The 144179-nt window shown below is 38.2% G+C and overlaps 3 protein-coding genes across 3 annotated transcripts in view; 2 read left to right on the forward strand and 1 right to left on the reverse strand.

The window, feature by feature from the left end:
- The window catches only part of LOC139728843 (cGMP-inhibited 3',5'-cyclic phosphodiesterase 3A-like), a 163769-nt gene extending 145721 nt beyond the window's left edge, over positions 1–18048 (forward strand). The window contains exons 10-15 of the mRNA XM_071639782.1: positions 2665–2826; positions 3808–3979; positions 5157–5258; positions 6381–6577; positions 8002–8061; positions 17411–18048. Coding sequence (XP_071495883.1) covers positions 2665–2826; positions 3808–3979; positions 5157–5258; positions 6381–6577; positions 8002–8061; positions 17411–17590 — 873 coding nt within the window. The 3' untranslated portion in view covers positions 17591–18048. The remainder of the gene's footprint in view (positions 1–2664; positions 2827–3807; positions 3980–5156; positions 5259–6380; positions 6578–8001; positions 8062–17410) is intronic.
- Positions 18049–37352: 19304 nt separating this feature from the next.
- Positions 37353–107381, reverse strand: LOC139728839 (calcium uniporter protein, mitochondrial-like). Its single transcript, XM_071639775.1, has 8 exons — positions 107238–107381; positions 91667–91733; positions 63612–63785; positions 60471–60575; positions 41385–41545; positions 40057–40260; positions 38628–38744; positions 37353–37517 (listed from the first exon to the last, which is right to left on the reverse strand). The coding sequence occupies exons 1-8, from the start codon at positions 107319–107321 to the stop codon at positions 37422–37424; spliced, it is 1008 nt and encodes a 335-aa protein (XP_071495876.1). The 5' UTR covers positions 107322–107381; the 3' UTR covers positions 37353–37421.
- Positions 48043–52444, forward strand: LOC139728845 (tigger transposable element-derived protein 4-like). The gene is made up of 2 exons (XM_071639785.1): positions 48043–48105; positions 50303–52444. Exon 2 carries the CDS (start codon positions 50408–50410, stop codon positions 52442–52444), a length of 2037 nt encoding a protein of 678 aa, XP_071495886.1. The 5' UTR covers positions 48043–48105; positions 50303–50407.
- Positions 107382–144179: the final 36798 nt, after the last annotated feature.

Genomic DNA, 144179 nt, shown 5'->3' on the forward strand with positions numbered 1-144179 from the left:
CCTCCCCCTCCCCCTCCCTTCTCCCTCCCTCCTTCCCCTCCCCCACTCTATCTCTCCCCCTCTGACACCTGGTTATATCAAGAGACGAGGGTCCTCAGTAAGACGAGAAAACCTTGCAGGTGAATTAGTCTTTGGGGCCGCAGCTGCTGGGCCAGGAATGCGGCAAGGCGCTGCTAAAGGGAATGCAAGACTTGTGCACACATGAATGTGTGCCGTGGGCTAGTCTGGATCAAGACTAACATGCACTATTTTTCTTTTTATGTAGATTTCTTATTTGGATGTTGTTCATATATTTTGTTTTCTGATGTGAGACGGCAATATCTGTTAAATTACAAAAGACTAGGGTTCCAGGATGGATCTTCAAGTAAATTTTTTTAATTTATACGTAAAATAGTGCTTTATTATTTGGCGTGGTTTATCTTTTCTATGCATGTCCTTCGAGAACTGAAGTATTTTCTTGTTTCATGGCAGACTTATCAATTGATATTAAAGGTAAACATAAACCTGACAGCTTAAAGAAAAGTGTATGGAATGGGGGGGGGGGAGGGGTTATACTCAAATAATGGATGTTACTTCCCAATACAAAACCCAGACGATTTTAGAGCTGAAATATTGCACATGTTGTTGCAATATTAAATGCATTAGTATTGAAGATGTTCATTATCGTGGTAGTAACTGAAAGAATAAGGCTAATCTTCTGTCTCACAAGCAAGGTAAACACGAAAATGATTATGACATTTCTACTAGAAAATCTGCTGACCTTCATCTGGCAAAGGCCTACCTCGCTTTGTGAGACAACAGATTAGCGGTATTCTTTCATGAAATGCATGGTCTAAGTATGATATGATGAAACGTTTCAGGAGAAGGGAACTAGTTTGAAGGGAAATATCAGAGATAGATATTGTCTTTGAATATAAGTGATAGGAAAACAGTGAAATTAAGTGTACCTTTGGGAGGCCCTATTGGCTTGTTACAGCTATCACCAATAATGTTAGAGAGAAAAATGCTTGAATTGAGGCTAGCCATGAGCAAAGGACAGGCCATACTTAGTGGACACAGCACCTCACCTCAAAGCTTGCCAAAGGCTAGTGAGGCCAGACTACTGCTGTGCGGTCATGCATTGTCCATCGGTCCTCAAGAGAGAAAGAGAACACATAAGTCATTCTCCTTGAGCATGTCATCTGTTGTTTTTCTGGAGGTCGAACAGTAGCATGATGGAATATAGTGTCCTACCCCCTCAACCTTTTACAATCAGCTGCTATGCCTGCTGTGGAATTTTCCAATTTGCGGCGCTCTTGCTGAGTGCAAGATGGATGTTCGTAGCTTTGTTTGAGGAAAAGGTCACATGAGGGCCAAGGAAGGAATGGCTACACCTGTTGAAATGATTTCACCTACAAAAAGAGAAATATTTTCAAGTTTATAGAGGTCATGTCATGTCTTTAGGCTCAATCTATGATGAATACATGGAGTGTACATGGTGTAACAACATTTGCGCAGTCACCAGACTTTTTCAAGGGGGATGGGGTAGGGGAGGGGTCATATGATGTCTTTAATTGTCAGTCATAAGCACACCACACAGAAAACATAATTATGTAAGAGTGTTCTGTCAATGGTGTAGTGTCTAATTGTATTCATGATAACATTTACAGTGCTTACAATACCATTCCAGTAGAGGGTCCTGCCATTAGCAATTCACCATCAGTGTATTACTAATGTGTAGGTACCGATGTTTTCATATGGGTCGAGGGGAATGTGTTGGGTTAAGTCTCTTGTGTGTGTATATAAAGTAAGGATGCACGACCTTAACAGGAATAACCAGAGGGGTTCAGTACGTTCATATGTTTTGGGCTTCTCCCCCCCCCCCCCCCAACTAAATGTAGCTGATGGTGGCAGGATGAACAAATATTGGCACAGTCATTTTCATCGACAGTAGTCAGCAGAATACCTTGGGGCGGGGCAGCTCTCAACATCATAGTAGAGCACAGACAAGTTCCTGATTAAAGAGACGCGGAGACAACAATTTTGATGAAGGATAGAGCGAGGGGAAGGAGATAAGTGAATTTCAAAATCACCGGCCATGTGGAAGAGGAACTTTACAGAGACTCGATGATAATGACTGTGCCAATATTTGTTCATCCTGCCACCATCAGCGACATTTGAGAAAAACACACGAACAATATTCTGAAGCCTTGTGGTTATTCCTGCTAAACCGCCATCTCATCTTAATCATCAGAACTGCAGTTGCCTGACGTGACATTTATATTAAAAATGAATACCTCGACTATGCCCGGACAGAAATAAAGTTAAGTAAGCTCGTAGAGTTTCAGCAAGCATTCATTGAATTGATGCGACAGAGGATATGCCAAGAGCAACACTAGAGCCTCGATAAATGTCATCTGTCGAGGATCTCACCCCATTTTAAACTTCTCAAATGAAAAGTGGGAAGCACTGATGCTGTATGTAAAGCGCTCCTTCTGTGTCCTTTTACTTAACAGTGTTCACATTTCTTAAATCCAAACATGTAATGAGTGCCAGTTCTAAAAGTTGATAAGGATTCCATCATTGGTATCATGCAGGTGTCATCTGCTGTGCCCCATGACCTTTGAACCCCAAGAGTAATCTCTTTAATAACAAGCCTTGACCTTCTCTGCCTCTCCCCTTCAGGTGAATGACGTGGATGCGCCGGGCATCAACTGGGCGTCGGAGAGCGACAGGCTGCTGGTCTGCCAGATGTGCATCAAGCTGGCGGACATCTCTGGCCCCACCAAGGTCAAGGACCTCCACTGCAACTGGACCTACCGGATCTCGGAGGAGTTCTACGAGCAGGTACGCGGTGGTGGTGGTTATACGAACAGTGTACAGTCAAGAGTGTGATGGGGCCATGAGGCACACGTGTACAGGAATTTACATTTGTGTGTTTGCATCAGAGTCATTTTTTTTTGCTTGAATGTGTGTCAAAGTTATTTTGCCATAGCTTCACTTGTACTTCGTTCGGTATTTGCATTACAAGTGTACCTTGTAAACATATTCTGTCAGCTCACTATCAATGGTATACTGCATACCAATATCAAATATTGTACAAATCGAGTCTAAAATAAACCCACTTTGATGCCAAGGGCCAAATTTTGATCATGTGCAAATTGCACACACAAAGCATATAATGTGCATATCCACAGGCTATGTGGGAGATTTAGTTATAGCACCGTCCTATGTAAAAGTTTTATTCAATTTGTACAATGAGGTCAGGTTTGCCAGTGATAGTGTGGTGAGTGTGCTGCGCAACCCACAGCACTGCTTGTGTGTTGCAACAAAAAAAAATGTGTATGTCAAAAAAAAAATGTGTATGTCCAAAAAAAAAAAATGAGACAGACACCTAACCTGACTATGTGCTTTCCATTGGCTACACTCTTAAACCTTTCTCACAACTATGTTCCTTCACCCTCAATACTGTATACGTCATATATTTTACAAGGTTTTATTTTCACATATTTTGTGAGTTCGGTACTATTTGCCAATTTAAAACCACTCAAAATTATTATCTCTTACCTTCTCATGAATGTAACTTGCATGTGCACATATCTCCTTTCCTTCACGATCGCTAATTTAACTACTTGTGAAATTGTCATGAAGTCCCGATTCACAAAATATTAGAATTGCTAAATACACGGTCTTTGACAGTAACTCATTCACTCAATCATTTTATGCAACTGATTTTCAAAATGTGTGTGTGTGTGTGTGCATGCATATGTGTTCTTCTCCTGACATGCATCTGATGCCTTCTCTTACCTCCTTCCATTCCATTGCCAGGGTGATGAGGAGAGGCAGCTGGGTCTGCCGGTGTCCCCCTACATGGACCGGGCCGCCCCCCAGCTGGCCAAGCTCCAGGAGGGCTTCATCAACCACCTGGTGGCGCCGCTCTGCAACGCGTACGGCTCGGCAGGGCTACTGCCCGGCAGGTGGCTGGACGAGGAGGAGGACGGTGAGTAGACAGGCAGACTGGACTGGCTGGCAGGGGATGAAGGTCCAAGGCGATAGAGGGAGGGTTAAAATCAGAAATGCATAAATGGATAGATAGACAGATAGATAAATAAGGCAGACTGTCTGGCATGGGATGAATGGTTCAAATGCAGAGATATATGGAAATATAGATAGATAGATAGATAGAGAGATAGATAGATGGATGGATGGATAGAGAGGAGGACGGTGAGTGGGCAGGCTGACTAGACTGTCTGGGATGGGATGAATGTCCAAAGGGATAGAGGAAGGGTTAAAATCAGAAATGCGTGAATAGATAGATAGATAGACAAGGAGGAGGATAATGAGTTGACAGGCTGACTGTAGACTGCCTGGCATGGGATGGATGTCCAAGTGGATAGAGGGATGGGTAATATCACAGATAAATGGAGACATAGCTATATAGATACATACATACACACATGCATACATAGATGACAGAGAAAAAAAAAATGAAAAAAAAATGGGAAGACAGAAAGAAGGAAAGAAGAAAGGAAGACTCCAGACTTGAATTGTGATTTTGTGATAGAAAGATGGTTGAAATTAGAGACATAGGAAGAAATAGCTAGCTAGACAGCTGAATAAAGAGATGACAGAGAAAGAACATATGAAAAGATGGAAGGAAATAAAGAAGAGAGAAAGGAAGAATACAAATTGAAAGGGAATGTTGAGTAGGAGAAGAAAGAGAGACGAGAATGGGAAAGAGAAGAAATTTGGAAATCATTTCCTGGAGAGGAGAGAGAGTTTAAGTGAGGGAAAGGGGGTCTGACTTCCTTCTTGTATAGGCCATTCATATTTCTTCTTCAAATCCAAAGATGACCCTCTTGACACACTGTAAACCTGCTGTGTCAGAACAAGTAGTGTTTTCAATGATTTCAGGTAATTGTTGTAATTTGCCTTTTTTGTAGTGTAAGGTCGCACTTGATGGACAGGAACAAATATCTTAGAAAAAAAAAAGGTTACTCATTACGCAGTGTTCCCTGATAGTGCACTTGCTTACATTAGACAAGGAATCTCTGACATATACGACAAGTTTCAAACTGTAGAAATTAAAGTTTCAGCCTACTCGCAGACTTTGTATTCTGTGGGACTTCATGGGAACAGCTTGCCTTATATCTCGGTATCATTTCCACTGCTTACAGGAACACCCAAGCCGGAGACTAAGAGTGAAAACAACTTCAGCGACAAGGAGCAGGAGGATGACGAGGATGACGACAACGACAATGACGACACATCCAATGATGGTATGAGTCAGAGTGGGTGGCGACCTTCGTGAACGAATTTAGATATATGTAGGCCTCGGTTCGCCCAGCAGTTTCCAAGAATTGCGTCATATGATGATATTGATGTTTCAGTACTGGCAGCCAGCCAATAACTAGTCAGCTGGGAGTATTTAGGTCATTGCCATGGCAACTGCCATTTTCTTAACTTTTGAAGTCAGTGCAAATCTGTGGATGTGCTCGTGCATGGGCCTCAAACCACAAACCTTGAGATAATTAGTCAACGACCTGAAAACCAAAGGAGTGTTCCTCTCTTCAATGTCTATGGATAAACTTGCGAATAACTTTTTGATAAAATGAGAAATTAACAGGAATGCACAGCAGAATGGGTTTTTTTCCTGAAAAATTATGATTAAGAGCTTTTCTAAAGACATTTTATTCATATAAAAGATGCAGACTGCTTTTCTGACTGAGAATTTTCCATGTTTAAGAGTTTGTGTTCAGTGCTAGAATATGCACACTTTGTAATACATGATGAAGTAGAGTTAATCAGGGCAGGAAATTTGGAAAGATTGTGGCAAGTTTTTGTGAATGGCTTTTCCAAGTGAGATTGTGGTGTGGGAAGGGGAGGGGGAGGAATGAAAGAGATGGCCATTAACGTTGAGATAGGGCCAATTTTTAGACCCTTTGAACGGATGTGTTAAAGGGATGGTAAAGTATTGGTTGAGATGAGAATTCAGCTTTTAACTTTGTGTGAAATATTTAGAAACCACTTCATGAAATGTTAAGAAGCCTACAATTCTAAGAGGAATTCAAAGTTTACTTGATGAAAATTGGTTTCGAAATGGCTGAGACATCCAAAAACAGAGAAAAACAAAGGTATCCTAACAAAAGTTGGGTCCCACCTTTTATTAGGATCCCTTTGTTTTGGACATCTCAGCCATTTCAAAACCAATTTTCATCACATAAATGCTGAAGTCCTCTTAGAATTATATGCTCTTTCATATTTCATAAGAGGTTTCTCATTATCTGAAAAAAAAAAATCATCATCAAAAAAACATTGGAAACCTCGAACCCCGTCTCAACCAAAACTGTGCCATCCCTGTAGGATCTTGTCGCATGACTTCCCACGTTATCCCGCTGCAGGTGACACCAAGCTGCGGCTGAAGAGCGCTGGCCAGCAGAAGACGAGGAAGATGGTGAGCATCCTGACCAAGCACCTCAAGGAGAACCACGAGATGTGGCTGAAGGTGCTCAAGGAGGAGGAGGAGGAGAAACGACGGGCGGAGAACCCCGACGGACTGCCCCCGTCGCCGACCTCCAAGGAGAAGGAGGACGCCACGGTGAGAATCCCTTGAGAGCTGGCTATTCCTTTCTATTCCCCTTTACAGGCGACTCTCGTTATAATGAAGTCTTCAGGACTGCCAGTTTTCTTTCCCCATATCGACATTTCGTTTTAGCCGAACAGTAAAGCATTTACAGGTTGTATATAGATGATAATTTTGGGACGTGAATTTCCACTTTGATGTAAAAAATATTCCGCATATCTGTGTTCGTTGTAACGGGAGTGCTCTGTATCTTTCCTCTACCAGTATCCTCATGGTATCTTGCAAATGATTGGCATTCACCTGTCGCAGAGTGATTGAGCCGATATGTTTTAAGAATACTATGAGTTTTGTATTCACAGGAACTCTTAGTGACGCAGGCTTTGCTCATGCTGATGGAACTAAGATCCGCGAAAAGCAGAGATTGTATCACAAACCAAGAAAAGAAGAAGAAAAGCTATTCTTAAGTGTTGTTTCGCACCTATGCCTACAATATATGGTTTATTTGTTTTGTACCATTTGTCATCTCACTTTATGTGACTTTCTGTCTGTGATACACATTGTCAGTACTGTGTTCTGGTATTTCTGGAACTGTAATGACAGTTTTGGGCAAAGTCAGACAGGTGTAGAAAAATGTCTCACTTCTGTGGGGAAAAAAGCCTGCAAAACACCATTCTCTGTGCGAGAGCACAACTTGTGATGGTGCTTGAAGTAGAAGAATACCGTAGAGAAAGAAAAAGTGTGATCACCCATTTTCCTAGGATTGCTTTTGACTTTCCAAAGTAACATTTTCTTTGAGTTGCTTGCTAATAGCCCCTCTGCCAAGTTATGCACGTCGGATACTTGATTCCTAGTCTGTGAGTAAAATTTCCGCTCAAAATAAATCTATGTGTCACTCTTGGAAATTATAGGGTTTTTTTTTCTCTTTCACTCTCGCCGTGGAAACAAACTGCAAACTGCAAGATCTTGCAAGATGTAAAAGATGCAAACTTCAGACACATACACTCACGCACACACTCAAACAAGCTACCTGCCAGTGTTGGTCACATCTGTCAAAGTGCTGTTAGTACTATTGTAAGCAGCAGACTTGGATTAAAAAAATGAAATATAAGTGTAATTATGAAGACAGACCAGTACTTGTGATTTATGGTTGATCTAAAGCAAATGTCATTGTGACACTGGCCCTTTTTATTATTGTTATTTTCATTTCGATCATGAGGACAAGTTATTTTATCTCTAGGTTAAAAATAGGTTTGAGTATTTCCTCATGATTTCAACATCATAGTATAAAGGAAAAAGTCACATAGAATGTTTTACATATCTGCACATTCATTGTAGATATTTCTATTCATCATATTAGTTGATTCTTTTTTTTTTCTATATTGATTTATTTGATTTTGCTTTTTAATTTATTCATTCGTTATTTATTTCACTTTCAAAAGAAAGGTGTGGTTTCACAAAAACCGGAGATCATTCAGCAAGTTTTCTTCCCCCGGTTCCAGGTAGAGTCAACGTCTAACGATTTGGTTTGTTTTTCGTTTTCGCAATTTTTCCCTTATCATCATCAAAGTTTGCCAAAACTTCAAAGCAGAACAAAATATCATCATATCTTCGTTTCATATGAATGGGGAAGTTTCCCTGAACGTGTATGTGGATTCAGTGTGATTACAGAAGGAATATTGATACACTCGGTGAAAGCTGGTAGAAATTAACCAATAAGTTTGGGTCAATTCTATGTGCTTCCCTCTGTAGATGAAACCTTACCTGCTGTCACAGCTAGTAAAATGATACTGGTATAGTATGAAAAGTTCACCTTCACTTCAACCTGTGACTGAGATTATATTGTGTTATGGCAAATATCATTCTCTGTGCCTTATATAGGACCTAGGTCATGTGCTCTTTGGATATCCTAGAAGAAAATAAGAATGGGGGGGGGGGGGGGTGAAATTCTTGTTTTTCATGTCATTGTTCAGCTGTGGCATGACATCTTGTTGTACAGTTCTCGTTTAGAGAGAGTTGTTCATGGAATTGACCAAAATTGTAAAAACCCAAAACTCTAGAAGGGATTGTCAGATTTTATCTCAGACTTTTACCCGCTGCTACCCTAATTTTGCCACATTCGCTGAATCCGCATGGATGTTTGGGCAAACTTCCCTTTCAGTTCCAGCTTGGCTTGCGATGGTGTGAATACTTGCAATGGAGAAGAGTTCTACTAGATTCGGCCTTGAAGCAAGAGAGTTGCAGTGCTTACCTGAGTTAGATATGTGCTGAGATCTTTTCTTTTTTTTTAATCTTTTGGAGAATGGTTATTGGCTAATTGCAAATTTTTGCCATTTAAAAAAAATTTTAAAATTTTTTTTTAACATTGTAATGCTCGGGACATCTAACAAATGGGGAAGAGAACAAATAATGCAAGGTTATGTTTGTTCATAATCAGCTTCTGCCATGCAAAAGAGCCAAGTAAAAGTCCTGGGTCCCGTTGCATAAAACTTTTTTAGCAACCTTGAAAAATTCAGGTTGGGATTTGCCCAACCTGAATTTTTTAAGGTTGCTAACGTAAGAATGTAAAATCCGTTGCATAAAAACTCTGGTTGAGAGCTTCCAACCGGAATTTTATGATTTCAACCGGAAAAAAATCCGGTTGGAGTTTTATGCAACGGGCCCCTGATTTTTTGCCATTTGTATATTTCATTTTGCTCAGTCTTCACCAAGCCAAAACAAGCCAACATTTCCAATTTGTGGCAGTGTCTCCATGCTTTCTATATAATCCTATATGTATGTATAATCATTTTTATGACAAAATAAATGCTGTGCCATCTACTATCAGGTTTTCTATAATTTCCATAGAAGTTTCCTTAATGACACGCAAAGCAACTGCATTCAGATATCTGCATAATTCTTCTCCCATTATTTGTATGTTAACAGTTCATCATTGTCGAAATTTTTGGTCAGGAATGTATCAGTAGTATACACTTTTGTATTTGGGCTTGGGTAATAGCCATTAGATAAATTTGCAAAGTTGCGTAATATTTCTGTCTCATGATTTCTTGTCATGTGATTGAGGAAGTGGAAAAATGCGTGGAATTTTCTTGTTTTGTTTTGTTTTTGTTTTTTTAATATAAACAGTCGTTCAGTAGGTGTGAGCTGGTTTAATAAAGCAAAGGTGTGAAAATAAAGTTGTATAATTATTGGCATAGGAGAAAGCATGTAGCACAAATCGAAAGCGTGCAATGCATTATTGGTATTGTGTCTGCAGAATTTAGTGTGCCGTTCTAATTCATGCGTACTGCAAATATTTCTTGCCGTGGCATGACCATTAGATTTCAAATAGTTGAAACAAATTTACCTGTGTGATTTATGAGACAAAGAAGCAATATATTGTGCATCACTAAAGCACAATAAAGGCCCCTTTTCTCAAAGAAAAGAATTAAAAAAAAACAAACAAAGTGAAAGAAAGCATTTGCAGTGGATTAAGCTTTGACATTAACCATAAGAGATGCTTTGTGACTAAACTCACACAAAAAGTGCATTGCACCGCCAAGTGTCTGGTGATATGAAAGTGACATTTAGGGTACAGCTGAATCAATACATTTAGGGCTCAGACAGCAGTGGTTATATTAGTGGCATCAAATTGAGATGGTAACTGCTTAAAGAAACCATAGTTCTCATGTGCCTGCAGAACTGTTGATTTTTGCTCTAAAATGTACACTTATGCTTAAAACAAGAGTGAAAGAACGCCATACGATAACACGATTTCAGTTGGGTTACGACAAAAATGTGAAATACATGTATCAACCACAAAGGTTCACTGGAAGTGCTACAGTCTGAGAGCATACCCAATCGGTTGCTATGTAAGTTTTTAGGATTGATTATCGATAATCGACATATTAGGCCACAGCAGTATCCTCCAATCTTCTGCGCTTGAGTAAATCACATGCAGCTTGTTGGAGAATAGAATTACTTGGGCTTGATCAATCATCACGTAACATTCTACCGACCCGTGGCTGAATTGGGAGAGTGCTTTAGGAATAAAAGTCATATGCATATGATTGAAATTTTTTTACACTTTTGATCTCAAGGAACTCCAAGGCAACTCATTATCCAGGCAAATTGTGTCACCCCGACAAGTATCTTGGTAGACCCTTTTGATGTATTGTAACCAAAGTCCAAATGATGGAAGATGAATTTTGAGCCCTTCTGAGAACCATGCTTTGGCTTTAAAATGGGATTGGTTTTTGCCTTTAAACCATGCTGACTGACATTTTAACCAAGTCTGCTGGTCGCTGCGTCACCTTACACGTCTGTACATGAGGGGGCGTCTCCCTCAATCATCGGGGGCAAACGGTAGCACTGAAAGTTCTTGGCTATAACTAAACCTGGTTTGTGGTTGACTGACAAGTTTGGTAATGAAGGCATGGGGAAAAGTATTAATAATGGGAGAGTGTGTGGGAAGTATGATTTAAGTTACATGGCTGCTAGCCTCTCCAATATGAAATCTGAGTGTTTTGGACCCTGTAATGGTTTGATATTTCACAGATGAAACACAATGGGATACTCCTCTTTCAGGAAGTAGGTATTTTGCCATAATGATTGATATAAAAACTTGCTGTTGATCGTAAAGGATGAATATATATGCGTTGCAAAGATGAGCTCAGTTTAATTTTGTCTTCAGGTGATGTGGCAATAATTGAAATTTTTTGTCTCACGTCTTAAAGCAATTTTTCCTACATAAACAATACGACAATGATTACATGAAACAGGATTTCTGTTGTCGTAAATATTCAGTAGGAGCAGGTTTGCATGTTTTATTTTCTGTTCTTCTTTCCCAGCTCTCCAGAACTGTACTTTAACCTTCTAGAAAGTTAATGAGATACTTGTTCATGGGTTGATTGTTAGAGAAAAAGTCTTGCAGTCAGCAATGATCAAAGCAGCTCAAAATTATGGTGTTACAGCTATGTCCATCTGTAGAGTTCGACACTTAACGGTTTTTTCTGGTGGCCCATTTAGGCCGCTGAAATATTTCACTTTGAAATTTTGGTGGCCCAAAAAAGAAATGTAGTGGCCAAAATGAAAGGAAATATAAACATTCATTTTAGATTTTAGCTGCCCGATTGCATCACCAAGAGACAGCCTTTTTGGAAATTTGGTGGCCCAACATAAATATTCAATGGCTCTGGGCCACTGCTTACTATATGTCGAGCCTTGCATCCGTCAACAATGCTTGATTTTTAATAATTGAAGTGTGCCATACTCGTTGAAACTCCACTTTGATGTGGACTGGCTTCCTGCACGGTAAAGGTAACGCCAACATGTCAAATGCAACTACACTTTCTTGCCAGTGTGTAATAAGCCTCCAAATGTGATACACAATCAGTTATAAAATGTGTAGAATGCCACATTCCCAGTCACTGTTAGTACTCGGGGGTCATTGTTACATATGTAGTGGTAGAACCTTAAATGTGTGAATGATGCGTGTTGCAAACAAATCAAGAAAAGACACATCCTACATTTCGCAGTCACTTATATGCTCGACCTTAGCCACTAGAATCTCATGGAAACTACATAATATCATAATTTTTGTTTCATACCCATATAGTGATACAAAATCACTTTAATTCTTCTTTACCTACTACTCTTCCAGATTTGTAAAGACATATTAGTTTCGTATAGCATTCATCAATTTTCATCCTTAGCGAATGTAGTCCTGTCGCTTGAATAGCTTATGCTTCATGGAACTTAATAGCCACATACTCTGTTCATACAATTCATTCAAAGCTGCAGTATGACAATCACCATGCATCATTAATTTCAGAAAGCTCTGACATATTTTTGTTGTACAGGTGGTAACAAAACAAAATTGAACTATAAAAAAAAAAAATTCATATTCGTCTTTTCTCATGTAATTGTTTTTGTGTTATTATCAGTCAACATAACTCAGTTCAAGTTCTAACTAGGTGACCGTACTATAAGAAGTTTTGTCATTATTACGAAGTATGGCAGTTTAGCCTATGTTAGACTCACAAATCGTTGGCGATATATCGAACCAGCCAAGTCCTCCATGGAGAGCGCAGAAGTTACTTCCGAGAAATATGCATTTGAAGTTTCATGTAATGAACGATTTATAGTACTTGCGAATGGGGGAAGCCACTTTTTCTCTGAAGTTATATCCAGTTTTGTTCTAAGATTTTGTCACAAGATAAACCTAACCTTCTACCACTAGATACCCCCAAACCACAAATTCAAGTATTGTGCATTCTTGAACATGCATTTGGCCCATTCTATTTAGAGCTGATGAATTACAGAACATTAAGTTGCAGGGAGTGGTACCCAGTACCACTGTACACTAAATTGGCACGTCTGATTCCAGGAGAATTCCAATTAAACTTAGATGGTGCAGTGACCCAAATGCTTTTGCTTCAGATTCACAGATAGGTTTTGATTTCCTCAAAATATTTCCCATTAGCGGACATTATGGTCAGCATTGGCATGTCACACATGTGTTTATTCAAATCTGACTACCAGTATATTTTGTGTTTTGAGCATTTTGGTTCGAAAGCAGGGGCCGGAATGGTGTTTGCCTTGGTTTGATGTGATGTGATGACGGAAGATGAAGAGGCTTGAAGTTAAAGCTTGAAGTTATAAAAGCTCTTGAGAAAAGTCAGAAATCTTGCCAGCATTTTATATACCGTGATGAGCCAACTGAGAGGGAGCTAATCCAGCCATGCATTTTGTGCATGTGAGGTGCTTGTTGTGACGTAGTGCAAACGAGGCCTTCATATGTGATGTCTGTATCAAACTATTTATAAAGGAAGTGCCATTGAAGACATATGTATGATGGTCATTTGATAGAATTTAGAGCATTGCTTGAAACTTGCCAATTAATTCAATGCAAACTTGAATGACTCATGAATTGAGAATTACTCATCGAATTGCCAGCCATTTTGGAAGTATAGAGCAGAGACAGGCCACGGAACATTGGATCTAAGAAAAGGAAGTCAAGGACTTGTTCATATTTAGTTTTAGAGTGCTACTGTGACATTTTTCACAAGGCTTTGAATGCTTGAACCCTTTGGTAAGAAAGATGCCGTAATTTCAGAAAAAGGTCTGCATAAATTAATCACTGTCAATGATCAAGTCAAACCAAGCAGTTTCAGCTTATCTATTAGATGTAGGCTTGTATTCTATCTTTTGGCTTTGTCAAATTCTTGATAAAAATCCATTCATGTGGAAAAATGCTTTCAAAATCCAATGGCTCCCTGAAGAATTATATTTGAAATGTACTTCTATTTGAAACTGAATAACAGTGTAAAGTGTTTTTATAATAAGACATCATTATATGGTAAAACTATTGCTGTGATTTTGATAAAATTATGTGGTCATACACAATTAATTAATCTTGTACGTAGTCTCAACGGTTAAATGTGCAAAAATGTAAGAACAAAGGAAGTTGGGTGGTTATCTTTTGGGGATGATAGAATGAATAATTGTATTTTGTTTGTAGCAATTGCCATTATAGTTCTCTGGCTTGATTGCTCTTTTTCTTGGCATTCCAAATTTTCTCCTTCATGTAGTTGTTACTTGTGCACAGTTTTTATCATTCAAGTTACCACCTGTGCAGGACGGCCAAATATGGCCCAATGTTAATACAAGTTGGTCTGGTGCATGTTTTGTTGTTTAGAATTTGTACATTTCCTTTAAAGTCAGTATGTTTACAACATGAGGCATGTATCGCTAGGCTGTGTTTTTGTCAGTGATATAGAAAAAGCCTGAACTGTTGTCAAGTTTGGTGCTCATGAAAGTCAAGTTCCAGACTGTACCTAATTTTGAATATCATGATTTCGTTTGCACCGTACTTGACGCATTTTGCCAATAAGGCTGTGCGGTGCGAGTCTACAACAGCAGAGGAACCTATAGAGGAGCACAAACTGGACACGACTATGGAGAAGGAAGAGGAGGAGGAGGCGGAGGAAGAAGAGGAATTCCGGACGAGAAGAAGGAGACACTCAATGGATGCCGAGTCATAGAATCCCATCTACAGCCAAGCAAAAAAAAAAAAAAAAAGTACACTACACCGTTTCTTTATCCGTGGTTTGTGATACCTTTGCTGTACCGACTTGCAGTGACGTTTGGGTTTCTAATCTTAACAACCAACTGTCACTCCTTTCTAACCGTTGGATTAATTCTTTGTCTTTCCATTCAAGTTGATCCAAATGCAATATCCCATGTCTTGTAATCAATTTCATCTAATGGAAAGACTATAGTGGACTTTTTATTTAAAGAAGGACATTTCGGTGGCATTGACTTGCTGTTGTTACTCAAAACTGTTCCAAACCTTTTGATCGTGATTTAATTGGTGGGTCTCCTTGTGCAGATTGACGTGAAACCTGAGCATGTTGTTCAAAGACTATTCAATCCTAGCTTTTTTTTCATCTCTCTTGGAGTCTTTGTTCTGTCTGATTTCATGGTATGTGTTGTGTATTTTCTCAGGAAACTCATTCTCATGCTGTTTTCAATCATGTCACCGATGTGGTGCAATATTTTCTACTTCCCCATCTACTTGAATGCCCCCTTTCTGTTTGTTTCATACGTGTATCTATTGTTAGTCACAGTTTTGCCAGGAAATGTCAATTCATCATCAAAATCAGGGCATCTGGAACATGGTATCTGCACTCGCAAGTTTGTATCATTGGGCGAAATTTTGAAGTATCTCACAAACTTCAGGCCAATTACAATAACATCATGTACAAGATGTGATTCTTGTGTTCTTTTTGTAATGAAGACTTGAGAAAATGCATTTTGATGTTGAGGCTCACATATGTTAGTACCACATTTTTGCTGATCCTCAATAACCACACTTTTTTAAAAAAAAATCTGTAAAGAATAGTAACACTTTCATAATACAAGTGTATCAAGATTGTAGTATAATCCATAGTACTCTTTGTCAAGTGTTTAGAATTTTCTTCCTAACAGATTCCACATTACTTGGGGATTTACGTTATCTTTGATTATCTCAGAATATATTTCTTACAAAACACTGTTGTACTTGCAAATCTTTCTTCTGTGTTTTGTGGTTTTATATTTAGTTTCTTTGTGTACATTGTACCTACACTGTATTTCTGAGCTTGCTTGTACATGGTACAATGTACATTTACTTATTAGATGAATTTCACTAACTCTTTTAAAAGCCATTTTAACAAAATAACGGGTGAAGTCATTTTACATTTAATGTGCATGAAAAGGACCTGTTTATCCTATTATCTTTGATGATACTTGTCAGATTTGATTGTAAGAGTATGTTTCATTAATTATGATGTGGTTCGTGTGGGTTTGTGCCTCTTGTGATTTTTTTCATAAATTACAGTGAGCTTTTTATCCTTATCGAATATGAGTCATAATTTGCCTTCAGAGAAATGAAATGTTTGTTAAAATCATTCTGGTGTCAGTTTTGAAACTGCATAAAGTTTGCAATGAAATATAAGTTTCACATTTACTTCTTTTTTCTTCTTCTTCTTGTCATCTATAACACTGGTAGTAAATTGAAATACATCATGAACTACAATTTCACACTATTCAAAGACAGATGAAGTCTATTGTGCATGCTTGCAAACATGTAGTTTTTTTGTTGTTGTGGATATTCTAAGTTTACTCCTGTTTTTCAATTTCTTGCTCTGGTGTGTTGTGAAGCCTTACTGTGTGTCATAGTCGACATGGAGACATTGGTCTCATCACGAAATACTGTGGAGTTTAGATATGTACTTTATTGTGTGATTTATATCTACTGCATAACAGTTAACAGTGTACTTTAATACCCCTACAACATGTAACACTCTCCTTTTCTTTTTCTTTTTCTTTTTTTGGTGGGGGGGGGGGGAGTTGGGTTTTATGTGAGAAGTTTGTTGAACTTTCACTGAAAGCATATTTCAGCCTCTTGTATGATCAAACATTTGCAATGACATTAACTTGATGCTGATATGTAATCCAGGTCATTATCAGAAATTTCACATTCTAGACTAGCTTGAAGCATGCGAATTGGAACAGATAGCGTTTATAGGCATTTCATGATATCATTCTACTGACTGTGATTTACACTGGTGATGGGGTCTGTGTGTGTGATGGTGCCTTATCAAATAACCAGTAGCCCATACCATATGTACATATTTTGAAAGTAATCACCCATCAAATCATCTGCTTAGCCAGTATACTATGCCATATACAAATGTACTTGCCACATTAATGATCTTGAAGCTTTAGATTCACTTTCATATCATGCCACTGTATTTACAAAGTCATAGTTATACCAAACTCAGGTACAAAAATCTGTTCTTATAGAGGTGATGGAAGTTACGTGGGTTTTAATAACACTATATCACATATACTCTCAGTATCAAAACTTTATTGTAAGACTTTGTATAAACTATACTTGGTAAAAATCTGAATAGCGTGAAAGTACAATTTTTTTCTGCCACCTACATGTATATGAACATATGGTTTCTTGGAGATGGTAGATTTTAACAGAAATCAATTCACCGCAGCATGTACAGAAGTCTCGAGGCATTCATATTTTAGGCAGAATCCCATTTATATCGTCATTCATTACAAAGTGTAATACACAGTTAGGCAACCCAGAAAGCAGTCTGAATGTATAGGCAGACATTTGAGGAGGAAACTCTCATAAATTGCAACTAAGTTCATTCATAGTTTTAAATTTGATATTCGTCATCCCTATCCAAGTTTGAATTAAGATTCTGTGGGGTTTCCAGAAGCAGCATTATGTCACCTTGCCTTCGGTTTATATAAAAATTGATGTACATTTCCACATTTTGTTGTCTCTCTTTGTTTCTCGTGGAGCAGTCCGTGAAATCCATGGCCCCGATTCGGGAGGATTCCGAGGAGCGGAACTCGGACTGTGGCCGCAGCACGGAGGGGGAGAACGGACCCTCGGAGCAAGAGCTCGGAGAGAACGGTTGCCAGGACAACGGCGTGCCAAATGCCGACAGCAACCCACAGCAAAAAGGCAGCGAAGAGACGTGATCGTGGCAATCTTGATCCGGGTTTTAAAGTAAAAAGAAAAGAAACAACAGAGTTGATGATCTCAAACCATTGCAGAACGTTGTCCTCCTCACGAATGAAAAATAATTTTTGTTTTGTATGTCTCTGTAAAGAGAATTAAACAAAAGACAAGGTTAAAAATACAGTTATATTGTATCGATGCTTCAAACGGTTTGTGGTAGCTGGCTGTGTAACGCGAGCGGTGCGAGCTCTGTGCGCATGAGAGCTGAATCAGGAAGGTGGTAGCATTTTATCAACGAAGTATCCAACAGCTCATCGGGCAGAACTAAAGGTAGCAAGCAATAGGTATCGAGAAAGCTGCTTAAACGTCTGCGCACAAATTTTCTGCCAGTGTGTTGTCAGGACAGACTCGTTGCCCGTGTACTCTGTTATAAAAACATCATGGGATTTCTAAGCAGCTTCAGTTATAACATTTTGAAGTATTACACACACACACACACACACACACACACACACATATATATATATATAAATAATCATTTAGTGCATATAAGTAATTACGCAGGTGTGTTACACTCTTACGTAGCTTTAATAGCTGATGCCAATAGGCCATAGCAACGTGAATTGTGTGCTTTTTGTAACATGTTGCAAAATGTTAAAATTTGTGGCATTAAGTTGCCAGTTTCATCCTCAGCATTAAATTTTATGTTAATCATAAAAGGAGATTACTTCTCCATTCACCCATGATCATATTTTGTGTGCAAGTTGTTTGGGTTTTTATTTTACCATTCCTCTTGAGTTGTGCAGGATTACACTCCACACATCCATATAAACATTTACATAATTATGTAAATGCACATAAGATTCTTATGTTTGTTTTCCCGCACTCGTGTTGTGAAATAAAAAAGTGCCAAATCGTAAGGTCAGTAGGAAATGCGATACTGTTGGCTGCTAGAGTATTTGCATCTCCAGGACTTGCATGAAATCAAATTTTGACAAAAGATGCATGAAATGAAATGCTTCCACTATGAATACAAGACCACCACACATACGTTGATGGTTTGTCTTTATGACTATCAGATACAACACACTTGTGTTCTTCTTCACGACGTGTGATGGCTCTCGCACTAGATCATGTCGAGCCAAACACCATCACTTCGTACTGGTGGTTTTAATGGCTATCAGAGTACACGTTGGCAGAAATACACAAGCAACATGTAAGCGGTTTAACAACAAATGTCCTCCCTTTTGGGGGGGTTTTTGAGGCAAAATTTGCACCCCATTTTCAATACAAAGGTCAGTGTACTGCCATTTACAGAGTTGTGCTTATAATTTGCATGCAAAATGCCATGCATGGACTGGCTATATACAATACTGTGGTCAGAGAAACCCATCATCTTCTGTGTGTGCTAAAGTAGGATGTAGTGAAAAAGTCACATCTAACCTCAAAATGTTCATTCACACATGTATATCTTACGAGACAGTGGCCCTCGCCTATAAAAACTTTACTCGATATAGATCTCATTTGTCTGATGTGCACCAATCTATCCCGTATTAAAGAATGTTCAAGCAGGTGTCACTGGCTAGATAGTCTTTGGCAAGTGACTCCAAGTCACCGAGAAATATTTGGCATTCTATATAGTGCTTTTAATGAAATGAGCTAATATGTAGATGAAATCTAGATCAAGCAAAGCATCTGTTCTGATGCTTGTAAAGAGCTGACGGTGATTTAGAAATAAGCGGTAACTATTGACTGAAATTTTATCTGGTGCATGACAAATGTAAATATGAGAAAGGTGTTTTCTCCAAGCTAATAAAGTTTTATGACACAGGTACAGCTTGTAGGTGAAATCAAGGAGACTAGGGAATTGACTGCGGTTGTCTTTTGCAACATAATGTGCTTTCTCATGTACGTCTTTTTAATCAATCAAGCACTGTAAGTTGTGTTGGTTATATAAGAAGAATATTTGATGCCTAATGTTGACTTTCGAAGAACATACTGTATGTTTCATTAGACTGATATACAATGTTAAATGATTGTTTGCTTCAATGAGAGTCAGCTGTCATAAATACCGGACGATGGAATATCCTGTTCTTTCTCATAGCTTTCTGATCATCAGGCTAAAATAGTTCAGGTTACATTCTTTTCCTTTAATATGCTCTGATATGCAATGTAAAATGCAAACAGTATCTACCAAAATGGGCTTTTATAGGGCATGGAGATAAATCATATCCTGATATTCAAAGTGGTTTTTAGTGGATTGCCCAGGTTCAGTATTTTCCATATGAAATATATATATTTATATATTCATGGTTCTTTCTTCTGTTTTTTTTCTTCTCCATATGCGAGTTGTGCTTCGCACTAGTGCACCTAGTTGGGTAAGGTTTACAGTAAGTAGGTTACTTGGAAATAAACATTACATTCTCAGGCTTAGTCATATGTTTGATCAATCACAGCAAACATTTTTGGTTTTTGCTCTCATTTTTTTTTTTTTTTTTTTGGTTCCATTTCTTATACATGCTGCTTATAAAAATGGAGATGGAATATTTATGCCGGCTTTTGAACCCTTCCAATTAAGAAATGGCTTCCCATCACCGTATTATGTACTGGTGGTGTCAAGCACGAAGAATGAAAAAGTCAAGTGAAAAGAATTTTCTTCATCTATGTTTCCAGAAGTCCGGTAGTTTTACCTAATGTCATATTTCTTTTTTTTTATGTAATGATAAAAGGAGAATTCTTTGGGACTACCTCAGTTAAACTTCTTCTCTTTTTTTTTTGCCACAATCAGCATATTTTGTGTTGTTGCTTGTGTGTCCCCAAGTCGGTCGATTGATACATTTGTCTCTTATTTGTGTGTTGCGCTTTTTGTCTCATGAAGATGTGCTTGCGTTGAAAGAAAACACAGAGGAATTTGGTAGCTGATAGAGAAACAAGAAAACTGTAAATGACTGAAATTCAATGTAAAATTTCAATTTGACAGAAAGCAAGATTAACTTTGTTACTTGAGCCTATACATTATGTTGATGTGTATGTAAAAAAAAAAAAAAGTCTTTAACAAATTATGTGAAATTTCTTTACTGATTTGTACAAATGATATGAATATTTATAGCAAGCAATGGTAATCTCTCGATGGCTGGATTCAGTAAACTTCTAAGTGTACAACTATGTGTTCTATTTCAGGCAAGATTGTCGATCTTGCAGCAGGTGTAGATAGTTATGCTTCCGTTTGTTGGTTATTTATTTGATTCTGACAAGAGATATCGATATTTTACTGAGATATGTACCTGGCATTGTCTTAGAGGACCTTGCCTGTTTATCTACTCTTCTTCTGTTGGCTTAGAAGGATCGCAGATTCACCGTCATGTGCTGTAAGATACTCGAGTTGTATTTCTGTCAGTGCGTGAATGTCGTATTCATCAGCTTATTTTACAGATAGCTTTTTGTCATTTTATATTTGATATTTCTAATGTTCAGTCATTTACATAACCGTGTATAAACCATCAAGATTTTGCATACATTTGCTCGAGTATATGGCACTTAAACATCAGATGATTACATTTGTTCCTAAAGAATGTATAGTATTTTTTTTTTCTTTTTAATGAAGGATTGAATTAAAGGTGAGGTTTAGCTGAAATGAAACGGTGGATTTGCTTGGAAGAGAAAAGTGATGAGGAAACCCACCTGAAACAATCTATTTTCACAGGTGCTAAAAGATAGACCTTTGAAGCTTCACTTTTCCTGAAAAATGAAGACATAAGGAGCTATTTGCATTTTATATTGTGTGCAGTATTTCAGGCCCTGGCTGTAGAGTTGCATATATGTGATATGATTCTTGCTACAAAAGGAACTGTTAATGTATGAATACCAATGCAAAATTGAACTAGTTAGATGCTATAACAAAGATTTTATTATTATTATCATCTTTTTTTAACCATAAATGAGGTATATGTATAACAGATAATTTAATAACTTATTATGAAAAAATGAAATTCATGTGTGAGAGAATATATCAGCCCTGTATTAAATCTATGCTAAGTTGACATTATGTTTGTGTTTAACCCCCCCCCCCCCCCCCCAAATTCCCAGTTTCTTTATGGATAAAGGAAGAGAAAAAGTGGGCTATATCATTTCAGGAAATAAGTACATGTATGTCCACTGAAGTGCTAGCTTGTTTTCTTGTCATATGCTTCATGTGGAATACACTGAGCAAAGGAAAATAAAGTAAATTAATACCAGTAATGAATTTTTGTAAAGAGTGAAAAATGCAGTATGAACTCTGACATCTTGTGTGCAACAGGTCATACAGCAGTCGCGATTTTCATAAAATGAAATACTTTGCTTAAATGCTAAATCAAATCTTTGCCTAAAAAAAAAAAAAAAAGTCATGAAATTATTGGGATGTTATACCCTTCCAAATAAGAGTTGGCTTCCCACCTACAAACTGCAAGATTCTTGTTCATATGTGCACTCCATTATCTATTTTTAAGAGGTTTTTCCAATCTTAGGCTAGACACCCTCCCTGTGAAGGGATTTTTCTGCTGAGTTTGTTTTTCCCCCTTTGTATCGAAACACCTCGCCCCTTTTTACATTAGAGGTAGACAGGTAAAGAGCCCCCTTTTTTTCGTATGTGAATGTAGCAGAAGGTCAGCTAAGAGAGAACACTAAAGAATTATTTAATATTATCAACACATTGCTGCATGTTATATTTTAAACTGTGCATAGCATGCTTATATTAATGATAGTATTTAACCGTGTTTGTAATTTGCCTTCTAGCGTCGTTTGTAGCTATTGTTGTCGTACCATGTCGGCAGGAGGTGGTTGATGATTTTTTTTTTTTTTTTAAAGGAAAGCTTTTCACGTATCGTATCGCCTTATGTATGTATGTTTGTATGTATGTATGTAAAGTATGTATGTATGTCTGCGGGTCAGATTTGTGTATAAATGACATGACAGCATGACGTATCGTCATATGTCTTAGACTGGGGTCCATGAGCAATGCATTCATAATGCAAGAAGTGGATGTCAATTTTGTTTTTGAAGGAGTGCATGTTCATTGTCCAAAAATGAAAAGAGCAAAAAACAAGGGGGGGGGGGGGGGGAGGACATGGATTTGTTTCTGCCATTGGTGTTTTGCATGTTTGCCGAAGTCACATGTGGTATCGTCAGTTTTCTGCACTGGCTAATCTTGTCCATGAAGAATTAGAGATTTTAATACTGGTCAGGAAAAAAAAAAATGCAAATGGAGGACTATTCCCAAAACATTTTCCCCTCAATTTCTGGATAGAGAAAGTGCACAACAGAAATGAGTGCCATTTGTTTTTCTTTTTTAACAAGCTATCCCAATGGTAGTTAAAAAAAGAAAAGTTAATCAAAAAACCCCGACAAACGTACATCAAATTCCCCAAATAAATGGTGTGCATTCCAAATACGATAGGAAGGACACACCACGTATGCTTCTAGGCACTGGCCTAGTCGGTCATCATCATGCCCTTACTGAAAATCGCAGTGTAAATAAATGGTAGAGATTTCCCCGTGGACAGGTTTGAATGGGAAAACCCTCTACGACACACCCTTACTCTTCTAGAAAGGATAGATGTCGCTCCTTCAATGGATCTGCCATTACTTTGCAAAAGTAATAGTAGAACTACTTGGAATACTTCAGTTTATCGGGTCGCTCTTAACAGCGATACCGAAGTTTGTAAAGCACAGACATATCGCAGTATCTCTTTTTAATAGTGCAGAGTATGCAAGAAGCACTGGTCCAACAGTGCACATAAAAACAAAGAATGAAAACGAGAGTGATGACAAACAGAGTCGGACAAAAATTTTGCTTTATTTATAAATGTGTGATTGATCAGCAGCATCACTTGTCAATGTTTGTGCTTGAGATGTGATATTTAATCCGCTTCGCTTTTATCAATAAGCACTATTAAAAAGTAACCAAAATGCGACAGAAGAAATGTGGCAGGCTTTTGATCCCAGTCCATTTGTTATCATTTTGATAGATCATTCAAAATTCTATTTGTTTATTTTTACCTTGTTAATAATGCAAAGTGTAAATTATTCAGCCAATACATGTGTAAAGAGGTGATCCTTGTCTTTTTAAGGTCAGCCATTTTGTCATTGGTTGCATTCTGCAGTGACAGGATGCCAAGCATTGAGGGAATTGTGTGTGCATCGAAACACGAGGGTGGGATACCGGTATTTTGTTTGATATGCCCAGTAGAGTATTTGCCTCAAAAGGTCATGTGAAAGTCAAACATACATGGTATTTTTTTATAGTTGTTGAATGCCACATGATGCAAATAGTTCCAGTTGTAACTTTTACTCTTATTCTGTTTTTTTTTAATAATTCTAATGTTACGAAAGATATGACAATATGGTATTTTTATGGTGTAATAGTTCAGTCATACGGTATCCCAATGGATGGTGTGTATTGCAGTAACTTTCAGCTATCAAGGTATAGAGTCAAGCAAATAAAGGAGATGCATTAGTCTTGTTCCAGTCTTAAATACAATTATATGAAACTGATATTAGTACATCCACTGCAGTAGGCATAGGGAAGGAGTTTCTTTATCTAGGACTACGTAGATATGATAACTCCTTTTACACTGGTCTGGTTTGGGCTGTATGTGTTTCTGATGAGAAAACAAATGGAAAAAAAAAATCCTGAATGGTGATTTCAGTAATGCAGAGTATTTTTGTACATAGGGAAACACCCAATTTGTCCAATAGTGTAGCATGGTTAATACACTTTGCCTATAAAAATGTACACATAGTAAGAGTTGAAACGAATGATAAACTTTGCCTTTGATGTAAAAATGCAATGAAATGTGCAGTGGTCATGCGGTTGAATGTACACGTGTTGAAATACCAAGCACGATCGCCTGTCTGTGTAAATGCAGCCAATTGTGTGTGTGTTTTTTTAGTAGAACACAGATGGGTTTCTATAAAAAAACTGCTAAAAGTGGACATGGCTTTGTGATGTAGATGTAAAGCCACATACACCTGCATGTGTGCACTTCAGTGGAGGCCAGCAGAAAGAGGTTTATTCATGTGTGCTCTTGTTATAACATGTAAAGTATCGGTGCATGTGAGTGCGTGTGTGCGTGTTGTATGTGAGAACATGTGTGTTATGAGGCTATCGTTTTATACACCAGGGAATGATCACTTTCTAGACATGATTCTGAGTGCACAGCTTACGTTTTCCACTATATTTCATTTTCCTTTAATACTCTCCCACATAAGTCATACTGGGAAAAGGGGTCAATGGTCATGTCTTGGTCATAGCAACATGTCTGTGGTCATCCAGTGGTCATCGTCCGCTTCATTTTGCCAGTCAAACCAGTTTCAGAACAGTGGATGCAGTATTTTTTTGTCTGACTTCTAAGGACAAATGGGCTCACCCCACCCCTTACCCTCAAAGACATGTTATCTCTTGGAAATAAAGTACATAATTGGGTGATATTTTCACAGACATCAAAGTTAGTACAGTGTATTATGATGTTTAGAGTACAATATAAGTAAGCACAATGTTAAACAGCTTTCCGGTGGCAGATCAGTAGCTTGTAACACGACCGTCTCGCATTTCCTCATTTGTCGAGACTCGAAAGAAATACATGGTGCAAGGATTGTAGGCATGTACATACAAGCTTCAATTTGAAATCTCTCGTTTCATTGGGCCAGTTTGTTTGTGACTTCAGTTACTGTTGTATTAGTTTATACATGTACATGTATGTCATGCAAAGTCGATTCATTGATGAGACAAGATTATTCAGTGGTAACAACTACATCATACTTCTTAGCAATTGTTTTTATTAATATTTTTCGTCCAGATTTGCTGTGGGTTGTGTAACAATTTATGATAATGAAAGTGCATTTTAGATACCAGGTACTTGAAATAGTCTTTTTGCGATAATTTTTGTAGTATTTTGCAGATTATGAATTGTATGTTTCATGTACATTTTCTTTTGTTTACCAGATGTCTTTGTCTTTTGTTAATGGCTCAATGCTCACAACAGTGTATGAAATATAAAGGTTCATTTTCTTCTGCCAAATCAAAGGAGAACATAAAGCTTTTAACGTGATAGAAAGAAGAGCAGTGGGTTGTAAAGTGAGAGAGGGAGAGAGAGAATGAATGAATGAATGAATGAGAGGAAGAGAGTGAGTTGGAGGAAAGAATGAAATGGTGTGTAATCATTTTGTATCTTGGTCTGGACTAGTCAGTTTTTAGTCGATTATCTTAAAATTAGGGAAACAGCTGTGATAATTAAAGAAATATGAAAAAAAAAACATGAAAATCTGTTGCTGTCAACATGTGTGATTTTCTTCCGACGTCCTTCATTCACACAGAATTTTGTGTCTGTACGATCGTATGTTGGTGTTGTCATTTGTGTGTGTGTGTGTGTGTGTGTGTGTGTGTGTGTGTGTGTGTGTGTGTGTGTGTGTGTGTGTGTGTGTGTGTGTGTGTGTGTGTGTGTGTGTGTGTGTGTGTGTGTGTCATGGAAAACAAACAAGAAAAATTGAAATCTAATCATTCATCCCAGAAATAAAAAGAGATACTAGTACTCTATTCATTGTGAAAGATGAAATACAGTTTACAATTTTTGTCCTCATCATGTCAACTATTGGTAGAGCCTCCAGGGCATCCTTTCATGGAAGTTGTCAGCCCCGACGTTAGTCTCAGACGATTTCAGTAAAATTCTTTGGTTTTGATTGGCTGAGAAGCTCTGGTCACTGACTGTGACTATGTAGTCCAGGCTAGAAGGCACCCAACCTTGTTTTTTGATATATACAATGTTTTTTGATGGTTTCTTGTCAATTCGAGGGTGCTGATTCCAAATCCGATTGATGCCACTCGCGTAACCTTGAGCGTTTTCGGCAAAATGCAAAAATCCAAAATGGCCGCCAGATATGCTAATTCGGCCGTGATAAACACAATAATGTGCATTATATGACCAATTATTCCACCAAACTTTGTACATTATTGTTCCTAGAGTTACTCCATCTGCATTTGCAAGCGAATTTTCATTTCATATAGGTTCATTTAGCATCTAAAGCTCATTTTTTTTTATTCAAAATGGCCGCCATTCCTATGCTTATGTACTATATGAATGGCAAAACATATGCATGGAAATATAGAACAAATTTACTGTATTGTATTTCCAGTCCCGTACCTACGCTATCATAAAGTGTTGTATGTGCAATATGTTGGGTGTCACTTACAATATATAGGGGGCCTACATTATGAGCATTTAGTATTCATAAACCTTACGATGTTGAACACAATTTCTTATATATTTCATTTTGTCTCAACAAAAGTCTCAACAATATAAGTTCACTAACGTCTCGCAAGGAATGTATATACCATCATATTCTACATGCCGGTGGAATATAAATATGTAATGCTAACACACCATATCAAGGAGCCTCGATACATGGTATTTATCAAATAATGTTGAAAATGGAGGGGAAGCTAGAAAGCAAAGCTTGTAATATGCATTCCCCTAAAACCATATTAACAAAGTACAGAAAAATCCTATACAGTAAGTGCAGAGATACATGGTTGCAGACAAAAACACATCGGACATTAATGGCACAACTAAAAACCCTTTACATTGTAGATTTTTTTTTCCAGCAAGGAGTTGGGGGGGGGGGGGGGGGGGAGGGAGCAGTTCTGAGGCGAGCTCGAAATGGATCATAACCTCCATCACTTTGATATGATTTAATTTAGAAGTGCCGCCTTGATATTATCGAGCAAACCTGATTTTCTTCTTGAATTAAAACAACAACAAAAACTGTTGAAGGCATAAACGAAACTGTCCTAATGCAATACCGTACAAAGTGTTCATCTAACATCAACCAAGGAGCAATGTGAGATACCTCTTTCAGTTCTCTCACAGTTCCCTCTCACAGTTCACAGTGTTGATAATACATGTATACACTTTGACATCATGATCTCATTCAGTCTTGTCTTAAAACTAAAACTGTCATTTTTATTGTCTTTAAAGAACCCTTAATTTAATTGTATGTTTAGCAGCAGGCGACATCAGCCCCAAGTTTGCAGAATTCTCAGGCTAAAGGTGCATATTAGTCCTGCAATTGTTTTAATTGCAACCACATCTGGTGATGTTCAGCACTTCCTCAGGGGTCAGAGGGCGATTATTTGCCATAGAAACGGGATGAAGACATGAAGAATTGCTTGATCACCACCCGTTGAAGCCCTGTGGCTTTGTTGCCAGGCCAGAGATAATGTTGTAGGTAACTTGGTTGGTATCAGGGATGACATCAGACCAGCATCTGCACCAACCTGTTTTGGGGTCAAAGCTTTCAAGTTACAGTAGGGAAATCTATAGGCTTGTGGGATTTCAGGCGCATTGATGGCAGGTTGTTCAAGGGGGCATTTCATGAAGTGTTTTGTCAGATCTTTTCTTTTTTACAAACTGTTATAAGCTATTAAATCCTTGCATCTGATTGGCAGAGAGCAAATTTGTCAGACAAATTTGTCCGACAAAATGCTTCATGAAATGCCCCCCCCCCCCCCCCCATGCTATCGTGTTTGGAAGGTCAAGGTATGCGTTGACGGCACTGGTGACACTTGCCATCCTTTCCTTCCAGTATGAGGGAGAGTGATCGAGTGCCAGTGAAGGAGGGTGGACTTCCTTAGCCTATGCTTGGAAGGCTTGCCACAGAGGGTTGCCTTGAACATGGCGTTAGCAAGATGGTTACTAAGGTGAAAGGCATGGATCTGTTGATAATCTAATAAAGGTTGGGGCAAAGTCTCCAGAAGATGAAGTTCTCCACTATTGTCTTGAGATTGGTCAGTACTCGGCTCATGTCATCCAAGGACGTTAAGGCAAGATCATCTGCAAACTTCCTCCGTAAGGTGAATGTAATGTCACCACATTTATGTTAAAAAGACCTCTAGTGGAGTTAATTTATAGCCACCATTAAGGAGGCCATCATTCAGAGTCCTAACACAGCTGGTCTGGTTACCGAAAGCAATCCTGAATCTTCAAATGCTGAAGATTAAAGACAAGCAGTGTGAAGTTGTTATAACACTGCTTTCAGAATAAGGCAGCACTGTACAGATCTCAGAGTCTCCCTCGACATCATAGGCCTATACTCAAACACATTTACTCCGAAAAAAAAAAACGTGGTAAAATCCATCTACCATGTTCATCTGGGTTAACATTAAAAACTTTGGGGCATTGTTTTCATTTCAGAGATTTGACAACAGGAAGTGAGGTGGTCCCTTTTTCCACTTTCCCCTGCCTCATATTCTTTCTCGGATGAGGGGACTGAAAAGTTTGTATAATATCGCTTTTAGATAATGTAGAACAGGGCAGTTAATTGGAAATTTCATTTGTGTCATCATCTAGGATTCAGCCTTTTAATTCAGTAAATCAGAATGAATATTTTGATGTTGAACATCTCAAGGCAAGTAAGTATCAAATGTTCATATCTAATAATTCCTGATAAACGATCTTGATGTTGGCGTCAATTCAAGTTTTGGTGGATTTTTCCAAATACCTAGGGAAAATTTCAGGTTGAGGTAGCAAATTTGGATGTTTGCATCAAAAAATAAAACAGCCTTTGTTAGTAACAACCTTCTGATTTATATTCAGCACACAAATTGGTAAACAGTGTACCTGAGCGACAGAAAAAAAAAGAAAATTTGTTTATTTCACAAGCTCTGCCGTTCATATTGTGCAGGGGTATATGAGTGGCGTCCATTTTGAAGTTTTGTATTAAGAAGAATATAATAAGCCTTAAAACAATATACTTTCTGTTTGTTTGCTTTTTTGTTTGCTTGTTTTGCTAGTGGCACTCATCAGATTTGCATTGCATATGCAAAACTTGATAAAAGCGTAGGTATGTGACTGGAAATTCGTCTTCTATTTCTATGCATATTTTTTGCCATTCATATAGTACATGAGTATAGGAGTGGCGGCCATTTTGAATTGAAAATAAGCTTAAAATACTGAATGTACCTCTTCCAATGAAAAATTTCTTGCATGTGCAAGTAGAATTACTCAAGGAACAAAAATTTTAAAAACTTTGATGGAATAATTTGTCATAAAATTGACATAACTGGGATTATCATGGCCAAATTAGCATATCTGGCGGCCATTTTGGATTTTTGCGTTTTGCCGAAAATGCTCAAGGTTACGCGAGTGGCATCAATCGGATTTGGAATCAGCACCCTCGAATTGACAAGAAACCATCAAAAAACATTGTATATATCAAAAAACAAGGTTAGGTGCACTTTCTATGGAGCCTAGCCTGGACTAATGGTGATTGTCAGAGACTGACAACTAGTCAGGGCTGACGACTTTCACGAAACGGTGCCCAGTTCTGCCCATTCTGTGTCATGACAGTGATTAATAATAGTAGCTTTAATACAGAGGGAAGATATATTTGTTTCGAATTTATAATCTTGGCACACAAAGACTTCATAGATTTCAGATTTCACAGTTCACAGTTCCCGGTATAAACCTTTTGGAATCTTGGCCTATAATTTGTGTCCATAATAATAATAATAAAATGATGATAGTTGTGATTTTGATATGGCCATAATTCACATATATGTTACTGTTATTTTGTATCACTATAATTATCAATGTTTCATTAACACTATTGCTATTATCACTACTCCTACAACCAAGATAAAAATATCTACATGACCAAAGTCTTTGAAATTGCAGCTTAATATCAACATTGAGAAATGGTTCATAAATGTATACAGCATATATGGAAAGAAAAATCAAGCAGATTTGAGAAATGAACAATTGTGTACATATATGTATTTCAGTATAAATAGAGAAAATACACAGCATAGATTTATTGATGGAAAATGGAGAGATGGAAGGATAGATAGATGGACAGACAGGCGATCATAGAGATACATTTTGATATATTATGAAGCCTGGCTTCTACCACATAACCATACTCTCAACAACTCATTAACAGAATGCTTGACACACAATCACTTCAAATGCTTATATTTCTCTTTTTTTTCATACTCATTTCATAAAAAATTCCATTCAGAGTCAAATAGTAAATAAATTATGAAACAAATTTGATACAAGACATCGAGAAAGCTCAGTAATGAGTGAATAACAAGACAGTAAAGATAAGATAGTGTATGCCATGAAATCTGTCAGATATGACCAGTTACAGTAATTATAGTCTCAAAGTTGGAGTAGCAGTGACTAAAATGTCATGTTTATAGACAGTACCCTATTCCCATTCTATTCCCTACAAAAAGCAAAGCTGCTATTCAGCAGGATACTGTGCTATAGTATTAATAACATACTTCTTTTCAAACTTTGAACATATCCAGTATAAATGTCCAAATGATAAAAAAATCACTTCATTTTAACAGATTCTCCTAAATTCAAATTGACAAAATTTCCAATCTTTTCTATGATACATTATATTAGTATATGCAAAAAAAAAAAGTTGACAAGCTACTCTTTTATTGGACATGGAAATTTGCATTAAAATTGGGGTCAAGCAGATAAGACATATAGATAACAAATAAAGCTGCAGTACATATTTTGGCATAGATCAAAATGAATTGAAACTTATCAAGGCACATGCAAATAAATAGATCAATCTTAGCAGTAGCAAGACATGAGGGAGAGAGTTTTGCTTAAATTAGTTTTCATCCTTTTGTGTAATGGACTTATTCCCACCACTCTTACTTCTTTACAGCCTTACCTGCTTTTCTCCACCTTGCCCTGTACCGTCCTAAATTTCATTTTAGGTTTTGCAATAATTATTTACCTATTCCATTACTAAAGCTCGGGTCTGATGCGTATTCACTACAGCTAATCTTGGGATGTATCTTGTTCTCATGCATGCATTCAACATTATTGTACACTTAGTTGTGAAGTCTGTAAGTCCGACGTGAAGCAAACGTATTAGCCTTCGAGCTGCTGGATTGTTATTTCATAATTGAACAACAAACCATACATTATAAGACAGACCCTCGAACTATTGAAATGAAAAGATTTCTTTGCACCTCAGACAAGCTTTAGTTGTGTCAGCATTACATACACATACTTCGTCATTTATCTGTTTGAATTGCACCAGGAGTACTGGAAGAAAAATCACATTTGCTTCATTTTTTTTTTCCTCTGATCAGCAGAGAAACCAGGTTTTGAGATTTTGGCACGAGGATTACGGTCTGGGATTTGGGTCGGGGATTGCAACTGGGATTGTGGTTTAAGAGAGGTGGATTCTGGCCAAGCATTCTGGGGTTTTTGGAAATGGCGATGGGGGAGGGGGGAGGGCTGGGGGCGTGGGACAATGGGACATTTCAGCATGATAAGATGAGACTATGGAGCTAAGATCCGTGATCACACCAAATGGAGACCAAATCACGTCAACAAGCCATGTGCAGGGGGCTGATTAGCACCGAACCCATCCCCCCCCCCCCCCCCCCCCCAGTGCACAGAGATAGCTGAAACACCCACCTCTAAGTCGAGGCACTGAAACAAACCCAGTAGTGTTCGTTAAAAATAATGCCCTCTGGCAAAAGAATTTTCCATATACCATAAAGCAAGAAATGTTTGTGACATTAAATTTTCAGGAACTGGAGTGGACAGCCTTTTTCACAGCATTGAATTTTTATGAATTGCCACTGGCATCCGATACATTATAGTGTAGACAAGAACTTTCGAAAAATCAAAATGCACACAAACATTTCAGGTTTTACAGTGTGAGATCACTCTCACCAACTACAAAATTCCAACGGACACCCTATCTTATCCACCTACACAGACCACCACCTCGCAAGGCCCGTATGAAACATTTTACAGTTTGCCTCCTCTTCCTTTAATAAAGTCAATTATCCTTGAACTAATACTACAGCATGAAATCACTTCATTGCTATGGCAAATCATAGTCATAAAAACATACCATAGTAAGCAGAAAAAGATATCCTAGCGAGAAAAATATGCTTGAATGCAATTTCCTTGTTTTTTGTTTTTTTAATAACAATGTACAAACTACATGCAGCATGCTAAGAAAAACTGTGCATATCTATGTCTAGTACTTTTTTTGTGTTCAGAATACCACAGCGCTAATGATGCCACTGCAGACAAACGAAAATGTATGACAATAAACTAAGTAGATCAAATATTTGCACTGGATTAAAAAGCAAACAACAAGGCGTGGCTGTTGCAGTACTGCTGTGTCATTAAATACATCAATGCGTGCCTTGAGTAATATCTGCTGAAATAAAACAACAACAACAACAACAACAAAGCAAGAAACCTTCACAATCAACCTCCTTTTCCTTAGAAACAGTCTTTATATGAGCCCAACTGAAATCATAACTTGAGGTACTGCAAAGCAGGTAAACCCAAACTTACTTAATATCAACAGAATTATCGTTAATAACCTTGCAATCAGTACAAAACGTACTGAGTAGTACACTTTCCTCACAATGAGATTGGGGCAACTGTGTGTTATGTCTACTTCTCAATTTTGTATCAAATGAAGACCGACACACCATTTTTTTTTCATCTCTGTTACGGTACTTGCCATTTCCACATCTCAAAATTCACACATTCTTACTGTCAAATCATTCCAAGTTTCTTGCATTTGCTGTTTCTCCATGCGATATCATACAGACTATTCGTTGCTATATAGTTATGCATCCAGCAACAGCACACTGTGAAATTGAGGTGTCGCAGCACTTTATACAGAACTGCAGAAATCAACGACCTCTTTTTTGCCTAATTCACCTAACTGCAAGGATACGTTCTACATGACAGTTGCTCTGCTACTATTTGCTGTGGCTTCATGCAGCAAGATCTGAAAGCTTCAGTCTGTTACTTTCAGGCATGTTCCACTGACAAGTCTGATTTCATGAGACAACATCTACAGATCAAGAGGGAGTTTAAATTGTGTATGAAGGAGTTTGAAGAGTTTGTTGTTTTGGCAAAATATCCCCTGAAGAAGGAAACTGAAGCTTTCGAAATCTTTATATACAGTGTATATAGCAGTTCAAACTCAGGTAAAGCTGAAATTAAAAATCATTAAAGCTAAATTTCACACCACGAAAAGTCCTGTCTGGTCCTTTAAAAAGTACTACTAAGGACCTGACATTATGACGAAATTATCATAAAGTCAATCAGTACATAATACTACTCCTTGGTCTATCTTCAAGATTTGTGACTTGCATCTATGTTTACTCAAGTGAAAAAGTATGTAAAATGTTTATAAAACTTGCTGAATTTCCAAACAAACGAAATACATGTATCATAGAAGTGTCTGACCACTCCTTATGATACAGACCTCTCTGATGTAATGATGCTTTTATAAACAGTAAGAATTTAAATACTTAACGCTAGAGAAATACAGAAGATGGCTATCAAAGTGTTTGGACACTAGACTGGGAAGTTTTCCAACGATAGGAAGTCAGGATGCAACACAAGCTATGCAATGGATTCACAACTTAGCACAACGCCAGCAGGGAGGGTACAGCAAAATGCTTGACTACATGGTGCACTATGCAATAAAGTCAATTACCCATTACTTGAGTGCTCTGTGGAAGTCTGTATCCATGGTTTCTTCCCCCCCCCCCCCACCTTCTTTTTTTTTTGGGGGGGGGGGGGAGGACCAATCATTTAGTGTAGTGGATTACCCTTGTGAAATCTGAATGATTACCATATGGGTACTCCACTCTCCCCAATGCTTCAAGAAAAAATATTCACCTTGGCACTTGCACAGGTGTGGCCACAAGCAGTGTAGCAGTACAAAGCCACAATAAATTCCCCCCTCACCCCCCCCCCCCCCCCCCCCGCCCCCATCCCCTATCCCTTCTTGACATAGAATGCCACAAAAATACTAACAATGATCATTTTATACAAGTCTCCTTCCCACAACCTTGCATTGAAAAGTGATGCCCAAGGACAAGTTCTTCAATTCATGCTGTGGCCTTAAGATTAACCCTTTTGGCACCATGACTTTGAAGTGCCATCGATATCTTATGCACTGCAGTCGCTGATGGTCGATGATGGGGTTACAACCCAAAACTGCAGGTGGAGAACCAGTCTTCACGGATCAGCCCACCATCCACCAAAGTTGCCCAACTTCGCCCTGACAGTCGTAACACACGTCGCATGCCCCATGCTCTAGAAAGCTTGACTCTCAAGATTGGCAGCATAAGTCACAACGGCACACCCTGCACTTCCTGCATGGTCTACTTATAGCACATATCAGTATCAATTCTAGAGCTGTAAAATACTCTGACTTTTTTGTTCTTTGTTTCTGGTTAGATATGTTAGTAGTCTATGCTTCTTGATCCATGAACTTTACCTTCGCTCTACCTTATAAATGAACTCCCCAGAAAAACTACATATGTACAGCATTTTCCATGTCTCTACAAATATCCAGGTATATACACACCTACTATTAGCATATACACACTTAAATGATTCAAATAAATGATTTCCCAATACGTCCTAAGCACACATAAATATTTCTCATCGCTGAGCAGAATAAACCCAAATGCCACTCATGCACTACACATTTCTCGGGAGAGAAAAGTGAGAGAGCTAAAAATTCACACTTTCATTTAAAAACAGGACTACACTCGACATTTACAACAGGATCACAGTCGACTTTGCGTCAACCATTCTTGCATATATATGAATTAGTCAAAGTTAAATCTGATACGTACCAGACTAATCAACTCTCACAAGTGATGGATATTTAAGTACATTGATGATGTCATTATGAGGTAGAGTGGCCAATTTTTCTTTCTCTGCAAGCATCAAGATAATTCCGTAAATAATAAATTTGAAGGATTTCATTGAGTACCGGTAACTGAATAATGCACAATACTTCACTCTTGCACTTGTTTTGAAATCTTGGTGCAGTAATATACTATTTCAGTTTTACCCCCTTTTCTATCAATTCATCAGTCTTTGATATCTGATCATTGGATCTACAAATATTCACAGTGTCAGTCATTTGCTAAGTCAGGTTCCACATGACAGAATCTCTGATACCTGCATATATGGAATACATATATAACTAATAATCTTCAGCTCTGAATCAAATCAGACCATAACCTCGACACTTTACCTACAATGCCTGACAACAGTGTGCCTTAATATATCTCCCAGATCCTCTCATTTTAGGAAACCATGTAAACTTTGAACATGCTCCAGTACCTAATTTGCTCAATACGATTAAACAGACTTCTTGAAAGCAAGGTTTCCCTACACATACTCCCGGTGTTATAATCTTCACGCATTTAAAGTCCTTTTTTTTTGGTCAGTTCTATTTCTAAAAATTGCTGCATGTGCAGATTAGAAAACAACCCAGAAAAAAAAATGTCTGAAGTTAGAACAAGGAAAAGTTAGGCAGCGAGTCTTACTTAACAGCTGTTGAACACAATGATATGCACACAAACTCTGCCGAGAGAGGAAAGAATTCGCAGCACTTTCCGTCGTTACTCTCAAAGTTTGTTCGAAAGCAAACGCCATATACCCTGTTACGTTAAAATGCACGTGTGGCATTTTGGGTGCAATATAAGTAGCTGCATAGGGCAGACGCCTGCCGGTCCATCAGCTGCTTTCGGCAGCACGCTGCGGACAGCCGTCGCGGTCAAAACAGGCTCCAGCTTCACAGCAATCTTGTCTTTACAGTATGCTATGGCTGCCGTAGAAGTCACCTGTTTGCTAATGTGCGTGTTTTTTTGGTGTTTTTATTTATTTTTTGTACGGACTTCAAAAAGTTGGAACACTCTATAGAAGGACATCATTCTTGCATAATCATTCACACAGTCAATATCTGTGTCGGTGTAAGAGAAAAGAAAATCAAATAGACCAATTGACTCCTAGATGAGTCAATAAAATCCCTCTTCCCGGAATCCCATCGCAAAAAGCAAATCAGGAAAAAAAGAAAAGAAAAGGGCCTCTCTTAAGTGAGTAACCTCCTCAAGTCGATTGACAAGGTGAGACACACACATGACTCTACTTTACTTCTAACTTTACACCTGAATACATGTATCTCTTTTTTTTTCCTCTCTCACATTCTCTCTCTCTCTCTTTGTTCACAAAAACTATCGAATACGCTCATCCCACCCTCTGTCACTGGGATCATTTTCAACATACTACACTCTCTAAATCTAACCTTTGATTTAACAATACCAGGAAAGAAATATTCACAATTAAAACATCAAAGGAAAGACTGAAAAAAAAATTATATGGTACCCTAGTGTATTCCTCCATTCGATTATTCATTTTTGAGAAGTAGATTGCGACTGATTTTTGTTTTTTTAATTCAATTCATTAAATCACCACCCCCCCACCCCCCCCCCAAAAAAAAAATAGGAACATAAAACAAAAGACTTGGTGTGAAATATTAACGCTCAGTGAACTCTTCGCTTCTTAGATGCCACTCCCGATTTGCTACTCAGATCTAACTGAAACACCCTGCCATTTTACACATACTAGTCTTCCAGTCCATTCAAATGATGGCGCTTTATAGATTACAAACCATTAATAAACGACCAACGATAATCAGCATTAAGCAAGAGCAAGGACTTAAAAAAAAAGAGGAAAAAATGACGCGATCATATAAGTCTAAATTCAGATCAGGTAAAAATGGGTAAAATCAAAAAATTTCATGGATCAAAACCTTCCATACACTCTGGAAAAGAAGCAATTGATACAATCACTCTAGCACAAAATCATTGATTAATATGTCGAGCTGACAGGTTAAAGCAATGTAAAGTGTCCACTAAGCTCTGGTGAATAATGTTCCTTGATAAATTTGGTCTTGTTGGAGAGGGTCATCCTCCTCCTTACTGCTCCGCCTCTCCCTTTAAAACTCCTCCTCTTCTACCTTCTCCCTTGGTTCCGGCGGGATGGGAAGGTGAAGGGTCAAGGGGTCACGTAGCCGCTGAAGGTCGGCTTTCACCTAAAAAGGGAGAAAAATGAGATGACTTGAGTGTAAGTTTGGACAAAGCCATCACTATCTTTCATAGAGCTGTGATTTGTCTCATTTCTTATTTAATAAGCACACTCTGTAATGTCGCGAGATGCTTCGTCAATATAATGATGATTATTTAATGAAGTAATAACACTACTAAGAACAAGACTTATAAAAGTGAAAACATTATGAATGAAAACAACAACTGCACTGTTAAAGATACTGGCTATTACTTCTAAATACTATTACTTCATAACATCAATGATAATGACCATTATAATCATTACCATCATCATCATAATAACACTGGTACTGACAATAAGAATGGCAATTATATGATCTTACATGTGTCCCAGGACAGTTTAGTGTGACTCACATACAAAACACTAGCTAACCTTCATTTTCTGCTGTCTTCAAGTCATGCAAAATTTACCTGGCTCAATCGATATATTTCCATAATTATCTCCCTCAAGACCAATTAATACATCATGAACACACAACATTCTTGTGTGACATTTACAAATCTTTGATGTCCCTCTTACGTGCATTTTGTGCGCATGCAGCACATACAGCTACATACCAAGACATCGAGGCATTTATACACACTAACATCAAGAGCTATTGACAAGAAAGCCAACTTTAAAAGGGGAAACACAGAAATTATGAGAACTTACAATTACACTGACTTCATCAGAATAGATACAAAATTCATCTCGTTGGGAAAGGAAATATTGTAACATTTATCCCTCTTTTACATTAAAAAAACCCAAATACTATACTCTCTTTTCTTAAAAGCTAGCAAGAATAGAAACAGTGTCAAGTTTTACTACAGCAGAAATGAGTGTGGCTTAAGGGAGGGGGGGGGGGGGGGAAGCCCCTAGTCCCATCCACGGCTGGGGCTAAGGTCAAATCTTGCCAGTGAGAAAAGCCTTTTTATTGTCGCACATTTTGAACCATCAATACACGACACACGGCTATATGGACCACTGATAAATCATTTACAAAATATGTCGTATGATATGGACAGTGCTCTGTAATACAATAATGTAGCTCCATCTCATCACAGTTTCCGGGCAAGACGGGATTATCCTCCAGTACCTGAGCAATGTCATCTTTCAGCTGGTTGTACTTCTCGACGTCCAGCTTTTTCCTCTTGGATAGCTTGTGGAACAGGACTAAGTACTTGCGATCCTTTGCATCCGGGTAGAGAAATTCCTGTGGATAAGACCAAAAAGGAACCACTGAGATGTTAAGTTGTGTGACTGACAGGTATGCCAAAGATTACAATTCTGAGCCTCACAGGATTTTACTCTCTCTCTCTCTCTCTCTTCTTAATAGCCATTATTCATTAGGTGGTCACTTTGTGTGAGATTGTCATATTATTTTGTTAAACTGTAATTCTAATACCCGGTATAAGAACATGCTATCTTATTCTGTTTCACTTTGCAACTTGAAGTTACATATTACTACTGTTTGCTACTTGTGGACAAAAAAAGCAGATTCAATTATAACGCCGTTATAACCATTGGCCAAGCGACATGGATTACAAACAACATATATCATCTTTTTTTTTTTTTGTTCAAATCAAACAAAGCAAAAGAATATATGAGAAATACATAGGAAAAGGCCAGGACATAACTGAGGAAACAATTAACATGGGGCATGTTCATACAAATTCATTGAATTAATTCATATGACAACAATAAAAAGCTGATTACATACACATATAGGCTGCATATCCCTCTTTCCAAGTTGGCTCAGAATAGCCTGTGGTAAACAAGCAAACTATTTAAAAGCCAGATAAAAATGTGACCGTGCATCACAAAACCAACAAAATGTCACATGCATTGATTTTGTTTGAGGACTGAAAATCTGTGAAATGGGTCAACTGAGCCAATCTCAAGTTTTTCATATTTTCTGAAAGAGCAAGTCTTCTTCTACATTATGATTAAGTTTGGGATCATAAAACAAACAGGAAATTATGTTTTTAGCAGTTTTTCTTGAACACTTTTTTTATAGAAGAGTGTGATTAGGTGTGTCTTTAAAGAGTCCCCTTTTCATTTCTTAAAAACCCTGTACACACTCTTCACTTTCAACTCTAATAACTTAAGAAGGATGATGCTACTGCTTTGAAAGTTGGCATTAATCATGGACAGAATGTTTTAATAAAGCATGCTGAATTTCAGCTTAATCTGATAATCCCGTCATTGTTGGTGCTCCCGTGGTTTACATCCTGATTTTTGTCCCATTCATCACACTGCTAGCACAGCTTGGTAAAGATTAAAACGCTTGAATAGACCCTGTACTTCACAGCCTCTATTCTCAGTTAACACTTTTCCAGAGTGTGTGCTTTCTTTCCACTATCTAGACAGGTTTAGGAGAGTCCATTTGAATTGAGTTATACATCATTCTAAAGCTTAGAGTCTGCTCTTTTAGAATCTGCCCTTAACTAAAATTCCATGTCTGGCGACTTTTTGTTGGTTTCATGATGCAGGGTCACAAATAGATATTTTAAAGTGAGGCTCACCTGGCGGGTGACCACGAAGTAGGCATAGGCGGCTATCGCCGACCCGTAGGTGACAAAGTATGTGATGGGTTCAACAATATCCCAGGAGTACTCCCACCACGTGAGGCGGGCCAGGAGGCCGAACTGGACGGACATGAAGCCCAACCCTCCCCACACCCACATGCTGGCATTCTTCTTGGCCTTCAGGTCCAGTTCACTCTTCAACTGGAGAGGGAGAAGAAGGGGGGGGGGGGGGAGTGGAGGGTAGGAGGGGGAGCACAGGGCATGGGTGGAAATGTGAGTTAACTTTTGGAAAGCCGGTTTGATATATGGAATGTTTCACATCTACAGACGTCACTGGCAAAACTATACACTTTGAATTTAATGTTTTACGACACTCAAAGACATTATAGCAAAAATTTTCACTACTAGCTGCAGCTCAGTCTAGATGTAGAATTTTTTTTAAATGGTGGACATTGTAGATAATATACCATACTCGAATGCTTGATATGTACAGGACACATCACCAGGACTGTTTGTTTCATCAAAAATTTATGGCAAATAAGAATTCCATGTTATCCTTTAAACTTGAAAAAGATTTTTCTTTTTCTTCTTTTTTTTTTTGAAAACTACAAACTATTGACTGGTCAAAAGCCATGTTGCATTATTCTTCAAATATAAGCCATTTGAACTAGTGGATTTACTACTCACATCCGCATAGCATGGGGCCCTGCTATTGAAAGTATATAACTTTGAACAAGGGCAAAATACAAGATATTCTGCCAAGTGTAGATAGAAAGAGAGAGAAAAACAAACAAACAACAAACAAAAACATTCTGCTTGTTGGTTATCTGTATCCAAATCAAGAGCTTATTTTTGTCTCTCATTTGTGCCCTTGAGACAACCACAGGACAAGTGTTACTATACTCCACTAAAGAATATCATACTGCCCAAATTTGGCTACAGCAGCACTTGATAAACAGAATTTGACATATTGCTCTTCGTGGAGGAGGGCCATGGGTGGCAGCAGGCCATGGTACCCACCTGAACCTTACGAGATAATATTGCTATATGACAAAGCTCATAGCAAAACCTTCGGGAATAATGTCACAGACATCAAAAACATTGAAACGCCCCTGTTGTGAAAAAGATAATAACATGCAAATATCTTGGGAAATATGGCACTTTATTTAAAAATAAAACAAAACAAACATGATATTTTATGTAAAGTTCACTGGAATTGGCCCAACATGAAAAGATTATGTGCACATGAGTTTCAAAGTTTATTTGCACTCATACTCCCTCCCTTGGGGGTCGGCCAGCCGGCTAACCAGCCAGCCAGACTTTACCTTCTCTAATGGTTCGAGCTCCACCTGTAGCTGCTCCAGCTTGCCTCGTAGTACGGTCTCCTTCTCCAGCTGATGTTGCTCTACGTGCAGCGTGGAGTAGAGCTGGTACACCATCGACTTCACGTCGGCCAGGGTTCTCGCATCCTCACTCACCAGCTTGCCTGTCGTACGGAGAATGCAACGAGAAGCGAGAAGGAAAGATATATGATGACACCATCGCTCGTACGTTTACATGTCATACAAGTTAGCAACAGTAAAGAGATATTATACACTACTGTAAAAGTGGATATTTTCGCGCGACTAATTTTTCGCGCTCGGCGGGGTTAGAAGAGTTTCGCGTGTTTTTAATTCCGCGGAATCAAAACGTCTACTACTGGAACATATGACAAGCAAAAATATTTGCGTGCTTTTATTTTCGTGCTAGTTTCTGGTTGCGCGAAATGCGCGAAAATTTCAACACCGCGAAAATTTCCACTTTTACAGTATATCATCACCAACTGGGTTATCTGTTGCAAAACTGAGCCTAGAATATGCAAAATAAATGACATCTGCACCCACTGTGGGGTCATCCAAATGAGACTGACACCCACGAGTCATACAGCCCATGAGTTTGACATTGAAAACAGGTCAATGAGTCATTCAGCTCATGAGTCATACAGCCCATGAGTTCAACACTAGGCAAATAGAGCCCATGAGTTTAACACTAGGTAAAAACAGCCCATGAGTTTGACACTAGGTAAAAACAGCCCACAAGTTTGACAGATACAACACGGGACTTAATGTGTCGGTCTCGTGGGCCTTGTTAGCTTAGTGTCAAACTAATGGGCTGTATGACTCGTGAGCTGTATAACTCATGGGCTGTATGACTTGTGAGCTATATGACTCATGGGTGTCGGTCTCGTGACGTGCACCCCCCACTGGTGGCCTGTTGAAAAAAACTGAAAATGAAATACCCAAATCAAATGACATCCACACTCGCTGAGATACCTGTTGCAAAACTGAGCATAAGGATATATATGCAAAATATATGACATCTTCACCTGCTGGTATACCTGATGCAAAACTGATTGCAAAGTACTGTAAAACACGATATATTCGCGGCATGAAAATTTCGCAAATTGGAGCCGACGCCCTTTTACGTGGCATTAAATTTTCGCGAATTGCCACTGGCGTTCAACGCATATAGTGTGGACAAGAACTTTTGCGTGCATTTTAATTTTGCGAATCTTGGCGGTCGCGAAATTCGCGAAATTAAAATGCACATGAACATTCCTCGTTTTACAGTATGGAAAACAAATGGCATCCTTTCTCAAAGGTCAACATGTCGCACAGAACAGAACACATGTGAAGAATACAATTGGCATTTCATGTCTTCCAAGAATCAGGAAAGACATTTAAAAAAAAACCAACAACAACAAATGATGTCCTTGCTCACCAGTCAGTATACTTGCCATGCCAAAAGGGGACATAAGTGTAGAAAACAAATTATGTCAGTGCTATTCACTGATTAACCACTTATACAAAATGGACAATACAAAGTCTAAATAGAGATGGCATCTTCCCTCCCGAATTCATGTGTCATATGAAAGTAGAAAAATATGCATAAAAACAATTGTGAATACTACAGTGTACTTCCTCCTTCAGCTCGAGTCTTTGCATCATAATTTTTTTTTTTCAAATAAAACAAGTTTCCTCAAGATTTTAAGGAGGTACACGTATCTCAACTCTAATAAGCCCTTCTGAAATTGATGCAACATTTACTGGCATTAATTGATCAATCTTGCACCTTCAGAGACTTTTTGTCTCTGTCTAAAAAGGGCAATCTATACCTTGCTATCAGAATCTAAAATTACTGAAGACTACCAAGATTTCATGACAGCTGGCACACCTTTTGAACCCTTTACCCCTCCGCAGCATTGGTCTTGAATCTGATCATTCCCTATTAAAGCACACTATGATGACCCGCACAATCAAACTGCACCCAACTGTTCGAGAAACATTCACAGAAATGCAATCATGGATTGATGAATTAACCTTTGCCCTTCAGCAAAGTTTGGTTGTACATCACCTCATGATCATGAGTGTGGTACTCCCCGATTATCTGTGTGATCATCAAGTCATGTCTAGCTAGGGGAGTAACCCTGTCATACACATGGACAAGACAATCACATAAAATGGCAATAGAACTTTGAGACAGTACAGCCTTGAGAGTGTTATGAAATTGCCATTTGAACAAGTTGCAGAACTACTTATTTTTACAATGTGAGAACCCACTGGGGTGGACGCATGATCTGAAATATGGAGATCAGGGCACCGTTTCAAGAAAGTTGTCAGTCCCGTCATTTTGTCAGTCTCTGACAGTCACCAGAGTAAAAGTCAGTACCAACCACAGCTCCTCAGCCAATCAAAACAAAGGATTTTACTGAAATTGTCAGACACTGACAACTTCTCAGGTCTACCAATTTTCACGAAACGGTGCCCTGGTCAAGCGAATGCATACGTGAACATACATCTGTAAGTAAACAGATCTACATAATATACAAAGTGTATCTGGCTCAATCAAATTCTATGTTTGCATAGATCTACATGGATCTAGCTCTTTGAGAAACATTTGAAGATTTGGGGAAAATCCCTTTCCACATTCACATTCTACATGCCACCAGAGTCTGGTACTAGATGCATGGATACAGAAAAAAATATTTCCAGGCCTGACCATGGAAAAAAAAAAATCTTTCTGTGATTTGAGATCCTATTACATGAGAATATGACTGATGCATGCAGTATTTCATGAATAAACAACCATGAATAAGAACAGTTTACCTAGGCCACCCTTGCACCCAGAAGGTATGGCTGTATGGCAGTTACACTTTTTTGCCTCTTGTAAGTTGTAACGCAAGCGGAAGGTTCGATGGTGATGCATCATTTATGAGTGAGAGGGACGCAACGTTACACCCCGGTGTTCCATGTTTCAAACAAGGCTGTGTCACGTTCTTAGGGAAACTTTTGGGTGGTTTCAAAAGGTCACATCTTTGGATTCAGGGCACGAACAGCAGCGCTTGTATCAAGAAGCTTTTGTGGTATCAAAAGTTCCAAGTACCAGAGTCTTCTAAAAGAAATCTAATTCCCACAAATTTTGTTACATATTGCATAGTTATTCTAAAGATAACATGACATATTCTGGCTCTGCTAACATACAAGAGCACGATAGAATCAAACATTCTTTTCCTCTTACATATTTGTCATAACTATCTTGTCCTCTTTGCTTTGCTTGAGTTTTTCCCTCTCATATTACCTCCTCTGAGCTGGTGCATGTTGGATATTCATGAGCATAGGTAATGCCTATCAGTATCATGTTGAAGAGAATAGCTACTACTAAAGTGCATTATAAGAAATACAATAGAAAAAAAACAAAAAAAAAAAACAAAGAAACATTTCAAATAAGGAATGTGTGCAGGTTGAAGAGGCATGAAAATGAGTTTACAGTGTACCCCTGCAAAAGGGAAGGAAATTGGATTCCGCAAAGCCTACGCCACCTTTCACCCTGTGGTCTGCCATGGATTTGAATGATCTTGATGGCCCCTCTCTCTTGGCCAGCTCAAAGGTAAACTTCCTTACAGACTTTCCTACCTTTCTGATCATACATACTTAGGGGAAAGTCCCCTTTAAAAAGATGAAATACGTGAAAAAAAAGAATGGTGAGCTGGCCAAGCATACTGAATGACTTTGAAAGGTCCTCATCTTTTTGGTCGAAGAGTCCACTATCAAAAAATATTAAAATGTAGGAGCTATTCTTTTTTTGCTGTTGTTATGTCATGACATCTCAATCTATTTTTTGTTCTCACTTTCTTCTTCATACACATCCAGTTACCCCTCCCCTGGACCCACTCCTAATTCTATTGAGTATTACTGTATAAGCTGTTATTTTCACAAGGGTCTAATTTTCGCGAATTTCGCGAATCTCAGTTGGATCGCGAATTTAACAGCACGTGAAAATGTCTCCATGCGCTAGGTAAATAGCGTATTTACATTAGCGTCGGCATCAGTTCGCGAAAACAACATCTCGCGAAAATGTCTATGACCTCCTCTTTCGCGAAAATAACAGCGTATACAGTAGATTTACTAAGGGGGGGGGGACAAATATAAATGTTGAGTGAATGCAGAGTGCAATATTATAGCAGAACACAGGGAAAACCAGACAATCTGTTGAAGAAAAGTTATGGATTTGTACAATTTTGGTGACCCTATCACTGGGATAAGAGGACCACCACAGTTTGCAATGTCACGTATGAAAAACAATACTAGGAAAATATAAAGAGAATACCACAAAATGTAATTTTTTATGAAAAGTACATATTCCTTCAACCTGTAACTGACATAATGTTAAAGGTAGAATTACTCCCCCCTGCTTTCTGAAAAAAGCTACAAGTCAAGTGCTCTTTTAGAATGCTAAAAAGTGATTGATCTTTTATAAATAATCTCATCCATGCATGATATCACAAAGTGTTGCACTTTCCTTATTCAGCAATGGAGGCAGATATAAATTGTCTGAATCTCCTCAAATTCCACTGATGTGTTCTATATAGGCCTATATACTAACATATTGCATTTACTCAATCCACTAAATTGTGTATTGTGTATTTGGGATTCGTTTCCCTTCTTTTCATAAATATAGGGGGGTTGTATGTTTGTTTGTTTGTTTGTCTGTCTGTTTGTTTTTTAATCAGGAGGGGACCGTCACCTGCAACAGCTTATCTAGACACTCTACAAGTGAAAAAACGATCCATGAAAATCGTGAGATGCTTGCTGTATTTCAGGGTTTGCTGTCCAAGTAAAGATATCTTGTTTCGCAAATGTCTCTCGAACTTCTAAGTGACATAATTTAGTGTCAATAATCTGACAAGTGTCTTTGAAGTAAGATTACAAATTGTCATTCTAAAATCTCTGTGATGTTATGGATCTGTGCATGAGAACAACTTGCAACATCTTTTTTTTTTTTAAATCAAAAAAAGCCTATCTTTGTGGAATAATTAATTTTCATCAAACATAAAGTTGAATTTCAGACCTTTCGATTTCATGGAAATAACGAAGCTTATATTTCTCTTTCTTTTAATGATATTTGCAACTTTATCTCATTTACTACAAAACTCTTAATTTTCAACATACATGCACCTAATTAAACTAGAAATGTCGCTACAGCGACTGGTTATACCCCCGCCAAACAACATTTCATAAGCTTTGGTCAAAACAACATTTCATAAGCTTTGTTCAAAACAACATTTCATAAGCTTTGGTCAAAAAACTGAGGAAGTAGTTAAATCCGCAAGATCTTTCCTTGATCTTCTGCCATTAATATGCCGTTACCATGGCAACATACTTTCGGATACTGTCGAAAAATGCGTCTTGCACATCTACAACCAAAGGCACACATCTGTACCAAGTTTCATGGAAATTGGGCAAAAACTGAGGACGTAGTTTGCAACACAAAATTTTCCATCATTTTGGCTCATAATATGTGAGCTGTTACCATGGCAACATACTTTTTGTCACTGTCAAGAAATGTGTCATGCTGACCTATATCCTAAGACAAACATTCAATATGAATTCCATGAGAATTGGAAGAACACTGATGAAGCAGTTTTGCCATGAAGCATTTTGCCCTATATTTTACCAATAACATGCCGGTACCATTGCAACACACTTTTTGCCACTGCGGAAATATGTGTCTTGCACATTAACATATTCAGATGAACATCTGTACCTAATTTCATAAAAATTGATCAAAAACTGTGGGAGGAGTTCGCGACGCAAGATTTGTACCCATTTTTGCCCATGATATGCCGTTACCATGGCAACGTACTTTTGGGTACTGTCAAAAAATATGTCTTGCACATCTACAACCCAAGGCACACATCTGTGCCAAGTTTTATGGGAATCGGTTGAAAACTGAGGAAGTAGTTCGCGACGCAAGATTTACAACGGACCGACCGCCCGACCGCCCGACCGTCCGCTGATTCCTATATACCCCCTTCAAACTTCGTTTGGCGGGGGTATAATAACTAGACCAGATAACTGACAGAGAAATACTAAAGAGCCTGATATTAAATAGCATATGACCAATATCAGTATTTATACAAAGACCAAAACCAGTTTGATTGGGTAGAAAACAGCCTAAAAAGTTTGTTTTCACGTTTTCCCCTCCCATGTATACTAGCACGACTGAGATACAACATGAGCATATCCTGTGTGTGCTGTCTTCACTGCTTGAGCTGACTACACACACACAGGCACCAGTCCAGTATGTTTCATGCAATGCACTGGGTGTGTATTTGAATCCAGGCAATGTGTGATGTACACTGTGTGTACATGCTTGTCTTATAGGTGCATCTGCAAACACACAAACACATTGTTCAGCAGCTGGTCATGTCCAAAGACTGCATAATTAATGATCCTGTCATTTGGTGGCTGTAGATTTGACATTAGACAGTGTGTTCTGGACCTTTTTGTCCCCATGCAGCGAGCTGGAAATATGTTAATGAGCTTCTCTTGTCATCCTGGACTCTCTCTCATATAGCAAGCTTCTACCTACACAGACAGGGTTCCATTGTGCACACAGCGACTCGGCTGAAGACAGCTACGGCTATTGTGAATGCGTGTGTATAGTGAGGACTACCGCTATAGTGTGCCGACTGCTCTTCCGTGTGCGTACACAATACTGGCTGTGGTGAGTGAGGGTTTCTCATGTACTACAAGTGATTGACTGCAACAAACTGTGTGTAGTGATAGGAAATCTAGTAATAAAGGCAAGGGCATAGCACTATCCATAAAATACTGTAACAAGCTATGATACTATTGCAAGCTCTGCTGATGGTTTATGTTAATGTTTAGTTTGTGGCAACTTACAAGTCTTCGCATGTAGAAAGGGAATTTGGTCTTGCTTGATAGAATTGTGTGTACAGTAAACGAACAGTGCATGCATTTAACACTGACCAGGGGGGCATTTTATGAAGCATTTTGGTCGCATATTTTTCTGACAAACTGTTACAAGCTACTGAAATCCTTGCATCTGATTGGCTGAGAGCAAATTTGTCCAACAACTTTGTCAGACAAAATGTTCCATGAAATGCTCCCCCCCCCCACCCAATACTGAATTCAGAACTAGCTAGAGCTCCAGACAGGCAAAAACTAAAGACAGCCTTCTAAATGAAGGCCTGCTTTAAATCAACTTATGCCAGAATACCTGGTAGATTGATTACCAACACATTTCAGCTGCTTTTAATAGGCCAGCTGGAATTTGAAAAGACTTTCAACTTACGTAGCTCATATGTGAATTTTTACACTTTAGAGTACTGTACATAGTGCACCTATACATTGTATGTTTGATACATTTTACTGTTTCTGCACTAGACATGGTAGCTCCAAAATAGATACAGTCTTGAGTGTATGTTTTAAAACATTTTGTGCAAATACAATGACATTCTAAATTATATTCATGTTTAACCCATTGAGGATGGACTGATTTTGCTACAACATATGCATTTCCAATAGACCCCTGCCCAAGTATACTGCAGGACTCATCCTCAATGGGTTAAGATATTACATATGTAATATATGTATATATATAAAACATATATAATACCGTATGTCAAAAAAAAAAAATACAACGGGACCCTCCGCAATGATATCTTTAAAAAAAGTGAATCAATCCAAATACAAATTCAGGGTATGAAACTATAACTCACTGCCCATATCTTACAGAAAACCCCATTTGATTTGCTTCAGTGGTCAAAGAGAAATGAGGAATTTTGTAGAGGATGTCAAGAATCTCTTCCCTCCAAGTTCTGTCTATTGTATTCACACACAAATGCATCAAAGTGCTAAACTTGGAAGCATCAGACTCATGACATGCTTTACAACTTTTCACATTTCTCTGTGACTGCTTAACCAAATTGAATGGGTTTTTCTGCAAAATAGAGCTAAGATGTTATATTTTAAGACCCTGAATAGCATTTACACAGTTTAATCATATTAGGTGTTATCAATGCAAACATTTGATTGAAATTTTTTGGGGGGACATACTGTATACATAATACAGGTGTATCATGTAATCTATAAACATATATATAGTATATTACATTGTTAGCAATTACATTGAAACAAATTGAAAGTGAAAAAAATGGTATTGAAATATGTTACCTTTATAGTGTCATGTTTCAAGCAGCACGTCCTTGATTGGTACACACACATGATTTGTACACACACATGATTTGTATGCGCAATAACACAACTTCATTTATAAATTTGCATGTACATGTGTAATAATACCACTTTTTTAATTCAAATTTATTTGCACGCATCAACGTTATCACCCATCAGAATCTACATACTTGACGTGCAGATTGCATCTACCAGCTTTAGCTGTACAAATCATTGCACCGCGTCAGCTAGTGGCAAAGGCTATTTAAATATTTCTGTAAGCTTGCTAGTCATTAGTAAATGGGCTATTCATGACTATTTACCATTCAGTGCGCAACAACTGGTAAATAACGGTTCAAAGTGAGGACTGCCTCGTAACATGCTTGCTAATTTCCAGCTTGAAATCTACTTCAACTTGGGGTTATGGAGATCAAAATCTTTCAGTGGAGCTACGTGGTCTGTTCTGCCCTATTCAATATGAAGAGGTAATAGGCTACATTTTTCAAACATGATATTCATGCAAGGCTATGGATTATTCACTAGCTTCAGCGTGTCCAAGAAGACTAGCCTGTACCAATCATGGTGCTGTACCAATCACAGACTCCTTACTCAAAACTCTTGTCTTTGAAGTACCCTGTGGTTGAGAGTTGATAGTGCGTGTTTTAGTTGCTGAAGCATGATTATCATGAATAACGTGTATGACCTTTCTATTCTCTTGATCACAGAAACAGCTTGCCTGTATAACGTGTGGGTGTGGACAAGAAAAAGCAAGGCTCAACATCTACCAACAACCTGCATTGAGAGGCACCACTGCTCGTCCATCCTAGTTAATGTCATTCTCTGCAAGAATGGACCTAACAATTGAGCCAAAAATAGAGCCAGGGATGGACCCAAACATGGAGCCAAGAATGGACCCAAACATGGAGCCACGAATGGACCCAAACATGGAGCCAAGAATGGATCCAAACATGGACCCAAGAATGGACCCAAACATGGATCCAAACATGGAGCCAAGAATGGATCCAAACATGGAGCCAAGAATGGACCCAAACATGGACCCAAGAATGGACCCAAACATGGAGCCAGGAATGGACCCAAAAATGGAGGCAGAAATGAGACCCAAAAAATCTCGTCGGTCCCTGAGCCTACAAGAGAAGATAGACATTCTCAGAGAAATCGATTCTGGCAAAAAATCATGCCACGTAGGGCGGCAGTTCGGCCTGGCCTCCAGCACAATATGCTGCATTTTGAAAGCCAGAGAGAAGCTGATGACTCAATACCACGTCTACAAATATCTCCCGAACAGGAAGAGATGTCGCAATGCAGATTTCTGTGATATTGAGGCAGCAGTCCTGCAGTGGTACTTGGAGAAGCGTTCTCAGAATATCACTGTCACAGGAGCAACTGTGAGGGCCAAGGCCCAAGAGATTGCAAAAATGATGGGGCACAACGAGTTCCTCCCTACTGCTGGTTGGTTGTGGCGCTTTAAAGGACGCCATGGACTGAAGGGCAACGAGAAAGGGAGCAAAACAAGGAGACCACTTTTGCCAAAGAGGTGGTGTGATGACACATTGCCAAAGCTCACCGCTGGATACAATCCAAGGGACATCTTCATCGCAAACGAGACTGCACTCCTCTACCACCTGACGCCAGACAGACTCTGCGAATTCCAGGCCGGTTGCCACGGCAACATCAGCAAAGACCGCCTCACTGTGCTCCTCTGTGCCAACATGGATGGCACCGAGAAGTTGATGCCCCTTGTTATCGGCAAGTACTCTCACCCACAATCCCTAAGGAAGAAACCAATACTTCCAGTGACCTACAAAGCCAATATGCACGCACTTATGAATGCCACTCTCTTTGAGAGATGGGTGAGGGAGGTGGACATGATCTTCCAGGAGCAAGGGCGCAAGGTCTTGCTTTTCGTCACCAACTGCTCTGCCCACCCTCCAGTCTTTGATTTGAAATCAGTTCAGCTGCACTTGTTTCCACCGAACATGAACGGGACAGTCCATCCAATGCATCTGGGTTTCACATGCTTCAAGGCCATGTATCGTAGGCACGTGATCCAACAACTTCTAGAGAGCTATGAAGCTGAACAAGAGGCGATGCCAATCACTGTCAAGCATGCTGCTGAACTGATAGGTTGGGTGTGGCTGCAGGTGCCACCATCTGTCCTGGTAGATGGATACGTCATGGCACGGTTCCGTAAGGCAGAACCCAGCAGCACCACACTGGACAGAATGCCTGTTGACACAACTGAGGAAGAACCTCAGAGCAACCACGAACCTCCCAGCAATGAAGAACCTCCAAGCAATGAAGAACCTCCAAGCACGGCTGCTTCTTCCTCACATTCAGATCCTACAGCAAAACAATCTGAACTGTATTACACTCCCTCCGATGTCGACATCCAATTATGGAAGAGGCTTGCCATTTACACAAAGGGCATCAGCACACTAACGTTCAGCCAATACGTGACAGTGGATACCTCTCTTCCCTGCGTCCATGTTAACTCTGAGGAAGAGATTGTGAATCATGTTCTGAGTGAACAAGCAGCAGCGGAAAACAGCGGGGAAGTGGTCAAGCAACCAGATCATGCACAGGAGGAAGAGGATGCAGAGGAGATTGAGTCCAGTGAGGAAAATGCGTGGATTGACACGGGAGAGGAGGTCATCACAAATGAAGAAGACAGCGAGACGACCACAGCTCAAACGGCACACATTCCTGTGAATGTTAGTGAAGCCCTTTCTAGTCTCCAGCACCTACAGGAGTTTGTGTTGAGCAAAGGTGGTGGTATGGAAGTTATCAAGAGCCTTGGTAAACTGCAGGAATTTATTCTCAGTCAGCATCTTTTAAAGGCAGAGTGATTCCTGAGTCTGTTACAGAATTCACACTATCTCAAAATGAGAAAGAAAGATTGAGATTTGCCCTGTAAATACCTGGTACGGTAGTTTGGTGAGATTTTACAATACAGGGGAACCCATTATAACATGGAGGATTAAATCTGGTTATAAATCATGAGCTTGCCATAAATTCTTGCAAACCTGAATTAAATGTTTTGTCTCAAACTAGAATGAAACTTGTTTAAATTGTGTAATGGGTTCAAAAATGTATTACATGATCAGAATTCGAGGAATGGCAGTTTGTTTGTAGCCTGCACATTGATTAGGATGAACCTGTTTCGGGAATGGGCTGAGCTCAGATTTAGAAAGGGAAAAAAATGAAAGTGAAGCTAGATCAGAATCATATTTTGTGTGTGAGTAATGTCCACAAATGTTTGAGTTTGCATGAGGTACATGTATCAATGCCACCTGCTATACTGCTTGTGTGTCATTCCACTTCCTCGTTTCTTGACAATTTTGAAAGGTTTCAATGAAATTTGTTTTTGGAATTGCTGAAATTGCTGAAATTGGGAGTGCATCTATGTAAATTACAGTTAGGATTGGAAAACAACAAAGAAAAAATCAATATTTGGATTCGGTAATGACCTCTGACCTCTACTGAATATATCTACATATCAAATGAGCGAACTGCACACACTCGTATGAAACATTGTTGCAGATTGTGTGCTCTTTTTTGGGGGGTGGGGGGATTTGCTTTGATAAGTGCAATTTGGGGGGGATGCAATTTGGCAAAAACGTTACAAATTTCATCTGCAATACAGATTGTATCTGGCTCCCAACACATCACAGAACATCACTTTACAAAGTTTTGATAAATAGAATGCGTTAGTAGAAAGGCAAGCAGCAGAGCAGCATGCAGTCAGACATTGGTATGCACACTCCTGCATGGAAATGTGATGTTGAGTATGATTTAGCCCTGAGGGATCACTCAATGCAGTATGTTCACGGCACTGATGCAATCTGTATGCTGACAAACAAACATACATGCTTCTCATCTGCCGCAAATTCAGTGCTAAATGTGCTGATCAAATGGCCGCACACAATGTACAAAGTACATGGCCCAGGCTGCGTTGATTTACGTGTTGTTTTGCAAAGGGTTGGCATACACATGATTTCACATCACTCAAATTGATTGTGTGTATGCACAAAAAGGTGAAAAGGGCATCTACAGAAAGCGATGAGGACATGTTGGCAGATGACCCATTTTGATTAATATGTTTTGGGGTGGTTAAATGTGTTATTTTGTCCTCCTTTGATGTATTAAGAGAGTATGAAGAAAAGCTTTCAGCAGAACCAAAACCCTTGCAGTGAAACTTGCCATGATCATAAAAGAAAAAGAAGGCAAAAAATGATCTGCATACACGTGTTCCTATTATGTCTGGTTTCTATACGGTTCTGCCTTTAAAGTACTCCACATCATGAGGTTCCCCTGAACTTTTCCAGAACCTTTTGGTAATAGGTATCAGTTTCAGCCACTGGTCAGAGTAATGCCAGAGTTCTTGTGCCCCTGGCTGGGCTATAGAAAACGGCAGTGTAAATATCTGGGTCATTTTGAATGCTATGATCCCATTTTCCCCCTACAGCTGTACAGTGAATGCAAACAGTGAATTAATGACCAGATAACTACTCTAAAAGTACCACTCTAGAATGCCATATTTGTTATTTCAAATAGAATTTTGTTGTTACATCGACTACCATGTTCACTATAATTTGCCTGGAGTGGTTAAAATTATGTAATGTGTCTTTAGGCGATCAAACAGTTGCATAGAGATACTTTCCAATGCAAAGTGCGTGTAAATGACATTGCATGCCATGGCTTGTAAGACCAGTAAATTACTTTTTGTTAATGACTCAATCATTGAAACTTTCCTCAGGAAGCTCCTTGTATTTCTAACTTGGAATCACTTTGCACAATTTTCCTGCACAACCACGTGAATGGAAGAGAACGGCTCAAGAGAAGAAAAGAACATAAAAGGAAGGGGACCTGTAAAAAAATTCCTTGTTATAACAGGTATCTTGCTACACAATTTGTATCTCACATTGTTCGAATGAGTCTTCACAGCATGTTTTACAAGGTATTGATTATATTGCATCTAAGGAGGTATAAAGTCAGTGGTCTCTGCTGCCTCATTGTAACACAGTTTCCATGTACAAGGTACAATGCATAGCCTTTTGTACACATGTACAAATCATGGTTGATAATGAAGGAAGAAAATCCATTGTGTACAACATAATGCAACCATGGACATACAAATAAATTTCATGCATAATGAAAATAATCAAAGTACTTTACAGATTTTCTGACTTTTCAAGACTGGAGAAAGACACCGTATCTTCAAACCTAAAAAATCTATTAATGGACCGACGTTGTCTGGTATGATCACTGTGTTGTTATAGTTTTGGTTTAGTTACGGTACTTCTTCTTTGCACTGCAATCAAAACTATGTAGTAATTAACAATCGATGCACTGACTTAAATTACATTCTAATATGTTTCTATCTTGTAGCGCTTTTTGAAGTCATGAACAAATCACCTAAGTGGACAACTCACCCAAGTTGACAGGGCAGAAAAGTCCTAATTTTTCCCTTTGTTACTTCTTGAACATTTCCTTGTCTTAATAGCCGACATTTAAAGTTGACAGCTCACTTACATATGCTGACATGATTTTTAGTGCCAACTGAGTTGAATTATTGGTAAATTCTCTTGCCCACGTCAACATACAGTCTGTAATTCTTTGCTCAAATTCTTTATCGCCATACTCTGAAGAGTTCTTACACCTCGATTCGCAGTGTATACCGCTTTCTACGTGTAATTTGCAAAAGTATGGCATGATTTACGCTCTGCATCTGCTGTTTTCAAAATTCACTGTATGTATGTCGACATTCTGTCACCTTATGCGTAAATCAACATCTGTGGGAGTTGACATGTTTTGCTCCGTCCCCATTATGTGGCCTTAGGCGAGCTTGACTATTTTTTTTTTCTCTCGAAACTATACAAATTGGAAGCAGTACATTTATATGTGTGGTCCCTTACAGGTTCATAATGCATTGTGTGATGTAATAATGTTGTGGTGCATGATGTAGCAGAAAATTTTTTGTACAGGGAAAACTCGGTATAACAAACACTGCTATAACGAGATATCGGTTATTACGAGGAAATTTTCCCGGTCCCAAATTTCCTTCCACACAAGTCTATGTAAAATGCTTCTCTTATAGCGAGATCGGCTATAACGAAATAACTGCTATAACGAGATAAATTTTGTGACTTTCAAACAAAGAAAAACATAGCCAATCAAACCTGTTATAGCGAGGTAAAGCAAAACGTCCTCGGGTAAAGTTTTACTTCGCCTGTGCTATCACCTTCCGAGATTGTAAAGCTCGATGCACCAAAAACTGTCTTGTAAACACATTCTTCAGTGCACTTTAGCTAGCACCGCATGTTGTACGTGTATGTGTGTGTGTGCCCGCACACTGATACAAGCAGAAAATGTGGTGGGCAGGCCATAGATCATCATGACGTTTAGCAGGTGTGAGGCAATCTGATGCTGTGATTGGCTTTCTACGTAGGGAATTCCCCATCTTCACACACACACGCAGTCATAATTTACATACAGAATGTGTCACATACACACACAGCACTGTGCAGACCATTCCACACACCCATACCATAACCACGTACTAATCCACTGACGATCTTGACACAATCGCAAGCTATATGATTTACAGATTCAACATCTACAATTAATAAGAAACACATTCTTGATATTGGATTTCATTGGCGAAAAACGTCTTCTTACCCATAAAGGTGAGTAATTCCCTCACACACATTATCAAGTTCTCAGTATTGATTGAAAGATGATGGGTAGTCCCACATGTGCAAATTAATGTCTTTATGTTATGCTTTCTTTCATGCCTACTGATATAGCGAGATATCGGCTATAACAAGGAAAATGACTCGGTCCCGACCATCTCGTTATATCGAGTTTCCACTGTATGTTGTTGTATGAAGAGTTTGAAAGAGTTGAAGATATCAGCTGCTTGGTTTTCTTGATTCCTGCATTGACAATGCAAACTTTTTTCTTTTCTTTTTTTTAATTTGAAGCTGTACAAATTGGAAGCAGTACATTTTTGTGGTCCCATACAGATACATAATGCATTGTATGATGTAGCGGTGCATGATGTAGCAGAAAATTTATTGTATACCATTGTATGAAGAATTTGAAAGAGCTGAAGAGATTTGAAAGAGCTGAAGAGATTTGAAAGAGCTGAAGAGATCAGCTGGTTGGCTTTCCTCATTCATACATTAGGCGTTTTCACATCAGCCCGATGTTTCGAAATAGCACACTATTTTCTGACTTGGGAAATTGGAAAATATCTCGAGCTTGGATTTTTATCGGGCTGATGTGAAAACGCCTATAGATTGACAAGGCAGATATTGTTTAATGCATGTAATTATCCTATGTTCATCACTCGCTCTCTCTCTTTAAAAAAAACATACACTTGAATACTGTGAAGAGAAAAAAAATAAAGCTCGTATCTTGGTTCTCAGAATACAATGCTCAGCTTGTGTGTATTTCTGTGTGTCTGTGTTTCACCATGCTGAAAACAAAGAGTTTAAGAGCTTGCATTCTGTAGTTGTGGTATGGTGGCTGGACTTATGAATTTGTTTTATAACCACATTAACATACAGTGCACTCTCGTTATAACGAACACGGTAATAACAAAATTCCGGTTACAACAAAATAAAAATTCAAGCTGCAGCATCTCTATGTTTTTTACTGTTTATTTCTTCAGTTATAATGAAATTTCGGTATAACAAAAGAAAAGTGCCAATCCCAAGGACTTTGTTATAACTGGAGTAAACTGCATTGGCCATGAAAATGCAGTGGAATCAAGTGTGATATATTGCTTATTATGGGAATCTATGCTTGTTTTGTCTGTTTGTTTGTTTGTTTTTTCAACCTAGGTTTGCTGGTAAATTTTACCATGACTTCTTGCACCGTTGCACAAGTGAGCATCATTCTTAAAAAGTGGACAACTTTCCCAAATCAGACACCGGTCAGCTTCAACACAGCAATAAGTGACACACTGAACATATGTTATTATGAAGGAAAGATATTATTCCGAGGGGTGAAGGTTTAGGTGTAAGTTTGGAGGCCTTGGACTACTTAACATAATAACAATGTCAGAATTTTGGAGCTTGGGTATTTGTTCCATGTTCATCATGTCACTGCTGGCAACCAGGGACAGCCTGGTGGTAGTGTCGCTGCCCGGAAAGCAGTAGATGACAGGTTCGAGTCCCACTGGTTCCTTTTTTCTGACATGTTTGTTAATTTACAGATCAGCAGTTGTGATCTTAACAAATTTAATTTGTAGAGGGAGACATATTGAAGAAACTTGCACCTCATAAGTTATTTTGTTCAGAAAAACTTGAACTCCAACATATCAATGGTCTCCTTTCTTTGCATTTTCTCAAAGCAGATTAAATAGAAACTCAAAATATCTTTAAATATCTATGGCTGAACTGCTTTGAGGAACTTGTACTTCGGTGTTCCTTTCAAACATAGCCAGAAACAGATGGTTGTTGGGATGACCTTTCACATTCAAATGGGAGGTTTCCCGAAATATTGTAAGTGCACTTTCTGATAAACTGATCCAGCATTTGGGTGACAGCAAAACATTGTACTGTGGCGTTGCACCATGGCATTTGATTTTAAAATCAAACTGACTAAAGGAAGATGTCACTTTCAGTGACTTTTGATGCTATTTGCAAGTTAATACCAATCGATGAGCTTTAAGGACTTCATATGAATAGAGCATATCAAAATGCAACCTGTGCCAAGAACAAACCAAGTATTTGCCTTTCATTTGTCTTCATTTTTATAGTTTCTCAGATAAAAATGTTTTATGGACTTTTTGGAAATTTTATTTTACCACACTGAGGACACAAAAAGAGGTAACCTTGAGCAATTCATTACAAGTGCAGCACTTAAACTAACCCCTCACTCAGATTAAGACTTCAGAGAACTAAAGTTCTATTTGAGATGTCTAACTAAGCTCAAGTGTGATACACTAAAGGTATGTGACTACATAGGAGAAGCACAGCTATTGTAAAGCAGGCAAAAGTAAAGTGGGCAGTGTCAAGGGAAACTTCTTCAATTTTTAAAGCACATTGTGTGGACAAAAAAAAAGGAACTCAGTTTCACCAAATCAAAACGCATAATTCTTCATCACTTTTGGTTACCCTACATTTGAAATGAGCCTTACCTGCAAAACCAAACAAAGAAATAGCATGTTTTGATGGAAGACATGTTTGGAACACAGAAGAAATTGAGTTGTAAATCACTTGATTGGCCATGCATGATGATAATATTTATGACAGTGATCAACATCAGACAGAAGCCCAATCTTATAGTGCATCGCACCAACTCCTGACTAGCGCTGATTATCTCGCAGCTCTGCAGACAAGCGATAATCACAAACCATGATGTGAAAACTGTTTCGTTGTGGCTGTTTTTTTTCCTCCTTCTCAAACATGGCAAGATGCGCTCCTTGATAATACTTTCATCATGCATACATACAAGTATGAACACGTACACATATGCAGCATACATGAAAATATTACCTAAAAATACCGGTAAGTGAGCTGCAAGACTCCATGTTTCATTACTTTGGTAAACACACTCTGATGTGTTTTATACATGTCATCCAGTTGTCTTAGCAATGCTTTAATGATTATTCATGCATGCATGCAGACATACTTGGTATGCATACATGCATACATATCAACATACGCAGCATATCTAAATATTACCTGAAATATGAAATAATGATACCAAGGCTTTTGGTGAGAAAAGAGATTCCACTCAAGGATATGACACCACTACAGAGGGCAGTAGCCAATTGTAACAGTAAAGACCTTACAAAATATGCTGCATTCCCCTTTCCCCACTTAATGAAAGAATTGTTGAAGGTATTCTGCCACTCAGACAAAATGATTGCCCGGTGAACAAGAGAATTACAGATTTCTCACACTCACAAATGTTCCATGAACAAAATGGAAAACAATGCCGTAATTAGAGGCTCTCAGATGCTAAACCTACAAGTTTGTATCAGACACGCACAAAGGCCCAATTCACGAAGGTGGTACAATATTGTCCATGGTTTAAACCACGGACAAAGACAATGGAGCGCCAAGTGTCGCATGGAATATTTTGTTACAAAATCAGTCATTTCATTGATGAAATTATTATTTTGTAATGAAATGATAACATTTCGTTGACGAAATGATAATTTTGTTAATGAAATGGTCATTTCATCGCCGAAATGACTGATTTCATAACAAATATTCAGTGCGACACTTGGCACCCCTTGGTCTTTGTCCATGGCTTAAACCATGGACAAGATTGTACCACCTTCGTGAATTTGGACCAAAAGAGCCAATTCTCGGTATCGCCAATGCGCAAAAAAACTTCTGCCCATGCTGCAGAGCCCTGACACAGATGCATCGTAGGATTCCTTGGGAGCATTGTCGCTTCCGATTGGCTTGCGGTGTCTCAGTTTCCATGGCAATTATTTCCATCTGCTTTTCTTTCATTGCTGCTTTTTTTTCTTCAGTTAGAATGAAGCTAAAAAGGAGTTCAAAACTTTTTCAAAATTTTACTGTTTTGCGGTCACTAGAGTCATGGTTCTCGACTGCAAAGCTTCAATGTGCTGGTCACATGATGGAAAGCAACAAAATCTTGAACAAAAAAATACCCCTGGATAAAGATGGAATGCAACATGAGTGTATACGCTGCCACACCAGGGCGAGTTTGTCCCTTGTGCTATCCCATGATGCATCTAAGGTGATGCTCATAGCGCAGCATCCAGGTACTGGTGATACAGAGAATTATCCACCTACATGTAGATCTAACAAAACTGGACACGTTGGGCAAGGACCAGGATCTCCAAATATTTTAACAAGCATTCCTGCAGGGGGATAACCTTACCAAGTTCTGGCGGTTCCACAAAGAAGGTATCTTCATTTATCCTTAGGGAGAAGGGATTCCTCATTAGAACATCTATACTCGTTGACCTGGCCACCTTCACGTTATCTGTAAGCAAGGAAGATCAAGAAGAAAATGAAATGTTTTAGGCATTGATACCAAGTGACAGCTTGCTTTTGATGTACCAGTGAAAGTAAACAACACCTGCAGAAATACAGTAAGGTCATAGTCACATGAGGTGAAATTGTTTTACTCACAGCCCCCCAAAAGAACAAAATCCTGTTTCTCCCCCCCCCCTTGTATTCATGTGTAATTCCTTTTTCTTTTTCATTATTTTTTTTTAGTCAACTTTGCAGAAAAGAATATACCAGTAGTCAAAGTATAATAATTCCCATGAAAAATTCAATCCTTTTACTTGAAGTATACCAGAATTTCACTGCCTCTAATAGAACTGCATTTTTTTTTCTTGGTACTAGTTAACTAGTAAACAAGTCCTACTGTAAATCTCACAAAGTAAAAGCAAAGACTGCCATACAACTCTATTAAACGTATCCTTCATTTTTTTTTTTCTGTACAGGTTCTGCATGCAGTGTGCTGTTCCGCATCCGAGGCAGCTTTCATTGTTTTCATTTTTTTATTGCACAATTTCATGACCATAAAATGGAAAAGCTCCCTTTGTACTTACTAGGTAGGTGTTTCATAAAGCAGTTATGAACAACTTAATAATGACTGGTGATCAGTTCTTGTGATGAATTATGGAAATTCCAACAAGTATACTATAATAGCACATCAAAACTGATCACCAGTCATTTGTAAGTCGTCCGTAACTTTACGAACAGCCATATGAAACAGGGCCCAGTAATAAGTTCACCTCCATCCCCCTCCAATTCGCTCCCTCTCTCAGTAGCCCTAATGGCAACCCTTTTTCCATACACATGAAGCTTTAGAAAGCTTACCATGAGCCAGATAGAAAAGAAAAATGTTACCCCCATCCCCCCAAAAAGGGAAGAACGTTATATTGCAAATGTTAATTGCCCCTTTGTAGCAGCATGTGAAACATATCCCCCTGTGTCAGACTTTACAGCTGCGTTCAAATTTGATCAGCGTCAGTCAGATGCCAGGGTGTAAATCCCTTTGACACCGCACAGCCACCTCACAGACAGCTGTAAAGGCCATGCACGGACCGGCCCACGAACAGCCCCCTCAATCACCCCTGCCCGGGCAGTGCAAACTCATCACCAATCCAAGTCTCGACGGCAGTCTACTGATGGCACTACAGTATGTCTGTATGCTAACAGTGCAAGGGCAACAATGACACAACCAGTTAATTACAAGAAATATACAGCTTGATTTCCAGTGTGGTGCTTGCACATACTGGTTAACCACCCGATGTAAGAATTTGCAGCTTTTTTCCCCCTGTATTAATGTATCATGTGCATTTAAGTGCTTGACATTATCATGCAAAAATTATGACTCAATTCAAAGTAGATTGTCAACTTCTTTCCATTCATGGTTTTGCTATCAAAGAAACATCCAGAATACCACTACGTATATCAAATATAATGGAAATTTGTAGCAGAAACCCCAGTGCATGTCCCTTGTTGCAAGAACTAAGCAACCTACACATTTATGCTGATCTTATAATATCAAACAAAGGGAAATTTTGATAGAAGGTGGGTAAGGATCACAAATGTATCCCTAAAAATCAGCTGCTACAACTAGTCCACATAAAAGTGTTTCGCAATACTGCAATATTGCTTGCAAGAATCACACTGTACAATATGCTGTATGAGCACAGAGAGAATTCATCTCAAATGAAAAGATTGAGTCTGTGACAATTTAAATTCAATGCCTCAAAGAAGTGGAGGTTTTCAAAAGTAAAAATTGGAACGAAATAATGGGAACAAATTGACAACAACATGAATGTTAGTCATTCTGAATGGCAATAAAATGTATTGTTATTTTTCATACATGGATACTCCTTTATCGGAACAATGAATTGGCCATAATTTGAATGATGAATGTACATCCATAAAGAATTGTACATCACATGGATATACCAAAACTCTTTAGTGTCTGAAACTTTTAATACACATTACAGTTTTCTGTGGACCAGGACCCTGGAATGGCCAAATTTGTCACTTGATTGGAAGATTGCTCCTTGCAGAAGCTTTTACTTGTTTTGTACAATCAGGAATACCTAAGAAGGAAATGTGTATGAGGGATTCAATTCACTTCCTCAACCGTGAAGAGTCTTTAATATCGGGACATCTTTGCTATGCCAAGCAGAGAAGCAAATAGGGGAAAGGTCTTTGAGAAAATGCCACCATTGTAACAAGATTACTGCAAGAATAAAAGGGGTGTACACCCATTGTAAAGAGGCGATATTACAAACACGACTTTTTTAAGATGACCACTGCATGTGACCCTCGGATGACTAATACCAAATATGAGTGGTCATAACCTGACTTCAAAATTTTCTGATTTCATGGAAATTTCACTGTATCTGTCGCTGTTGTCGCGCTGTATTGTCAGAAAAAAATTCTCCTTCAGGACAGAAATATCAATTTTTCAGAAATATCTCCCCCTCTTTGACATCCTGTACCTCTCTTTACTTTTTATACTTCATCCTCTTTACCCTATTCCTTTCGTAAAAGTATCTCAACTACAAGCAGCCAAGTGATTCCATGTGATTCTTACACCACCAGCCTCTTCTCTGCAACACAGCTAAACACCCCACACCCTCCCCACTTCTCTATGATCTCCCATACAAGCCTACTATCCTTGTGCATCTTCATTCTACACTTCCCTTGACACCCTGTTAAACTTTCTGAAACCCTATCCCCACCCACACCCTAACACCTCCAAAACACAAACCCCTTTAGTGCACACCCCAAGCCTTTTCCCTACACCAAAGGACACTTCAACACCCATCTCCACCCCTCTCCACACACCACCACCACTACCCACTTGACACCCTAACTTTCTGACACCCTATCCCCACCCTAACACCTCCAAAACACAAACACCTCTCGTGCACATTTCCACCCCAACCCTCTTCTCTACACCAAGCTACACCAAAGAACATTTAAACACCCTTGCATCTCCACCCCTCACCAAACACCACCACCCATGTACACATACCTTCGTTGTATATTGCCACCGTCTCAATTCCCCCGTCCTCATTCTTCAGATGCCTGAGGAAGTCCCCCACTGTCTCCGTCACAGGCTTTAGGGTGAACTGGCAGCGCTCCCGCCTGGAGGGGAGGGGTACCAGCAGCGTCGGGAGTCCGTTGCGGTAGTCACACACGACACCATCTGGAGAATGGTACAGGGATTGGATGCACACAGAATGACATAACAACTTTCTTCAGACGTACATAAACCTGACTTGTGAGCAAAGCTATCTCATCAACAGGAGCTATTGCAAGAGAAGAGAGCAAAATTTGTAAGGGGAAAATCAAAGAAGTTGATAAAGATATTCACTTTTCTATGTACTGAACCGGTATATGTTTTTTTATCAGCCTGAGAAAATTAAAATGGCCCTAACTGTTCCCAGTTTGGAAAGTGGTGCAGAGTTCACTGTCTAATAGCAAGCCTCAAGATGTATGAATAGTAAGAGCTGGCTCAAGATACTGCTTTGATGCAAGTAAGCATGCTCCTGCTCCTCCTTAACCCATATCCGCTGATCTATGGCATTTCCTATAGTTCGCGGAAACGCTGCAAACGTCGATCTACGGGATAATCCGAAGCAGAAATGGCTTGGACGATGACATCATTTATATCTAGCCTGTGAACTCTGACCTGATATCCCACAGTCCTTTGCATCATTTCCTCTCACTAATATTTTCGTTTGGATTTGTATTCATGTTGGAGGTTTACAGCAGGCTGCTGACAGGATAGGTCTACATCTATGTGAGATCAAACACTGCTGTACGCGTACGTAATATCAGGCCTACTTTACTGTAGTCCCATCCATAGCGTCTATGAGTTTATAGACTACACTAGTCTGCAGAGCGCAGATCCTTGAGTTATTATTTGATATTTCTTCATATTTATGAGCATTATACCCTATGAGTTATATACCATCAGAAGCTTACATTATGAAGATTTCAAAATCGATAGTTGTTTTTCTGCATAAAGGCTATGGATGTTTTTCATTAGAATTGTTCCTTTTGAATAAGCGATGTTATTATTCATAGATATGCAAATCATACAAAAAAACTAAAATCATATGACGTCACATAATTCATGACATGATGCTGATTTACATCTTACATGAAAGGCCATTACTTTCTCTTTTGATTGATATATAGTTTTCCATAGTTTTCTTTTCATAAGTGTCGGTGACATCACCTTGAATTTGAGACGGCACAGTTTAGTGAACGTATGTGAAAATAGCCTCCGGCAGCAACAGCATTTAAACTGCATTACGCGAACGGCAGATATGGGTAAACTATACCATGAGGACACAACCAAACTGTAAGCAGCATACATCATTTTAGATAAAGCAGCCATGATGTGCATTGCGATGTTCGTGCAAGAGACAATAACTCAAACAGATCTCCACACCTGTCCAGATGATTCAATCATCCCGCTGTTTTCTTTCATATTTGAGGGGCACGCTTCCCATATTGCACAATCAATACCACCACGTACCTACAGTTGTACAGATATTTCAACTCTGATTACTCAAGCCATTCCTATATTGATGATAATTATGCCCAAAGAATACTTATCAGTATAGTTCATTACTAGGAATCTTTTCTTGATCATTTGTAGAGCCAGGGAGGTGGGAAGAGCCGTGCTCATCAATAAACAGACATGCAAAACACTGGCATTGGACTGAGATAATTATGAGGCTGGGCATTGCATACTCGTATTTCATATACATGCATTTGCCAAGTGGCAGTTGCAGTAGTAGTTGAGCAATAAATTCATATGTCTAGACATCATCAGACAATACAGGATGTGTTTATCAACTCACCTCCGATACAGAATTAAGGTAAAACAACTTTCAGGGAGTTTGGGGCAGTTGATAAATGCAAAGCTGTTTTGATTATGGGGTTAGAAATGCATTTCTGAAACGCTGCAAAAGGTGTGATTGCAAACACGTTTGAGCCAGAGACACGTTCTGTGGAGACGGTAAAAACAAAGTCGTTTTGAAATGCGTTTATTGTAGCTCGGATCTGCCCACACCAACCACAGCCAACTTCACATCTCTGCTCCTCAGGTCAAGCTACAACCTACGCAATGAAGCTGCACAGTGATAAGGCCTCCCACTCAACTCACGACAGAGTTGATAAATGCAACAACTCAAGAAACGTGATCCGAAAGCTGATTGCAAATGCACTTTGGGTATCATACAACTTTCAATTTGCATGATGTGTCACTTCTAAAATTTGTTTGCCTACACTATATCAGGTGAGAGAGAAATCTAAGCAGAAATAACAACAGGATAAGGACCAAAAATCCCCCATAAAGTAAACATTAAAGAGTACGAAATACACCTACTACAGCTACGAACCACAGTCGTAAGTGATGAATTTGTTGTTTATCATTTTTTTCAAAATATATTTTCATTACACAATCACCTTGATACAGGGTTTAGAAGAAAAAAAATATATCAATGTAAACCTACATCAGTATTCATAAGAAATTGTTATATGTATCAATACATTTCCACAATGCACATAGATAATGTCATCTGTCTTTTTTTAAATGTGAAAATATTCAGGTGTGTGGTGGAAAAATGCAGGAGACCTCCTCTGTGGAATCAAATGAGGGACACTTTGCATTTTTCATCTCATGCATAGAATGTTCTCTGCTTTAACCTCAGGGAGAAACGTGCTTAAAGTTACGAGACCTTTAGCTGAAGATGCATATTGACTGCCACAAAAACGTCAGCAAAGCTCTGGGCAGGGTTCCCGGGAGAGAGAAGGGTATACCCACCAAACCACAAGCTCTCTATTTTTTTTTCTCTTCTTCTTTTTTTTTTCATTTGCCATGACACCTTTGGAAAAGATTTATCCTCAAGGGTAAAACTCGATGCAGAAGCACCGAGAAGAAGACCGTACGCAATGCCGAGCGATGCCGAGAATCACGTTTCACACGATCCACGATGCCGTCGCTCTACTCTCGACATAGCCGCAAGTCAGACATTCCCGCATTATGGATCGGATCGCACATTTTCAATGCACCCTATTTAAACATGTGAATTTCATACTTCCTCCATTGTTAAACAGAAACTCTACAATGACGCACACAGAGAAAGCATGACTGAAAGAACCGACTTTACAAAAAGAATATTTCATGGAAAACAAAGCCTTCTGTACTGAAAATAATGACAAAGTGAAACTGTAGAGACACATCCTCTTCAACATTCTATCGCCCTGAAACATAAAGGTTACAGGCACTTCTCCAAAGGTTTGGTCAGTTTGTGAGGCATCTTAAAGATTAAATTTCTGTTTTGATTACACCAATGTAGAAACAAATGTCAGTATAAAAAGCCACAACTGAAAGATACTGTACAACCAGAAAATTTTGCTTGTGTGAAACGTTTGCAAATTCTGCGAGGAGCCAAGATTCTCAAAAGTAAAATGCACGCAAAATATTTTGTCTGCACAATGCATTGAATGCCAGGATCCAATCTGCAAAAGTTACATGTCATGAATGTTTCTGGTCTTACAGCATTTGATGCTACCTTACTTCCACAGATTCCAGACACATAATGGGAAGAAGTGCAGAGATAAGAAATGCCAGGGAGAGAGAGAGTAGAATGAAAAAGAAAAGGCTGAAAGATGGTAGATGGGGGCATGGCTAGAAATGCTCCATCACAACAGGGTAGAGACCAGTTTCATTCAAACTGATGCAAGGAATTCGCTGAGAGCTCTACAAAATTTGTAGTCTGAGGTGATTATACTACCCAGTCTTCCGAGACTGATTGACAGGCAAGCGCTCTCCTAGCCTTCATATCTCGTCTGATTTCCTTTACACATGTGTATGCAATAATGTTCTTTTTAATTTGGCCCTTTCATAATGACGTCATGGCATTATCGCCTCTTCCCTGTTAGCGCCGCTCTTCTACTGCCGCTACCTAAGTATTGTCAGGTTTACCTACACTTTACAGCTGTACCACATGGGAAACTAGAGGATTTGCCCCGACAACTTACTCATAATATGTCCATGCATGAAGCATTAATGGAAACCTGAATCCTTCCTTAAAGGGTTTAGAGCCTTTAAGCAACACTACTTCACCTCAGTGCTCTCTCCAACAAATGACAGCAATGAATATAGACCTGGATTATAACTTTCTCCTTGGAATAAATCATCCTTACTAATATAGAGGATGCGATCTGGGCTCTTTAACTTGAGGTTAAAGAGAGTGGATCACATCCTCTATTTTCTCCCCCACTTTTCTTGTCATCATATGTAGCGCAGTACATCAACGATGATACAGAAGCAATATATTCATCCTCTTTCAAGGTCCCCTGGAACGTCCTCATTAAAACATCCCACAAATGTTGACAAATTGGAGACCTTGTTTGTCTTCCCCGTTCCAATGCAAACTCCAGTCTTTGCATGCAGGAGAAGAACTGCAGTGTACATAGTAATTACCACAAAGACAAAGGCAAACAGGGGGGAAGAAGTCTCGGTGAGAGATAATGAAGTTCCAAAGAGCATCTCACGATAATTTGGATGCCAGCCGGCCCGGGTCTTGTGAACTTGCCTCCGTCGTCGCTGCTCCACTCTAATAGCCTCCTAATCAGCCTGACATTTATCACCCTGGCGATGTCTCTCGTTTGAGCCGCAGCAGCCACAGAGGGATGTGATTGGGATGCTACACCGCTGCAGACTCATCAGATCACTCCTACTGCATGAGTAATGTGAATCCCATCCACAGGTCCTTTGCCCCTCTCACAAAATTAAGCGCTAGGTCAAGCTACTGTTCCATCAAGATTAATTTGGTACATTGCTGTGAAATGTCCATTTGGGGCAGGATACAACATTTGCAATTAAATTGGCATCTTCTCTTTGCATCCAATGTTAGAATTCCTTTCAGGAGAGCCTTTTTTGATTTCTGGATGATGAGACATATCAAATGCACATCTGACAACCTAATTTCCAACAAAGACAAAAGACATTTCTTAAAGTTTGTTTATCACCGAGTGATTGAGGTATATTCTAGTTTCCATCAAATTTCTTCAAATGGAAATATTTCAATACTTTCCTGTCGATGATGTGACAGATATAAAAGATGAGTAATTTTTCATGCTGTTGTAAGCAAATTTTTCATACCTTCTTCATCAACTTTCAGCAGCAAAGGACAATGGCATAAACAGGAAAAAAAAAAACATGAAGTGTCTTTATTCTTTCTAAACACAAGACAGCATTGAAAACTAATTGCTCACAGCATTCTTTGTCATAGCCAGCGCTCCAGCACACACAAGTAATATCTAACTTATAAAGGGAATCCCAACTCAGAGTCCAAGTTAACTGTACACGCATATTCAGTCAAACTAACAGAAAGAAGAAACAAGGTTCTTTTAACCTGGGTAAAAATCTTAACAAATTTTTGTTTAATAGGTTTTCATGAACAGTGTAAAAATACATAATTCATATCTGCACAATCAAAAATGCAACTGAAATTAGGTGATGATGTCATTGCCTACAAACTCTAAAAACTTTGACTAATCTGAATGTGTACTCTTTCAATATTCATTCAATATTATCAGAAGCAACATGAACATGGAGAAAGAGATCTCTTTTTATTAAAGGGGATGGCTAGTAACCGATCAGTGGGAATCAGTGGGAATGCTGAGGGATGATTGTTCCAATCCTTGTGGGATTCATTTAAGAGTACATTATATATCTACTGTTGTGTGAAAATTATTTGCTTCAGAACGGTCTCATATTCAAGTAATGTGCAGATTAATGCCCCATCACTGACCAGGCACGCTAACCTGGAAACATTAAACTGCACATTACTTGACTATGACACCATTCTGAAGCAAATAATTTTCACACAACAATAGATATATAATGTACTCTTAAATGAATCCCACAAGGATTGGAACAATCATCCTCCAGCATTCCCACTGATTCCCACTGATCAGTTACTTGCCATCCCCTTTAAAAAACACTTTAGCAAAAAAAAAAAAAAAAAAAAAATTGCAATGTAAAGCATGCATACAGTGGTACTTGTGTCGGTTGTTCTCAACTAGCCTATTTTGAGGACAGCTGGAGCTGGAGATGTACCTTTCAAAGACGTTGGGCATTTATATTAGCTTCTCACTTAAATATAATTGCCTGCCTGAAAGATCAGCCTCTGCACAGTGAAACACATTTGAAACCTTTCTTCCAAATATCCCGCCATGCACAAGCAATCTTGGGGAGCAGCACTGGGAAAGTCATCACGGGCGCATTAACCCGAGAGAGATGAAGTATACTCCCAGTTGGGTACTCGAAGCCATGCTAATCAATGAATTATCCACTAATGTTAACGCTTATTGGCAATGCTAATGGCGCTGTGAAAGAGAGATTAATGTCTGCCGGCCAGTATAGCAGAGCACACATGCGACTATTGATGTGCACAGGTCCTCTCTTTGGCACGTTTAATATACCTTGAAGGATAGTTCAAATGGAGCAGCAGGTTAGAAAAAAAAATGATATCCTGGTCATACAAATAAGACGCTCTAATCAAACCTGCTATGATTACAGGCCTGGTAGATTTCCTTATCTCAAGAAACACTAGCTAGTCAAACGTGAGGAATCCAATGTAATCTCAACCATATTTAGTACTTTGGTAGCAATATTTGACCTGAATACCAAATACTTTGTGACTGTGTGCAAATGAAAGTCCTATCAACACGGATTAACTCTTAACGTGCCATGGTCGCCGAACGGCGACCTTAGTCCTGACGTGCCATGGTCGCCGATCGGCGACTAAGAAGAGCGAGAAAAGCATTGATCATTTAAATTATTGTGGTACCGTAATGTGTTACACCAAGAAACTGCCAATGATATGTACTGGTAGCTGATTAGTATAACCATCGTTTCCACTGAAAATATGACCATGTTTACATTGGAAATTTTTGAGTAAATACATGATTTTTCAGCTAGATGTATTTTTTTCACGTCGGGAAAATCCGCAGTGAGCGCACCCTCCGCAAGATGTGTATGGACCAAAAGTCTCATTGGTAAACCACGCGTGTGTATGCTATTGAATCTGCGTGTATTGTCTATGCGGTTCCACTCGCATTGTTCCACTTGGATGCTGTCCTGCGGGAAGCTGCTTTGATTTTGTCCCTGAAAGAGGGTCAGCTTTCGTTCGGCGGTCAAGTCTTTCATCCTTTTGTTTTGGTAAACGTCACTAATCGTCCCCCACGCTAGCATAGGAATTACGCGCGGACAAAGGCCAGCCGATTTCAATAGAATACGCCCGCCCCCTGTCCGCTGAGACAAAAGGAGGATTAGTAGGTTCTTCCTTCTCAAGTGGACAAAAGACACTCTTCCAGGGCCAGGGACATTACTTCAGTTGCAAATACAGGATCTGGGACTAAAGAAGTCACATTTGGGAATGAATTACTGAGGCAGAAAGAGAAATTGCTAAGACAAAATAAACTGCTAGTATCTTTGGAATCATACAATTCTAGAAGGCAATTTTGTTATCATTTGAAAGAGGAGATGTTGCTCTAAAACTTTCTCACAGAGTCAAGGAAGCGTTCTATTGAAGAAAAACTGCGACTGACTCTTTTTTTCCATACTACACAAAAATTTCTAATATTTTTTTTGATGTATCAATTACTTCTGCAATATTTCAGGTTCAGATAGAAATTATGGCAAACTGACTACATGACATGAAAGAACAAACATTTCTTGATATATGTTGTGTAGAACTCAATTCAAAACAGTCAATAGTTTCAGAGATATGGCGGTTTTAAATTTCATTGTCGGTCCAATTTCGAAACATTCTAGCTTTAGGTAAAAACCTCTGGCACGTTAGGGGTTTTGGGCCTGGCACATTAAGAGTTAAAGCATGTGGGGACTGGTATATTACTGTAAAGCAAGAAATGTTCGCGGCGTAAAATTTTTGCGGCATGAAATTTTCGTGAATTGCCACTGGCATTCAATGCATACAGTCTAGACAAGAACTTTCACATGCATTTTAGTTTTTTGAATCTTGGCTCTCGTGAAATTTGCAAAATAAAAATTGAAATTTTTGTGAATTGCCACTGGCATTCAACGCAATATAGTGTAGACAAGAACCTTCTCTTTAAATAGAACATGCAGTTCAAAAAGACTCATATGCATCCTGAATCAACTGAGCTCTGCAGTTTCCACAAATTATGCTGTCAATCCAAATGACAATTTCCATGATGGAGCGTACTCAGTTACATGGCCATGTTTTGCTTTCAGCGTGCGGGCGACGAGAGAGAACTCATCCTATACTGTGCAAACTCCTGCTAAGGGGGTGGGGAGGGGTGGGGAGGGGTGGGGAGGGGTGGGGAGGGGTGGGGAGGATGTTCCAGAATATATGCATAATGCATGCCATGAATCAAATGTCCGTATACGTAGATCGGTTGATATATGATGCCATCATGAATACAGTAATGATGCAGCATTCATTGAGAGCTCACTCTGGAGCCAACTCAATTCATCGCTCCACGCTTGCATTCACACAGGTCTCCACCAGCCCATGTTTTCTTTCATTCTTTTTTTTTTTTTAAATAGAAGAGAAGAGTTGAATAATTGACCATTTTCCACCAATATCATTACATTTGCACTTCCCATACTGTACGAGCTGAAATTTTCGCGGTGGTTTTATTTTCGCGAATTTCGCGAATCGCCTTTGAACCGCGAAAATAACAACACGCGAAAATAACAACGCGCGAATAACTAAGTTCAGTTAGACCCTCGCGACCGCGAAATTAACAACACGCGAAAATGTCCTCCAAGTAGCAATTCGCGAAAATATCTGTACGCGCAAATTTCAACTCGTACAGTAATATATGCTAATGGAACATGTGAGTATCCCTGAGGCGGGTGGTTGGGGAGAGGGGACTATGAACTTTCCTACTTCATTGCATTCGCGACTACCTTTTTTTTTATTCCAAAGAAATGCTCTCAAAATTCAAGTTTCTCTGGCGACAAGATATAATTGGCACTTCTCACTGAAGTTGAGGGAATGTGTCAACTGAACACATCACCATTCAATCATTCATTCATTCACTAGTACAGCATAATCTCTTCTTCACTTTGGGAAATTTTCCCCATCAAAACGTCAACACCACACACACAACCAATCAAACAAGAACCCACTCGCCTCATTCCCTTTAAATTGTATATAATGAATATATCTCACAGAACTGGGCTTGAGGAGATGGGCTTCATTTGCTAATCAAATGCCTGGTGTCGCTCTTGACTTTCAATGACACCTAGAACACCGTGCCTTATGACGTCAGTTCTACCCACTCTGCACCTGCCCGTATGATAACCCTTTGTGCACACAACATTCTTTTGTCTAGAAAGTAGCATTGTCACATTCCCCCCTCCCCCCCCCCCAAAAAAAAAAAAAAAAAAAAAATGTAATAGACTACCTAGGTAACCTACCTGTGAAGTAGTTGTTACATCAGTCTACTAATCAACCTAGGCGTGATTGTGCTTTTGGAATTATCATCCTGTTTACATTAAATTGACACTTCTGAATATCACTTTCCCTCATATCCTATATTGGAGGAAGGAAAGATGAAACCCATGGAATTCATAAAATAAGAAAAAAAATCAGAAAAAAAACTTACAATATATTTGAAGAGAGAAAAAAAGAACTTTAATTTTCTACATTGTGTAACCAATTAAAGGGTCACTGATTAATGATAACAATGGAGAACTGAACACTCTAAAGCCATAACAAGTACTTACAAATCTGACACAGGGAGCATGTAGGGACATTAGCATGCATAATGTGCTATCTAAACACTCTTAATATCTAACTGTATTTACTACAATTTGTCTGCCAGTTCAATTGCTTGCTTTTTTTAAAATCAGTAACATATCCTGAGACTTTCAAGTCTGAGCATTTCTTAAATAAAAAAAGGCTCCAAATACATCAGCCACTATACGCAGTACTTTAAGATTATTAATAGGGCATTATAGCGGAATCAGGTCTGCAATGCACACAGCAACCAAACACCAACCAAAGTGTATATCCAGCGTGTCAAGTTGGGGGAATGAGAGGGGAGGAATATTGAACTTCCCTGTCTCAAGTGTTTGGACTATTCACTCTCAACATTCCCTACCACAGTCAAGCCTGCAAATATAACTTCTCGCCCCCAAGTCGTCTACTACTACCCCAAAGTTGGAAGTTGGAAGAAGAAAAGGCAAATGAAGAAAGGCCTGTCATTTATCATTCGGACACATATCAAATATTTGCAAAACCACTAGCAAGCTGCCATGGTTTGGCTTACGAAACTATTGCAACAGCCTCTAAGTGCAGAACATGGCATGCTAGGGTCTTAATGTTTAGTCTTTGTCAAAGACTCTCTCAGTGCAATAACAACAGTTTAGAGAAGTGAACATAGGGCCCTTCATCACAAATGTCATGATCCACGAAATTGTATTTAATACACGTCCCAATTCACAAAATTTCATGCCTTGGAAAGATGGCAACTGTAGAATTTTGAGTTGAGATATAACCTACAGTATGCTATTCTCATACCAGCTGCCATCTTTCGAATACACTACAACAACAACCAAAAAAAAAAAGAAGAAGAAGAAAGAAACTGCACAGACAAATGTTAGATAATACCTGGCTTTAAAGGTTGAGTAAGTGACAATTAGTAGAAAATTGTCACCCTTTTAGACTACAAATCTTCTGGGATATCTTTGTATAAGAGTTTTAGAGTTTCCGCAATGGTCATTTGAAGAGACCTACGTGTAGTGTGGGTAATACGTATCTCCTGGGCATTGGCTGTTATCTAAACTTCAAAGCGGAGTATCTCAAAACTGTGTCAAATGTGGCAACCTGTTTTCATCAAATTTCTGTAGAAGGTTCTTGGACATACAGTGTCAGAGGCATATAACGCATCACTGTACAGATTGGAAAAAGGAGAAGTTATTCACATTCAAAGCATGAAAATCAATGCGCCTTTGGCGGCTCTATGGGGCTTTCTTGATGACACCACATGAACCAAACTGGAGAAAATGAAAATTCAGAAATGCTCTCAATTTTTATTTCAGCCATTCATAACGTTTCATGCAAGAGGTAAACAAGCATAAGGGAAATATGGCAAATTGGGTGAATGGATCATTGACTTCATCCCATCTTCAGTCATAAGAACAGTGATAAACTGCCTGGAAGGAATCAGAGACAGCTTTAAATACCAGATTCAAGGGCATAATAAACATGCACATTAATCTTGACAGGATGCTTAAATTAAACAGCTCTCTCCATCACTCATGAATTAAAAAGGTCACTTGGCAACAAAAATAGGTCCCACGCAGCCACACGCCAAACCAGTAAACTGTTCATGTTTTCGAAAGAGCAATCACTGCAAAGGGAAATGTAGGTGTGACTAGTGTGAAAAGAGTGCCATGCCGCCTGTTAACCATACACAACAAAACAATTTGCATAGATGCGGCCAGGTAAGCTCATGGGGAGGGGGGTTGTGAGGGGAGCGCTCAATCTCCACCTTGAACACCCTGGAGCTCTCATGTACATCATTCTTGTCAACTCAAATGGGCAGCACCCTTCCCAGCTGCCATCAAATATGCAGTATATTGGTTGGAAAGGTCAGACATTTGCCACTGATCACTTTCAATAACGTCACTGGGTATTCTCGCGACTTGCGCCGGGAGAAAGGATGTCTACGAGTGGATTCCATCAGATTTGGCAACGACAACAAAACATTCCAGCACGACATAATGAAAAGAGCACATTACGCACTCAAGAACAAATGGGCCACCATGTTTCTTTCACATTGTTTTTTTTTTTTCTTTCCTTACAACATTTTGAACAAATAGTGAAAGTGTTGCTGCAAAATTGAGTGATGAATTTTCCCCTTCTTTCCCTTACATTCCTCACATAAGAATGGAATGAAAGGTAATGTGCACGGACTTGTAGTAACCAAAAAGGTAGCAGACTTTAGAGGCCTAAATTTAAGGCTTTTATCATCTTAAAATAAGGAAAGACATTTCATGCACATGTCAAATGATATTTTGTGATTAGTTAAACACACTGGTAAATGATCTAATCATAGAGTAATCAGCTTTTTTTGATAAGCCCGCTATACCTTCTGCCACTCTGACAAGGAAAGCCAATGTCTGACAAGCTGAATATCAATTCAAACACTTACAATTTTGCTGAAACCTACGGATAACTCTAGTTATAACATTTTTTAAATATACCTCACCAGATGAATCCTCCATTCTGATTGGTCAAAGGCGAAGTCAGGCAAACTGCTAGCTGACTGACGGGCAGCATAGTGAAAACTAGTGATTACAGGTTGTTGGCATATAGCTCTACCTCCGTGTATAATATGTGCTGTTTCATCTCAGATCTACTGTAGTGTCATTGCATGGTATACATACGATATGTATACAGTCGTAAGATTGTTTTAGTATCTTGCGTGCTTATCTGTATTTGCACATTGTGAAATTATACTATGAATTTCTCTGACTAGTAGTATGACTACTTCATTTCAATGGACTAATAGCTTATATATATATAAGATTACGTGAGATGCAGTATGTAAAACAAATATGGACTGCTTCTTTTCAGGTTATAGTTAAAACTATTTGCCCTCAGTGATTTCTCAACAGCGATATGCCCCTGGATTTCATCACGGGGCATAGCGCTGTTGAGAAATCACCTCTGGGCAAATAGTTGTAGCCGTGCCCCTCGAAGCAGTCCATATTTGTATAATAATCTAATATCATAGTGTAGATAGAACATGCCTCCACCTGTAAAATCCCCATACCAATGCCCTCAGCTTCATCTGTATGACTTGTTTGACTGCATTTGATTTTCTCCACTGGTCTGACAGCTAATAATAAGTGATGGTTCTATTTAGTGGCTCTCTTTTCGCCTCTGTTTCCTGAACTCTGACCCACCAAGTCCACAATCTTTCTGTCACAATGTCCACTAAAACTTCATATGTTTGCCCAAATGTCATCAAATTTTTCTTGAATTGCCTCATTTATAGCCTACTATCATAACTTGGCATTTACCTGTTTTGCGCCTTTTACCTCAAGTATACAGCCATATAAATAAGTCATGTTGTCGTCACATAAACATATTCATAAGGTTGTGGTATATCATATTCAATCTCCTATTTCTGTATCTCTCTCATGTATAATGAAAACATTTCTGTCTTTGTTTCTTGTGAAATTCCTAATAAAGTTTCACTTGATACTGGCAAGGGATATGGTGAAGTTCTTAAAGATAGAACATGACCCATTTATTACTCAAATCACACACACACAAAAAAAATGTCCATCGCCAAATGTCACGAGATCGGTCCCTTACTGTATGTACTGGTAACACACTACCAAAAGACAGAGCGCCTTCTCTTTCATAATGTGCTACAGGGGGTTCCCGATCAAACAAATCATCGTTGAGCAATGTCGTTTGTGTTTATTGACTTTTTCTAGCTGAATCCCAACTGCAGAGATTGGGGACGGAGTGCAATTTGATACAGTTTGATTTTGTGCAGAGAACTGGCAATTCAAATCAATTGACTGACATGCTCATCCAATCCAAGGCAATGGTAGCCTACATTCCAGACTGTTACTGCTTTCCATATCTCAAGTGTAAATCTGCACATCTTGCACCTATGTCTGCTTAAAGAGTGAAGACTATTCCTCCTTCTTGTGTGTAGATACTATGTCAATTACACTGAATAGACTGGATATGCTTCTCATGTTAGGAGACACTACAAGCACTATAGTCTTTCCTGCAAGTTGATGTTGATCAAATTTAATGGAGTGCCGGTATATAAAGGGGACCGCAGCCCAGAGCCTTGGAGCAAAGCTACATGCAATAACTGTGATAGACCACGCGGTAATGTCAATCAGTGTTTGTTTTGGAGAGTACCACATCACCACAAGATCAGGTTCACTCAGGCTAAGTACATAATTGCAGAGATGAAGATCACTTAAAGGGCTGGTTTCCCCCCACCAGAAGAAATTAGCAGTCATAAGCACAATGAAATGGTTAAGTTTAATTACAAAACAGCAAAGTTGTAGTATACCAACTATAAATACAAATATTATATTATCTACTAGACTTTCATCTGTGCAGTAATGAATCCTACCAGGCATCCTTTATACCGCACAAAAGTTAACCGTATGTGATTTGCCATCATCTCAGAATGTCTTAAAGGGAAATTCCAGACCAATTACTAGTAAGTCTGAAAAGAAAGAGTAAAATTTTAAATAACATTTATATTTGGAGAATTTGCTCAAAATCATATTAACATCGAGGTATAAACAACATTCACAAAATTTAGTAGAACAGTTTTTTGGAATTGACATGAATATGTAAATGAGGGAGCTGATGTCATTATCTCACAATTTTCCACTCACTGTGTTAAAATTACTAACATTAAAGGACAAGTTCACCTTCATAAACATAAGGATTGAGAGAATGCAACAATATTGGTAGAACACATCAGTGAAAGTTTGAGGAAAATTGGACAATCGATGCAAAAGTTATGAATTTTTAAAATTTTTGTGTTGAAACCGCTGGATGAGGAGACTACTACAGCTTGTGAGTCATATGCGTACAACAGTATAAAGAAAATGTAAAAGAAAATTCAACATATTTTCACTTTTTTCGCATAATAAAAGAGCTCTTGTCTTGCCTCTTTCTAAAGGCAGGGGGAATAATATTGCCCATAACATTTGTCGGTAACGAGTCAGGGGAATGTGTACTTTTTTCAAAAGATGGAATTTTGTGAAATTCTCTTTATGTTTTCCTTATATTGTTGTACGCAAGTTATTCGTACACTGCAGTAGTCTTCTCATCCAGCGGTTGCTGCACAAAAATTTTAAAAATTCATAACTTTTGAACGGATTGTCTGATTTTCCTCAAACTTTCAATGATGTGTTCTACTAATATTGCTACATTCTCTCAATCCTTATGTTTATAAAGGTGAACTTGTCCTTTAAATCTTTCTGGCATAAAAGTGAAAAACATGTTATCCCTGGCTGAATAAATTTGAAATAGTAATCAGTCAGATTTATTACAATTTGAGACATGATTGCATTAGGGGAAAAAATGGAATTTTAAGATTTTATATTCCGTATACGAATTACACAGCAAGTTGTGAGGCGATTACATCATTAATTCACTATTTGCATATATTCATATTGACTGTTCAGATGAAGGTATAGTATTAGTTGAAATGAGGATTCAGCTTTTAACCTTTTTGTGAGATAATTTGAAACCACTTTATGAATATAAATGTTAACAGATCATACCACTCAAATCAGAATTCATAGTTTAATTGAGGAAAATCAGTTTTTGAATGGCAGAGGTATCCAAAAACGAGTACACCGTTGTAAAACAAAACAATCCTAATAAAGGGTGGGTCCCACCTTTTATTAGCATCAATTTGTCAGGATATCTCAGCCATTTAAAATCTAATTTTCATCAAAGAAATCCTCTTAGAATTATATGATCTTTCATATTTCATAAGAGTTTTCTTACTATCTCACAAAGAAAAGTTGGAAACCTGAATTCCCATCTTAACCAAAACATTATCATACCTTTAAAGGGCTATTTGGTGAACTTTTTCAGAACATCCGTAATTTCTATTGAACTGAGATCGAATTTTCACTGTTAATATGCTGGCAACATTTAACTCTTTCTTTTCACACTAGCCATTACCTGGTCTTGAATCCCCCTTTTATGTTAAATGCAAACAAAATTTTAGCACTGCGAGCTTTCTTTAAAGGGATGGTACAGTATTAGTGGAGATGAGAATTTGGCTTTTAACTTTTTGCGAGATAGCAAGAAAACACTTATATATAGTACATATCTTACCATTTTAAGAGGAATTCAAAGTTTATTTGATAAAAATCAAGTTTGGAATGACTGAAACATCCAAAAACAAAGTAAAACAAAGCGATCGTAATAAAGTGTGGGTCCCACACTTTATTAGAATCGCTCTTTTTTGGATATCTCAGCAGTTTCAAAACCAATTTTCATCAAATAAACCTTGAATTCCTCATAGAATTACATGCTCTTTCAAATTTCATAAGAGGTTTCACATTATCTCACCAAAAAATGTTAGAAACCTGAAATTAGGTCTCAACCAGAACTGTACGATCCCTTTAACATAACATACTTTGCCTGACTGTTCACACACACACACTGGTCTGTACACATCAAAGAGCCACAACTTATTATGCTGCAGACCAAATTTTGCCTATTTTTCTCTAAAGGCTTTCTAAAATTTGTCAGCTATAGTTCCCTAGTTCCTTGAAGAACAATTTAGCCACAGAGGACTCCTTTCATTGTACGATTGCCACTGATGACAATGCTGCAAACAATGTCAATGGCATTTTAACAGTAGCAAACATCACAGGGTTAAGTCACAGGTGTGAAATGTACATCCCTGGTAAAGGTTATACATGTAGGCAAATCACAGCTCCTCTTAAAACATGACTACAGATAGGAAATTGGGAAATAATGACCTTTATGGACAATATGTGGCCTACATACAAAGGTTAGCTCACTGCACATCATCGGCTGAGACCCAGTAGAGCTTTATTGCAATTTGGGGAAGGACATTGAGTTGTTGTATCATGTAGTAGAGCTCAATCCCCTCTGCATTATGGCGTCAATTTTAAATTATTTTCATTTTCACTTAAATGCTAAATCAAGACCACAAGGGCACTATTTTACCCTATATTTGGGATAATGCTTATAAATCTACAGACTTTAGATCAAATAAACTTCATGGGAATTGATTGTTTCACTTTTAGTTTTGCTCAAAAGCAATGGTGCCCTTTTGGTTCTCTGCTGGCATTAAAAACTATCATGATAGAGTCAAGTTTAGTGGCCTTCATCAAGCAAAAGCTCCAAACCACCCACAGCCACTTGAGAGCATTTTACTCTACTTCATACACCTCCTCATCTTAGCTACTGAGTGAACAATTAATCTGAAGAAAAAACAAACAAACAAAAGCAATACTAGGCAACAGATTTCTGTTACACTTGACAATATCCATGAGACATAATGTCAGGGTGATGTAGAGCTACACCTACATGTATGTACAACATGCAGGTACCTAACCTCGACAAAATGTTCAGTCATCTCTGACATAAGGAAAATGTGAGGCTTCAAAAACTTGGCGGTTTTTTTTTTTCGGTTGTTTTGCGTTATAAGTCTTCATTGCTGTTGTTGCTATTGTTGTTGTTTGTTTTTCAATTGAAGTCTCTGGAGAGTATTCGTAAAATGAAACGTTCCGGAAGAGCAGGAAGCCAGGCCCCCGCTGAAGACGGAACTTGCTTGAAGGAGGATTATTCGCACTCTTGCAGCTGAATGCTGGCCATATATTCATGCAATCTCGGAATGGAACGCAGCACAAGAAAAGAATATTGTATGGCATTTTGCATTTGTGCTGTGCAGCCACTATGATGCTGCTATGCATTATCAGTTCAGGGTGTCACCACAATCTGACATCTAGAATTGCATGACATAAATCTTGCCCTCACTGATGATGTTATACCAGTACTTTCTCCTACCTACATCCGCTACGAGCATATACATTAACATACTAGTGTCATTTAAGAATGCTCTATCATTTTCAAATGACAAACAGACAGAGAAAGATTGACGAAAAAAAAGGCTACACATTTTTTACACGAATGTGCATCATATACAAAGGAGAGGAATATTGACTGAAAAATATACCTTATAAAGAAAATATGCTGAGGATCTAAAGTTGAATATACATGCATTCTTTGGAAGGGAAGACAAAAGGAAGGAGAGGAAGAAAGAAAGCTTATTATGCAATGAAACATTTCACTCGAATTCATCACGCTTTTTTTCTTTGAAGAGAAGGGGAGAGAGATGGAGAGACACTGACAATAGTTAAGTTTCCTCAAACAAAATACTGAAGAGTTTAAAGGGTGTGGTACAGTTCTGGTCGAGGTGAGGATTTAGCTTTTAACGTTTTGTGAGATATTCAGAAACCACTCTATGAGATGCCAAATACATTTGTAGCATGCAATTCTAAGGGGTATCAAAAGTTTATTTGATGAAAATCGGTTTTGAAGTGGCCGAGATATCGAGAAACAAGGTGAAACAAAGAGATTTAATAATAAAGTTGTGGCCTGTAGTCTTTTATTATTATCACTTCTTTGGATATCTCAGCCATTTGAAAACCAATTTTCATCAAATAAACGTTGAATCCTTTTTAAAATTACATGCTCTTTCGTATTTCAAAAGAGGTTTCTCATTATCTCACTTAGGAATGTAAAGAACATGAATCCCCACCTCAACCAGTACTGTACAGCCCCTTTAACTTGCATATCATTTATGAATAGTATAAGTATATATTACACTGGAGAGAGAGAGAAAGCTTGCAATGATGATGTGCTAAAGTGTTAATTTTTAGTATACATTATTTCAAAAAGAGAGATAAAGGGAAGGGTATTATGATGTGAGAAACTTTTCTACGAGAACAACGGGGTGAAATGTGTGTTTTTCTCTTTTGTGCTGCCAAAGACGGGGTGTTTATTGATGAACTTTGTTACATTAGAACTCTCATCTCTGCAAATGTACATGTATATCATATTCAATCACATCTGAACACAAATACCGCACAACAGATCTGACATGTACATACACTTACTAGTATTTGAAGGAAACCAAGTGCAAATATACATGTGGATTGAGTGAAAGCAATATCATAGTAGAACACACCAGTGAAAGTTTGAGGAAAATTGGAGAATTGATTCAACGGTTATGAATTTCTAAAGTTCCAGTGCTGCCATCAGTGGATAAGGAGCTTACATGTACATTGTACTACCCTTCATGATGTCATTACGAACAACAATATAAAGAAAATATAAAGAAAATTTGATATATTTTCACTTTTCTACCATAACTAGCAGCACCCGTGGAAATCCACGGGTCTGAGGGGTTTTATTTTTTTTTCTCATAATACGATTTTGCACATTTTTATTGAAGAAATAAAAAGAAAAGTCTTCTCATTCTTTCGTTAATTGTGCTGTCTTCTAAATGACCACCCTTCCCAGAAATTTTATAATACATTTTTGTAGTATATGCCAGGCGATCCGGTCCATTGGTAGGGATCATTCCCGCCACTACTTGCTTTTATTATAGAACTTGAGTTTCGAGGGGTTATTTGCACCCGTTGAAGTCCAACAGTAAAGTTGTTGTCTTGTTGCCCCTCACCCCTCCCCCCTCACGCACACACACATTTCCACCTCCGCAGGGCAAAAAACAAAAACATTCAGGGAAAAATTACCAAAAACGCAAATGAGATTCCCCGAAAGTTCTGCCCACAGGTTGTTCCCGTTGAAACGGGAAGATATTAACACTATGACTTTGATTACCCCCTGCTCTTGCATCCACGCGGGCACCCGCGGGAATCCACGGCTGGTCTCAAGGCCTCGGTTTGTTTTGTGTTTTTTTTTCATGTTTCTTTTCCCCACGTTATGAGAGAAAAATAAGATATTTTCGTCTTCATAATTTTGCTCCCTCCTTGTTGTTTTTAATCACCAAAACTTGGCTTGATATATCATATCAATATAGAACTACATCTGCTTCAGATTGTACATTATCATAATTAATATTAGGCCTACAATTATTGCTCCTATTATTGTTATTATTATATCATTATTATCATTATCCTTATCATTATTATTATTATTATTATTATTATTATAATTATCATCATTGTTATTATTTGGGGAGGGGGAGATCATAGTCATCAGGTTTAATAGGCACCCGTGGGAGTAGGTTCTCACGACCTCGTATTTTTTTTCTTTAATATTTTTCCCATGGTATGGAAGAAAGAAGAATATATACATCACTGCATTCGTCTTCATTTGCTCCCTCTTTTTTTGTCACCAAAACTTGGTTTGATAGACCATAGAACCACATAGGCGGTCGGCAAAGCGAGGTTTTCCTCTACGTCCGCTCATCTTATGAATATGTATGATTACAGCAGCTCTGCAGTAAACGAATGGACACAGCTGCGCGTGTAATCTGATATGTAAGGGTACGATCGGCAAATATATTTAGCCGCGTCCTAAACAGTCTGCGTACAATGACACCGGACTTGAGAGCAAACGGCGAGCAAACTAAATGACGTACCTGAGCTGCATATAGTATTCTGCAGTTGTGCAAAATACAATTACATAACCAACGTTCGTTGTTTTCATTTGGGGACGCCAATAATGGCGAACTGTACGTAAATGCCCTTGTAGTCCATGTCACGCACACACAGATTCGTGAAACCATCGTCAATACATTCAGTACACGTAACAGGCGGAGGCAAAGGTACATCACAGAACTATATACACACAGCGTAGAGTGTGTATAGAGTTCTGCGAGGTACATTGTGTGTGTGCGTGCGCGTCCGCCGGAAGATGTCAGAGATTTCGCTGCACCATCATCTTTAGTATCCTCCAGTGTCTCTGCAAGCTAAAAGATGGAAGATCGAGAAAGCAGGAGGCCAGCGCAGGTTCCGTGAATATTGAAACGCTCGGCTCTTTCGTCACGCACAAAAATGCATTATGCATGTAGCTAATTAATTTTTCTTTTTCGTCCTCGACGTCGACACGGAGGCGGAGAGGGGACGAAACCCACGCCATTCGATGTAGGATACTCTCCTGCGGCCGACGGCACCGGTCGCAACTGCCCGGAGCCGACGGCTCGGGAGGAGATAGAGAAACCAGCAACGCCGAAATAAAACAGGAAATACATAAGGCCGCGACAACAACAACAACTTCGAGTATTATAGTATAGGATGGAGCAGCACTTGACTTACCTCTTTCAGAAAGCATGGGGAGTATCACTACCTTTTAAAACGAGACAATAACAAGTCGATGTAATGTGTATTTTATGAAAAATGAAATATAACGGAATTCTCCTTATATTTTCTTTGTTGTCCATAACAATGTCATGAAGTGTAATAGTCTCCTTATCCAGCGATGACAGCACCGAAACTTTAAAGCTTAAAGGGGATGGCTAGTAGCTGATAAGTGGGACTCAGTGGAAATACTGAGGGATGATTGTTCCAATCCTTGTGGGATTCATTTAAGAGTGTATCTATTGTTGTGTGAAAATTATTTGCTTCAGAATGGTCTCATATTCAAGCAGAGACTCCAACTCTCCCGTTTTCGACGGGAGATCTCCCGCCGAAAACCCATTTTTGCAAAATCTCCCGTTCTCCCGTTTGAGATTTAATTTCTCCCGCCCTGGCTCAATGTCTCCCGTTGTAAAGGATTTCTTACTTATTGCTATCGTATGTTGCAAAAATAAGCCTTAGATAGCACCAGAGAGCATCTATAACCCGAGGAAGTTCGCACTTGGCACACATAAACTTGGAGTCTCCCGTTTGCTAGGGGTTTCAGGCGGGAGAATCTCCAGATCAGAAGGTGCTATGGGTTGGAGTCTCTGTTCAAGTAATGTGCAGTTTAATGTTTCCAGGTTTCAGTAGCGTGCCTGGTCAGTGACGGGGCATTAATCTGCACCTTACTTGAATATGAGACCGTTCTGAAGCAAATAATTTTCACACAACAGTAGATATATAATGTACTCTTAAATGAATCCCATAAGGACTGGAACAATCATCCCTCAGCATTCCCACTGATTCCCACTGATCGGTTACTAGCCATCCCCTTTAATAACTTTTGAATCGATTGTCCCATTTTCCTACAACGTTCACATATGTTGTTCTACTACAATAATATTGCTGCTTTCACTCAATCCACATATATATATTGGGCTAATGATACCTACATGTATTAATGCATACATTCAGAGATTTGTATAATAAAGCATAAATGAATGAGCTTTCAAACATGCTGGGTCTACACCATGTACATTATGTACTTCCTAATGCTTACCATTAAACCCCAATATGGTTACACCTTCCACACTCGCTGCATAATAAATCTCATTATCACTGTTTATGATGAGGCAATCACTATATCCCACAGAGAGATGTCCCATTTGTGTTCATATTGGAGCATCTAAATTGGAAAACCCACACAATCAGCTCGGGTCATTTCCCACGCATTGAGCCCAGAATGGGTCTGAATGGATCTTCCCAGGCATGACATTTTTTACAGCGCCACATCAAGGATTTCTAATCTCAACTGGGCTGAGGTGTTGGATCGTTCACTTTTATTTTTTTGAACGCATTGGAAGGTGACTACTTCTAACTAGGGAGGTGGAATATCTCTCTTCCACCTCCCTGTTCTAAACAAACAACATATGTCATATTAGCCTTATTCTACGGGTTGGTAGTCTATGGATAACTATGCTCGAGTTTCATAATGTTATCAAGTGTATTTGTTTAGATTAAAACTCACATTTTTCTTCATCTTTTCCCAAACTCACTTACTCTGGAGAGGTCGAATTGAACAACTGAAAAAAGGTGAAAAGTATTAACTCTTACAAGTTTCCACATCTACATCTAGATATGTTTTTTTAAAGCTTCCACTTCAAAGGGTGGTGGGGACGTTATGTTTTCAGGTTGTCTGTTCGCTGTACATTCATCAGTGATATCTTGTTAAGTAGGCCCTACTGCAGTTCAAGAAATATTACTCAGTTGGTTTCCTTAGAACCTGACACAAATATGGTTTGCGACATACAAATGTGTAAATGCAATAAAACTGAATTTTAAAAAAAAAATTCCCCAAGGTCAAGGTCACTGACTTTTGCTACACTGTTATTTTTCAGCTGTGACTATCTATGAATGTTAATTAGTCATATGATTTAGCAGGAAGGGTAAAAATCAATAAGTTTCAGTGAAATGATGGTGATGAAAGCTCAAAGGTCAAGGTCAGAGGTCACTCTACTTACATACTTGTACGTACTTGTGTAAATAGAACCATTTCCAGTCTTTCATAACATACTGCGATGATTTAAGTTGCTAGACACTAGTAAATATATTGACAATCAACATCAACACAAAAGTGATGATGGGTCAAATGTCAAGGTCAAAGGTCACTGCACCCTGTTTAGCAATGTCCTTATTTCAGCCATAACTTCAGACAGGAATGCCTACTGGTATGTTAAGAAAAAAAATTATAAAAAGGATAGAAATATGTCTACCCCCACCTGGAATGACGGGTTGAGAGGTCAAAGTTCTTGGAAAGTTCAAATGGCATTTTAAAAAAAAACTATGCTAAAATGTCGTATTCTGGGCATAAATTCTACTTAGTATATGCCCAATATTGTCATTTGGTGTGATGGATAGAAATAAACTCACTGACATAAATCTTAACTTCAGTTGACGGCAGATACAGATACTGCATGAGAAGTGGAAGTATCGACTTGAAAGTGGACTGAACGCAGCGGTCAAATTGTTCTTGCTTATTTTCAGGGAAGGGATGTGTGAGCTTTCTCTAGATGTGCATTTTCAACTATGTTCTATTTTCATATAACACACAAGCAAATGAGTTCATTTTCATGCACTGCATAATGACAAAATTTCAAAGAATATGCGGATAAGTTAAATAGACAATTGCTAGTACATTTTTATAAACATATCAGTACATACATGTACACACCAAAATAGGATTATTGATTTTAGTATGTTGCTAGATTTTTACGAATAATGGTGCAGATAAGTTCAGCAGATGAATACTGTATATGCCACATATTTTGCAAGTCTAAATTTTCGCGAATCGGGAATTCCCAACAATTTCGCGAGTGGTTAAAATTCGCGATAGTGGAGTCCTGAACAGAACAGAAAAAATAGTACACACGCATATCTCGCATTAACATTTAGTGTAGTGGATAGAAATAATTCTAGAGCAATTTACAAATTTTACAAGCTATGCTTTTCTTGTGAATTCCTCTTTTCCATGTAGAGTAATAAATTAAAATTGCATTGCTTACTTGTTTATTTATCAAAACCAGAGTTGATATCATTATAATGATTGTATTCATGTTTTGTTGAAACTTACGTGATTAAAAGTTCCTTTAAATATCATGTACTCATGTATTAGCATTATGTATATTACTTTGTATTACTTTATATGGAAATAACATCATTTTGAATTAAATTGAATTGAATTGAACATCAGGATCAGAGTCAATGTTTTCGCGTGTCTTTAATTTCACAAATAGCACCTGACTCGCGAAATTTGCGAAAATAAAAACCTCGCGAAATATTCGGCGTATACAGTACATATGTACATGTATGTCCAACAGAGTACACTACAATGCCATTTGAATTATGTTCAGGGAAGCACAATGACACTTTGATATGGACCTTTTGCAGTGCTAAATTTGATGCATTGCAGCCATTGGGACAAGTTTCAACCATACGGCATAAATATCTCTCTGATACCCATCACCACAACATGTAAATTGGGAACTGGATTGTCTTTCTACCTACAAGGGAATTTGAGCACCCGGACAGCTCTGAGTACTTCACTGAGAAATACCAGAAGATTGTAATCTACTGTTTCCTAGAAGGAAGAAAAAAATACACAGAATATTACCTGGTATATATTGTGATCTGTTTTCCCCTGTGTATGCCTGGGGATATGTAAAATTACTTTGTGGATTGGTGTGTCTTGTATCCTCATCCCATAGTAACGTGGAAATCAATAATAAAAAATTAGTTTAATCTTCAGCTTAATCTATTCATGTAATTGTGAGCAAGAAACAGCGGAGACATTTGATACAATATGAAGAGTTTTAAAGCAAACAGCTTCACCTCTAGGATACAATAACTGGGTTCACAAAAAAAAAAGAGATATAAAATGAAATATCTGTTAAGTTGTCACATACACTACCTGGCCTGTTTCCCATCGAATACTTTGACCTTTTTCATATAGAAAATAGTGTTATTTGTTTGGAACATTGTTGTCATGATCTAGTCAATTCTGCGTTCAAAGTTTAATTTACTGGGATGGGAAATGGGCTTTGACTTTATTGTCATATTCAAAATGGCATGATATCATTAAAGACATGGTTTTTGTGTAATGTGGTAGAAGAATTTTCTTCAACTTTAGGGAGTTAGGAAGGAGCTCATGTTCAATATAAGTTCAGTTGAAGCAAAGTTGGCCGATAATAGAAGTTGCTGCTAATATGTAATGGACAAAGGCTGTGAAGTGTTTTTGCACTGTGGAAGAATAGATCATAAAAACGCAAAACATGAAAATGCCCTTATTCCAGTACGAGCAGAGAAACGTGATGGAAATCACGAGCACATGCACTGTCTCGTGGCAGATGCGCAGCCGGTCTTGCGTCATCTTCGTGCTCCAACTCCAAGACGGCGACCACGCGTTAACAACTCCTTCCGACACGAAGCTTGGAAATGTGATCGACCAGGAGAGCATATGGGAGGGTGTTTGCAGTGTGCAACGTAAGCCCAGTGCACTCTCCCTGACTCACGTCGTGGACGTATGCGACACGCATGCACAGGTAAAGTGTGGGATTTGTGTTGCTGGTTGCCATTGGCCATGAAAGTGAGAGGCCCCTTACCCCGTTTGTCATCGCTGCACGGGAGCCCCTCGAAAAGTAAAATGACTCCGCTGACATTATGTAGCCCATCCCTGTTAAAGTATAAGTCCACTGCATGTCAACATTGACTTGGATAAAGACTCTCCCGTGCATGTAGGCATGTGCAAAAAGGCATAACAAAATCACTTCTTTTTACAAAACTTTTGTCAGTCATTAAGCAGATATAGCTCTCCTCAACTTCATAGCATCACAAGTGCTTGATCATTGAAAGTCCAGTAATCTCAAGTGAAGAATTAACGCCATTTCTTCCTCTCCAATTTATGTCATAAGGATGTAATCCTCTAGGGAAATCTTTTAAGGCCACGATGCCATACATTACCTTGTCAAATTTCTTTGTGTGGCTACGACCAATAAAACTTATCCGTAAAAATACCACATGAAAATCTAAAATTCTGAAATTTTCTCACGCTTAGTCCACCTTTGAGGTATCTTTAATAATAATAAAACAGGGTACTTACAATGCACCAATTCCATCCACATGACTAATGTGTTTAAGGCGCAGTGAGAAAGTAAGTATTATGAATTACAAAACTCATTATACTCACATGTAAAATGTATATGAAAGTAAGTAAAAGAATGGAACAGTAATAACGAAAAAATCACGCTATTCGTTCGTTTCACCGCTCTGTTTGCTTGAGTTTTTTTCTTTCATCATCAAAATCCACTCGAACGTGACGTGGATGTTGCCTTAAAAATCACAAACTACCAGCACAAAATCGCTGCCAAGGATGGTGGAACGTTGGATCGTGAGAAATGAAGGAGCCAAACGACAATGAACTCGTTGAATGAGGACGTACATGAAGATGTCACGGTCACACGACCATCTCAGTGTCCCGACAGTGATGAAAAACTCGTTCAACCAGTATTATGAGCTTCCTAATTTGTCCCATTTGGATCAGATTTCTCACCCCATCGACAGTTCTGATTGACTCTCTTTGCACTCAAAACAGCATTCTCTTTGAGGTAAAATTCAACTTTGAGCTAGCAGATCATTCATGTACAAAGCTATTTTTACGATCTCTATGCACATGAGCTCATTATGGCATGAAATGGTGAGTCATTCTACCAATAAGAATGTCTTTGGATTTCATTCATGGGAAACCATAATGATCACAGCCTCATTCCTAAACTCACTCCCCCCCCCCCCCCCCCATAAAATGACATTCCAAAATCATGGGCGTACATACTCCAGCAGGATTCGAACCTACGACCTCCTGATCACCGGACAGGCATCATCTCCACTAGACCACCGAGCTTTCACCCGACAGCAAGTGTTGGTTCTAATCCTTATAGCATGCAGCGGGTACTGCGTAATTATTCAAATTCATGAGTATGTACGCCCATGATTTTTTATCTTTATCATGGCTACTACTAAAACACTGATCAATTCAGTGCTTATTTATGTTGATGTAGGGCAATTTGTCAATCAGTTGCAAAGTGTACATAATCTCTGTATATTTAGTGGAAATAATCATAATGATAATAGCAACAACAGAAGTTATGATATCAATACCATACGGCCTTAGCTTGCAATGTAAGAAAACTTAACAAGGAAAGAAAAAAAGCATATCAAACACACAAGGCAATGATCTCTGATGCACTTGACACACGATTCAATCTAACTACATGTGAGGTTTTTGATCTGAGCCTCCTGTCTCAGTGAAAGAGAATTGCGCTATACATCCAAGGCTATAACATTGATTACCTGCAAAGGAATCCAAGGTTCATAGCGCGCACGCATTAAGGACGTTATGAATGTCATATGGTGCCAATCAAGTTAATCAGAGAGCATGTTTTGTTTTGTTTTTAAATACAGCACTACCAGTGTTCATAGGTGTGTGTGTGTGTGTGTGTGTGTGTGTTTATAATGAGCTAGATGAAAAGAAGAGACTACAGTGGATTATTAGCATCCAAGAACTTTTCATGACTGCGCAAAATTTTTCATGTGTCACACACCTTTTTCAGGGTTTTGGACAAACAACCCTGGAGAAGATGCGTTAACACACTGGAAATTTATTTTTTTTTCATCTTTCGTGTACTGGAACTAACATGTGGAATAAAATCCTCATCATTTTAAGCATTGATATAATGACAGTTTTAAAGTCAAGTACAATATACACAAACTGAGAATATCTTGCAAGTTTTACAGACACTTTATAGTGAGACGCTGAATCTACACGGGTCTAGAAGTGGGCTTACTGTAAAAGTGGAAATTTTTGCAGTGTTGAAATTTTCGCGCATCTCGCGCAACCAGAAACTATCGCGAAAATAAAAGCACACGAATAGTTTTGCTAGCCGTTTGTTCCTCTGCGTGCTGTCTTGATTCCGCGGAATTAACAACACACTAAACTCTTCTTACCCGGCCAAGCGCAAAAAATTAGTTGCGCAAAAAATTAGTCGCGCAAAAATATCCACTTTTACAGTATTGCATTTAGAACGCAATGTACTGACCTTGTCCGCTGCCAGATGAAAAGGCCGCTATGCTCTGTCTCCATGCTGGACATATGACACAGGATTCCTAGAAAGACACAGAAGAGGCACATATACGTAGACAATGAACTATTAATGCAAGACTGGATTTATCACTCGAGGTCAACATTTAGATTTACTGTCAATAACACACAAAAGGACTATCGTAAATGTGACATTTTGAACATAATTCAGGGAATGTCATACTCTCTGTTTACCTACATGTAGGCAATCAATGCATCCAGCAAAAAGTTTACTGTGATGCCACATATTTTGCATAGTTTTATTTTTCACAAATTTCATCTGTTGGGAGCTATTCATGAATATAACAACTGTACACAAAAAACACCAACTCTGATCCCGACATAAATGCAACATGCACACATGCATTTCTCAGTACATTACTGTACTCCAGTTGCAAAATTGTCTGGAAGTCCAAATAACCAAAACAAAAAAAATAACAACAAAATGGAAATTAGACTCGCTGAGTATTTGGCATATATACAGTATACAGAGGAAAAAAAACAAAAGAATAGGAAGAAAACACACAGTCAAGAAATAGCAGGAAGTTCATCGAAACTTTATCATTCACTTCCTGATTTTGAAGAGTTCAGGTCATTAACACATAAATATATGAGATGTCTAGTTTTAACAGCAAATTGCAGTGGACTCCCATTATAATGAAGTCCTAGGGACTGTCAGTTTTCTTTCGTTACATTGAAATTTTGCAATAACTGAACAATTAAACAATGGAAATGCATACAACAGATAATGTTGCGGCCTGAATTTTTACTTCATTATAACCGGAATTTCGTAATAACCGTGTTCATTATAACGGGAGTGCACTGTATAAATGAAAAGCCACACGAATTTGCAGTGGTTCCTGGTTGGTAACTACACATGTATAAAGGGCTCGGAGGTCAAGGTATTTCCTGGTGTACGATTTCAATGACTGAAACCACATTTATGTAACATAGCTACACTCAAAATGCTAGTTATATATCTCTTGTACTTTTAAGAAAGAAAATATATCTCAATCAATGTGACTTGTTTACCCTCTGTCAAATGTCTGGCAGGCACTCAATATTCTTAATAGGTAGGGCTCAACATTCATGGTGGCCCAGTGGCCTGAGGCCACTGAAACTTGGTGTCGGGTCTACAAATTTATCTTTTGGTGGCCCAGTCAGGCAAATTACATTCAAAATGGATTGCTTCTTTTCCTTTAATTCCAGGTCACTTCATATCTTTCTCAGGCCACCAGAATTTCAGATTTAAAGATTTTAGTGGCCCGTATGACTACCAGACAACAAGGGTAGTGTTGAGCCCTGTAATAGGCATAGTTTTCAATCTTTTATATTTTCTTTTGCATAATTCACCTGTTTTACTCTCTTTACTATTGTTAATTTCATTATTAAGGAAAAAAAAAAACCCTCTTGGAACTCTTCTTTACCCCCCCCCCCCCCTTTCTTATGAGCATGAGTTGTCGTAGGAACTACACTTTTATAAAACAGCTAGGATAGAAGCATGCCATGTTTCCCTAGCTTGTCAGTCATACAGGCCATACTCCATGTGGTTAGATCTCTGGGATTACGTTCATTAACCACCAGGCCATCTGGTACTCATACGACTAACAAGCAATACTTCCTGAGCACACTTTGGATCACTTCAGCCGCCACTAGAACACACCTGTTCAACTTCCGCAACAATACAAATAATGTTCTCGGCAAAAACCATAATAAAACGTCAGCTAGATCACTACATGCCTAAAATCAAATATGAGGTAATTGATATAGATGAATCTAAATCCTTTTCAACAAATTACATTGGTTTCCATGTATGCTGGAGAGGAGACAAGGGAAAATAGGTTGAAGTAACAATGATAGACATAGATGAGTGCATTTTACAAGTATCAACCCCAAGAACAGCACTTGTGACATAGAAAGTTGTCAGGTTCTCCGCAAAATTAAGACTCGTGGAGCATGCACTCTGAAATTCCAACAATTACAGAATCTGATAGCAAATATAACAACTGCGTGCATGAAAATGGTTAGATTTCTGTCGTAATTTTATGAGTGTATTGATCATCCATAATATCAGTCATGGATAATGTACAATTTGTATGATTCAGGCTTATTGTAGCGGTATTGCTGTGGGAGAAGGAATATGATGGAACTGAAAAGTGAACAACTGTAGCAGTTGCATCTGTCTTCCAAAGTAGATAAACTGTTTTGGATAAAGATGATTTATGAGGGAAAGCAATTTCAGGAAGAAAGTGACATTTTGAAAGATAATGGCACTTATTCCATCTACATGGTTAATGGCGCAGAGTAAATCCTGCAGACTTACGCGGAATCACAAAAATCTCACAAAGACTGTAAATAGTTGCTGCAAACCGTAGACATTGCAAAACTACCAACAAAGATATACAGTAGGTATGTGGGACGAGCTACATGATAATGAAACTATTTCTAAAAGGGGCATAGTAATCACGTCTTTTGGGATTGTCATAATTGCAATTAATTCACTTATATTTGCTTTTGCTTCTTGTCCTTCGTGCATGCTATCAAGTGCTTCCTCTCGAGATGAGCGAGTATTGATTTTTTTGAGTGGTTAAATCTCAAGATGAGAGAATGAGAGTTCATCATATCATTCTCGCCGGTGGTCGGTTTCCCAGAGGCCAAACACAAAATTATGGTGCTAAGAATACCTTTGACATTTTCACTTGGTGCAAGAATGCAAGAGGCAGCTCAGACTTTTGGGCAAGCAATGTGCATTGTTCGCAATGAGCCTACCACGATCATCCCATCACATGTTAGACCCAAAGCAAGCTAACACAATTTTATTCAGTATGACGCCGACGGTCCCAGGCAAAACATGATCTGAAACCCTCTCGACCTAATTCTTCCAAACTCCATGCACCATTGGCACAACACACACACAAAAAAGAAAGAAATCACACCTATTTCATTTTATTGCATATCATATGTCTGCTCACTAGCCAGCCAGCATCTTTTGATGATTGTTACTTCAGATTTTGGTTACATAATTCATAAAGATCTCCTCAGCACCATCGTTAGAAATTGCTGGTACATAATGTATGATGTACAGTACTGTGTCTGGAGGAGGGCTAAATTGTAGTTAGAGTATTTGATAAAGCTAAATTTAGTTTGTTTTAGACACTCTTTCTTCCTCCAGAGCTCATCTTGATAACAACTAAATGCAGTAAAAAGACAAGTAATGTGCACCATACCTGTAGTCAGCTCAGAGTGATCTTTTTAGTTCATATTTCTATTCAAAATTTACATTTCCACATTTTACACAGGGAAATCCATCACTTTACAAGTATCTATACATGCAGACTGCAGACTGACATATTTCAAATTTAGTTTTCTAGTTACAATTCTTGACCCCTATTTTAGACTTGGTAGTTACAGATAAAATACACATCAATGACCTACTTGTTGGGTTTTCATCTTCATCTTTTTAAAACTTTCCTACATGGAATACTGTTTTGCTTTTCTTTTCACACTGAATCTTGTGTGCAAATGTTACTTTTCTTCCAAATTGCACGACCATGTTGTGAATTAAATAACTCTCTTGCCTGAAGTTCTAATTGTTGTGATAGGAAGGTTAAAATCGATGAATGTAAAAACAAATCATCTCATCCAATACAGGTGAACAATTGGTGCTCCATTTCTTCCTACCCCACATGCCAGAGTTGGATGGGGCTACATTGTGGCTACTCTATCTATGACTATTGTCTGCTTCTACAATAAATCTTGCTCTTATGGTCAGCAGACTCTAGAGAGAGTTGGAGTCTGGGTGCAATATTTGGTTGAAGACGATATGCTCTCATAAACCTACAAACACAAGAGCCGGGAAGGGGACTCTTACACCAAATAAAATCATCTTAAACAATGTAAAACCTCTCCACAAACATCTTCCTCTGTACATTTACTATGAATATCATCCACTTTATAATCAAAGTTGTTCATGGGTTACACACAATTACTATATATATATATAGAATGCATAAAACATGCAAGAATCACTGGCACATTCATTCTTTTAAGAAAGCCTGCTTTTAGTAAATTTCCAAACGGAAGACCTGTAAGGGTCTCCATTTCCCATTTTCAAATTCAAGGCACATGTTCATCACAGTATAAACCTGCAGATTAATAATTCCCTCGACATGTCACTCACAGCAAGAATACTACAGTCTACACAACAAACAAATGTTTGTTGACACATTTGCTGCACTTCCTGTGAGCTATTAAACCACACTAGCCCTACACAGAGAGATACAGCAACACAACTAGAAACACGGAGCTCATTTCACTTCTTTCTTTCTCATTTCTACACAGCTGCCTGAATATAAAAGCAAACCTCACTTTTCTGCATCCTTCCCTAATAGTTGTGCAAGTAGCAAGTATTGATTTCTTGTATATATGCCGACATCTCTCACAGACGACGCTTCCACCGCCGCTGCCACCGGTAATGGAATGATGAACACCGACAGCCGAGCCAGCCGGTATCCAATCAATCAATTACTTGAAGTGCGCATTGCACATGTCATGCGCTATCGAGCTCCGACACCGCCTCAGTGCCATACTTGTCATAATTAATATATTGATAGTCATGCAGTAGTACGTAGAGCCTATCGCAAAGTGTCTTCGGTCTTATTTTATGTGCAAAATCACCACAAATTGAAAGCCAGCAAAACAAGGGAAGTGACACTGCATGATTCTCACCAAGAATTGAAATTTTTGATTGGTTTTACAATGCAGTGTACATTGTAAAGGTAAAATGCTGTATGTTGGTTTCACTTGGAGAACCACTCTTTGATTGACAGTACGTCATGTACTGTAGTTTTCTGAATTAACAAGCAGCAGAAAAAGACATACACAGACGCAGAAAAAGACATACACAGACAATCAACTGCCTGAGAATTCCCATTTGCATGTATTGTTCAGTCCAGTTTGCATTGCACAAATAATTGATATCACAGGACACTTATTTTGTGTATATATCATGACGAGCAGCAAAAAAGAAGCACATGCAATATCTTTGGTACTGTAGATACTATATTAGGGTGTGGTTGAGTGCTGTCTATAAGTGTACCATACCGTACCCGTGCCAGAGGAGCGCTGTAATACTCCCAGGCGCACCACACCGTACCGTGCCAAAAGTGGACCTTTCATAGAAGTGGTACAAAAGTATACCATACCATTCTGAGCCAGAGAGTGCTTGAACGCAAACAGGTCAGAAGGTGCACCGTAGCAGAAGTTGTTGACATGAAAAGAGTGTGAGTAACACACTACATCATAATGCAAAAATGTGATTCTCTTTGCCAAAAAACGTATGACCCCCCTTACCCCAGTCCATAAATATCTTGTGTGGTATGCTATCTAAACAGAGTGCTCAAACGCTCCCTATCTGGCATGGTATGGTATGGTATGGCTCATTTTTGAGTGCTCAAACACAGCCCTAGAAGATTAACTGCCAGAGAATTCCAATTTCATCCCATTGTTTGGTCCAGTTTGCATTAGATTTCATAAAAATTGATTTCAGAAAACACTAATTTTTAGTCTTTATTGTGACATGTCAGGTTCCCTTTCTGGAAGCATCAGAATACACTGTAGATAAATCGATAATGTGACATTTTATGGACATGATGTCGAAATGATTCAACTCTGGCTCCTGGTTAAAAAATCTCTACATTTCTCCCGATGTGATATCTGTCTAATCTATACCACAGCAGTTCTTGCTAGATATTGCGGCATCATAAAAAAGAACTACTTTAAGATTACTATTAGGAGAGCAGATGAAACCCATACATTTTTCCTTTCCTTCACTTGTAGCATTACAAACTAAATCTTGTGTAAACTGAGAGTTCAAACTATGTTTTACAGTGTGAATTTCTAAGGTATGACAGTTTTAGGAGTTACCTATAAAAATCAAAATTTGGTTTATCAAATACAGAGCTGTACATGTGTGCGAGAATCTTAAATTCAATGAACTGTGCAGAATGCTCTGATTCTGAAGATCTGACATGGTACTATCGATGTGATAAAATTGTACAGAAACTTATCATGCAATATAGCCACAATTCATGTATCTGTGTGTATGCATGTGTGTGTGTGTGTGCGTGTGCGTGTGCGTGTGCAGATAAACATGGATGGATAATTACTATTGATATGTAGTATACAAAATGACAGTCTTTGTTGCGAAATGCCATTTGAAGTCTCAGACATATGCTCCACTGAGCAAATGCGAGCAAATAAACCATGAATGTTTTAATCTACAATATGTAAGAAATAAATGACACACGAGTCTTTCTATTCACAACTGCCCAGCAGTGACACAAATCACTGATTTCCTTTGATATTTTCTTTCCTCCCACATACACACAGACACACATACACACACACAAACGCACACACACAGGTGTATTCCTATCTATCCATGACAGCTAGTGAACAGGGTGCAGACATTTTCTGTAATTCATCATAGAAGAAACACTTATGCAAACACACACACACACATACATACACACACATATGAATGACAGCAGTAATTAAATGTCGCATCACACCCTTTGCCCTGAAAGTATCAGGTTTGGTCCCATGTTACATTACCTGATTTCACAGCAGAGCTAATGCAGCGCGTAAACAGTACGCTCAACATTTGTCTAATGCACCATCCCTGTCAGCTCAAATTCTCTTTCAAAACAAACAAACAAACACATAAACACAGAGAGATAGAGAGTGAAAGAAAAAGAAAATGAAAGGGTAGCTCTCTCTTGTGATATTACCGTTGCTATGACAAATTAGAGCATTACAGAGTCAACTCATGGCTTGTGATGGTCGCTGTGTATAAGGCCAAGAAATATGTGGGTTATTCATCTCAAAGGTCAGTGATTTCTATTAGAAAGCGTACTAGTACTCACCAGTGGTTGAATTGTATACAATAGGGCGATATCTGATTGCAGAGCATACAATGTCTTGTACAGCTACAGAGACATTATGGCAACTGGGTTACGTCTGTCCACACCTTACAGAATAATTGATGACAATAAGTTGAGGCAGACTAGAAACAGAAGCAGCCCAATTGGAGCAAATGTCATATCGGTATTGAACCAACTTGCATGCTGTAGTATGAATTACAGTGTACTAATTCCCTGGAAATCAAATTTGTGTACAGCTAGACACACACACACACACACACACACACACACACACACACAAAAACAGCAATAAGTCACCTGCAATAGCCCCTGAAAGTATAGGCCTACATATTTCAATAAGTCAGCTCATATCTCTATAACAATTTGGCACTTGTGCTCTGCGGGTTTAGGTTCTGCTCCGGAAGAGCCAGTACTGATGTGTGCACATTCTAGCTACATGCATACATTTTCACAAACAATATCGAGATTCCGGGTCGATCAGTCAGCTGATCGCATGCACGCATTGCATATCACTATGGTTCAAGGCATATTCGGAAAAAAACATTGATAGTGTGATCGTTAGATTAAAAGAGTCGGGTGATCAACTAGTCTATTTCAAGTTATTTTTTATATTGTTTACTCTTTAAAATTTATGAAATCTTTGAAGGCTTCCGTGGTGGTAGAACGTTGGGTGGTAGAAGGCTTCACAGTGCACCACCTATTCTTTCTGGAGTATGTGAGTGGCCCTGAAAAGGGCCTACCAAATCATGGGTAGGCCCTTTTCAGGGCCACTCACATTCTTTAAATTTTACTTTTAACCCCCCCCCCCCCCAAAAAAAAAAAAAAAAAAAAAAAATTGGAGTGACAAAAAAATGCTAATACTTTGCAGAGGGCATGTCTCAAGGAGGCCTTTTTTTATTCTATCAACTGTACATCATAGCAAGCATAATACTTTGGTATTGGTACACTTTAAAACACAAGTGCTACAAGCTTTTTTAACATGCAGTAGATTAGGTACAATTGAGTATTGTATACATGTAATTAACCAACAGACTTAACCCTCTACCACCCTAGAGGTTTCATACTGTGTCAAACTCTAGACCTACTCATGGAAAGTATTAAAGGTCCTGTTTACCATTGGGAGCAGTGATTTAAAAACTGCTCAAGTTATCACATTTGATGCATACATACATGTATGTAGGTCAGTTGTATCACAAAACATCCTACCATATACATGTAAAAAACTAGTGACCACAATATTCCAGGAAAATTAAGGGAACTCAATAATGGTTCACTCTATACCAACATGCAACTTGCTGTTTCATACACTTCACATGGTGTAGTTTGGCCAAGATTTGTCATGTACAATGTACTGTTCAGATCACACAAAGGCATAAAGGCAGATTAAATTTGATGAGATGAGGAAGTGTTTGCAAATATGGAGAATGGGAACAATACAGTCATATCCTACCCCCTCCCCCGCAACTTCTTTCTACCTGATTTCACTTCAATTTTCATCCGTATTCTCAAGCAACACTGCATACCAGTACTATAGTACTAATAACCCGTTGAGGACGAGTCCCGAGTATACTTGGGCAGGGGTCTATGGGAAATGCGTGTTGTAACAAAATCAGCCCGTCCTCAGCGGGTTAAATCATAGGGAACATGGAGGCCTCCCTCAGCTCAATAGGAGCCCAGTGCTCATGTGGCTTGATGTTTTCTGGGGTGAGCAGGTGTTTGATCTTATAGACCGAATGTAATTTGATTCTTAACAGACAAGAGCACGTACAGTGGTTTTCATCTTTATTATCTTTTTTTTGGGGGGGGGGGGGGGGTGAGGAGTGCATAGATGTATGTGCAATATAGAGTTGTTAGTAGTGGGGTGCAATTTCACTTAGCTGAGAGCAGTGATTCAATTTGAATACCTGTAACCACTGCATAATTTCTATTATTATTCAATCATCCAGTCGCATCATGAGAGACAGACAGACAGACATACAGACAGACAGAGAGCACTTTTTTTTTTTTAAAGATCTGTGCAATTAAGAGTTGTCAGCAGTGGGGCACAAGTAATAGCTTAGAGCATTGATTCAATTTGAATACCTGTAACCATTATGTTTCCATTACATTCAATTATTACATACAATTCAATTATTGATCTCACAGACTGAATGTAATTTAATTCCTAACAGATAAGAGCACAGCGCTTTTATCTTTCTTATCTCTTTAAACAGAGAGAGACAGACAGACAGACAGAGAGCACTTAGATCTGGGCAATAAAGGGTTGTCAGTGGTGGGGCACAATTTCACTTAGCTGAGAGCAGTGATTAAATTTGAATACCTGTTGCAACCATTACATTTCAGTCATGTTCAGCTAATTCAAGTCACAGTCAGGGTATTTATTATAACCCCCAGTCATACACCACAGAGCCGAGATCGACCTTCACCTACATGTCTCATTATCGTCACAGAAATCAAATAGGTTGTGTACTGAACTGTTATTAAAATAAAGTGGCAGCAATGATAATATCCACAATCATCATTATCATCATCGTCATCATTATCAGCATAATTACTGCTAATGATGACAATAACACATGAATATTGTAATGACGATAATAAAAATCATAATCACTATCACGATCGTTATCATCACCATCATCTTAGTTTGGCAATGAACCATTCAAACTTTCCATTACTTTTTGTGACTGCTGCAGCATCAATAGCCACAAGCAATTTAAAAATGCGCAGAAAAATACCATATCAGTTGCCAGTAATGACATCTGGAGCTCTTTTAATTGTGATATGTACATGCTCTCTCAAAACCCTGTAGTTCTGACTTTTGATTGACCTTGATAAATGAACACAATGTCCCATAGTACTCCATTCGCATGATCTGGTTGCATTCCATGTTACAAGTACACAATATATTTTTCTTCCACAATATTGACCAATGTATGACAGTACTGCTCAAAAAAAAAAAAAAAACCGACAACAACAATTTTGTCACGAAGGAGCATGGCATGTTTCAGAGTACAGTAAGATGGAAGGAGACTAAGCTTCCTTTGAAAAAGTTTTTCTCAATTTTTTTTTCCTTTAATCCTGGAATATCATACATACTGATTTGTCATAGGGGAAAAATATACTTCATTGTAGTATTTAAGATTCATTCTACTTTGAAATACTATCCTTCGCCGAGAAGTGTACACTGTACAAGCAGACGGATAAACAGGAACTGAACATTGACCCATGACTAACGAGTCCATCTCCAGACTTGCATGGTGCTTGCTTCTCCTATATTTTATCCTGGCAATAATACATGTCCTGCTTATCCTGCGATGATCACTTATATCAACGGTATCCATAGACGTCAGAATAGGATAAGAAAAGGTTATGTAATGCAGCTTGGCTCGGTTCGTGGAAGCTTCAGTGTACAGTCACACAGAAGTAGAAGAGTCCAGTTTAGAGTGTTAGTACGTCAAGCGCCATTTCAAACCATGTTCAACCTTACACTGACACTGTGGTAGAGCATACTTAACCTATTTTGTGCATTCTCAAGACTGCATCAGACACTCCGTAAAAGTTATTTGCACTACATTACACATACCATGTACCTGATTTCAGCAATGCAAGCCCAAGTACATACAGTACAGATCAGGGCATCTAAGTTAAGGCTAGTAAGTTCATGATCGCTACATGATGAACAACTGATCGCTTTAAATTCCGACAGAAAGGTCAATTGCTTGACCTTTAAATAATGACTCCATAGGGGTGTCCTCTGTAATATCATGGAAACTTCAAAATATTGTCCCCATTTGGGCAAGAAAGTATATTCATCTTTGTCTTCTGCAATGCTAGTATGTTCCCTTCCCCTGTTCAATATTTGCGACACCATTCAGTGCCATCCAATATATTCAAATGAAATTTGACATGGTAGCTGATGTAAGCTATTCTTATTCATCCAGTTTAAGGAGATGATAACGTTTATGAATTTGAATAGAATAATCCACAGAAAGCTAATCAATACATTTTGGCAAAATATGCCGTCAGGTGATCCGAGTCTTTTTAATTTTTTTATTTTTTATTCACCAGTAGATAACCATCATTTACCACTTACATGTGATGCAAGGCATAAAATGACTTCTTTTTCAAGGGACTACAATAGAGAGACAGGCTACAGAGTGGAGGATGTGAAAGAATGAAGACTATCGAATGAAAAATCGCTTCTCCTCAGCTATCTCCTTGCCATCTGCCCGCCAATCCTCGTCTGAAACCAAGGGCAGGACATCAAGATGCATCCCCAGGGATTTAATTAATGTTGAGTGCCCAATGGGGGGCTCAAATTAAAAAACCAACAGCATCAATCAATTCATCAACCCTCCTGCTGCAAGCTCGTGGGTGACAGGGCGAGACGGAACTGATATTACTGACAAGTTGCCAAGGCACTAGGTACTGTGACGGCTGCTCCATCTTCATCACCCCCCCCCCTTCCATTTCTATCGATATTTATTCCATAATTTGTACAGGGAATTAATAGCAGTGCATTCTTCATGGTCTTTCATTTTTCTCTTCACTAGCTAAGCATTTGTATACACATAATATAGATCACTACATGCATTGATCATTAATCTGATAATGCAACATGCTATCATACTTGCCAACTCTACCGCTTTTTAGAGGTTTTGACCGGCTACCGATTTTCTCTTCTGATCTACCGATTTTGTAGCAAACCTACCATAAAATGAAATGAGAGTCATATTTTCCCTTCATTGTGCGTTGATTCCCTAAAATAAGCTAGTAATCAGAATACTAATAATAATTTCAAGGAACTCGTTCCTCAAAAACGCCGTATTCAGCCAGGTTAAAAGGTTAAAAAGCATGCACCAAATCTCATATTTTGATATTGAAAAACAAAAAAAAGTCCACACCGTGTCCCCCTCCCACAACCCCCCCCCCCCCCCCCTCGCGCGCAAGCGTGCTCGGGCTTGGTCGCTTCGCTCCCACGCAAAATCTACCTCTTTAGGGTTTCAAAATGTTGGCAAGTATGTGCTATATATAATTGGACAAAAACATACTGCCTGAGACTGAGCAGTGTGTAGAGAGGTTGAAACCATAGGTCATGATCAAACTCCCTCAGCCAAACTTTGGATTGAATTAAAAATGTAAACTCTGCAATACTGTATATAAAGCATGGGTGGCAAGTTGGCTTGGTTGGTAGCACATCTGTACCTTGCCATCAAATGGCCTGGGTTCAAGTCGCAGTGACCCGAGCAGAGCAATGTCGCTTGCTGTCATGCCTCTAGTACAAGGCATTCTACTCTCTGTCCCTCATGTTAAAAAACATAATATGGAGATCCTGTGCGTGAAAACATCCAAACTCACACGAGATATCTTTCTTCACTTCCCTCACAGTGAACAGGGTAGAAACCCTATGGAGAAGTCTGTCAAATACCCACACACGCCCAAAACAGAGCCCAAAGTTTCTGTAACAAGTATAAAATACTCTACTTCTATTTGGTTTTCAATCAATTGTTTTTCACCATGTTCAAGTCACACAATGCAATCAATGCACTGTAGGTACATGTAAGCCTACATTGTACATGAACAACTCCTGTTCACAGGTCTATGTGCCCAATGAATTCTATTAATTTTTCCAAAAACAACACTAGTATGATATGTATTCATTTTTGCAAATTCAAACTTAACAGCAAGCACAACACAGTTTTCAAATAAGCAGTACCAGTCATAAACTCTACATATGAACCAAAAGTCCTTGGGATTGTTGTGGGGGGGGGGGGGGGGGGGGGGGGGAATGCAACAAAATTTTAGATTTCAGCAACAGAGTTTTGAATAGCAAATTAATTTTCTGGCAAAATAGAACATCAGGAAGGAAAAGATACATTTAATCAATACCAGATATTGAAAACTTGTTGTTAACCTCTACTTGAAAAAGAAACATTATTAAAATAAAGAAAAAAAAAAAGAATACCGGTACAAGAAAGCCTTAAAAACTAATTATACCACTCCCGTAACATTGTAAATGACTGTAGCTCTAGACATAGTTCAAAGAGCAGAATGCATTCTATAGCAAAATGATTCCTATTATTATCAAAACTTGTAACTAGGGCTTTAAGTGTTACCACTTGAAACATAATACGGATCAGCCACATATAAGGAGAATAAAAAGCCTTGAACGCAGCATGACATGAGGGGGCGGGAAGCAGGACTGACTACAGGGAAAGTGCAAAGGGAAGCCAAACAAATGGGTACATGTAGCATTGGGATACTTCTAGGTCACAAAGGAGATCGTACTGAAGTATCAGTCCATCTCTCTTGCCTTTGATAGAAAGGGATTGCATGGAAAGACCCAGTAAAGGGCTGAACTGCTGATAAAGCTTATTACACTCTCCAAGTGAAATCAATTGCTTCAAACCAATACAGAGTGTACAATCAATCTTTTCTCCTTTACAACAGCACCCTTTTCAGTGATGAGAATTATTCTTGGTGCTCCGTAAGCTAGTCACTACTGTAAGAATGAGCCTCTACAATATTCAGTAGCAAAATGCACATAGCAAACTATTCAAAGGGAATGTACAAAATTTTTTGGTCATGAAATTTATTTTAGGTTTTGCTTTCAGAACAACAGACATATTTCTCACTGTGTACAACTTTGTCCAACATGTATTGATCAGTACCTGACATGAAATACATGTATCAAGGAAAATTTCATGTTCATGTTTTGTGAACTACAGTTTGTAACAGCCAGGACAACATGAAGTACACTGTACATATCCACAGATGTATGTAGGGCTCCATGTACAATTGTACTGTGTGTTGAACATTTGAAATGGTGAAATATAACTGTAATTGACCATGTATTTAACATATTGAACAATTGTATTTGATACATGTCATAAACTCTTTAACTTTCCAGATCAGTATACAATTGTGTGCACCAGCATGTGTCTCCAGGCTAAGTCTGCACAGAGCAGATTATAAACAATCTGTTGCTGGGACTCTGCATTCAATCCACTTATTGTAGGTGCACAACAAATGCTAACCAACTTTCTCTGTGCTCACATGACAAGGTCAATGTCAAATACTGTAGTGATGGCAGCAGAGTGCTGTATCTGAACAACTGACAAATTATGTCCGTCATATCACATATCAATATCATGATGACTACTACAGTCTCAATGTTATGTCTCATAATGCGATAGCAGTATAAATAAATGGTATGCAGAGTATACAGCTTCTGTGGTCCAATCGGTTAGCACATTCCACTGTTAACCGAAAGGTTGGTGGTTCAAGCCCACCCAGGAGCAAAAATCAACTTTTTGTGTTTTGGGTGTGAATTTGCCGAGTTGCAAACTAATAATGGACTTGGCTGTTTCAAAAGCATAATTACAGCAAAACAGCTCAGTAGAATCAAGTTGTGTCACACCATTCACAGAGCCTATGGGATTAATAGACGTTGGTTCTTTTACAATGTAAATGCAGAAACAAAATTAGTTCTACTAGGTACCTAGATACAAAGTAGAAAAATACATTCAGGTACTTAAGTCTATTTTGGAAAACATAGACTCATACGGTCAACTCAACAGAAAGATCCATCTCAACATCTTTTTTTTTTTGGACGTTATCGGCTCTCCTCAGGATCCATGAAGCCAGACACAGTCTCCACAGAACACATCCACGACGACCAGATACAGACTGATCTTTCGGTCAAAGAGTCAACATAGTCATAGAAAACTCTAATGTTACATCAGGGTCATTAACAAACAAGGTAGAACACAAGGTTCAAGCTCAAATTATGCTTATTCTTATTCAAAACATTTTCAATCTTCTATATTTCCATTCATTTGTAGATCTAACATTAGAACTAGGTTTCTGATAGATGTGTACAACTGGTGTACAGTGTGTGTAACTGTGTGTGAAAGACGACAGTGCCTTCTTGCCTCATCTTGGGTTTGTTACAAAATTGAGAAAGACTGTTCTGAGTGTTGGAGTGTTGATGCTCACACTGAGTCACAGACTGTAGGTCTAATCAAAGTCTAAAAGAAGTTGAAAAAGCAATTTTGTTATTTCAGCTAAGTAAATAGCTACTCAGCAACCACATTCTAAGATGAGAAACTAGAAATTTCTATCCCACTCCCAGGAAAATGACAATAAAAATTAAAAGAGTTTCAGTTTTGCAGCGCCAACTGGATGGGCGCTTCACAAGTCACATCGTCATTTAAATTATCTTATCAAAAAAAGAAAAGAATTCTAGATTCTACTACTACTACTTACTACGTGTAGACCTAACCTCTGCTCTGTCTGCTTTTTATGAATGTCACAACACACCTTTCCAGAACATCGAGTAGGGGAGAGGAGGCAGGCCGAGGACGGGCAAGTGATGGCCTGAACATCCTCAAGTCCCCGCCCTCCTCTCACAACGCAACGGGAACCTTTTTGCTCGCTCCCGCGTACCTTTCACGGGCGCTTCGCCTCTGGACGCTTCCAGCAGCTGCGGTCTCGCAAAGAAGACGGCTGTCACCGTGAAATACACCCTACTATTTTTTCATAAATATCTTAGAGTTTAGATCGTCGTCAAATCATACATACCCTGTACGTTGCAGGTCCTTTTCCAAATGGAAGTGTCCCTCGAATTTGGCAAGCCTGTAGACGGAAAAGGCTTCTAAATGCCATGTTTATTACAAGAATATATCGCAACTGGACAGTCGGTAACCAAACAGTTCTGCGGTACTCCCCTCCCACACACGCGTACGTACGAAGCCAAGCTATAGTACGTGTGTGAGTAGGCTAGCAAGGATAGGCTGCGACGATGCGAGAAACAGTACCAGCCTGCCGTGTGTTACGGTGTACGTAAAGTAAGGTAGCGTTGAAGAGAAAGTAAATGAAGAAAATAATCCGCTTCGGGTCGTCACACGTCTCGGAGTTCTTTGTATCGAGATATTGCCGTTAGTTCGTTTTGTTAATTAGGATGAAGTTACACGTTATATAGGTTTTTGCTGCATGCATGGGCTCTGCAATGGGATAAGTGACTGGATCAATGTAAGATTTGAATATTGTCGACTGTATTTTTTGCATCCTTGAGACAGAGGTATATGTTTCCCCATTACGACCACATTATCATGATATTTCCCAAAAAGACAACGAGTTTGTTATCTGTAAGCAAGTTTGACGTACATGAGGGACATTTGTCGGAAAGATGGCGGTATTAATCCCATTATACCAGGTAATTTAACCGTCTTCCCACCTTTCTGCTTCCCAGATGTACATTGATCTAACATCGTCTGGCTGTAGCCTTCATTACCATCATTAAATTGTGGGAGTAATTGCCTAATGGCATGGCTCCAATAAAACTTGATATGAGTTTAAGAAGAAGACTGGCTGTACTAACACAGCATGCATGCACACAAAAGCATGCCCCTCCCAGAAAAAGAAAGGAAAGGAAATAGAAGACATTCATAAGTTCAAGGGCAATGATCAGTCATTAAGATACAATGTATAAGATTTAAGTGTTCATGAAAAAAAAAAATTTAGGTCTTAAGTACATTAAGTGTACATAAAACAAACTCATTGAGTGTAATAACTTGATGGGAAATCAATCATTTGTCAAGGAAAATATATATATATATATCATTATAAATTAGCCTAAATGAAATATTCCACCTAACTTATCCAGAATATAGACATATGATGGGAAAAGGAAAGGCAATTTTACAATCATCTATTTTGTCCAAGTTGTAAGATAAAGATATCTAGGTAGCAATCTATCTCTTATTAATCTGACGATGGAAATTGCCCCAGTATTTTGTTATTATTTTTTTTAACTTTTTTGAATACATAAGGTTATGTATATTGCTTTGTATTACTTTATATGGAAATAAAATCATTTGAATTGAATTGAATTGAACTGAATGTACAAAAACAGATACAAATTGACAACCTCTCATGTCAAAAAAAAAAATACAATGAAACGTGTATGAAAGAAATCGCATATAAAAACCACAACTCTCCTCCCCTCCCAGTTATACACATAGGGCCTACTTCCCAACAAATTTATCTTAATTATTCAGCTATCATTAAAAAAAAGAATATTTCATTGATTGTAATGAACATGTGACTGTAATTCAATTTTCAAACAAATAATAGTAATACATAATACATAATTATGATTTATATTGCGCTAAATCCACTCTGTAGAGTGCTCAAGCCGCATACACTATTATAATCCCGGTCACTGGATAGGCCTACATTATTTCCGACTGTATAACACTGACAGTGGTCACTTTCAACTCCGTGGGGAGCATTCCAGCCAGTCGCCATCTTACCGGTGCACACATGCTGATCAACCAACATCCTCATCCTACCGGGTAACCAAATGTAAGCAATATGCTGAACTTGAACAGTATTATAATCAGCATCACAAAACAAACGAGAGTCTCTCCATTCCCTTACATAAATTTCTCTCTCTCTCTCTACCAATTAAGCCTTTCTTCCTATCCTCCTTCTTTTCCTCCAACCCCTCCTTTACCTTCTCGCTCCCTTGTACCATGGAGCTACTAATTAGTAGCTCCATGCTTGTACTGATTTAAACTCAAACTTGTTCCCTAACCCACGATCACACACACAACTCACAGCATGCACACAATTATACTTACCGTCGTCATTGTCGTTATCCACGTAGAAATCGGGGGGGGGGTAATTGCTTAATCTAAGGGATTTGCAGTTTACTCACATGGTTCACTTTCAATATGATCAGGGATCACCCACTAGAGCACGCCTACCTCTGCCCCTCCCCCCCCCCCCAAAAAAAAGAAGAAAATATAATAACAAAATAGCCCATAGATTTTCAGAATGAATAAAGCCACAGCAAGCACAACTAAAGATCATATCATGACATCAAATGTAATTTAGTACCCTAGATTAGATTATGATGGTGTGTTTAAGAAATAATGATGATGACATAAGTGACTAACGGATTGTAGTCGATAAATCATTCTTTTTATTTTGTGTACAAACCAATGAGATGATTGCGAGGTGATGACGTTATCTCCCCTTTCAGTGAATCAGGTAGGCCCTAGTTTGGGCCCATTTACCGACGATTTTCTCGGAAATTGTTATCACCATACTTAATTAAACTTTTATTATCTTTTTGAGCTTTAAGCGACACTTAACAAGAACGACGTATTAACAAGAACACGCTTAAAACTTTATAACTAACAAAGAGAGGGGGGGAATCTCTGTCACGGGAAACTTTTCTCTTAATGTGGGGAACGAAACTCTTCCTTGCAACAGGGATATTTCTGTTGCCAATGGCTATCTACTAGTTCTTGGCTCCAAGTAGACCTACCACCAAAATGTAGCAGATTGTTATGAATAACAGACCGTCACTAGTTCAACTTGTTCAACTTGTGAAAACGTTGTGTCTCGAAATGACTAGGCATTCAAACCATGGTAGTACACTATAACAACAACTTCATTTAAGTGTTTTATACGAGGTGATTATGATTACAAGTGATATAAGCACGATAATTTTCGAATCGTTGGAGTTCTTGCTAGGTTGCTCTGACGACGATGTCCTGCCTGTAGTTGGTCGTCCTTCTTGTGACTGTTAGAACCAAAACTAATAATAGCAGGGCCCACGAGTCATATACGGCCCATGAGCTCGACACTAGGCAAATGAGGCCCATGAGTTTTGACACTAGGGAAATAAGGCACACAAGCTCAACACTATAGGCAACAAAAAAAAGGCCCACGAGACCGACACTAAAGCCCTGTGATGTTATGTCGGTCTCGTGGGCCTTTTTTGCCTAGTGTCGAGCCTGTGGGACTTGTTTGCCTACTGTCGAGCTCATGATGGGCCTTATTTTCGCAGTGTCCGGCTGGTGGACTGTATAGTTCGTGGGCCTATTCTAATTGATGTCGAGCTCATGTGTCCTGTTCACTTAGTTTCTAGATCGTGGGTTGTATGACTCGTGGGTTGTAGCTGCTAGGCCCCCTATAACTCGTGGGCTGTATGACTCGTGGGTATCGAGCTCGTGACCTGCATCCATGCGGTCCTCGTCGGAACCCCCAAAGTGTGCTCCACCTCGGAACCCCAAACAGCATGCAGCAGTTGCTAAAGTATCTTCTCCAAATCTTGCTGTGATTCTCTTCTAATGGGACGATCTGGCTGTCCTAATAGCCGAAATGTAACAAATACCCGAATCACAATGGCTCTATAGTCTCTATAACGTTCTGGTACTCTTTATTTCCTAATTTGGAGTCACGTAGCTTGATCCTGAGTGACCAGCTTCCAATAGCATGCTGCGTCTGAATTTTACATCTGAATATCTCATATTTATATATTAACCATACCATAGGCCTCCGTGTAAAATTGGTTGGATGGAGTGACTTTTTGGAAACTTTTACTAAAGTTCTGTCCCCATTTACCTATTTGCTGGCATTTTCAGGTTATCAAAACTTTCTTAACCATTTTACTTTGTTTTGGTCAATTGTCCACTTGACGTCATTGCTCCCAGTCCACAGACCCCAAGAATCTATCTGAAATGGTCACGTGTATTGACCCAACTGTAAAGTGTTCCTGTGTCTCGTTAATGACGTTCACATTCCAAACTTTATGAGGTATGCAATCAGGGTATCCTAACATTTCCTCGTTTTTGACGTTACAAATAGTCTACTCATTCCGGAAACATTTATTTACAACCAACTCTCTTCAACTTTCATTGTTCGTCATGATTATCCTTATTGTTGGTCATGCCAATGCACGTTCGTGTCTTTAAATTCACACTATACTTGCATTAAAGTTATTGAAACGGCATAAACTCTTCACAATAACTGGTTGAACAAATTATTACGTGGTAAAAGTAAAATACGCCATACCATGACATGTGGATTGAGCGAATACAGCAATATTAGTAGAACACTTCATTGAGAGTTTGAGCAATACCGGACAATGATTCCGTTCAAAAGTTATGAATTTTTGAAGTTTCTGCTCAGTCACTGCAGGGTTGAGAAGACTAGTACAGCTTGTGATGTCATGTGTTGAACGACATAAAGAAAATATAAAGAAAATTCAACGTATTTTCACTTTTCTCGCATCATAAAGAAGACTTGACTTGCCTCTTTCAGAAGGCAGGGGAAATACTATTACTTTAACATACGTCAGTGACACGTCGATGAAATGTGCACCTTTTTTTCAAAAAATAAAATTTCGTGAAATTCTCTTCATATTTTCCTTATATCGTTCTACGCATTTATTATACACTATTATAGTCTTCTCATCCAGCAATGACTGCTCAGATACTTTAAAAATGCATTACTTTTGAACGGATTGTCTGATTTCCCCCAAACTGTCACTGATGTGTTCTGCTATGATATTGCTGCATTCACTCAATCCACATGTATATGAAAGTGGACTTGCGATGTCGAAGTATTAAACAATTACTGATAACCAAAATTGTTTACAATATTTCAAAGTATTCATCTGATCTGATTGCTGAAAACAAATATTAATGTCTTAATTTTTGCTTTGAACTATCATGTGTTCTCCTTGCGTTGTTAGATATATGGAATAGATATAGAACTCTAATTTATTGGATTCTGAAAGTTTCTGAAATATCTATGAAGAAACATAAATTTCAAATATAACACTAGGGAATTTTCACAAGAGTAACGCTGTCTTCTGTCATATACAGTCAATCCTGTAATCGCCTTCTATAGAAAACACTAATGAAAATATCATGTCATCAATGCAATTGCTACAATTCTTGTTAATCATTATTACCATCCTAACGACTGTCTTTATTATTGTCATCATTATCATTATCATTATTATCATCACCATTATTGTTGTTGTTGTTATTATTACTATCATTACGATTATTATCATTGGTATATGATCAACATTGTTTACCATCATCGTCAGATGTAGTGGGAGAAATAGAAGAAACAGATGAAAAGTATGATACTTCTTCTATTTTTACTGTTATTGGATTTGTTTCATTGATGGTACTTCGATAATAATGGACACATTAAAGCTTCCGAATATGATTTATTTGCACAATATGTAATTACCATGTTTGGTACACTTCAAACACATATATAAGACTGTGCCGCCAGGTGCAGAAGCACTTACACTCTATCTTGATAACTATGTATTTTTTTCTTCTTCCTGATCAGACCATCTCGCTAAATATAGGCCAATGAATACGAGAAACCAACAACTTAAAAAAACAGCAACTATAAAAGTAACAACTAAAAAGCAAAAAAAAAAGCCTTGTGAAGTCATACTAACGCTCGGCACAAGATGTGAGAGAAAGAAGGGGAGCATATGAAGGAGAGAAGAAAACATAACTCAACGAACAGAAGAAGAAACAACAACAGCAACAACAAACAAAAAACTAGAGAAGGAAGAAGAAGAAGATGATGATTATGATGATGATGATCGAAGTAGAACAATTAGAAGAAGAAGAACAAACGAAGTTGAAGAAGAAGAAGTGGTAGAAGAAGAAGAAGAAGAAGAGGAGGAGAAAGAAGAAGTAATGAAGCAGATAAAGAGATAGAATGATGTAATGAAACCCACACCTTCGCGGGCAAGAAGACGTAACCATGCGTCATTTATCTGCTCATGCTCACGAGCGCACAACTTGACAAGAAAGAGGGAGATGGTACTGTATACTAGTATACAGGAAGGTGCAGGTGTGAAACCTCCTAGTACTATAGTATACCTGCCGTATATCTCAGCACTTCATCTACTATATATAGGGCTCACACGGGTAAATAATTCTCCATAGAGACGTGTGTTAAAATTCAAAATTCAAAATGATTATGTAAAATAGCTGGGAGAAATGGGGTGTTTCATTTTCGGTAGCCTGAAAAAGTGAGGTATACCCTTTCATCATTCAAATTTCCAAGGGGGGGGGGGTTTCTTCAGCTCAAACTCTGTCCAAGGGCTCGCAAAGCCAGACTACGAGTTCTTTTTACTCATCACATATTTTCAGTACATGCACCCAATCAAATATAGTCCCTTCAAATTCCATGAGAAAAGCTTTCATCTTCCAAACAGAATGCAGTTTGTAGAGGAATTCATACTCAATATCTGCAGCTATTCAGTTTCTGTCAAACTGCTTTTTCTGATTTTTTTATCATTTTTTTCTTCATTATATTCTATCATATTTACAGGTGTGAGCGCTGTAGTCAAGCTTCTGGACTCTCTTTACTCGTAGCGGTGATCCAGTGTACGCGATAAGCCGGAAGAGGGCGTGACACCCGAGGATGGCGCAGAGCTGGGATTGCGCAGAGCCATAACAACTCTGGGATTCCGATTATGTCGAGAACTGCGATACGCGTTGGGCGCGCAGTCTCATGATTATGTAAAACACGATATATTCGCGGCATGAAAATTTCACGAACTGGAGCCGACGACCTTTCTCGCGACGTGAAATTTTCGCGAATTGCCACTGGCGTCCAATGCACATTGTGTAGGCAAGAACTTTCTCGTGCATTCTAATTTCGCGAATGTTGCCGCTCGCGAAATTCGCGAGATTAAAATGCACGTGAACATTTTTCGTTTTACAGTATCGCACTCGGAAATTTTGCGACCTCTCTTGGTTTGTCGCAATTCATTTCATTTCATTTTGTTTAATTTAAGTTAATTTCATTTCATTTTATTTCATTTCATTTCATTTTATTTAATTCCACTTCATTTCATTTCATTTCATTTCATTTCATTTTCTTCTGGTTAAGTCTGCCTCCTTCAAATTTTCTGAAGATTCTTGCAGACTGAGTGTGTTCCCTATATAAGCAAGAGACCAGTTAGTAAGGCCCATGGAGGGGATAGCTAGAAATACATAAATTATTCTCTAGAACCATAAGTGATAGAGAGATTTCCCATCATAGTCATATTAGGCGTTTTCACATCAGCCCGATAAAAATCCAAGCTCGAGATATTTTTCGCCATCGCAAATCAGCGCACTATTTCATTTCCTATTCACATCAGCCCGAACATTATCAAAGGAACGCGCTAGTTCGCGTAAATTATCCTGCTATTTCGGAAATTTCCCGAGTTGGACTCGAAAAATTTTCTCGATTAATTAGCGTGCTAATTTGTATTCACACTAGGCGTTTTCACATCAGCCCGATAAAAATCCAAGCTCGAGATATTTTTCGTGATTGCAAATTAGCGCGCTACAGCCCAAAGAGAATTAGCCCGATTTTTTTTTTCGAGCTGATTCGACAGCTAAGCAGGCCCTATGTGAAAACAGCATCAGTAATGTGTGTGCCCTCTCAAAAATTCCTCATGATTTGTGTGCAGTTTGCCTCGATCGATCGGGTCACACACGCTATATAGGCATGATGGGATGCATCGCGCTAATTTCTCGAGTCGTTTTCACATTATCAAATAGTGCGCTACTATCCCGCTATTTCAGAAATTTCCCGAGTTGGACTCGAGAAATTTTCTCGATCAGAGCGATACAATTAGCGCGCTAATTTGTGTTCACATTATCAAATAGCGCGCTATTTCGCTATCGGGATAATTTCCCAAGTCAGAAAATAGCGCTCTATTTCGAAACATCGGGCTGATGTGAAAACGCCTACTATCAAATAGCGCGCTATTTCGTGATGGGGGTTAATTTCCCAAGTTAGAAAATAGCGCGCTATTTTGAAACATCGGGCTGATGTGAAAACGCCATTGGTACAATAGGCGTTTTCACATCAGCCCGATAAAAATCCAAGCTCGAGATATTTTTCAATTTTCCAAGTCAGAAAATAGCGCGCTATTTCGAAACATCGGGCTGACGTGAAAACGCCTAATGACCTTTCTTTCTTTTTTTCTCAGTTGGTTTAGGCACTTCTCTCGTTTTCAAAGGAACAAAATACATAAGCTTGCCCGACGTAACGATTGATAGGGTGTGTACAGTTCTGGTCGAGGTGAGGATTTAGCTTTTAACGTTTTGCGGGATATTCAGAAACCACTCTATGATATGCCAAAGAGCATGCAATTCTAAGGGGTATCAAATGTTTATTTGATGAAAATCGGTTTTGAAATGGCTGAGATATCCACTATTTTGGATATCTCAGCCATTTGGAAACCAATTTTCATCAAATAAACGTTGAATCCTTCTTGAAATTACATGCTCTTTCATATTTCATAAGAGGTTTCTAATTATCTCACTTAAAGAATGTTCAAACCATGAATCCCCACCTCAACCAGTACTGTACAGTCCCTTTAAGCCTATACGGAATTCGTTATGAAAACATACTGGACTTGCGTTTAGACAGGATGACCAGAGTAGTTCTCGTCAGTTGACATTTTAGCAGGCATCTATTTCATTGTTTTGAATAAATTGAATGGAATAACAACTTTTTCTTTTGATATTGCCCAATGTCAGGCTTGCTGTTAGGTGGATGTGCTGGCAAGCACGATTTATAGATGAGGATCACATGAATAATCATCATACTACAGATGCTTGGCTCAGTGAATTTACAAAACAAAGTGCCCGATGGTACAAATTACCATTTTCTGTTAATTCCGGAAGTGGAATTACGAACTGGTCTATTTGAATAACATTCAGCTTTTGAAAGAATTCACTTGACTATGTATAAGAAAGTGTTAACCGCACCCAGTCGACTGGTGCATGCAGGTGTTAGCGAAGGAGTGTTAGGCCTATTTCTTCGCAATTTGTGCAAATTCATGCGTAGGCTCTACGTATAGCATGACAGTTGAATGGGTATCATTTCATCTGGCTTTGGTGTTCCATGCTCCAGGCCACTTTTACATATAAGAGTTTGGATATGGAGTCGAAAAAAGTGGTTCTTGATTTTTAATCATTTTAAGCTGTATTTCAGGGGAAATGGTGAAATCCTGTATGGAACTTGATGGTAATACGTTACGGAACAAATCCTTCCATTTTTTTTTTTAAATCTTCTTCTTATCAATACCTCAGGATTGAATCCATAAATACTGTATTCTGTGCTCTTTGCTGTTGTTGCCATCGGGTGATTAGATCTTTTCATTTACTGATCAAACTACTTGAAAATCCAATAAGCGCAACAACCGAGCAGAAGATGATGGTAGTAGAGGGTCATTCTCATCCTACATGTAGAGACCTTTCTTATTATTTTTATACAATGCGGTGCATCCTTTTCAATATTTGGAAAATTTTCAATCCCAAAAGTAAGACAATAGATTTGATAGGCCTGTAGATGCAAAACATTAAACTAGAAATTAACTAATAATTATGATAGCTTCATGACTTTCTCAGTTTGGGACTATTGCTCAAATTATTTGAAGACCTAATGTATCCCCCTCCCATATGAAGGAGCTTTTGCATTTAACATTGAAATTCAATTATGTGGTGCACATCTCGGATGGAATATTTGAAAATTTTTCACTCAAAAAAGTAAGACAATACTGTGGTTATTTATTCAAGTTGCAGAAAAATAAAACACTATATTGTTTCATTGGTGCGTGATTAAAAAGGGTGATAAACAGCACATCATCGCTGCATGTCCCCCTTCAAATTGGCAACAATCGGACACCATCTTCAGAAATGCCGTTTAATATCCAACTGACTTTGCTCGTCATTAGCCGACGAAAATCTTGCGCCCACCTTGAGGTCACTGCTATCGGTACTGTATGGTGGTTAGACGTAGATGGCGTTGACGAAAGAAAACCACACAAGCCACAACACAAGTGCGATGTTGGATCGAGCTTGAGTACTCCAGTCGGTTATATACAAAACAAAATGTATGATAACTGTTATTAACCACTCAAATCAATCAATCACCAACTATGAATTTACCGACAATCATCATCTAATTGACAAATTTACCGACAAAGTGACCAAATGCTGGCACACATACAAAGATTAACAGGAAAACAAAACAAAACAAAACAAAATATCGCCGCGTTCACCACAAACAAATAAATGATCTATACTCAAAGTAATAAATGCTAGATATTTGATGGACTAATCCCTTTAGAAGCTCACGCAGGAAGCCATGCTGGTATGGTGGCTGCTGTGAGTCGAGTAGTTGCAAGAAGTGCCATTAAGTGCAAAAAAATAATATTGTGTACCTTTGCAATGTAAAGGGCTTTTTACACTCGTGTTTCTTAACCCCGGACTTTCTCTGACCCAGGACTATCGTTAGTCCCGTACCAATTTTTTCAGCTTTTTACACTCGCCAATTAGTCCCGTACTATCTCTTGTCCGGGGCTAAGGAGAAAACTAACCTTTTTACACTTGTATTTCTTAGCCCCGGACTTTCCAAACCACATGAATATTCATAATTACGCTGTGTACTGTACACGTACACGCACGCACCGGCAGCACTTGATTACCTCGTTTCTGATTGGTCAGTGAGGGTCGGACTTCGTCTCCGTCGCTTAGCCCAGGATTATTTTTTCGTTCTGTTTACACTCACTTGCTTGGCACCGCAATTGCGGTGCTAACCCCTGCTATTTTGCAGGGCCAGATAGTACCGTACTATCGGTGGGGCTAGCCCACTTTGGCAAAAACGAGTGTAAACAGAAAGTGGGCTAAGGATAGTCCCGTACCAACGGTGGGGCTAAGGCCCCCCCTTAGCCCCACCGTTGGTCCGGGGCTAAGCAAAAATTTACAAGTGTAAAAAGCCCTTAAGAGTACGGTCTGGTTGTCCATAATTGCCTCGGTTACCTCAATTTGATAATTGAATGGAGGCCACTCAGCATCGCAACTTGACAGTAATAGACCATCAAGATTGTTCTACTTTAATTTTTGGTTGAGGGGAGACAAAGACTGAGGAGAGATTAGAATCACCCCTGTCAGACTGGAACTGATGCCTCTCAATTTGTATGAGCCAGAAGCTAGATATTATACTCACGTCGCACATAGCCTATAATCTATAGGTGCTACACTCACGTCGCACACAGCTTATAATCTATAGATGCTACATAGAAATGTAATCATATTTCATCGACTGTGCAAGGGGGGTAATATAGAGCTTTACCTGCTTAAGTTGAAGTGAAAACTCAATTCAAGTTGTGCGCATATTTATATACATGTATATATATATATATATATATATATATATATATATATATATATATATATATATATATATATATTAGATTACGAACTATGTTGAGGGCTTGCATGAGACAGAAGTATAAGAAACAAAGTAAAAAGAAACAATCAAACCACCTTGAATCCATAATGATAGGATGACCAAAAACATCTATGGAGTGAACTTTGCTAATCAAATATCGTCTTTACTTTAGAATTCAGTGTTTTGTCTGAATAAGTGTGCCATATAGGGTTATCAACTATACCCTGTATCAAGATGAATAGTAAGCTGAGTATCTTAGCTTCACAACAATTGCATCTTTTTGTAACAATACTTTTCTCGCTAAATCGAAAATTATACGTGTGTACGTATAGTATCAGTTTGTTTCTGTGTGGTACATGTGAATACATTTCGTTATCATCAGAGTTGTTTTTCTTCGAGCCTGAACCCACAACATCCCCACCAACAACTCTTTTGTTTTACTCACAATGATACAGTGACTTATATAATTTGCAAGGTAATAAAACAGGTACAAAAGACCGGGGTATATACAATTGTTTCGTTTCATTTCGTTTCCTTTTATTCATTTCCAACATATGATTACAACATTTGAATGCACAGAATAATATACTATACTTATGATACAACAATGCAATGAAAAAACAAACTATGAACCATAACAAATTTTGTAATTTCAAGACAAGTAAAGAAAAAAATACGTTGAAAATGGAGGGGACTGCTAAATAGCAGAGCTTGTAGTGCGCAGTCCCCTCATAAAAACTATAGTTGCAAACCTGATAAAACGAGGCAACGAAAGTAAAGTAAGACAGAGGCGAAGTATATACACACACAGACACATTGACAAACACGGAACAGCTTTCTTGTAATGAGGGGAAGAGCAAAGGTAAGTAAGTGTGGAATGAATGACAGGAAGAGAGTATACCTTCACGGTGGACAGAGAAAAGGGAGAGGGAAGAGGAAGAGGATGGGTCAAAACCAGGGCACGTGAGGCATGAGATATAATCTCCCCAAAATAAAGGAGTGTAAAGATGAGTTGTCTATATAATAAACGATAGAGGATTGTTGTAAAAATGGGACTTGAAATTAAGGCTTACAAAATTATAACTCATTCTGAAATGTAAAAATTTATTTTATATTTCTTTAGTTCAAAGGTAAAGGTATTCAAACTTAAAGCTTCTATCATCATCAAGAGAATTCCAAAATTTCCGACCAGAAAAAGAGAATAAAGATTTAGCAAAAATAATTCTGGTTAAAGGTAAATGATATTCATTGGACACGCCGCTGATCCAACAGAAAACGTTGATAAGCATGCCAACTTCACGGGTGATCAGTGATGACTACTGTCTCTAAGGATCAGATAAGCGGTTGAATAAAAAAAAAGGCGATACTGTAGAATAGAGGGTGATCATAACAGACATAACAATACGTCATGCATGGATCACATTCGGAGAACCATGTTGACTTGAATGTTTGCTTGAGTCTAAGACAACAATTTAAGAAGGCGTTTACTCATGTAAATATGGTTTAACATCAAGTCAGCAAATTAATTTTTCCGTGACAGAATTCTACACACTTGTCAACCTGTTCCAGTACAAAATTCTGGACCATACGTCAAAAGGGCAATGTGTTATACTTTATTTTCTTTTTCATTTCATTTCATTTCATTTATTTCATTTCCAACAACATTTTCATACACAAAATAACACAACATCAATACAATGTCGTAACAAAGAAAAATACATGAAGTTAACAATAATACGCATGAAAAAAGCAAGAGAATATTGAATCAAAACTAAAGTTGCAGGAAATGGAGGAGACATGCTAAAAAGCTTTGCCTTGCTCGTTCTTTAAAAAATGCTATATCATAAGACTAAGTCCACAACAACACTCAAGTACTTTGTTAGTTGTCTCCGTCCTTCTCCTGTTTTCTTCCGATTTTCTTTGTTTTCTTTTATCCTCATACTTTACTTATTCTTCATTGTTTTTTCTTCATTGTTCTTCTTGATTTGATTGCGGTTTCAATTTCTAATATAATCATCATACTACCACCACCATCATCACCTTCACCTGATCATCATCATCATCATCATCACCATCACCATCACCATCACCATCACCATCACCATCACCATCGCCATGACAATCACCAACCACATCTCCATCACCATCACCATCACCATCACCATCACCATCACCATCACCATCACCATCACCATCACCATCACCATCACCATCACCATCACCATCACCATCACCATCACCATCACCATCACCATCACCATCACCATCACCATCACCATCACTATCACCATCACCATCACCATCACCATCACCATCACCATCACCATCACCATCACCATCACCATCACCATCACCATCACCATCACCATCACTCACCATCACCATCATCACCACCAACATCACCATCGCCATTATCACCATCACCACGGCCACACACCCCTAATCATTGATAGGGCCTACTCTTTTGCTACTCGCACGCTAAGCAATGGGAAGACATCACAAAAGATTTGAGTTTGATAGTGTACAATAACTTTTCTACTTGTGAAAGAAGTCTTAAAATTTGTTTAGTCTAGCGCTCAAGTGTGCAGGATGCAAAACAGAGTCAAGAGAAGACGTGAAGCGCTGAAGCCGAGGCCGTATAGCGCCATCTACTGGTAACATCTAACGCAACGTAATCTCCCCTCCACTGATGACAGATTGTGTCCTGTTCTATATTCTTGTCTTTTTCTCTCCCCCTCTTCTCTTTCTATTCCTTTTGCTATCGCTTTAGCAGCTACTAATTATGGTCTGATTCGAATATATCTTAGTCTGACTTTAACAAATTAATGTTAGTACCAATAACGATCAATTCTAATGATTTCAATTACACAGAGATACTATACTACTATACTACTATAGAGAAAACCTGTAAAATTAAGAAATGATGAAGCTTAATTTTCATCTCACTTATTACATGCATGTATCATAAACATACTCCTTATAGGTTAAAGGCATGGTATAGTTCTGGTTGAGATGAGGATTCAGATTTTAACTTTTTGTGAGATATTTATGAATACATGAAATATTAGAATTATATGAGATATTAAAGTTGATTCAATTCTAAGAAGAATATTCAAAGTTTACTTGATAAAAATCAATTTCGAAAGGGCTGGGATATCAAGAAACAAAGTAAAACAAAGTTATCCTAATAAACGGTGGGACCCACCTTTTATTAGGACCACTTTGTTTATGGATATCTCAGCCATTTCAAAACCAATTTTCATCAAATAAACTTTGGACTGCTCTTAGAATCATATGATCTTTAATATTTCACATAAGTGGTTTGTAAATCATCTCACAAAAAGTTAGATTTGAATCCCCATCTCAACCAGAACTATGCTCTCCCTCTAAGTATAGCTTCTCGTTCTATAGAATCTCTCAAGCTTCGTTCAACTCTATCTTGAGATGATAACTTGAATGTTTGAATTATCTGTATGGGTCCTTTTTTTTCCAAAGCATATGCCATATTGGATTGTTAATTGTTAGAATGCTCCGGCAAGTTGGATGCAAAAGCAATATTCTATTTGCAACTGATCGATAAAATGCCCGTCGAAGTAAAGAAGCACTGAATTGATCAGTGTTTCAGTAGTAGCCATGATAAAAGAAATCATGAGCGTACGTACTCGAGCAGGATTCGAACCTACCACCTCCCGATTTCCGGAAAGGCGTCATCCCCATATAGACCACCGAGCTTCCGCCCGCCAGCAAGTGTTGGTTCTAATCCTTATAGCATGCAGCGGGTACTGCGAAATAATTAAGTCAAATTCATGAAATTCTTCCATCGAGATATTTTCATTGCAACTGCCGGATTGACAAATTACCCTATATACATTGACGTAAATAAGCACTGAAACAACTGATTTGTCAATCAGTTGCAATGAAAGCATCTCATGAAAGAATTTTATGAATTTGAATAATATTCTGTTTGAGTTCTCAATAATATCTTCTTGAAATTGAGCCAACTTAAAAAAGAAAGAAATTAAAGTCTCATACATTAGGAGATAGAGGGAAGGAGGGGAGGGGAGACGATGAGAAGGAGAAACTGGTAGATAGATAGATAGATAGATAGATAAATGAATAGAAAGATAGATAGATAGATAGATATAGATAGAGATAGATAGATAGATGAATAGATAGATAGATGAATAGATAGATAGATAGATAGATAGATGAATAGATAGATAGATGAATAGATAGATAGATAGATAGATAGATAAATAGATAAATAAATGAATAGATAGATAGATAGATAGATAGATAGGTAGGTAGATAAGGATAGATAGATAGATAAATGAATAGATGGATAGATAGATAGATAGATAAATGAATAGATAGATAGATAGATAGAGAAAAAAAGAAACTGATAGATAGAGAGGGAGCGGGAGAGAAGGAAGAGAAATGGAGCAGTTAAGAGAGAGACAAAGCCAGGAAAAGAATTATGAAATGATTGCAACCTACATGGGATGGATTCATCTTTGCATAGCATAATATAAAGCTTGTATCATAATATTGGATCAAAAAAATTATCCTCTAGTTATTGGTTGAAAGAGCTTCACGTATGATTATGTATATTTGACTTATATTCTATATAGAATGTTGGCATGCTTGACACTCCATGATAATCTTATACTATTTGGAAAATGACGTCACTTTTTATGACTACATTTTCCAACTAGTAATTTGTGAAAATTGTGTCACAGAAAAACTGTGACTAATCAAAAGAATTCTGGCACCGCGCGCTGCTTCGTATAAAGGATCCTACCACAACAGTCGCATGTACCACACTAGTTCTCGCCCCATTCCAGCCTTCTTTTTCTTTTTCTTTTTTTCTTTTTTTCCAAATATAAAATACGTATACTCCACTTAATTTCGAGTTTCTGATTAAAACATTGGGCCCCTGTGCTTCGAATAGTACTATGGACATCGGGGCTTCGCCCCTGAGTGAAATAGTACTATTTAGAGTCACCTTTGCCCATGCTTTTAACCAGAAATTCTCAAGGCAAACTGTGTTTCTATGTTAGGAAGTAGGATCCTATTTATGCAGCATCTGAGCCAAAACTATTCTAAATATAATTAAAGTTTCGACACAATTTCGTTTGCGTTCACGTTCGCAGTGGAAAATAGCCTCTTTGACTTTAGTGTTGAAAAGTTTAACCATATTCGTTCCAAGGTAACAGGAAAAATGTATGTTTCAAATCTACAGAGCAATAATGGTTTTGAAAATGACCCCCCCCCCAAAAAAAAAAAAAAAAAAAAAAGAAAAGAAAAAAGGACATGATGATAATCTCACTTCATTATATTTATAGCTGGGAAAGAGAATATCGATGAACAGTAAAGATGAATTTTTCCAACTTTGGTGCTCTTTCTCAAACCATAATGACCCTTATCATTACGTCAAGAAGGCTAAACATCTAAGCCAAAAGGAAAGATTGTCTTTTGTCTGTGTAATGAAGAATTGCAGCAGGAAAAATTATTTAGGGCCTTCTTTTTAATTCATTGAAACTTACGCCTTATTCACAAAGCATTTTTTTGTCTCTCTCTAAAGTGATCTTGTCACACCATACACACAGCCTGCATGTATATAACGCAAATTGCCCGTTATCAGTGTTGTGTGTGTGCACGTGTGTGTACTGCACAGCTAGATTGACATGTGTACATACGGTACGGCCTATAGAGGACGTACGTTTCGCAGAGAAACAAATTTTGTTGGTGGTATGGCGGCTTGCTGGACCCCTGCTGGTTGAATGAACGGTAGGTTGTTGTCCTCACGGGCTAGACCCGCAAGGCTCTTCACGCTGTATTGCTTTGATTTTCGTTACATGTCTAGGAATGTTGTTACTCTCCACGCATTTCAAACATGTCATGTGTATTAACCTTGGGAAATTAAAGATATGGATGTAGGATTATTGCAAAAACGAAATTTGTGCGGGCGTAAGTTGCCTGATGAGTGCCTGCTGATCGATCATACACGATACACGCAGTGAGTAGTAGGCAGATCGCCGTAGCCTGCGAGATGCAGGAATGTAAATTGCGCCGGAGCTCTGCCCATGTCCATCGAGCGCTCGTTGTCTGGCTTGCTTCGCCGCTGCTCGCCTGCGATGATATTGTTGCTAGCACTTGCCCAATACATTCGTTCAGTCCATCCACAGAATGAACTAAAAGGCTGATAGACCGTGATAAACAGAGGGACCAGTTCTTTCCGTTTATGTCCTTTAGACTAAGAACATGAGTTCAGAGAATGACTGATGAACAGAATTGAAGAGATTGTGTTTAGATGAGAAATATTTACACAGCTGATAGAGAATTATTTCAAGCCTCAAATCACAGTTGTAAACCATGGCCAATCAATAACACAAAACAGTGGTATTAACACTACCTAGTACCATTCTGGCTGTGCTGTGGTACCGGGCATTTAATACAAGTACATGTAACGCTAGTTGTATCGTTTATGTTACCGCTGCCGGTACTGCTGTATGTTTATGTGCTAACACTGACAATTACATGATATTGTTTCATGCAGAGGCGACCAGCGTCCAGTTTATGTTAAAGTTCATGATAACTAGCATTAGTTATCTTTTAAAACCCGAGTGCCACAACGAGAAGGTGACTGACTGCATATCCAAAGCCAGAATTGTACTAATATCTACTAGATCTAGTGGTATTCCTACCATGCAGTAGGTAAGACTCCGTTTGGACTATGTAAGTGTATAGTTGTGGACTATGCATCAAAATTTGTATGTGAAACACTTTGTACACTTTAGGACACTGAAAGGTAGTTGCAGGAACCCATTACAAGTTGTATCAATATACCAAAGATGTTTATTTTTGTTAACCTCCATACGGCCTATTTGTATGTGCTTTTCTAAATATTTAGGCTGTGATAATATGTCTTGATTTTATTTTCTTACTTCTGTATGTTCCCCAAGATTTATAAGTCATGTTTGATTTAGGCACAGTCATATTCATGGCTGGTAGGCCATCCCATCACAACTGTTTCCATGGAAACACAGAGTTGTTGTTTTAGAGGACATAATTGACTTTAAAATTGTGTATTTAAACATCACTCCTGTTTTTAAATTCACAAGGTCTTTATCATGAAATATGGAGATTGGATATTTTATAGATTCTGTTGCTTGACCATTAAAGTAGAGATGCCGGTATATATATCTGAAACGGAATCATGAATCAGAAAAAGGGAAGGGGGGGGGGGGGGGCGGGGCAAGAGACCATAAGCTTTTTATAGCTTGATGACAGCAATGCAAAAGTTACACCAATGCTCAGGGATGCCATGTACAGTATGTTGTACTGTACTGGAAATAAGACATAGCATGTGTACGAGTATTGTATAAAAAAGGAAACAAGTGCTTTGCTGGACCCATTCGTGTATTTAAGGTCATGAAGAGTAACATAGTAATACTTATACTGTTGCCCTACTGTTGCACTGGCACCCCAGTGCAACAGGAAGTTGCAATCATAGACTGTGATTGTGTCTCATAGTGCGTTTGACTGCATTTCAATGTAATCTAGATTTCTCGAAAGCTCCAAGGAACTTTTGTGAAGCTCTGTGTTTGCAGACTGGGAATGAAGTGTGAAGCTCTCTGCAAAAGTTGCATTCGACAGACAGACTGGCTTTTTTTTTTTTTTGTGGGGGGGGGGGAGGGGCTAAACATTGAATTATTTCAAGGAATGTAATGTAATGTTAAAGCTAGACACTACTTTGATTTAATTTATACAACAAATCTTTGCATAATTCTTACCTTTTTGAACTTGTCAAGAGATGCTAGTCCCTCATGTTTAAGGGGAAGTTTTGTATTAATTTGTTGAACGTTGTACATTCATTCAGATAAGCAATTAACACAGCTATTCATATATTGCACTCACCCCCATTACTTTGACAGCTCTGGTATTATAACTTTATTTGTTAATTGATGCGTACAGATTGTAGATGCATTTTAACTGATCAGAAGCATGAATGTTTACATTTTAGAGCCCCCTTTCATACAGTGCATATATATGGATTGGAAAGTACAAAATGCAGACATAACTTGCAATGTATGTTTGAACCAAAATATAGCAAACATGATGAATCGTGTCTAGAACTCTAGTATTTTCTATTTCGTATGAGCACAATTCAGTTCAGTGAAGTTCAGTGATATTTATTTCCAATAATCAATATGCATTACAAATACAATGTTGAAAGAGAATTAGAGCTTTGTTCATGGATTTCCTAACTTTGCTTATCTGTCAGCAGTTAGCTGGCAAGGGTATAAGTGAAAATGCATGTTTTTAATGGGTTTGAGAGAGATAATGTTCAAGAATGTATTGTAAGTGGTATTTGTAAGAAAAGTATCAATAGCATCAATGAAAAACCTTTTTTTAAAAAAAAAATAGCTCTACTGTATGTGATGACATGATGTACAAGTGTACTTCAGTATCTTACAATAAGGTATATATGGAAATATCAGTTGAAAAAGAAAAATAACTCTGCAATTCCAGACTCTCAGAATTTTCTGATTGCCAATCAGAAGATGTTGCAACCTCTTTCTTGTGCAAGTGTAGAAACTGCCATTAGATTTCATATCCATCTCATCATAGGTCACCTGAAACAATGAGCTCAAAATCCTATATCATATAGCAACTTGCAACAACAACAAAACAACTGGGAAGATAGTTTTGTAGAGGTAGTTACATTGTAGAATTTGTTCCATTGTTAATACATTTCTTGAGATGACCATGCAATAATGTTAAATCTGTTCACCAAATGAAAATTGCTCGGCAAATTAAGTTTTCTTAAATGTTTATTACAAGAATCTTCCTGAATTCATCCATGAACTTTGTTGGGCCAAATATTTGGGAGTACTGCTTATAGGGTCATACATATGCTTCTACTCAAACTCATTTTAATGAAGGAGAAGCCTTTAAGAATGACTGACTGGAATAAAAGTTGATAATAATTGCTCTATGAGGCTATGATACATTCCTACACGTGTTTGTGTGTGTGGAGTGAGGCAGCTCATTGTCTACCCTCAATGATGATTGCTTGGCTTGCTGATGAATCAGTATGCCGGCAACACCTGTGGTGGCCTTGTGTGTCTATTGACTCAAGTATACACAAAGCAAGGAAGAGTTCTCAGTGTTGTAGAGCAGGTGGTTTGTGGATGCTAGAAAAAAAATTACAATTGTAGAGGAAAGATTTTGTTTCTTTTTTTTTTTAAGGGGGTTGGGTTGGGTGGGAAGGGGAGATAGTTGTTTTCATGACATATTTTTATGGAAAGTATTTGTGTATTTAAAAAAAAAAAATTGAATCAATGTTGTGAACTTCTTTTTCTCGGTGGTCTAACATTAGTACAAAACTTTTTCTGACAATTCCTCCGGACCACTACGGTAACCTTTTGTAAATCGATAGTCCATGGGTTAAGTAATACAAGAATAGGGAAAGTTAGGAATGAAAGGAGTTCCATGCAAAATGAAAGTGCAGATCATGTACTGTAAAAGGAAAAAATTTCGGTCATTTTGTGTAACAAGATACCAGCATGAAACTAAAAGCGTGCATTTTTTTTTTTTTTGCATGTTTTGTTTAGTCCACTTTCACAGTAATTATTTAAACTCTTTGTTACTTCTGTGTGTCAAGCATTGTATCTTCACGTTGTATTTAGTTCGTAACCCTTGTCTATCACCATTTTAGGCTTTTCTCTATGGTGATCGATTGAGACAGTGTTAGTGAGCCCTCTAGAGTCCTGGAAATTGACCTTTCAGGAAAATGAACAAATCTATGTAAGGCTGGAACGTAGAAGGGGGGGGGGGGGGTATCCTATCAGTGGAGATTACTGTTAATGACAAACAATGAAAGAAAACACATCTAACAGTAATAATTGAACAGTTGCATGGAAACATGTAAATGTGGCTACAAGTGTATTCTTATTTGCCAATGATTGAATTGTTTCTCTTTATTTTAATAGTGTTGGACATCATAATACATTACCTGTTTTTTATGTATTGATGCATTAAACTTTTTGAGGGGTCTCTAGCAATAAAATGATGTCACAGCCTTGTAGCTTCCGTTAGATTCCATGTTACAGGCATCTTCACCATTACTTGTTCTTTCTTTTATTCGTATCATTGCACTCAAGTTCTCAGTAATATTTTACGTCAGTCTTAGATGAAATCACATTTTTTCCCTCGGTTCATTCACCTACAAAATATTGAGTGTGAATATCTCAAAAGACAGTTTATAAATGTATGATAATGCTGTTAGTTTACTTTGGCAGGATCACTGCACTCTTTTTACAAGTGGTGTATTTCGTTTTCATTCCAAAAGCAGGCAGAGCTTGGAGTTAGATCTGAATGGCAAAGTTACAAAGTTTTTCCCTGTAAACAAACTTGGGAATCCTAGTTCCATCCATTCCCCATTTCAAGGTGGCCTTGAACTTCCTGTGGATTCATCCAGATGAGATTCTATTTGGGTTTAAATGCTTTTCCAACAGTATGTTATGCCTTCAAGGTGAAACCCTTTTGTGAGGAAAGAGAGAAGCTGCCAATATTTTTTGTTTTTGTCATGAATACTGAATTGGTGACTCTGAATGTTGCTGAGTATGAAAACAAGAAAAGAAAGTGTGAAATTATAAAGATCGCCAGAATGTGGAAAAGATTTAATGAACAGAGACTGCCAGATTGCAGACTGATTGCTTGTGACATAAATTCAGATGTGAAAGCTTGTGACATTAATTCAGATATGTGGAATAGAGTAAATGAACGCAAAGTGTAACAAATCTCTTCAGAAAGTGAAATTAATGTCCTGGAGCAATGATTTTTCTTCTGACCTTTGTAATCATCGTCATAGATGCATGAATAATACTTTCATGTGAAATCAGAAGGAGACTCTTTAATGATGTTCATATGTCATAATAATTTGTTACCTGGAAGCAAATTACGATCAGATTGAAATTTCCTTTTGCAGATAGGAGACAAGTGCTGTTCCCATTCTATTTTTATTATTTTTTTGTGTGTGTGCAGATGTGAAAGAAAGAACTGCAAAATGTCTGAAGAATTCTTGATGTCTCATTCTCAAGCTCTGTAGAAATGACAAAATCTATCACATCTGACAAGTGCTGTCTTGATGCCAGAGACTGTGGAGAAATTGTCAGGAGTTATTGGTTCGGACAACCGTGGAATAACATTGCGCCTTGGAAGCTCTGTTTCCTCTGTTTTGTTATATAATAATTTTTCAGATGGTTCGTCTCTTTGAGGGGGATGAGGAAATTGGTGGCACATGCTCATGTTTGATGTGCATTACTCGCTTCCTGGTCGAATTACATCGGCAGAAATTCTGTCTGATATATCCATCGACTCCTGGAGATTTGTCTGTTTCTTGGTTCAGCTTGGCACTAGTTAAACGCTTCATGAACCTTGGCATACAGGTACATTATATGTGTGCATTGCATTTTCCCCGGTGCCTTCCAGAGCATGCTTCTGATTTGAATTTGTGGAATCAGCACCTGTCATTCAATTGAATATATATGAAAATCAACTTAACAGTTTTTTGTACATACGTTTTTTTTTTTTTTTTTCTGTGCATTGGTGTGAGTGTTTGTGCATGTACAATTGTAGTTTGTAAACCTGCTTGTGTGTTTGTGTATGTATGTGTGTGTGGGGGGGGGGGGTGGGTTCAGTGTTGGTATGTTATACTACTGCTTGCATGCACGGCATGGGGATGTGCTGATTTGACATACATTGTAGATCATCTGGATCAGTATGCCTCTTCAGTGAATGTTCAAAAACTTTGAATTCCTGTGACTCTTGAGATCAAACACACATACTGTACTTTACACATTGGCTTAATGGGAGTCGGGAAATCAGCCAGTGAGCTGGATCTCCCTCATGGGCAGAACATTCTCCATATATGTGAGCAGCTGTCACTAGCATGTTGCATTGAACAACTTGTGGTGAGGAAATGTTTTGGAACGATATACAGTTGTTATACAAAGCTGTAAGTTTGATTTTGTGTCTCACAAGTTTTTACAAGTTTTTTTTTTTTCAGACATATACATGTACACTGTTACATTCAATAGATGCTATCATCATAATGAAATTAGGAACATGTGTGACGAATCTGCAATTTTATATACCAAAATCTTAAGATCTTCTGAGAAATACTCAAAAAATACAGAGCAGCATGTAACAAAAATGGTTTTTGCTGTACTCTGATGATTTCCACATCACAAACTTTTTGTAATATTTGTAATATTCAGTGAGGATTATGAAGGATATATCCATAATAGAATTGTAAATATACAAAGAAGTAAATGAAAATGTGTATTTATCTTTTAAAAAAATGTAAGCAAATATATACCGAGATTGTGATTTGTGAGATTAGATGATCTATATAAAGAAAAAAAAAAATCATTCTTTTCATTTCTTAATCTTTTGCACTTGTGGAAAGCTAATCAGATTCTTCCCTTCTGATTCTGCCATGTCTGTTGTCTGTTGTGCATTAGCTAATGGATAGATCTGTTCATGTAGGCTTCTGTGTTGATCTGAGTTTTGCACTAATGGGTTTCGCAGTTGTGTAATGATCCCTGCAAATGTTTATAATGCACGCCTTGTAATCTTTTGTTCAGAGTGTTTTGTAGGAAGGATGTGTTTGACTTGAAAGATATTGACAGGTGTTTCAGGGGTGCAGCTTTCCTCATATGTTCCCAAGCATCAGGCAGGAGAGTATTGCATGTAGCCGCACTCTGTATTAAAGTAAAGTAAGTTTGATATAATGGAGTTGGCAGGTTATCCAGATGTTAAGATTTTTGCTCCTCGTAGTTCCTAGATCGTTGCTGGTGGTTAGGATCACTTACAATTTTGTATTTAGCCATAAGTCTGGATGGCGGACACAGTTTGATCCGTGGATTGTCTAAAGTCTGTCCAAGTATTTTATCCCTGTAAAATATAAAAACAACAATATACGACCACATGTGCATGTTTAGTGCATGAAATCAAGCTGTTCAATTATGTAGCAGAATAACTTTCACAGGTTAACACAACCCAGACATCCTACCCAGACATCCTTTTTAAATTAGAATATTTGTCTTTTTGTTATGGCACAGTTTAAGTATGAATGAAGAACTGGCCTGGCGGTTTAAATGCAGGAAAGTGCATGAGGAGAAAAGAATCCCTTCCATTATTTTGTTCTGAGAAAACATGTTGCTTATCTTGATGTTTAGTATCTTTAAGATAAAGCTATTCAGAATGTTTTGACATTTCTAGTCCTCAGGTGAACCCATGTCTTTGTTGTTCAAGTATTGGAAATAAACAAGTCAGCAATAGCAATGAGTATCTGTCAATAATGTCATTGTCATTTGTAATTGTATTATCACTGTGCATGTCCAGCTGTACATGCAACATGTTGTCCATGTAATGCATGTACAAAAACTGTACACAGCTTGTTTTATGTTACATGCTCTGCAAGTCCTACTACACATTCATTTGTAGCTAACAAAACATAATGTATAAGAGGAGCCATGTCAAATGGTTCATTTGAATGAATTCTTGAAACTTGCTTACTTCAACTTTACATTAAATCTGACTATTGTCAGTACTTATCAGTTGCTATGGATCTTGGCCTTCTCTATACCACTTTGGAATATGTTCCCTTAACAATATTGCATGCAGTAGAGGCAGACACAGTGGTAATAGTATGTTGTACCACAGACTAGCCTTATCTGGCTGGCTAGTAAAATGCCCCTCAACTATAGGTGGCGCTGCACTGTTTTTGTGGGGTAATGGGCCATGACTATTGAAACTATGTTAAAGGTTGTCAACGGGTAAAGGACTTTCTTAAGACACTTAAACAGATTGACCACATTGTTTTATGTGATAAATATTAGAGGACAATATTCAAACTAAGCATTCATACCTTGAGATACATTGTATGCTCCACTGTAAAGGGGGGTATGAGTGCATTTCTCTAAGTAATACACTAATATGCCATCTGGAGAAGTGCAGATAGTTTTAGGAAGAAAGGGACAAGTGATGTGCTTTTTTTCACATTTCTGAAAAGAAGACATCACATTTATAACAAACAAGTGCAGGGTAAGTGGGGACAATAAGTATGGTACATTGATACAATTGTATTTGTTATTGGATTACTAGTTTACATGTATTTATAAACAGATGAAATGTTTTTTGAATAGCATAGTAACATATCACCTTTCAGTATGAAAGCTGCATAAGGTTATTTGTCTTCATATTTCTAATTTTCCACACTTCAAGCTTTCAAATGATAGGTGTTTTGTATTGTTTTATTCAGAAAAGCACACACTGTTAGGATGCTAATAAAAATGTGACTTTAAAGTTCAGATGAGGTTAAGCACATGAAAGATATGCTGTTGAAACAGTATTAGGTTGTTTCTAAACAAAGCAATATGCTGCAGAAATAAAATGTTCTGTATCTAGTACACATACAGTACAGATAGTCTAAAGAGATATTGATTTTTAGATGACACTGTCTGGATATCAAGCTTAGAATTTTCAAATATGATTTTTTTTTTTTCTGTATTTAAATGAATTTATCTTCATTGTGCAGTTTTCACAGCTTTTATCATGTCTGTGACTTTTATTCAGGGTTTCATAATACGAGGGGTCACAATCATTCTTTTCCTTGTAAATTGTCATGTCCCTATCTGTAATTTCAAATTGCACATGATCTTCAGCAGATTTTTGTGAATTTGTTTCCGTCCATCTCTTATAAAAAACATTTCTATTCCCAGACTTACAAAAAAAAAGAGAAGGAAAATATTGTTTAGAGACACTTTCATTTCACAGTTTTATCACAGATGACACCGTTATATGTTCCACATAAGGTTTAGATAAGGACATTTGGCATCTACATTGTAGGTTGCAAGTTGAATATGTTTTGCTATAAGAAAATGTATACTTGTACTGTACAAAGCTTGTTGCACAAACCAACCATTTCTCTTTTGTTTTTGTGCCATTTGTTAGTATTCAACATTCATCAGCCTTCAAGTTCCAAGTGAAACCAAAATTTGCAAAATCCACCAAACAGGAGAAAATTTGAAAAGTTTTGTTTTTCTCTGGGATTATTACTGTATAATAATATTAATAATAATAATAATAATAATAATAATAATAATAATAATAATAATAATAATAATAATAATAATAATAATAATAATGATAATCACAATATTATTATTAATACCAATAATAATAATAATCATCATCATTATTATTATTATTATTATTATTAGTAGTAGTAGTAGTAGTAGTAGTAGTAGTAGTAGTAGTATTACCATTGTTATTATTATCATCGTTATCATTAATATTAGTAATGTTATTACTATTACTAATATTATTTATTCATTTATTTGGACATGTTGCAATATAACATATGTAAGTAGAAGATCTATACCTTTCAGCAACTTGTAATTAAACAGGGTTTTCTGTGAGATTTTAGTAGGTGAGGTCATTTTACTGCTGATTCTCTGGTTCTGACACCACTGCCGGAGGTGAAGAAATTATTCATAGCCTCATATTACATTAGCTAGAACAGAAAGTAAAGCCATTTAAGTATTTAGGTTCTTGAAAATTTAATTTGCTTTTCCAGTATTCAGATTAATTGATTCTCAGTTTGTATTGAAGGTGAGAAGAATCCTCATCAATTGATGAGGGAAGGTGTGGCTCAAAGCCTGAAAGTTTGACAGATGTTCGTAGATGAGTTATATACACTCATGGTGTTCTAGCCCACTTGCCTCAATTATACCCCAGTCCAGTATTTCAGCTTGTTTGGCCATTAAACATTTACTTCATCCAGATAGCTCCCACCACTTATCCAAGCTGTGTTTATTTTGACACGTTGGAACAAATCGGCAAACAGAAATCTTTGGGCAAAGTGGCCATTTGATGTGTGCTTATCCAGGGAGTTACAGCTGTACAGAATCAGAGAGATGGAATAATATGCCAATAACAAGATAATGAGGACAGATTTAGCAAGTCCATGAACAAGGCCATGCTTCTCCCAGTACAATCCCTCCTTTTTGTATCACTGCCTGTCTTATTTCTCCCCCTCCCACACTTGTAGTTGCAGTCTTGTTAGTGTGGGTGAATGTGTGAGTTCATTGATGGATGAGTATGTGTGTGCATTTGTGTGGGCGTGTTTTTTGTTTTTCTTTGCCTTCAAATATGGACTGTCCAATGATTGACGACTGTTCTTACTGTATGTTTATGCAGACACGCACTAAATGTGGATATGCGCTGTCGCTTACCTGCTGACCAAGGCAACAGATCTTGTAAAAATGTGTTTAATGATATCACAAATGATACATGTATTTTGTGTACCAATAATGCCAATTTGAGATGGTGGTCCATGGAGTATATCATGGTTCCACCATCAAAGAAGTAGTTCTGCGAGTACTTGGTCTGTCCAAGATGTGGTAACTACTACAAATGCAGTTGTGACTGTATGATACATTTTAAGGTACTGCATCTGCTGCTTATACATTGTGTAGCTGTTTGGAAACTTACTCTATGAGCCAGTCCATGTTTCAAGGCCATCAAAAGTAAATGTATGTGTACGTTTGATACAGATTGTAGCGTCTAGAAATAATGTGAGCTAAACTTGCAGTGAGTAGATGACTTGTTTGAGCTCACGTGGGCACCTCATTTACAACTAGAAAAGCACTCTAAGAGCGCAGACCTCCGCCAAGCAGCTACTTTCCACCAATGATCGTGCTTTTCCGTAGAGATCAGTGATTTCCACCCATACGTATGCACGCTGAAAAATCTCCCGATTTCCCAATATCGAAGCCTTTGTTACATCATAAGCCCTCACCTGTGCGGTGTGCCTCGCTCTAGCAGAAACTAGAGCATGCACTTTAGTGCATGTATGAAAACCTTAAAAAATGCGCAGCTTGGAATCCTAAGTTCATTAACCCTACCTGCCAAAATATGGAAAATCCTTCATAAATTCCATAAAAATTTCCGGATCACTACCAAAATTTAATCATCTGTTTCTTGTGTCATTCTCAACCTTTCCTGCAAGTTTCATCCAAATCTGTGCACTACTTTTTGAGTTATTTTGCATACGGACAAACAAACAAACAAACCAACGGTAATGAAAACATAACCTCCTCCCTTGGCAGAGGTAACAATAAGTTGAAAAAGTGTTAGAACTCAATTGGGCACCTTGTTCATGACAAGAAGGCAAGAAGGTAAACTCTTTAGATTCACTTGGATGCTTTCTTCAGGATGGTAAGGCAACTAATTATAACTCGATTCTGGTGACGTTGATACTCGGGACAAAAAGGCCAGTCATTGAATCAAATCAACAAATCGACATCAACCTTTTTCTGTAAGTTGTCTCTCTAGGGATATTTGGTTCAGATTTATGAGAACCTCAATGGAAGACTGAGGTGATGACATCATCGCCTCATCAAATTTGCATACAATTGTATGTGGTTACAACCAGTTACACCCTGTTGTAAAAAAATAAAAAAATAGTGAAAGTCTAAAATCCACAAACTTCCTTACTGTTACCTTATGTAGGATTTTGATTAAACTTTTACTATCCTGTGTATTTTATTTCATTCTCACTTAGAAAAATTAATGTAAACATTAACCTGTTGAGGACGTGTCTGGAGTATACTCGGGCAGGTGTCGAGAGGAAATGCGTGTTGTAGCAAAATCAGTCCATCCTCAACGGGTTAAAGGGGAATCGTCTTTTGATAACGAACGTTGAGGGATTATCCTTTGTTAATGAACATTGACAGGAGTCATCTTTTGATTAGAAACATTAAGGGGAATCATCATTTGATAGAGAGCATTAACCTGTTGAGGACGAGTCCCGAGTATACTCGGGCAAGGGTCTATGGGAAATACGTGTTGTAGCAAAATCAAACCATTCTCAACGGGTTAAGAGGAAAATCATCCTTTTTAAATAAAGAACATTGAGGGGAATCATCCTTTGATAAGGAATATTGATGCCAAATGCCCTTGAAGACAGAACGTTCAGGAGAATCATCTCATAAATATTAAAAAAATGATCTACCCCATGTTCATTTTGACTCTAATGAAGAAGGTTGAATAGAAAAAAAATAAAAACAAACTAGAGATTGTAATTTGTCATTACTGACAAATTAAGGTGATCCGATTTTTTTTTTTAAAATCAATGATTCGAATCCTGATGACCATCATTACAGGTTTCATCTGTGTTTAGAGACATTGGCCGTGTGATGTTTGGATTCTCATTTAGAAAGGGAAGTCTGCCATCTTTGGTACCAAATTCTGTATGCACTAGATAACGAAGATACAGCAACAAATACATATGACCTTTGACCCACCTTTACACTCCCAAGATGGCATCTGAGGAAAAAGTGGTTATTTTGTGAAATGATTCTTGCGACATCGTCTATACGTGTGCAAAATATGGGAAAGATAGGACAGGTATTCACCAAGATACTAGATGAAAAATTTATGACCTTTGACCCTAATTTACATACCCAAGATGTTGTCAGATCAAGTAGTTGTCATTTTATGAAATAATGTACGTGACATGAACTAAACATGTGCCAAAGATGGGGGTGATAGGGCCTGTTTTTTTTTCTTGAGTTATTACAAAGAAAGTTGCAGAAAGAAAGAAATATGAAAATACATCGAAGATAAGCTTTCATTTCACCAAGTTTTTTAACGTGATGCCGACGTCGTATGAAAAAGTGGAGGGCACACGTTCGATAGCCCAAAGTCTCAGCTACAACATATTAAAATCTGGGAGAAATTCACCGAAGGTTAAGTGAGCTAGGGCTCGATAAAGACAATCACGTCAATTTTCACATCTAGAAAAATTCTCTCCCATAGACATAACACGTCATAGCGAAGACACAGAAAGATGTACATATGACCTTTGCCCCCACTTTGCACAGACAAGATGGCATCTGAGCAAAAAGTGGTTATTTTGTGAAATGATCCTTGTAATATGGTCTTTGCGTGTGCAAAATATGGGAAAGATAGAACAGGTATATACCAAGATACAGGATGAAACATTTATGACCTTTGACCCTAATTTACATACCGAAGATGGTGTCTGCTCATGTAGTTGTTATTTTATGAAATAATGTACGTGACATGAACTAAACATGTGCCAAAGATGGGGGTGATAGGGTCTGTTTTTCTTGAGTTATTGCAAAGAAAGTTGCAGAAAGAAAGAAATATCTCAATACATCGAAAATAAGCTTGAATTGCAACCAAAATTTTTGACGTGATCCCGACATCGTATGAAAAAATGAAGGGCACACTTACGGTAGCGTAAAGTCTCAGCTAGAACGTATTAAAATTTGGGAGAAATTCACCGAAGGGTAAGTGAGCTAGTGCTCGAGAAAGATAGTCGTGTCAATTTTCATTTCCAGAAAAACTGCACTCCCATAGAGATAACACGTAAACTGGTCAAATTTGACAAGATTACTTTCAATCCATTTTTACGAGGTGATGCTGATATCCAATCAAAGTTTTGTAATCTTATGTTTGAAAGAACATTAAAGAAACTACAACATACTGAAATCTGGGTGAAAATTGATAAAGGATTGATAAGATACGTTTGACTAAACTTGAAATTTGATGACGTCATTTTGAAAATTTACTTTGTTTACTTTATTAAGAAATTTGATATCTTTTAATCAATTTGCCAGCATTGCCACCCCATGAAATGACATGTACAACTCATCAGCTTTTAAAATATGTAAAAAAAAATTGGGGGTCACCGTCCATCCTGACGAGTAAAATCGGATTTAAAATTGGCGGTTTTTTGGCATAGTTGCACTGTATATCGCCATTGACGCACGCGCGGAATTTCAACTTTGACGGGCCCGTATGACGTCATATAGAGTCGGATTGACTTGAAACTTGGCAGAAATATTCCTTGACATTTCAGACATCCGATTCATGTGAAAAAACGGGAAATTTCTATTGCATATGAGCTGTGCATGCGTATATGTGCGCGCGCGTACGCGTCCGTCCAATTTTTTCAATTTTTCAAAAAATGCTCCAAATGGTCTGAAACGTGTGCAAAAAAATTTTGAGCTCGATTTGAGCATACAAATATTTCAACGCGCGCGTACGCGCACGTTTTAAGGGTATAGATAAATTTTGAAAACATGAGTAGAATCAAGTTAATTTGAACTATATGTGACGTAAATTTCATTGAAAAATTCCATTCCATTATTGAGATATGAATGAGAATGTGTTTTCATATAATGACGTCATAGTGACGTCACGGTCGACTGATCACTATGATTTTATTAGATCTGTCGTCTTTGCGACATTATACATATATGGTATAAGTTTGACATTGATAGGTAATGCACTTTCTGAGCTAACCTCTGCACAACTTTTGAGGAGAAATAAAGAAAGAATCAGTACAGATACAGAAGGTGATCCGAAGGATACTCGGATCACCTAATGATAAACATCAACACAACTTTACATAAAAATAGGGCAGAAGAAGAAAAAAAAACCCCACAGAAGTTTAATTAAATGTGGTTTTTATGTCCAACCAATCATGCATGCAAATTAGATGTTGCAAATGCTGTTGTCTTTATACAAACTCTACCTTTGTTCTATACATTGAGACATGATGATAAGATCACTCTTTTTATGATTTGAAATACATTGGATATTTTATGATTACTTTGTATATTTGTCTCAATAATTTAAAAAAAAATGTAACTCCCTTCCCTTCCCTTCCCCAAGTCATTGCTAAATTGTTCTAACTTTGTGAAACAATTTGATGTGAAGAATAAAATATTGTCATGGATTTATGTGAATAAGGAAATTTTTATTGAGAGTTGTGTGCAGGTGAATAGAAGATCTGTGAGACTACTCTTGATACCATCATCTCTCTTATTTTACCAGTGTGACTGGAAGTGATACCAGTGTTCTGGTAAAATATGTGAAAATTTGGAATACCCTAGCTTTCTTATCGCCCCCTCCCCCCAACCTTAATAAACTTCTTCAGTGTTCTGTATGTTTAATTTTACTCTCTAAGTATATTACAGCCGACTTGCAGATGGAGTGGATTTCATTTTGGGCCAAAGGCAGACAGCTTACAGTGCAGACACATCCTAGTTCAAGTTCACACCAAGGCCAAGCCCATACTCTTTGCCCAGAAGGTCAACATTTCCAGGTGTTTTCACTGAGCTCACGGTGTGTTGTCGATTATTTTCTTAAGAGCTCTCTAATTGGCAAGATTGCACTAGCTGCATGTAAAAGTTATGGATAGGGCAGGGGGAGAAAACAAAAGCCAACAGAAATCATGAAACTTCCTTCGACATGTTGTCTATAAATCACCAGCTCTTTCTTATAGGTGCCAAGTCTTGCCCGCAAGAGTTTTTACGTTCAGTCTTTCATCCAATCATTAATTTTTTAGTTACCCGTCTGTGTAGTACTATAATGAAAGCTCCCGTTTGCATTCTGTTGCGGTAGAAGTTTAGCGTAGCCTCGAGTAATGATGACATTTAAAGTATGGTTTTCTGGCAATTTGCATAGTGACAGTTCTTTGCATAACTACAGCTGTATCTTTATACATGAAATCTGGCATCATTTGATTTTAGAACAAACATGGTACAAACTGAATCAGAATTATAACCTAAAATTATTGAACCCCCCCCCCCCCACTACATATGATACTTGAATAAAAACAACCAAACATATTTCTGCTAGTTCGCATACCCATATCTGTGTCCTATGTTCAATACTTGCACAACATAAAATCCATTGCATGGTTTTATTGCAGCAGGTTTCTAGCTTGCCGGAGCAGGGCACCCTCAAGTGTACGAGAGGTGTTAGTGAGATGATAGGCCCATTCATAAACAAGAATTATGGGCTTTTGGATTGCCATGCCTAATTGATTTTCTTCACCGCTGTTCACACATCGGCAAAGAAATCACATACGTGTAGCTGCAAGCAAAGCACTTTATAAATCTCTCAACTGCACATGCCTAAGCAATGACCTGAGCACGACCTCAGTCACTGTCACCCAGTGCGGCGAGATGAACCGTGGGTTGAACAAAAATCAATTTTGTTTTTGTATGCCATTTGCCCACACTGGCAGAGCAAATGCTTTGTGAGGGTTAAAAACAAAAAATCAAAACGGACCAATTTTTGGCATGGCAGTGGGAATCATGATAATGAATTTGTGTGTGTGTGTCTTCACACAAGAATGATTCCTTCATGAATCACAAAGCAAAAATCAATTCCTGAAAACCATTTTTGTTTTTAGTGTATATGAACAGACCTATTGAGACAGAAGGTATATGACTGGTGGGGGGGGGGGGGGGGATCTATTTGTGGGCATTATGTAGAGCTTCTGCATTTTGTATTGAGAAATGGGATAGTCAGGGGCATCATTTTTGTGAGTATTTTTACAATGACTTGAAAACAAACATTTCTTCTTTTTTTTTCTGTGAGATCATCTATACTGATTTAGGAATTATTCGTAGAGCCTAATTGGAGTTTCTCCTCATAGGTTGGTTAAGCAGAAATTGGTCAGGTCTGGTCAGATATTGATATCATATCGGGTGTTTACCTTTCAGGGCTGTATGACACAAAAAAGGTTAGTTGCCCTGCAGATGTTGATGTTCATCATAACATACTTTTTCCCCCTTTGTTCATCTCAAGTGCAAGCTTTGCAGAAATCAGTTTAGAGAGCATGAGAAATGTGTGAAATGCACTAGGTCTCATGCTCAGTGCGTTAGAATGGGTAGCCTCACCTGAGCTGTGGGCTCAAGATGGGTATGGAGATAATCTCACCATGCAGGAGTTGTGATATCATGCAGTTTTGTTTCTTTGTAAATTGCTTGTCAAATTAAGGTTTCCTGATATATGACATGTTTATTGAATGAATTTTAGTTATACACAGTCGTCTTAAAAATCAGTGATAAAAATGTAATGTCTAGTAACAGAGGAGAAAAAAAGAAACCCACCTGTCATTAGTTGTTGTATTCTTCTCTTTATTTGTTTTAAATCTGTGGCACAAGCTTGTGACAATAAGAAATGTTATAACTTGCCACACTTTACGACTAGTACTTGTCATGATATAATCACACAGTTGCTTTGAGTGTTTGAGAATGTAGATTGCAAGAAAGCAGGACAAAACAGAACAAAACAAAATCACCAGAAAAAGAGGAGAAAAAATTATCAACATACAATGTATGTGAAATGAGTACTGCTTGATATAAATTTGTGACTTGGATGTAATTTTGGACCCATGAAGAGTGGTCTTGAGGACTCCTAATCAAGTTTGCAGTGTTTTTAGAAATCATGTACAGCAATATGAAGGTCGCATTAGAACTGGCAATGTATGTTTAAATTTGGTGATTTTTTGTAGGAAAAATGGGAACAGGATGTTGCCCTATATTCTTCCCTTCCTGTCATAAATGATTATACCTCAAGTCCTAGATATGTTCAGTGTCTTCAGTAGTGCTTTGTTTTCTCTGCTGAGATTAAAATTGCAAAGGGAGTGGAAATTATTCTAAATTATTCACATTTTGTTCTTGTTTTCTGCTGTAGCTAAAAAATTATCACTCTTCTGCCCTCATTCAAAGTAGTATAGTTATATTCAGAGTTATCCTTCTTTAGGACACGAGTCTGTCTCAAAACCCAACCGTGGTTTCAGGGAACTGCTCAAAACTTTGCCACAATGCTTCATCTTTTTGAATCTTTTTGAATCCTGTAAAAGTGGACATTACTGTGAGTGTATACATTCTAGGAAAGGAAGCTTCCATAATACCACTGCTTTTACATTTCCCCAGTGACACGGGTATTGTTCACAATGGGAGACTGCGTATTTATTGCTATTCCCTTTGCCAATATAACATGTACTTTTAGTATTCAGCATTTGTCATAAAAATGCTTTTGTAAATTTCGTAACTTTAACGTTTCACACAACCAGATTTAATGGGATTAGTGCAGTGAAGAATTTAAATGAACTCAGATATATTCTCTTACATGAAAATACTGTCTGTACCATACACTTCCTCAAAATTATTGCAATAACTTGGCATGTTATTTTTGTCACAAATTTTGATTGATTCACACAATTTGTGAAGATAAAACCACCATGAAGTATCTGCAGCAATAATGGGGGGGGGGGGGGGGTAATATAATGTTTACCCATTGAAAGAAGTGGTATAAGACCTCATATCTCTTTGATCGTTGTGGCATACTGAACTCAGTATGCTTTGAGAAATTATCTTCTTTAAATTGTCAAAAGGACTTGACTTTCATGTCTTGTAGCTTGTAGGGATTAAGCTCTTTTGAAGAGTTATAAAAGCAGCAGCTTCTGTAGAAGGTTGATCTGCTAGCTGTTGTGACATAGTCCAAGCAAAGAAACATGTTTCAGCGAATTTTCTTTGGAATTTGAGAACTGTGCGAACACACAAACAATCCAAGTTTAGATGGTTTCAGCAGGGAGATGGCCTCTCACGCACCTCTCTAGTTTTCAGCAGTGACTATACTGTCACTGTATTACTTCACAGGACAAGAAGACTTGTGTACCATTGCTTCTACTATTATGAATTCAGGCACGCATGTGAAGGATTCTGTCTGAGCATATTACAGTAAGTATGTGCTCAGTGAAGTTATAGACTTGTCTCCAGGTTGAAATCTGTTTCTCTACATCCCAACAGCCACCAGCAGTCTGGAAAAAGCTATTCCCAGATTAGTACAGGCAGACCTGAGCCCATTCCCTTCCACATATCAAAGAGTAGTGTACTGTATGCTTAAGACTGAGTTTTGTTTTTGTTGTTGTTTTTTTTTGTGCAAACAGATGGTAGGCAATAGACAAGTCACAACATGGAAGCTTAGAAGCTATAAAAGTAAGAGAAAACCGTTTGTCAAATTGGTCCTATATGCGTGACTTTATATGGATTCTTGTATGTTTTCTTTTTATTGGATAATTGTTAAAGCGATATTCTTCTTCAAGGTCTATAAAAATATGTGAATTGGAAAAGAGCCTTATTGAAGGGCAAACCACTGTGATTATATGATAGGACATATTAGTGCTGGTCTTTGTGGTTGAAAAAAGTTCAGCTCAACCGGTGCAAATGCTTCATTGTTTAGAACTATATTAGTCGGCTCAATTCATATGGAAGCGATGCGATCAGATGCATCAAAAGTACCAGGTGGAGAGAGAGAGGGAGCTAAGTAGGTGGCACAGCAGCCGTAAATGCATCATTTTGCTGTTTATTTCGTTTTCTTTCTTTCCTTTTTCTTTCTTTTTTTTTTTGCCTGCAGAGGGAAGGCATGTACTGGGGTTCAGTTGAAGTTCAAGGCCAAGGTCAGGGGATCATGTTTGACTAGGATTGTGTTTCCAGCCAGGCTAGGTGAAACTGTGTTTTCACAGATGAAGTGACT

The sequence above is a fragment of the Diadema antillarum genome, unplaced genomic scaffold (genome assembly GCF_040938485.1).
Source record: "Diadema antillarum isolate AM-2024a unplaced genomic scaffold, OU_Dant_1.0 seq00000203_RagTag, whole genome shotgun sequence".
Taxonomy (NCBI): Eukaryota; Metazoa; Echinodermata; class Echinoidea; order Diadematoida; family Diadematidae; genus Diadema; species Diadema antillarum.

Coding starts and splice junctions, on each gene's coding strand:
- LOC139728845 (XM_071639785.1), top strand. CDS start 50,408: ATGTCATTCTCTGCAAGAATGGACCTAACAATTGAGCCAAAAATAGAG.
- LOC139728839 (XM_071639775.1), bottom strand. CDS start 107,321: ATGGCATTTAGAAGCCTTTTCCGTCTACAGGCTTGCCAAATTCGAGGG. Junction 63,786..91,666: donor TTCATCTGGCAGCGGACAAG/GTCAGTACATTG, acceptor ACCATTCTCCAG/ATGGTGTCGTGTGTGACTAC. Junction 38,745..40,056: donor ACTTCGTGGTCACCCGCCAG/GTGAGCCTCACT, acceptor TCTTATCCACAG/GAATTTCTCTACCCGGATGC.